This window comes from Pelobates fuscus, chromosome 11 (genome assembly GCF_036172605.1).
Source record: "Pelobates fuscus isolate aPelFus1 chromosome 11, aPelFus1.pri, whole genome shotgun sequence".
In the NCBI taxonomy this organism is placed as follows: Eukaryota; Metazoa; Chordata; class Amphibia; order Anura; family Pelobatidae; genus Pelobates; species Pelobates fuscus.
The window spans coordinates 83,584,030-83,728,208 of record NC_086327.1 but is presented as its reverse complement, the minus strand read 5'-3'; the positions used below and the strand labels follow the sequence as shown (position 1 = coordinate 83,728,208).

General features: G+C 42.5%; 4 protein-coding genes across 7 annotated transcripts; 1 reads left to right on the top strand and 3 right to left on the bottom strand.

Annotated features, from left to right (window-relative positions):
* Positions 1 to 38,854: 38,854 nt before the first annotated feature.
* Positions 38,855 to 45,916, bottom strand: ATP5MG (ATP synthase membrane subunit g). The gene is made up of 3 exons (XM_063435404.1): positions 45,742 to 45,916; positions 39,402 to 39,562; positions 38,855 to 39,062 (listed from the first exon to the last, which is right to left on the bottom strand). The coding sequence occupies exons 1-3, from the start codon at positions 45,803 to 45,805 to the stop codon at positions 38,964 to 38,966; spliced, it is 324 nt and encodes a 107-aa protein (XP_063291474.1). The 5' UTR covers positions 45,806 to 45,916; the 3' UTR covers positions 38,855 to 38,963.
* A 5,876-nt stretch (positions 45,917 to 51,792) lies between these two features.
* UBE4A (ubiquitination factor E4A) lies at positions 51,793 to 76,005 on the bottom strand. Of its 4 annotated transcripts, none has more exons than XM_063436670.1 (20): positions 75,943 to 76,005; positions 73,190 to 73,352; positions 71,626 to 71,805; positions 70,140 to 70,252; positions 68,862 to 69,014; positions 68,572 to 68,731; positions 68,070 to 68,272; positions 66,388 to 66,579; positions 64,608 to 64,941; positions 64,337 to 64,463; positions 63,553 to 63,860; positions 63,001 to 63,133; positions 59,468 to 59,655; positions 59,100 to 59,200; positions 58,869 to 58,982; positions 57,967 to 58,141; positions 57,207 to 57,387; positions 56,909 to 57,056; positions 56,382 to 56,539; positions 51,793 to 52,264 (listed from the first exon to the last, which is right to left on the bottom strand). In XM_063436670.1, the coding sequence occupies exons 2-20, from the start codon at positions 73,305 to 73,307 to the stop codon at positions 52,126 to 52,128; spliced, it is 3,225 nt and encodes a 1,074-aa protein (XP_063292740.1). In that variant the 5' UTR covers positions 73,308 to 73,352; positions 75,943 to 76,005; the 3' UTR covers positions 51,793 to 52,125. The 4 variants fall into 4 exon arrangements, with proteins under 4 accessions (XP_063292740.1, XP_063292739.1, XP_063292741.1 ...); XM_063436669.1 differs by having other exon boundaries at positions 75,933 to 76,000; XM_063436671.1 differs by lacking the exon at positions 75,943 to 76,005 and adding an exon at positions 75,911 to 75,928.
* A 10,210-nt stretch (positions 76,006 to 86,215) lies between these two features.
* Positions 86,216 to 110,592, top strand: LOC134576893 (T-cell surface glycoprotein CD3 gamma chain-like). The gene is made up of 5 exons (XM_063435571.1): positions 86,216 to 86,240; positions 87,217 to 87,408; positions 90,252 to 90,383; positions 92,429 to 92,472; positions 110,401 to 110,592. The coding sequence occupies exons 1-5, from the start codon at positions 86,216 to 86,218 to the stop codon at positions 110,452 to 110,454; spliced, it is 447 nt and encodes a 148-aa protein (XP_063291641.1). The 3' UTR covers positions 110,455 to 110,592.
* A 5,149-nt stretch (positions 110,593 to 115,741) lies between these two features.
* Positions 115,742 to 142,091, bottom strand: LOC134577199 (T-cell surface glycoprotein CD3 epsilon chain). The gene is made up of 6 exons (XM_063435871.1): positions 141,851 to 142,091; positions 124,494 to 124,517; positions 123,564 to 123,794; positions 118,975 to 119,121; positions 118,204 to 118,250; positions 115,742 to 116,010 (listed from the first exon to the last, which is right to left on the bottom strand). The coding sequence occupies exons 1-6, from the start codon at positions 141,897 to 141,899 to the stop codon at positions 115,954 to 115,956; spliced, it is 555 nt and encodes a 184-aa protein (XP_063291941.1). The 5' UTR covers positions 141,900 to 142,091; the 3' UTR covers positions 115,742 to 115,953.
* Between the last annotated feature and the right edge of the window lie 2,088 nt (positions 142,092 to 144,179).

Sequence of the window (144,179 nt, the reverse complement as noted above, 5' to 3'; positions counted from 1 at the left end):
CGCCATCTTCCCCGACCTGGCTCAGGCCAATGGGGGTGATGAAAGCTGGCTTGGGGACAGCATCTATGGCTAGGGGACTCTGACAGTATTCCTGGCATAAGTCTATTGTGGTGAGATACTGGCCATGAGCCATCCTGTCTAGGAGCTCGTCGATGAGGGGCATGGGGTAGGCATCGGAGACAGTCTTGTTGTTGAGCCTCCTGTAGTCCACACAGAACCGGGTGGTTCCGTCCCACTTCGAGACCAGGACTACTGGTGAGGCCCAAGGGTTCTGGGACAGTTTGATCACCTCCTGTCGGAGCATCTCTTGGATCTCCTGCTGCATATTTTCCTGGACCGCCTCCGGTATCCGGTATGGGGTGTGCCTCAGGGGTTCCTAGTCAGGGGTCTCCACCCGTTAGGTGGCTAGGTGGGGGTATATAGCCTGGCAGGTTTGAGAAGGTCTCCCTCTTTGCAGCCAACAGCTGCCTTGCTTGCAGATGCTCCTACTCAGCCAGTCCCCCAAGTGGACCTCAAGTATGGACCCCGCCTGAGCTCCATGGTCCAAGAGGTCAGGCAGGGGAAGATCAAAATCTTCAGAGGCAGGCGCACATATATAGCGGTGACCTCTTCGGTCCGCTCGTGGTATGGCTTCAGCATGTTAACATGAAACATGCGTGTAGCTCCTGTACCTGAGCAGGAGCTAGTATGGGCCCTGCCAGGCAGCCCCTTCAGCCTATAATGCTGTACTGGTTTCAGAGCCAAAGCCTTCTGTCCAACTTGAAAGCTACGGTCCCAGGCTCCCTTATCGTACCAGGTGCACTGGCGCCTCTAAGCCGCCTGGAGGTTCCCATGCACCAGGTGAGTGAGCCCCTCCAGCAGGTCCCTAAACCCCAGCACATATGCTCCCCCTTTCCCTCCCAGTGCTCCCTGACATGGTCTAGGGGTCCCATCACCCTCTGTCCGAACATCAGTTCAAACGGGGAGAATCCTGTGGATTCCTGGGGCACCTCCCAATAGGCGAACAGGAGATGCGGCAGGAATCTCTCCCAGTCCTTGTGAGTCACAGCAAAGGTAGTGAGCATCTGTTTCAACGTGCCATTGAAGCGTTCGCACAGGCCATTGGTTTGGGGGTGGTATGGGGAACTCCGGATCGGTTTAATGCCGCATAACCTCCACAGCTGGTGGGTTACCTCGGCAGTAAACTGGGTGCACTGATCTGAGAATCTCCCGGGGGAAACCCACCTGGGAGAACACTCACATCAGGGCTTTGGCTACAGTCTCTGCCTGAATATTGCTCAGGGCGACTGCCTCAGGGTACTGAGTAGCGTAGTCCACGATGGTCAGAATGTATTTCTTCCCAGAGGGACTAGGCTTAGCCACGGGACCTATGCTATCTACAGCTACTGAACCTTAGACAGCAGAATAAAGATATGGATAATAGAGGGCGCAGGTCTAACATCAGAGTCCGCAATCTGCCCGAACCCAATGAGGAAGAAAACGTGGAATCCACGCTAACGGCCCTGTTTGGGGAAATCCTGGGTCCTGACGCACCACCCCGCATAGAATTTGACCATGCACAAAGAGTCACTAGCCCGCAGAATGCAGAGAGTGTCCCCAGCGACATTATCTGTTGCTTACATGCCTACAAGGTCAAGGAGCTGATCAAGTCTAAAGCCCGCTCCAGACCAACATGGAGGTTCCAAGGTGCGGAAGTGGCCCTCTATCAAGACTTGTCACCTTTCAAGCTTGAAGCCCGCAGAGCCCAGAGACCCTGCTGCTCAGAGACTGCAACGTACCTTAGAGGTGGGGATTCCCCTTCAGTCTTCTACCCAGACAACAACGAATGGGTCCCACTGCGATGGCCCGATGAAGTACCAGCATTCCTGTGCGAACCCACTACTGAAAGACAAAAACTACCCAGTGAACTACTATAGCAATCACGCAACAGCATGAAAAGCTGGGACTGCATCCTTCTAGAGGCAAGCCTACAGTTTGTCTTATCAGAGACACTTGCAGACCCAGACGGTAGGTTTCACTTTGTGAAAGGAGATATATCACGGATATTCTATACGTTCACCAACATATATGCCCCAAACTCAGGGTAAGCCGGTTTTATACGCAGAACACTGGCAAAACTTCCAAACTCACAGAAGGAATACTAATCCTTGGGGAAGACCTGAACGTCCCCTTGGACACCCTAGCGGACACAGCCACTAGACATAGGAGTATCTCACACTCTGCAATCCGAGCCATTCACAGGTCCCTCAGGGACCTGCGACTGGTGGATACCTGGAAAGCCCTACACCCAGAAGGCAAAGATTATATGTATTACTCGACCCTGTATCACAGATACTCCCGCATTGACTATGTGTTCATACAGCAGTAGGGCCCAACGCATCTGCAAAAGGCGGACATACTACCCACACCATGGTCCGACCACTGCTCGGCCACAACATCTATGAACTCTCACCCCTCTAAAAGGAAACCAGACAACAGATAGCCGACCTCACAGACAAAATTTCAGAACTGGAAAAGACACAAAAGAACCCAACATGATCAGACCTATAGAGACGACAACTAACAGACCTCATAGAACGTAAACACTTCAGAAATCTGCAACGCTCAAAGGCGTTCTTCTACATGCATTCCAACAAAAGGGAAAAGCTGCTGGCATGGATGCTAAGAGTACCACAGACCCGAGCCCAGGTACACAACCTACGAACATCGCAGGACAAATTAACAGTTTCCAGAAGAAATCGTGAATAAATTAAGGGCATTCTGCACAACTATATGACTCCTTGTGAGAAAACCAGCTTTCTCTATCTTTATTCGCATAATATTTTGGATATTTTTCACATTTTGTTTATTTGTTCAGTAGTTTTCAAACGACCAACCACCCCTTTGGCTCATTATTGATAAAGGAAACGTTCAATTAAGCGCTATGTGCACGAAAGGAGGCAGCGGGACTTGGTCGTCGAGTGTCTGGAACTAAAATCGGACACTCAACGTCCCAAAACACCGTTCAAACTGACGAATGCCTTCTTCCTTTTCCCGAACAGCAAGGAGAGCGCTGTTCGGTAGTTTTGTTCCCAGGAACGAGGGGAACAATCGCTGCTATGAACCAGGGGGATCCATTCATGTATTAGTTTGTTTATTTGGACTTAACGAAATAGATCGACCGCACAGCCTGAAACCATGGAACTCTTCTGGGCATGAGTCTCGTGTGCGGTAGGTCAACTGGGACTTCCATGAAAATCGGAAACCCCTGAACCGATCTGGGTGATTTTGGGATATGTTGGTCACCCAGATCGGGGCTATCAGGGGATGTGACATTTGTGCGGGGCCTGTAAGTTTTGGGGTGTTTTCCAGATATTGTGAAAATTGTGTTCCCGCTGCCCAGATATAATAAAGTTATTACTTTATCTGACCCAATTATCTCCAGGCAGAGAGGAGGAGATTTACTGTTTGTACTGGGAGTATCACTGTTCTCCTCTGTATTTTTATTGCTTATACTAAGTTGTGTCCCTGTTTTCCACAAGGTCCAGGGGGGTGTTCCCCTGGCCTGAAAACATGGATAAAAGCACAATAAAATGTCATTCCTGTTGCACCCTTCATTATGTTTCTGCTGATGTTTGGGTACCTGATTACTGCTTTGGGAAAATTCAGCTTGAGCGCTTCACCTACTCTGGATTAACAGACGAACGGAGAACTGAACGAAGCACACCGACATAGCCAGATACCTATAAGAATTCAACCCAGACACCCTTACAACAGCAAAAGCGAATGCACTAGAAGTACCCATATCCGAAGAGGAAATCAGAATAGCACTGAAATCTGCAAAGAACGGAAAGGCACCTGGCCCGGATACCTTTCGCATGGAACACTTCAAGAAATTTAGAGAAGTGTTGACACCAAAACTCACAAAGGCACATCGTTCCACGGGGAATCCCTGGCCACAACTATCACGGTGATCCCCAAACCTGGCAAAACTCCCGAAAAGGTCGGCAATTACTGTCCAATCGCCCTCCTCAACACGGATGTGAAACTTTTCTCCAAGATTCTAGCAACCAGTATGCAGGCCTACATGCCAAGACATCCAGACCAGACAGGCTTCATCCCGGGCAGGGAGGCAAGAGACTGCACCCTACGGCTATTCACAATCCAACACCTAGCAAAACGGGATGGAAGGAAGTTGCTCTATTGGTAGGTCAGGTATCCAACGGCTTTTGCAGATAAAATGTTTCACCAACCCAGAACTGACCATACCTCACCTAACACACACACTTCAAAACTATAGCTTAATTAAATGGTTTGAAATTAACCTCTCTAAATAATCAGCACTACCACTAAGCATGTCTTTACTCTCGAACATTTCTAGTCTTTTATCAAGTATCAAGACTCTACAAAACTTTGTTTAAAATATGTGTTCAATAATATCCCAAAAAGACAGACAATTGAACTCTCTGCTCTCCTCTTTCTCATGGGCCTCAAAAACATTTAGTATCTCATTAGCTTACCTTCAGCAACCATAATTTAACCTAGGACTTAACATACCTAACATTTATGATGTGAATTTAGCAGACAGGTTTTGCCATGTCTTGGACTAAGTTACGGGCAGAGACCTATATACCTCTTCAGACCTGAACCAACACATGAGTCCTAACATTATCCTTACCCAGCTTCTACACACACTCACCACACCAGATCTTCCCAACCTTAGTAAAACTCGGTCACCTATTCACCACTATTTGAGTATGGAAACAACTCAAACTCAACATGCAATACTCTCTCCACATACCATTTTTTAACCATCCACTCGTCAAGGTGGAAAATCTGATCTTCCTTTAACAACTTTAACACAAGTGAGATTGGGGAAGGTAAGTAGTTGCATGGACATTCTCTCTCTCTCTCAAAAAAAAAAAAAAAGACACTTACATACCCAACTCCGGGTCAAATTTCCAACACTTCGCTATCTCCAAATGAAAAGCTTTGTAAACTTAATGACATCTCACAAGTCTGACCTAGACAGTACACATGCAAATGATAAGTCGCATGCAGTAATTGTCTGCTTACAAGAAGCCCACTTCTGTGCACGTAAATCCCCCCAAATGATATGCACATTCCCCACATAAGTCCGAGGGAGTTTCAATCCACTTTCACTCCAACTGGTTGTTCCAGGTAAAGACAGCATGCAGATGAAAGGTTGTTGGTCCTAGTAGGCTCGCTCAATGGAGTCCAACCAATACCAGATTCCATTCATCCGCAAGGCACTAAAAAAAATGATACAATCCATACAGCAGGGACAGGTCATAATTTGTGGGGACTTCAATTGTACTCTGAATCCAGAGTTGGATGTGGAGGGAAAGTGATAAATGGCCCATCCCGGGGTCACTAGCAAATAGCCAACATTTCTCCAATCCATTTCACTTGCATGACATTTACGAAACGTGGTGTTCTATTTACCCTGCTGAAAAAGATTACACCTATTTTTCCTCTGCTCATCTCACATATTTGTGAATAGACGTGTGCTGTTGATAAAACCATGTTCCCTAACTTAAAGGAGCACTATAGGTTCAGGAACACAAACCTGTATTCCTGACCCTATAGGGTTAAAACCACCATTTAGCCCTCCTTGCCTCCCTAAATATAGTAAAATCTTACTTCTATTCAAGTCTGGAGCTGCATGCTTTGTCCCTGTTTCCTTTAGACCTGCCCACTGCCTGCTGACATCAGCAGAAGTGGTGGCCTGATCCAATCACAATGCTTCCCCATAGGATTAGCTGAGACTGTGAAGGAGGCAGATCAGGGGCAGAGCCAGCACAATTCAAACATAGCCCTGGCCAATCAGCATCTCCTCATAGAGATGAACTGAATCAATGAATCTCTATGAGGAAAGTTCAGTATCTGCATGCAGAGGGAGGAGACACTGAATTTTTGGATGCATTTTAGGCAGCCATGACCCAGGAAGGATCTCTAACAGCCATCTGAGGAGTGGCCAGTGAAGTTATCACTAGGCTGTAATGTAAACACTGCATTTTCTCTGTAAACACAGTGCTTACAGCAAAAAGCCTGAAGGTAATGATTTTATTCACCAGAACAAATGCAATAAGCTATAGTTGTTCTGGTGACTATAGTGTCCCTTTAATGTAAGTCTCCATTGGGCACAGAACACTGTCTGATCATGCGCCACTTACTGAAGTGTTCCGCTCACTCTTCCCTGTCAGGAGTAGAGGCAAGTGGAGAATTAACTAAGCAATGTTAGACAATCCTCAAACAATGCCAAAAATACAGGAAGCTATAACTACTTTCAGGACAATCCTCACCAATGACCACATGGTTGGCCCACAAAGCAGTTCTAACGGGCACACTGATTCAGATAGGCTCCAGGTCAAAGAAAGAGATCAATACCATCGACGACCGATTAAGAATTAAAGTACTTGCTATGTGGGAAACACAGAACCAATCTAAGCCCACAAAACCAATTGCACACATACGCTCTGCCAATAATCTAACATTTTACAACCCAACCGACACTGTAAACGTATTAGCTTAATTTTACACCACATTATATAACTTACGAGATGACCCAACAATAGTATAAACCTCTCTAGACAATATAACAAGCTTTTTAAATTAAATCGACCTACCAATCAACCATTAACAGAGACAATTGCTGGAGTCTCCCTACAGGGAGGAGGAAGTACGAGATGCAATACTATCCCTACCCAAACACAAAGCCCAGGCCCAGATGGGTTTTCCAATTATTATTGTTATATCAAACTTGAGAGGGTATTAACTCCTTGTCTCACGAGAGTTTTCAATACTATTAAACAATTGGGCAAAATTCCTACAGAGATGTTGGAGGTCCACGTAGAAACCTTACCCAAACCCGGAAAGCCTCCAACAGAATGCGCCAACCTGCAACCCATTTCTCACCTAAATGCCAATACCAAGTTATATGCGAAGCTGCTAGCAAATCAGCTTAAACCTATGCACTCTGACCTAGTGTCCCTAGAACAAGCAGGCTTTGTGCCAAACAGGCAAGTAGGTGATAATACTAAACACTTCATTAACCTTATTAGTTGGGCACAACACAACAAAAGGGAGTACTTCTAGCGCTTGACCCAGAAAAGGCATTCGATCTGCAAGTTAACATCTCTACTTAAGCTATAATGCATTTCATGATGGCGAGGCACATAATAATCTCCCAAATGGTACAATGGGAACAGGACTTGAAGATTTCAGTTGCCATTCCTGAACGGCTGCATTGCTTGCAATGCACTAAAGCTGCGTCCAGTAGCTTATATTTTTGGGAGGTGTATTGCACGATATTAATGGTCAGGGTATCTACATTGGCAGACATTTGGTGTTAAGATAGAAATTAAAAATATATATAGTAAGTCACAATTAAAACAGAGGTGACTCCATTTTGGAACAGAATACAAAAAAACAGACCTCGTAAACTGCTGCCAACCTCGTAAACACACCCACAGTGTACATAAGTTCTCCCCCCCTCCTATGTTCCTGGTTTTGTCCCACCCTATATTCTCTTGGACGCAGAGCACACATTTATTGGTAGAGATATTGCGGGGAGAGGGAAGCAAAAAAATAAATAAATGATATGATGCACCATACCTGGGTTGTGGGTAATGATGACCGATATACAGCATATACCCCGATGGTTAAATATAACACTGTCAATCACATGCATTGATGCCCACTTTACTGCCTGATTCGTCTGTAAACATGATCATATGTCGAAACAACAACAACCCTGCTCGATTGCCTCTAAACCCTGCTAAATTAAATATATCCATTGGTCTGATTGAACAATTTTCATATGTCCAAATGAAGGTTATACAATATATGTAACTCAAGATTTTGTTGTTGGATCTAAACTAGTAATGTCAATTATGTGATTTAACCTTTTTTAAAGGCCCCTTTTCCTTTCTGTACCCAATAAAAAATGTCAAATTGAAAAACAAAAACATGAAACAGTAGTATTGGTATTAACATAATTCTCTAAGCAGAGACCTTCATAGCGGCCCTGCAACAACTCACCTAACGATAGCACTTCAAATTCCGTACGCTGTTACATGATGAGACTAATCACTGATGTGTGTGTACCCAAGATCCCCATTATCCCCAATATCCTCACCTCTCCAACTAACTCTGTCAGAAAGGCATGCCTGTCACCTCTGCTTTTTCCTACTCTAAGTTACTTGTTTGTTCTCTACAATTCCTTCACGTTAAAATGTAACGGTGTATGCTTCAACTCACTTGTGGCTGGCACATCAGGTCAAAAGAGGACAAATAATAGAGAGTCTGGTGATGTTACTGCTCGTTGCACACCTCACTGGTGTTGCACTAAACCCACTAACTCTCACGCACCCTGTACCACCAAGTATTTGCTGTGTAAATGTACTGCATGTTTTACCCAAAGTTGTGTACGCTAAATTGTATGAAGTGCATTGTTCCAGCTATATTTCTTTATGTATAATGCATCTTTGTAACGGATTTGAAAACTAATAATTAAAATTGAAACACTGAAATTTTTCAAAATAAATAAATCACTCACTACGCATACTACTCACCTATACACCAACACAAACACTGACTGAGAGACTCACTACATTGTCTAAAATACCGGGAAGAGAAGTACGTACTCTATCACTCTCTTGGTCATGTCCAGAGTTGACCCAGTTTTCGAAGGAAGGCAATCTTACCTGACCACCACTACCTCACTAATGCAATCTCTGAATCCACAGATCGCGATATTAGGCATTTCACACAGCCACTAGAGGCACTTCCTGGTTTCTAACTAAGAGTTTTACTCTGTGAAACAATGTTGGACGTCCCCAAGTTTTGCACGAGGATATCAAACATCTTGAAATGCTATCAAAATTCAGAAGATTTAATGCGCAGCAGGTCCCATAATCGCCACAATGTCATGGGAGTAGCAGCCTCGCCACTGGTAATATCCTAGTGAGAAATTAAAAAAAAAAAAATGTCACTTTTCACCCAAGGCGGGAGGGTAGAACCTATTATTTTTGGACAGGAGCACTATAGCATTAAGAATACAAGATTGCATTCCTAATGCTATGGTGTTCCTTTAAGAATTTCTGAAAGAATTACGTAGTCGGTGAATAGACCTATTTTATACTATTTATTTTGTTTGATTTATTAATTTGTAGACCTTTCTAAGCCACATCACATTGGCATTCTTTTGAAAAAAAATTCAACTGGTATATGTGTTAGAGAAGTGTATCTATATCTTTATCTTTCAATAGGTTGTAAAGATGCAATTAGTCCATTGCAAATCTTTTTAGAATTAAAAGTTTTAGTGAAGTCCTTATAAGTTTGTTTTTTGAGCCCAACTCAAATTACACTATTTCCCAAGTGTTGCCTAACAACACAAAAGAGTTCCAGCTCAGTATTAGAGATACAGCAAGTTTTACAAACATTGCAGTTTTATCACACTATCAGAGGTGATTGTATTCTCAGGGTGCTCTATAAACCACCACCAGGGCCAGACTGGGACAAACATTTGTCCCAGGCATTTAAATCAAAGAAGCCCAATATGAGTGGATGGGGCCAGAGGGGGGCATGTTGTGTCATGACCAACAACACCGCACTCCTCTGCCAAAGTGGGCATGTCAGTTTGATGCCACTCCAAGGCGGCCCATGGCAGAGCCTTGCTGAAGAGCTCTGGCAGAGGGGAAATGCTCTTTGTTTGCTCAGCACAGTGCAAACAAATGTAATGATACACTTGTTTTGCATTTGCAGGTAACTTGTCTTTGGTGTCCCTATAGTCACTACTCTTTGTGCTCTGGTATTCAACTATAGTAGAGTATAGTACCATAGGACACAAGGGGGGCAGAGTTTCAAGAGGATGTTATGTGTATACAGGGAGGCTGCCTGTTTTGTAGGTCCTTGAAAGTGTCTTGTGAGGTTGCATGTATGGTGTAGGCTGCTGGTGGAGTGTGAGGGGTAGATCACCTGTGATGATGTGTGTGCGCAGAGCTTGCTTGTGTGGAGGGGAGACCAGTTGTGGGGGTGACTACTTGTGGTGGTTGTGTGTTTGTGGAGGCTGTGGGGAGGGTTGGGGTTACGTGTGTGGGGGAATTCAGTTTTTGGCTTACATATGGTAATAAATGTGCGGGAGACCTTGCTTGAGAGATTGCGTGAGAGGTTAGGCTTCTTTTGGGTTATGTGTCTTGGGTGGGGTTGTTTGGAGTGCAGTATGTGTGGAAAGGAGTCTGTGATTAGATTAACAACACATGGCATTAAAACATGTCATGATTTAACAAAAATAAAACAAATGTAGAAGCCATGTGGGAAAAACCAAGTACACCTATGATTCAGTAGCTTGTAGAAAGACCTTTAGCAGCAATAACTGGAAGTAATTGTTTCCTGTATGACTATCGGTCTTTCTTATTGTTGTGGAGAAATTTTGGCCAACTCTTCTTTACAGTGGTCACGATTGCTTAGTGACCTAACACGCAGAGTGTAAAAGATAATAGACATATGTAAACTAATTTACAAAAAAGTTTCAGCGCTTAGTCAATCGTCCCCTTAATCAATACACAGATGTGATGATGGTAGTATTTTTTTTTTAAATTCTTTATTTTGTTGGTGCGTTGCATAGACATATTAACGCTTCAAAACATCAGCAATACAGTTAAAGTGATAGTACAAGATCATATTACTTGTTAGGGTATCGGCACCGTTTTATATGGTAGTTAAACAAGGTTACACGAGTCAAGCTTACATTTACAAATGACAGGTCGAGGGGGTGATGTAGGACTCGATCTAGAGAGTGCATGAGGGTTGTGTTTTGCATGTTGAACTGGGAGAGTAGAGTAAGAGGGAGGGGTAAAGTAAGGAGTGTGACCAGTGGTGCCCGTTGTGTAATGAGGGGGGCAGTAGCCCTTCTCCATGCTAGTTGTGTAGGTCTGAGCACCTCTTGTGTTGAGATTCTCCTCTGCGTGGGGTGCCCCTAACCATGGGGGTGGCAGGGGGGTATATAAAATTTGTTTGCCAGCGGGGATCGTCGGTCTTTGACCGCGTGTAAGTGCGGTATATTAGGCACCTTTTAAGGCCGTGTCAGGTTATATCGCTCGTGCTGCGTTACCGCATGTATATCATGGTTGGCAGGGTGGTCAAGAGTGTGAGAGAGCTGTAGAACATTTGTAGGTAACATGAAAGAAAAAGGAAACAAAAACAAGCAAACAAAAGAAATGCAGGCACACCATGGGTAACAGCCTTGGTGCGATTTTCTGTAGTATGTTATATAGTCAGGTTGGTGGGGGCGCTGCTGCACCAGATCTTGGTTCAAATATCGCAATGTTAGCTGGATCCCAGCCTCAAGGGTTCGGTGGCCCAGATGGGATAGCGGTGGGCACGTGTAGCCCCAGTGCAGTCAGGAGCGTTGGTCCTTCGGAGACAGATCCCAGCTTGTGTGTGGCTCCTTCGTGTGATACCAGTAGGGATCGTGGGGTCCCCCTTCTGTATGCGATCCCTGCTGTGCGTAGTTGAGATGTGATTGGTTGTAGAGATCTGCGCCATTGTAGGGTGGCCCTTGTGAGGTCCTGGTAGACCGTGAGCTGGGAGCCTTCAAATGTATATGGGGTTTTGTCCCTCAGGGCTGTCAGCAAGTGTCCTTTGTCCTGATATGATATGCAGCGGAGGATAATATCCCTGGGGGCAGCTGGTTGTGCCTTGGTGGGTCCAGGTAATCGGTACACCCCGTCAATAGTAAATTTTCTCGCCGCTGGGGCCGGTAGCACCGAGGCCACTAGGCGTCGCAGGTAGTGGGGCAGTTCTTCTGCTGTTACTGTGTCAGGGACCCCGCGGATCTTGACGTTATTACGCCTGTGGCGGTTTTCTAGCGCTGAAATTTGTGAGGCAAGTACCTGGTTAGCGGACTGAAGGTTGCTTAGGGTGTGTTGCATAGTTGATATCTCTGTGCGGACATCTTGTATGTCATTCTCTGTGGCACTGACGCGGTCTGTGACCTGCTGGACGTCCTTTTTAATTGCCGCTGTGTCAGCTGCCAGTAGTTTCCTACTGTTTAGTGGCCAGGTTGCTGGTTATGGAGTCAAGGTGTGTGGTGTCTGTGTCATCTCTCACCACTGTGGCCTGTGTCCCCTTGTGCTCCAACCTGTCTGAGGTGCTCCTCGTGCTCCAGCTCTCCCCGGCCGCCATTTTGGATGGTGCCGATTTTTGCAGCATTGTGCTTATGTCCCTTGAGTCCTGGACATCTCCATGTGAGGGCTTTTGCTGTTTGCGCCTCATGTCCACCGGGTTTGCTGTGGGACTCTGTGGAGGTATCTCGTCCGCTCTGGTAAGTGCTGCACCTCCAAGAAGCGTGTCCCAGCTAATGTAGGCCGGTGCTTTGCAGGCCCCGGACCGGTGCTTAGATTTGCCCGATTTCGGCAGCTGGAAGAAGGGCATCGGTGGGCAGCAGGTCAATCCCCCAAACTGATGGTGGTGTCACCGGGGTTGGATTGCCCCGGTACGTCCCTTTTTTCACGGGGAATCAGTTTTCCTATCGGAGCCCAAGTAAATGGCGTCCGCTCGGCTGCGCTGGCAAGCTCCGCCCCCCGATGATGGTAGTATTAAATTAATTTTGTGTAGAGTTCAGAATACAATCTTCACCTCCACAGCGGTGGGTTTATTATGGATGGGATGTCAGGTAGTTTATTTGCTCTGCACTGTATCCAGTTGATAAGATACTTCGTATCCAATAAGCTTTAAAACACTCCATGTACCCTAAAAGATACAAAGAAGCAAAAATATCACAATCCCTTATTAAAAAACGCTTACACCGTAAAGTGGTGGTTTTAGTTTCCAAGAACGCATATGACCAGTAATGTACAGTTAAGCGGAATGTTCACAAGATTTTTATCACTCCATCGGAGCAGCTGGATCCACCGGTATCCTAGGTACCAAGCCGCAATTATTATTTATATAGCGCCATAAAATCCCGCAGAGCTTTACAATGGGTGGACGAACAGACATGTAGTTGTAACCAGACAAGTTGGACACACAGGAACAGAACTGCGGGCCTAGAGTGTGAGAGGAGAGAGATCTCGGTATAAGACTACCTCTGCTCCTTGGAACCGCCATGTTGGTTTCAATCTGGCTTTGCTCATGATCATCTCCTTAACCTTATATTCATGGAGGCAGCAGATGATATCTCTGGGTGCGTTGTCTGCGTTGCGCGGCCTCAGGGCTCTGTGAGCTCGATCAAAATCTATGCGCTGCGGTAAATCTGGGCCCAGTATGTCCCTGAACAGGGCGGTTAACGTAGCCGTGACATCCTCTTCCCCTGCTGATTCTGGTAGATTGTGGATTCTAATATTCGACCTGCGACCCCTGTTGTCTAGGTCCTCGGTCTGTCTCTTTAATTGTAGGAGCATGTTGCCCTGCCTGGCTACCGCCGCATCAGTGGCATCCAGTCTGCTTATTGCTGTGAGGTTCGTTGCTTCTAGGTTCTGTATGCGTCTGTCCTGTGCCGCTATGTCCCTCTGGATTGTAGCTACTTCCGACCTGATCGACTCATGTAGAGTAGCGGATAGCGCCTGCAGGTCCGCCCTAATATCGGCCCAAATGTCCGCCAGCAAGGGTTCCTGTGTGTCAGGCGGCGGCGATGAGGCCTGGTTGTCGGCCATTTTGGGGCCTGCTGTTGCACGGGGCTGTCTGCCTCGCGTGAGGAGGTACCCGTTGAGCGGTCCGGTTTGCGGTGCACCCTGCATTCCCTTATTTGTTTGGTGGGTGTCAGACCTCTTGGTACGACCCATCGGGTAGGTTTTTATGCACTTTGTGTGCTAGCGTTGTCTATGTGGGACGGAGCTCCTTGGTTAGGCTGCCATCTCCATCGGCGTTCAGGCCACGCCCCCTGATTGGCTTCCTTTTTGGTCATATTGGTAATAGGCACTATTCTAGATTATAAACCTTTTCATGAATCTCCTATAATAATTAGAAAACCCTATGTATGGCTTTCAGTCCTTTAGGCAGAGGCCATTGGAGGATGAATTCTAGTTCTGTTGAATCCATAGAAAGCCCTTTATCAGATAGAATGTACCCTAAAAAAGCAATTTGGGTTTGATCGAATAGACACAAGGCAGACATTATTTAACAAAGTGGCATAACACCACTGGTGGGCTGGCCCATTTAAGAGACATACATCACATGAAAATGTCATTCTTTTTAAATCAACAAGCAAACACTTCTGTACAAATATACAAATTAAAATAAAGCATGAAAAGATTGAAAAGCATGTAATAAATGTTTCTAAAACTTATTATAAACTTTGTCAATTTGCTTTGTCTGGCATGCCTCTAAAGTAGGGGATTTTCTTCAACCTCCCACCCATTTCTTCCAACCCACTAATTTTCCAATTTTAGTTTCACGTGAACTAGCCATGCACGAGAAACTATGTACATACGCACAACTTTTGCAAACAAGAGAAAAGGGTGCTGAATGTCAGGGAAACAATGACTGATACAGAAAAGAGAGAGTATAACAATTTTTTGCACGTGTGTGTATACAGTTATGCTCAAAAGTTTGCATACCCTGTCAGAAAATGTGGAATGTTGGCATTGATTTTGAAAATATATGACTGATCATGCAAAACATTTATTTTATTGAAGGATAGTGATCATATAAAGCCATTTATTATCACATAGTTGTTTAGCTCCTATTTAAATTATAATGATAGCAGAAGTCACCCAAAAGGCCTTGATCAAAAGTTTACATACCCTTGAATGTTTGGCCTTGTTATAAACACATAAGGTGACACACAAAGGTTAAAATGTCAATTAAAGGTTAATTTCACACCCCTGTGGCCTTTTAAATTGCAATTAGTAATAGTCAATGAGTTTGTTAGCTCTCACGTGGATGCACTAAGCAGGCTAGTTACAAAGCCATGAGGAGCAGAAAAAACCTGTGTAACAAGGTAATGGAACAGGATATAAAAAGTTATCCAGAGCCTTGAAAATACTTGTCAGTACTGTTCAATCACTTAAGAGGTGGAAAATTTGAGGATCTCTTGATTCCAAGCCAAGGTCAGGTGGACCAAGAAAGATGACAGCCACAACTGCTAGAAGAATTGTTTGGGATGCAAAGAAAAACCCACAAGTAACCTCAGGAGAAATACAGGCTGCTCTGAAAAAAAACCAAAAAACAAACAAACAAAAAAAAAAAGACGGTGCAGTTCTTTCAAGGAGCACAATACGTTGATACTTGAACAAAAACGAGCTGTATGGTTGAGTTGCCAGAAAGAAGCCTGTACTGCACCAATGCCTCTAACAAATCTGGTTACAATTTGCCCGACAACACCTTGACACATCTCACAGCTTCTGGCACTCTGTAACGAGACCAAAATAAGCGCTATGTTTGGATAGGCATCCACAAGACCTATAGTGTTAAGAATACCATCCCCGCTGTGAAGAATGGTGGTGGCGAGCTCTAAAGGCACAGGTAATCTTGTGAAAATTGATGGCAAGATGAATGTAGCATTTTATTAGAAATTACTGGCAGACTGTTTGCATTCTTCTGCACGACGGCTGCGCATGGGACGCTCTTGGACTTTCCAGTATGACAATGACCCTAAGCACAAGGCCAAGTTGACCCTCCAGTGGTTACAGTAGAAAAAGGTGAAGGTTCTGGAGTGGCCATCACAGTCTCCTGACCTTAATATCATCGAGCCACTCTGGGGAGATCTCAAATGTGCGGTTCATGCAAGAAGACCAAAGACTTTACATGACCTAGAGGCATTTTGTCCAGACGAATGGGCAGCTATGCCAACAAAAGTTAAACAGGTACCAAATAAATGTACGCCTGGGTGGGGGTTAACCCCTAGTGAAAGAACTTCACCATAAATAAATACAAAAAAAAAAAAAAAGACAGGGGAATAGGATGAGGTAAAGTATCCTAAGGAGTGGATTTCCCTGCTTATCAAGGGAAAAGGGAGTGAGGGTAGTGAAACAATGGAAGGTGCAAGCCACTGGCTAGATAAAATGTAACTGTTAATGGTAATGCATTATAAAAGGAAATAGGCACCTAATCTAAGTGAAAGTGTGGATTAAAACGGCACTATTAGCGCCTGTGTGGCTGGTGGTAATATGTCCTATGTGGTATTAAGTATCAGTGAAGCGTTGATACCGTAGTAGGACAATACTGATGATTCTTCTAAGACCACACAGTCCCTTGGATTAATAAGAGTAAATAAATAGGAGGGAGAAGGAATAAGATTAGCGATAATAATATACCGTAGGTAGGGTAAGCCCTAAAGTAAGGTATCCTATGTACTTCGAGGGCACCCCTTAAGAAAAAGCCCAAAACTCATACTGATAGATACCCCTTAGTTCTCCCAGATGCTTCAGAAATAGGTAGCGTTGTAATGACCCTTACGTTAACAAGCTGACAGCGTGGAACACAAGCTCAGTGATTCATGATTAAGATAAGTGAAAAACACGCGTTTTAGCTAAGCAGTTTGTCTAGTAACAGTAACTGACATCAAGTGTCACAGGCTGACTATTCCAGCGTTCTTAAGGATCAGACACCAATTGTTTTGATCAGTATCCACCACCTGGGATGGATGTGGAAATTGCAAGGAAGAAGACCGCCTCTAATTTCAATAAGTGTGTTCTCCTATTGGGTGGCTTTGGGTTCTATGACCACTAAATTAATTTATACACCCATCATATTAAAAATGGCACTCTTGTCAGGGTTAGATTAATATAGGGGCTAATGGAGATGAAGCTCTTAATTTTACATTCACTACATCCACCCTTTTCAATCAGACACTGCATACTGGGAGCTTCTGCCTGCTAGTAAAAAAGGGATGGAAAGGAGTGACCACTGAGGAAAACCAGGGAACGGTCTACAGAAAGTGTAGAGTGTGCACATCATTAGAGAAGTTTGCATCATTAGAGATATTCGCACCAATTTCAGGATGCTGAAACACTGCTATCTGCCTAGCCCCTCCTTATTTGGCCACCTTGCAAGATTGGCAGGCAGCATAGTATGCTGACCTTCCAGTTCTTCGGGAAGATCTGCCCACTTTCAGAGCGTGACTGCTTGCATTCCTGGCCAACCTCCTTTTAACGATCCGAGGTCAAGGGCACAAAGAGACAGCGTAAACTAGGACTAGCCGGGGTCTGGTACACAGTAAACAGCAAGCTGGCAAACAGAACAGATAAGGATAAAGAGTAAATGAAGTCCGAATACAAAGCCAAGGTCAAATACGAAGGAACACAACTGAACACAACAAGCGCTAAAGGGAACTGTAACAGAAACCACGATAGGGCAAGGATCCAGTTCCAGCCGTCGGATGAGCCGCACGCGGCTTGAACAGAGGACCCCGGCCGGCACCTGGAAAGGGTAAGTACCGCTACAGTTTTTAACTAACAAACTTTAATTTTCAGCAACAAAACTACAATTCTTAAAGGGACACTATAGTCACCAGGACCACTGCAGCTTAATATAGTGATTCTGGTGTCTATAGCCTGTCCCTTCAGGCTTTTCAAAAGAAAACACTGCCTTTTCAAAGAAATGACAGTGTTTACATTGGTGTCTAGTAACACCTCTAGTGGCAGACTAGAGGTGCTTCCTAGTCCAGTGCTGCAAAGTGTGCAGCACCCATGTTTAAGTTTTCCATGCTCGGTGAATGTCCCGACAGAGATGTATTGATTCAATGCATCTCTATGAGGAGATGCAGATTAGTGAATGCACAATAGACTCTCATACAGCACTTGCCCGCTGTCTGCTGAGACGGTCAGCTGTCCAAGAGCAGTTATGCAGCACTTTTATTGGATCTTGCAATGTCAAAGATGACATAGTGAGGTCTCCCAATTGCACATGCATAACTCCATCGCGCATCAGCAGTGTGCTATTTCAGCATTCCTGGGACATTGATGGATCAGTGTTACCTCTGTGGTGGGAGTGAAAAGCGCAAGGAAAAAGAATCAGGTAAATACGAAAATAAACGTATTCATATTTACCTACTTTTTTAGCCTGCTGTTTTCTCAAAGTGACGCATGTCCTTTTAGCAGCCTCCAGTGAGCTAGGAGTAATTAAAATGCCACCTTGTAACCTCAATGTATTTAGAATATGGGCAATATTGTATAAAATCTATTTTTAATTTTTATATTTTTTGGTATTTAGTATTGACCAAATACATTTTTGTTTGTTATAGCCCCACATAAACATTATGCTCTAGCCACAACACAGTGATGGTAGATGGTTGGCTATATCTCGTATAACATAACAATGGAGTGCAGTGGCGGTACTTCCATGATTGCCGGAGTCGCAGCTGCGACCAGGCCCGCCACTCCAGGGGGCTTAGCCGCCCTGCAGACCCCTGCGACCGCCATACCGCCGGGCTGCATTGAAGGGGCCCATCGGATGGCCCATGCTCTTAGGTACCAACTGTATTGCAGACGACTACCCTGTACTTAGAAGTGCTACTGCAATAGCTTACAGAGTCTTGATTTCATCCGTTCTGGTGGGACTGTTATGCAAAATTCAGTACAGTAACACATGAGCCTCATTAACATCTTAACTCAAATGGGATGGACAAAGTTAGGAATGACCACAATCTTCAATTTCCTTTGCCATCCATACCAGTCACCCAGATTTATACTTGTTCCAACTAACTTCTCTCCTGCTGCACCTCTAGATATCTCCTAAACTGAGATAGATGAAGAATATTAAAATGTGTTTTCTGGTCATTGAGAAATGTTGCAACTTGTTCACACTTGCTATAGAGGTATGAGCCCAGGAACAATTCACCAAGGAATGTAGACATGCCCCAGTCTATATGCAAAGTCAGATCTTTAAACTTGCTAGGCGGATTAATACAGAAACAAAAGTTGAAGAGAGCTTTATAAGAGAAAAATGCCGGAAGGGCCTTATCAGAATGTTTGGGCCCCCTCGAAACACATACAGGCAACCATCCATTATGTGCTCCCCCCTCCATTTGCCATTATATCCTACATCAGTGTGTAGGTTTGTGTCTTCAAGCAGGGTAGCCCATACCACCATGTAACATTGAATGCCTACCGCCCAACCCTGACTGGAAAGTGAATGCAGATCATCATCCTTGTCCAACCAATCGGAATTAGTGATGACTGAGCGAAATTCTCCACTTGGGGGATTGTATGTGTGTACGTGGACTGTCAGTGGTGTTGTGTTTGTGGGGACTGTGTGCGCGTTTGTGTTGGCTGTTTGTATTATTTGTATAAGGAGGCGCCGGCATCTTCTGCATTTCTGTGTATATCTAGCAGTGTGGGTGGATTCCCTGGGGTCCAGTGGGGAACGGTCTGGCCAGGTACAGGTCAAGGACAAGAGCTGCAACAGCGGCTGCGGGCTGCTCTACTCGAGTGCAGATTCCTCTTCAAGTGCTGAAAGGAAGTTTTCGGAGATCACTTACTCTAAGTGCTGAAATGCGTTAATTGAAGATTGTCCTTCACCAGCTGCACTAGCAAATATATGATGTCCCACAGACTCCTAAAGGGCCAGAGCCTGTTTGGCTCTGGCAGCCTTGAGTGCCGTGCAAAGGCACCTCAGGGGCCATGCATAGCACAAGTGCCATAGATTGCTGACTCTGGACTAGAGTGTCCCTTTATGGGCTGTCTGCTCCAACTTTAATGTTGGTCTTACTTGTACTTAAGTGCTCCACATTTGGATCTCTGGTAACAGCTAGGCAGACAGCAACCCTCCTGTGAATTGCATTGGTCATAAATACACAATTGGATAAATTAACAAAATTAAAAAATATGAAAGAGGGAAATGTCTCTGGGATTTTTTTGTTGTTAATTTACTGTAACAGTTATAGGTAGTAGATATGAGGAATGGTTGTTGACCAAGAGAATCACCACCAGATGGCAGAACACAAGAGAGAATGCACACAATTTATTTATTTATAAAATATTTTACCAGGATGGATACATTGAGATTTCTCAAATTTTCATGTATGTCCTGGGTCTTTGTCCACAAAACATTGCATTGTTACAATATTACAAAAATACAAATATATATATATATATATATATATATATATACACACACACACATACATACATACATACAATTGATGTAGATTAATTTAGAAATAAACAAATATGCTTAAATGTCTATCTGTTCCTGTCCAAATCTGAGATGATTAAATTGCGTATACGCAGAAGTAAGTTCACACTGACACACGGAGTTCAGGTTAAAAGCACTTCGAGAAAATTTAATGGCATCTGATTAAAAGCGGGCTCGCAGACCCTTATAAGAGCAAAATTACATCATCATTGAATATCAAGATAACAGTAAATAAACATCATTAATTGGATTAAGTGTTAAGTGGTTATGTCAATGTCCACCCATCAATGTTACTAATTGGCTCAAGAACTAAGTGGTTAGCTAGGTGTCCTCCCACCGGGAGGTGGCGTTATTTTGGACACGGGTGTGGACAGATGGCTCAAGCGCCATCTTACCCAGCACGAGGCTTACTCGGTGGGAAGGGGGGCTTGGGCGTCATTTTGGGTAGTTAGTGATGTCAGACTCGTGGTCAGGTTCAGGGTTCTTTTTTATGAAAGAACATTTCATTAGAGCAAGCTTTCTCATGGCCTTGGCTATACTTTGTTACATGTTACAGGAACTCAATAAGTCCGGTGTTAGTCATGTCCTTCTAGAAAATACAGTCTCTATTCATTATACTAAATGCTGTTAGGAAATTCTGTCATGAAATGAAGTTAAAATGGAGTTGGTACAATAATTCAATACAGGTTTTATTAATTCAATACAGGTTTAATAAAGGTTTTTAATAATTCTACATCACATACATAACAGGTAATAAATATATCCAACCATGACAGGTGCATTCTGTGCTGAGGCGTATTGCCATAGATCTCTTAAAAGATTTTTGATTGAATGAAGATTTGACTGTGTCCCTGAGATTATAACATAATTGCGGTGCTCTGTAGGAAAAGGAGGATCGAGCCACTTTATTTTTGTATTGCGGTATGCTAAATATCGTGCTAGTGCTGGATCGCAGGTTATAGGAGGTGGAAACATCCGGGAGAGCATTCTACTCAGGTAGGGTGGGAGCTTCCCAGAAATGCTCTTATGCACAAGGCTGGAAAGATGAAGAGTGCGTCGGGATTCCAACGACAGCCAGTTTAGCTCTTTTAACATGTCACAGTGGTGGGTAAAGTAATTACATTTTAGTACAAAGCAGCAGAACAAATTATAGAACGTATTAAGTTTATTAAGGTGGGTTTGCGGTGCGGGTCGATACACTACATCCCCATAATCAATGACCGGCATTAGCATTTGTGCACTGTTTCCTTACTGTAGGGCAAATAACTAGTTAGTAGCACATCCAAGAGATAAATATGCAGAGGTCATTAATATGGCATCAACATATACCATAAATCTGTCAACAGGTGACATTTATTCTACCACTAGCTCAGGACTGTTCAAAGCAAAACAACATCTGTTCAGCAAGTGTACCTTAACAGCTGAATGCACAATTAATATTCAATTATGCAATGGGTGCAGCTGTCAGAATTACTGTGTGTAGTATACACATGGCTGGTAGGCTATAACTAATGGAGTTTTTGGGGGGAGAGATTGACAAGGTATATCATGATGCGTGATTCTTAGGGTAATATTACCATTAGAAAATGCATTGGTGTTTTCTCTTTTCATAATTTATTGGATCCTGAGAGCCACTTTGATATTTTCATTGGGTTATTTGTGTAATGTACTAAGATGCAAAATATGGAATCTGCGATACTGTTCTAGCTAGATCTAAATCCAATATTTTGGGTGGAAAAAAATAAAATGCACTTGTGATCCGCTTTACTCTTCTTCACTTCACCCTCCCCTTTTTCTACACTAGTTGAACATTAGCCTTCCTCTGTTTATTTCTCTACCTTTGTCTTTATTATTACACGTTGTCCCTGGTCATGCGCAATTGGTGTCTGTATTGTATTAGATCTATTCTGTATATTATTTGAAACTTTTTGATAAACTTTTATAAGAATAACGACCATGAATGACATTCCTGTGTCAGTTGTGCCACCTATTCCATACACTGGAGATGATGCTGTGTCAGTTTTGCCCAGCTTGCGTAATTGTGGATGCCTCATGTCTCGCTTAAAATTGATGCCATTTCCGGGGGCGGAGCTAGCAGCGGAGCAGAGTGGCCGCACTCACCGAGAGCTCCTCCATACGAACCGCAAAAAAACGCTATTTCAAGCGGTATCCGACGTCCACGACCCACACCGGACACCGGATTAACTATGGGACGCAAGCACAAAAAAACCAGGGCGGACAAAGACCCACCTACCCACGATATCGGGGAACTTCTCCGACGCTCCCAAAAGGCCGCATGGGACAAGATGGCGGCGGGAGACGACGGCTACTCCTTCTCATCTGATGATCTCTCTGTCGACCACGGAGAAGGTATGGCACAAGCCCTGTCACCCAACCCAAAGCCCTCACAAACCACTGCAGAAAATCCTGTCACACCATCCATTCTGAAGAACATGCTGGCAGAGCTCAGATCCAATATCGCTGCAGACATGGCCGGTATAAAAGAGGCAGGGGGGGGGGGTCACTACCAGGGTTCAGCACCTTGAGGCCTCAACTACCTCCCAAGAGGCAAGGATAGCGTCCCTAGAACGGGCTCTTACTGAGGTGCAGTCTCAGCAGAGCGCAACGAACAACCGGATTAATGCCCTTGAGGACCTCAGACGGCGCTAGAACGTTAAGATCCGTGGCATCCCGGATTCAATAGGCCAGAATGACCTGCCGCATTTCATCAGACGCCTGCTGGCCGACTTACTGCCGCCCAAACAGGCGAAAGCAGTGCGCCACATGCCTGGATCTCTGGATCCAGATTGGAAATAGCCACAACTCAGGGCACTTTTTGGACAGCAAGAGCGCTTAGTGGAAGGCTATCCAGGGATATATAATAGTGGGGGTGCTGTTCGGGAAAATGGGAGGACATTTTGGCTCTATGTTTGGGGAGTCATAGAAGGGAGTCTATCTGGTTAGCTGGGGATGTTGCAATCAAGACTCCAGACAGAGTGGTGCTGTGGTGAGACAATTGGCGATTGCATTGCATGAAAGAACCCTTTGTGTGGGAATCCACATTTTGATGTGTAGAAATAGTTGTGTGTGTTCAATAAAGCTGCATCCTATTCCCCTACATTCAGTCTTGACTAATGCAAGGGGAAAAGCTATCCATAATCACTGCTTTACAGGAGAAAGGGTTTCCAGAGCTATAACTACTGCAGAGCGCTATAACCACTGCAGGGAGTCACCCGACAACAATGACTACCATTCAAGGCATTCAACTAAGTTTTAACGAAGCTGAGAATGACATTGATGGATACATGTCACGACTAGTAATGTGGTCCAGCACGCAGAAACTATGTAAACATATACATAGGTAAGAAAAGGAAAATAACAGGATAGAGCGTAAACCGGACCTTAGAATGGCCGGACTAATACGCTAGAGACAGAGAATGGTCAAAGGGAAAGCCGAGGTCAAGGAAGCCAGAAAATACTCAATACCGATAAAACAAGCCAAGTCAGGGAAACCAGAGATCAGAATAACCAGGGAAACGCCAAGGATCAGGATACCAGGAAATCAGAATCACGGAAATAGCACTCTCAGGAAATCAGGAAACTGAAACCACGACATGGCAGAGTAATGGGAAAAGCTAGGGGTTTAAATACCCCTCTCTAGGCTATGATAGGTCAGAGGGCGACCTCTGACCCCAAAACGTGCGTGTGCGTTGACGTCGTGACGTCACGCACACGTTGGTATAATTTTCGGGGGCGGAGCTACTCTTAGGCGCGACCACGTGGTCGGCGCCATGTTTGATTCGGGCGTGATGCCCGGAAGAACGGAAGGAGCGGTTCCCGGCTCGCCGACGAGCAGGTAAGCTCGTGTTGTCGGCGTGGCCGTGCTGGTCGGGCACGGCCGTGAGGCTCGGCGGGCCGGTGACCGCAACAGTACCCCCCACTCGAAGACCGCGCACCGGGCGGGAAGAACCCGGCTTAAGAGGAAAGCGGTTGTGAAATGACCGGATAAGACGGGGCACATGGACCGGTCAGCAGGAACCCAACAACGTTCCTCGGGACCATAACCCTTCCAGTCAACGAGATAGGACAAGACACCTCTGGATAATTTGGAGTTCATGATAGAACGGACTTCGTATTCTTCTTGATCACCCACTACCAAGGGCGGAGGAGGAGTGGATAATCTGGTGTAGCGATTGCAAGTAAGGGGCTTGAGCAGAGACACATGGAAAGTATTTGCAATTCTCATATGAGCCGGAAGTGCCAAAGAATAGGTCACTGGATTGACACGTTGGGTAACCCGAAAGGGACCTATGTACCGGGGGGCGAATTTCATGGACGGGACCTTAAGTTTGATATGTTTTGTGGAGAGCCACACCCTGTCACCTGGAAGATATACAGGATTAGCGCCCCGTTTTTTGTCAGCTTGGGCCTTTGCTCGTAATGAAGCTTTCTACAGAGCTGAATGGACGGAATCCCAGGTATATTGAATTGATTCCAAACGGGTGTTCAAGGCAGGAATTTCCGTGTCTGAGAATTCAGAAGGAAAAACAGCGGGGTGATAACCCTGATTTACAAAGAATGGACTATGATTAGAAGATTCATGAGTGGCGTTGTTCCTGGCGAACTCAGCCATGGGTAAGAGCTCACACCAGTTAGACTGATTGGCATTTATAAAGCAACGTAAATAGGCTTCTAGAGACTGATTCGCCCTCTCTGCTGTTCCATTAGTTTGAGGGTGATACGCTGACGAAAAGGAGAGTTCAATGCCTAATTGCTTACAAAAGGAACGCCAAAACCTAGAAACAAAGTGGGTACCTCTGTCAGATACTATGCTTTTAGGTACACCGTGCAACCGAAAGATCTCTCTCAAGAATATTTGAACTAGATCTTGAGCAGATGGTAATTTTTTAAGGGGGACAAAATGTGCCATCTTTGTGAACCTATCGATAACCATAAGGACTGTATTAAACCCGTTTGAACTGGGTAGATCCACAATGAAATCCATGGCTAAGTGGGTCCAAGGAGCACTGGGTATGGGCAGTGGTTGTAAGAGTCCAGGAGGCGATCTAGGAGGAACTTTAGAAACGGCACATATTTGACATGCCCCAACATATTCTTTGATATCGTTTCTAAGAGCAGGCCACCAAAACCTCCGGGAGATGGCAGAGAGGGTTTTATGGACTCCAGGATGGCCTGCTGTGAGGTTGTCATGGAACAAATCTAGTACCTTCTTTCGAAACTGAGGTGACACATACAGTTTGTCCGGAGGTTTTCCCACAGGTGCCTGAGTTTGATCTGCTATTATGGCACAGAAGAGTGGAGAAGACACTTCGGTAACTGTAGTGGCAATGAGGCATTCAGGAGGTATAATAGGATATATCACCTGTTCCGGAGCTTCATCTGTCTCAAACTGCCTAGAAAGTGCATCTGCCTTGGTGTTTTTAGTACCAGGCCTGTACGTAATTATGAAATTGAATCGGGAGAGGAACAATGACCATCTAGCCTGACGAGAGGACAGTCTCTTAGCGTCCCCAATATAAGCCAAATTCTTATGATCAGTAAAGATCAAAAGTGGCTCTTTGTAAATCTTTCTTTTATTATGGCATGTGCATCATGGGGTACAGAAGAGAAAGAGGAGGCATTGTGGGATAACATAAAGTAACAACATCAAGATGGTGTACAATGCACCTCAAAGAAAGATTGCCATGGTTTTTTTTTTTTTTGAGACAATCATGTAAACAGAGTTATACAAGCTTGTTGAGAAACAAAAGTAATACAAGTAGTTTAGCTAAATATGCATGTTAGAGTTGCAAGTATGCTTAATCTTTAAGAGGTACGATTAATATGACAGGTCACGTTTAGTGTGTTGAGTCACAGCCACAACAGCTGGTGCATGCTTAACGTCAGGTAGAGCTTAACAATTGTGTGACATGAGAAATAATGCACATTTTATGTTATTGAGAAATAAGTAATGGAGTCAGAAGAGCAGTTAATAGCAATATAGTTGGCTAGTCTCATGACTCTTAGTGTTAACATGCTTTAAGTATAAATTTTGACCACGCTTATTTTGTGGAGTATCCTCGCAGCGCCATCTATGCATCGCCGCTTTTGTGTTAGCTTCTATTTGTGTTAGCTTCTAAGACATTCATTCTATGTAAGCACATCAGGCCTGGGTTCTACAGGCAAGGACAGAACACAGTCCCCTCCGGTATGTGATCTTTGGCACACTCCCGCTGCTGACTTGTGTGCAGGAAGCGATGGCAGGGTTCCAGCAAGTAGGAGAATTCGGTAAATACCACTCTGTCGGTTTAAGCCCTGCTTCTGTATCCGGGGGTCCTGGCTGGGGTGATTCGTCCAGGCGTTGGGTTGCGATGTGAGGAACATCCCCGCACATCTCGATGCCCAGGAGGGCAGCATTGGGGTCGGACCCAATCGCTGGGCACAAAGGCTTGGGCTGCCATTTCCTCTGCTGGTGTGGTTAGACAGTCCAGGGGTGGGTGTTCCAGCCAGCCTGCCGCAGTGTTGTGGTTCCTGTTTGCTGGTAGTCAGCTTTTCTATTTCAGACTGTGGGGCCGCCATTTTGTGTAGAAAGCGCGGGTGTCCGGGAGCAGGCTAAGGTTTGTGGGATCTGCTCCTGATGGCGCCGGATCTCTCCACTGTGGACCGGGATAACCCCCCCGGCCCATGGGGGGGGGACGGGGCCTGTGAGGAGTGTCACAGGGCTGCTGTGTGGCTGCTAGAATATAGAGCAGGGTGGCGGCCGTCCACTCTGCTTCTCTCCCGTTTAGGCCGCAGGCTCCAAAGCTGAGTATAACCCTCCGGGTCTCCAAAGCTCCCGATCTTGGGGTCTGCAGTAGTGCCCACAGCTCCCTGCTCACTTTGCTGTACCTCTAGGCTGAGATGAGAATTTTTTTGCCATAGTTTTCGGCCCAGATGGCTAGATTTTGCAGGAGCCTCTCCCGCATGCGACCGGTCAGCATGGCGGTCAGGCCCCGCCCCCCCAAAAGTGGCTCTTTGGAACCTTCCAAGAGATGCCTCCATTCCTTAAGGGCAAGTACAATGGCCAAAAGTTCCCTATTCCCTATGTCATAATTCTTCTCTGCAGGTGTGAGTTTGCGAGAGTAAAATCCACAAGGATGTAAAGGTGTATCAGGACTTTCTCTTTGAGACAGAATGGCTCCAACTCCTGTCTCTGATGCATCCACCTCTAAGATAAATGGTTTGGTTGGATCAGGATGGGTCAGGACAGGTGCTGAGGAAAATAAAGATTTTAACAGTTCAAATGCCTCTCTTGCTTCTTTGGGCCAAGATGTACAATTTGCTCCTTTTTTGGTTAAATTGGTTATAGGGGAAATCACGGAGGAAAAACCCTTTATGAATTTGCGGTAGTAATTCGCAAAACCTATAAAGCGTTGAGTGGCTTTAAGGCCCTTGGGTAATGGCCACTGTAAGACTGCCTCCAGTTTACGGGGATCCATCTGGAAACCAGACGGAGATATAACGTATCCAAGGAATTGTATCTCCGTTTGGTCAAACTGGCATTTCTCCAGTTTACAGTAAAGGCCGTTCTGTAACAGGGTTTTCAGTACAATTCTCCCATGTTCGTGATGTGTCTCTAGGTCTGGGGAATAGATGAGAATGTCGTCCAAGTACACTAGAACGAACATGTGAAGGTACTCTCTTAGGACATCGTTAATAAAATCCTGGAATACCGCTGGAGCGTTACATAATCCAAACGGCATAACCAGGTATTCGTAATGTCCCATTCTGGTGTTAAATGCGGTCATCCATTCGTGACCGTCCTTAATCCTGACTAGATTGTATGCGCTTCGGAGATCGAGCTTGGTAAAGACTCGAGCTCCCCTCAATCTGTCAAACAGCTCTGATATAACGGGAATAGGGTAGGCATTTTTTATGGTAATCCTATTCAAACCCCTATAATCAATACAAGGGCGTAGGTCTCCTTCTTTTTTAGAGACAAAGAAGAATCCAGCCCCGGCTGGTGAGGAGGACCTACGGATATGACCCTTTCTGAGAGCATCTTTAATATATTCCTCCAAACAAAGATTTTCCTGGAGGGACAAGGCATAGACTCCTCCCTTGGGAGGCATAGTCCCTGGTAATAAGTTTATAGTACAGTCATAAGGTCTATGAGGAGGTAACCCTTCTGACTGGACCTTGTTAAATACCTCTTTCAAATCCATATACTGCGGTGGAATTTGTGTGGTCAAGGGAGGTGCAACAGGAACATTAATGGTACCAATAGGTTGTGGGATTTGCTTAAAGCAAACACCTTTGCATCTCTCACCCCAACTCACAATCTCTCCTTCAATCCAATCCAAACGTGGATTGTGTTTCAGGAGCCAAGGGAAACCGAGTATTATCGGAACTGTAGGTGAAGATATGATTTGAAAGGTCATTTCTTCAGAGTGGAGAATACCCACTGAAACAGTGATTAGCAGAGTTTCGTGTGTGATGAAAGGCTGGGTAAGAGGCCTTCCATCAATGGCCTCGACTGCTATCGGTTTCTCTTTATGTCTTAAGGGCAGGAGATGTTTTGCAGAGAATTCTTTGTCTAGGAAATTCTCCGCTGCCCCAGAGTCAATCATAGCCTCACACTGAACAGTAGTGTTCTTGAAAGATAAGGTTACTTTGACAAGGAAACGGTTCTTAGTCAATTTAGGGGACATATACATCACACCTAAGGTCGGTCCCCGTACGTGCCTTAGGTGTGCAAGTTTTCCGGCCGAACCGGGCATGACGATCTTAGATGTCCCTTCTTGCCACAATACATACATAACCCCTCGTTACGTCTGTGTTGTCTCTCTGCCTCAGTGAGTTTAGCGCTACCCAATTGCATGGGTTCAGGTTCTGGAAGAGGCGTTTGGCTACTCACCACTGGGTTAGAGAAACGAGGAGCTATGGACAAATTAGAACGTCTGTTACGTTGTTTGTTTTTCTCTCTCTCTCTGAGCCGGTTATCAATGTCTATCATGTAGGCAATAAACTCATTAAGATTAACCGGAAGGTCTCTAGCTGCAGTCTCATCTTGTATACTCTCAGCTAGACCTTCAGAGAAAGCAGCCACCAGACCACTATTGGTCCAATCAACCTCAGACGCTAATGTCCTGAACTCTATTGCATAATCGGCTACAGAACGACTGCCTTGCTTGATTCTCATAAGGGCTTTGGCAGCGTTCTTCTCCCTGCCTTTAGGTTCAAACGTAGCCTTAAAGGCCGTAAGAAAAGTACTGTAATCACGGGCTACTGCGTCACCACTTTCCCATAAGGGGTTAGCCCAGGTCAAGGCTTTTCCAGTTAATTGGTTCATCAGATAGCCTATTTTAGATCTATCTGTTGGGAATGAACCTGGGGAGGCCTCAAAGTGGTATTCAATTTGGTTTAAAAAACCTCTGAATTCCTTAGAATCACCTCCATAGCGAGGGGGCGGTGACAAGGTTATGGACGGTGGTTTATGTGGTACGGGAACCACTACAGGTGGCGGAACCACAGGTGGTACCGGAGGGACCTCTAAATAGGCAGTCCTCTGGAGCAAGGTCTGAAATGCCTGGGCAAATTGGTCTAACCTGTGGTCCATATCCTCCACCCTACTCTCACAGGCGATCATATGCTTGCATAGTTCTGCAGGATCCATGGCCATGTCGTAATGTCACGACTAGTAATGTGGTCCAGCACGCAGAAACTATGTAAACATATACATAGGTAAGAAAATGAAAATAACAGGATAGAGCGTAAACCAGACCTTAGAATGGCCGGACTAATACGCTAGAGACAGAGAATGGTCAAAGGGAAAGCCGAGGTCAAGGAAGCCAGAAAATACTCAATACCGATAAAACAAGCCAAGTCAGGGAAACCAGAGATCAGAATAACCAGGGAAACGCCAAGGATCAGGATACCAGGAAATCAGAATCACGGAAATAGCACTCTCAGGAAATCAGGAAACTGAAACCACGACATGGCAAAGTAATGGGAAAAGCTAGGGGTTTAAATACCCCTCTCTAGGCTATGATTGGTCAGAGGGCTACCTCTGACCCCAAAACGTGCGTGTGCGTTGACGTCGTGACGTCACGCACACGTTGGTATAATTTTCGGGGGCGGAGCTACTCTTAGGCGCGACCACGTGGTCGGCGCCATGTTTGATTCGGGCGTGATGCCCGGAAGAACGGAAGGAGCGGTTCCCGGCTCGCCGACGAGCAGATAAGCTCGTGTTGTCGGCGTGGCCGTGCCGGTCGGGCACGGCCATGAGGCTCGGCGGGCCGGTGACCGCAACAATACATAAGAGACTGTGAGAGGCAGTGCTCTCTACAAAATGGGCCCGAGGGGTTGGGGGGGAAAAAAGGTTTGAGTGGGAGAAGGGACTTCTGTACCGAGTGACAAAGGGTAATAGAAAGGGGAAGCCCAAGTGCCTAGACATTTAATTGTACCCCAAAAGTTTAGGCAGGAACTACTAAAAGAAGGGCATGACATCCCCTTTTCCAGGAACTTAGGACACTGTCAGACATCGCCTGACCAAAGCATTCTTTTGGCCAGGAATCATGAGGGACATACATGACTACTGAAGGACCTGTGATGTGTGCTAATGGGTGAGGAGCTGCGGCGACCACTCCAAGGCCAAGTTACAACCCCTGCACATAGTAGGTGAGCCATTTAGCCGTATTGTGTTTAACATAGTGGGACCGCTGTCTTGACCCAGTATGACCGGAAAGAAGTATATCTTAACGATTGTAGACTATGCCACCTGCTACCCGGAAGCTGGAAACAATCGAGTAGGATTTCCTCAGGAATCGTGTCAGATCAGGGGATCCAGTTCACGCCCTAGTTAACCCATCAGCTATAGAAACTTTGCGGGATTAAACCTCTGCAATGCTTTCCATATCACCCCAGATGAACGGACTATGTGAGAGATTCAGCGGAACCCTGAAGCAGCTACTTCGGGCTTTTGTACCCGCTAACAAGGACTGGGAGCAACACATGCCGCACCTCCTGTTTGCATAGTGGGAAATGCCGCAGGACACCCCTGGGTTCTCTTTGTTCGAGTTGTTATACGGGAGTAGAGTGAAAGGGCCCCTAGATCTACTCTGATTCCTAGCTGGGGGACTGATTGGCACCTATGTGTTGGAATTTAGGGACCGGCTTAAGATTCTGACTGATACAGTCCAAGAAAACCTACAAGCCTCTCAGGAAAGACAGAAACGATGGTATGACCGTACCACTCAAAACCACACATTCCACGTAGGGTAGAAGGTGATAGCCCTTAAACCTACCAAGCAGAATAAGATGCAGGCTGCCTGGATAGCAGAGCAGATTTGTGATACTACCTGCTTAGTAGCCCGCTTTTCAGATGAAAAGGTCCACAGAACCTTTCATATGAACATGCTGAAAGCTGTCTGATGCCATGCCTGCCAGGAAGGGATAACCCAAGAGCAGGCAACGCAGACATAGACTAAGGGTACAGGAGGAGGTCCACCAATTGCTGATGGAACGTCAGACTTGTTCTCCTCTACTTCTGGGTTCACTAAGCTCGCAGTGAGAGGAGTAGAGGTGGGAGAAGGGATGTGGGCTGAGATGAGACGGATGCTTATGCTGGGGGTGACTGAAGCCTCTGGGTTTCCCCCATGGTACTAGTGTTGAATTGGGACAGTACGACCCGCTTCTGCATTTACTACCGGTGGCTGAATGACTGGGCTGTCATTGAATCAATGCTTTCCTATGGGGATTTAGAAGACACTGGACATTCCTTGGTAAAACAGTAAGAAGCACCTCTAGTAGCTGTCTGATAGACAGCCACCAGTGGTAGTGTAAATTCTCTAAAACTGCAAGTTTTTTTTAGCTGTAGGATTAAGGGAACAGGGACAGTGCATCCAGATCACTTCAATAAAATGGGCCGGGTGCCTATAGTGTCCCTTTAAGCCATTTGGTCCTCAAATCTTCATAGTTCCTATTTACATAATTGGGATAAGGCACAGATTCTCTTGGTCGGGTTGGAGCTCTATCTAGTGGGAAACCAAGAAAGAGCAAGTGAAAAAAAAAGCAAGTGAAAAAAGTATGAACTATCTCCAAAACAAAAATCCATATTTTTAATGCATACAATTAATCACAAAAAATATGCATTTACTAAATCTTGCAAATATATTTCCAATCTTACTTTTCATTTTCTGCAAACTTCCATTTGCAGCTAAAGAAACTGGCGAGCTAAAGGAAACTCTTTGCAAGGTACTCCTGGCACCATGAACCTTACAGTCTGCTTGGAGTATTTCTTTATGCTTAGATATAAAGATATTTTCCTGGCTAATCACGACAGCATTACCAATGCTTTAGATCTGCCTCTCAGGTTTTGGCACAGGAGCACATAACCAAACAATTTAATTAAGATATTATAAGGCCCCTCGCCCAGCATTTCGATAGGGTTATTCACTAAAGTTAGAATTCAATGTGCATTTCAAATTTTTTTTTTTTAAATTCTTTATTTTATTTGTGCTCAGAGTAACATCAAACATGCAGTGCCACAACAGCTACTGCAGGTGTAGTCAAAGCATTTCAGGTTGCAGCGGATTACACAGCACATTTTTGTAAATATAATGTGGAATTAACAGGCTATGAGACTTCCATAGTTAGTAGTGTAGGTTAACAGGCTATAAGAAGTTAACAAACTATAAGACATTAATAATAGGTAGTTAACATGCTAGGACATCGGGCTAACAGACTATGTAGCATTGATATATTATGGTACGTAGTATACGTGCCATACAAATTAACATGTTAATAACAAGTCATGAGACATCAGTGGATTATAGCAAATTATGTACATGTTAGGCTAGATATGCATACGAATTAGCATCATGCCTGAGGTTAAATCAGTCAGTTAGCCCTAAGTTTTGATTAGTTAAGCAATTAAGTCTAGCCTGCCTAAGCAATGTATAGTATATAGGCAGTCGACAGATAGTGTAACTAAGACACAGATTTTCTTAAGGTCAAAAGTAAAAACAGGCAAGTATTAACAAGAATTTTAACCGGAGAATTCACCAGGGAGGCCCCCTGTCTGTTGCATGTAGTATAGAGGGTGAGGGGAGAGGATGCTGGGGGTTTGTGTCCCAGTAGTTTCATGGGTGTTTAAGATTTGTGTCACAGGAGGGCAACAGTTCTCTTTTATTCAGTCCTGGGACCTGGCATCGCAGCATCCTGCGGCTTTAAGAGTAGCAGTCGGTCAGCCTATACCTGCCGCGGGCACCTCATTAAGTTGCAGTTCAGTGAGGAGTTTCAGGCATCACAGCACCTGACCCACTTGCGAGAGTTCCATTTCCAGGCCCAGTTGTATATGTGGGTAGGGGCATGCTGCCGGCCTGAGCTTGGTAGGTTGTGTGCTTCAGGCACTTTGCTTGCAGGGTAGGGTGGCAGGTCCCGTGAGTGTGTTACTGAAGGCTTGGTCGGCTTTTCTCGCCTTGGCGCTTGGTCGCCTCCTTGGGTCTGCGAGCGCTGCTAGTCCATTTTTTCTCTGGCCTCAGGTACTCACATGTGGCCTCCGCCATTTTAGCTGGTATATTGTGGCCTCCGAGTGCGGCTGTGGGGTGAGGACCGGGATCACCCCCCCGGTCCAGAGGGGGGGGGGGGATCAGGACCGGACCCGCCTGTAGTCCGCTTGTGTCGGGCTCCTTCGGGCAGGATAGTGTCGCGGCGGCCGTCCGCTTCACTCACCGCCAGGCGAGGTCCCACCTGATGCAGCGGGCCCTCTCCTCCGAGGTACTAGAGCTCCGTGAGCAAGCCACTCCTCAGCTCAGGCAGCCCGGTTACTTCGAGGGTTGCAGGTATTCATAGGTAGTTTTCTCATAACCCCGATTTACAGGTTTTATGTTCCTCTTTTTGCAGGAGCTGAGCTGTCCTGCGACCGCTCAGCTCGGCGGTCCGGCCCCACCCCCGTGCATTTCAAATTTAAAGGGATTCTCCAGTGCCAGGAAAACATTTATTTTCCTGAACCTGCAGGACCCTATAGTGCCTCTCTCCCTCCCACCCCCCATCCCAAGATGCTGAAGGGGAGTCCATCGCCGATTTCCCTTCAAATCTTTCCTATGGGGATTTCTGCGACGCTGGAGGTCCTCACATAGCTTAAAACAGTGTTTCCCAATCCAGTCCTCAAGGCACACCAACCAGTCCAGGATTTAAGGATTACCCAGTTTTGTCTAAGGTGTTTTTTCTTTTTTTTTCTAAAAACACCTTAGACAAAACTGGGTAATCCTTAATCCTTAAATCCTGGACTGGTAGGTGTGCCTTGAGGACTGTGTTGGGAAACACTGGCTTAAAACACTTTTCGATAGACAGCCACTAGAGGACTTAACACTGCAAGGTAAATATTGCAGTTTATGAAAACAGGGTTAAGAGTAGTGGGAGTTGGCAACCAGACCACTCCAATGGACAGAAGTGGTCTGGGTGCCTGGAGTGACCCTTTAAGGCCAGAAAGGCAGAACTGGCTTAGGGGGATTGTTAAATTTGTGCTACTTTGACCTTAAATTTGAAATTCACGGGGGGGCGGGGCCGGGCCGCCAAGCCGAGCGGTCGCAAGACAGACCAGCTCCTGCGCAATACAAGCTACAAACCACCTTTTATGCCTGTAAATTGGGCTTTTGGAATGCACGACCAGCCCACAACTGCGACCCCAGTCGTCTAGGGCTACCAGAGCTGAGGAGAGGCTTGCCCTCTGGGGTTTTAGTCCCTCAGGGGAGAGGTCCCTGCGGCAACAGGCGAGACCTCACCCGGCAGCAAGAGGAGTGGACGGCCGCCACACCACTAACCTGCCCACTGGAGCCCGTCGAACAGGGAATCCATATGCGGACCCGGTCCTGATTCCCCCCCCCCTCTGGACCGGGGGGGTGATCCCGGCCCTCACCCCAAGGGCCCGAGAGAGATGCAAAGGATGACACTGCTGCACACAAAATGGCGACCACCACGTGCATGAGAGACCTGAGCCCTGATTACAGCAGGCCACAAGGACTAAGCAGGGAGCCGTGCAGAGCGCCCCAGCATGAAGCTGAACACCACACTTCCAGCCTGCTCCCAAGCGACCACAAACAGCAAACTCTAAGCCTCCCACCACGGCTGACCCAGGCTCTCAGGGGACCGAGCAATACGCAAAGCAGCCGCAGCCCGCGAAAACCCTTACCGCATGCAAGCTCCCTGGACCTCGTATTTTCAGAAGCAGAAGCTGGCGCACACAGCAGAGAGGGGCGGATGTCGGAAGCCTGCACCCCCACTGCCTAGAACGAGCGGCACTGGCATCGGTCGGCAGTGGAACTTTCCCTCAAAGAACGGCCTCGAGACCACCAAGATGGCGGCTCCCCGCGGAGACAGAATCAACCCAGCAAGAAACCAAGATGAACTGTATAAGGGACTAATGCTCGTGAGCTGCGGCAAAGAGAAGCTACTCTCACTACACAGTCAGCAAGTATACCTATAGTGGCTTCAAGCAGATTTAAATGCTTTAATGTGTATTATTTGGGGGAATAGGCGGTGAAGTAGTGTCTATCATGCTTTGTCAACAGCATTTAAGGGTGTCTATGGAGGCCTGAGGGGAGATACTATATCTCGCATACCTAAGCTTGTAACTAGCTAAACTACCCTGCGGGTAACTTTATCTTGTAATTAACCATTAGAAAACGCGCAATGTCTAGCAACTACTATGTGATAAAAGCAAAGCTCTAGAATGTTTCTTTTGTTTTTCTATTGTAATCTCAATCTTTGTTTAAGCCTGTTTGCCATGCAATATAAAAAAAAAAGGTGCTTTGTCTATCTAATACCCTCTGTGACAAAAGTTTAGCAATCAACGTATGGAATGCCGTTGGGGTACCATATGTAAGCCAGTAACCATTATAAGCACTGCAAAAATAAAGAATTAAAAAAAAAAATAAAAAAAAATTTGAAATTCACTTTGAATTCTGCCTTTATAGAATAACCCTGCTAGTCTTTTTTTTTACCTGTTTTTGGGTGACAGGCTGGATAAAATTTTTTAAAATATTATTTATTTTGTTTTTACCTTATGTTTATCATGGTATATCCAAAGAAAGGTATACCTCTCTCTCTCTGAAGGACCCGGTTAAACCATTTTCTTGGGCAGGGCTAACTAGTTGAAACATACTTTGTTATTTGAAACTGCTGCCAGGATTACGATTGCTTCTGCATTCAAATCTATGCTTTGATGTCACTAACTGCAGAGACCAAGTCAACAGTAACTCCAGCATAGATCTCATCCTATCTTAAAAACTGACTTGCCCCATAGCAGTTGTTTTCAGTAAAGCCAACTAAACTGTGTTTGTATTTAGCTTGTAAAGGGCCCTCAAGAGCAAGCTGTTAAACTGCAAGAGGGAGTGGAAACAATATTTTCATCACTTCGTATCAGAAATATTTCTGAATTCCAGCTCACATTACACACAGCCAGGCTGAATTATAGGTGGTGTTAAGGATAGCCATCACTAGTGTAGTGTAAACAAGAACAATTAACTAGATGCAAATTTATTTCAGAGGTGTACATGTAGAGTAATACCTGCAACATCTTTGAGGCTTAATTTGTGTTTGTTAAGTTAGCACTTTCATATAGGTTTACAAAATGACTAACTTTTATAGTGTCTTAGATATGGTATCCAAGATGAGTAACCACAAGATAGCGATGTGTAAGATGTACATAGGTCTTTAGTAGTTTCTGTTTTAATTAATCCCTTTTATGCATAGCTTTCCGGTTTCCATCCATTTGCGACTGGAATCACCTACACTGGTGAGAGTTTTATGCACTATATGTATCTTGACTCAATAGCAAAGCTGCACATGATAAAAGGAGCAAAGAATTTTTGGGGTGAAGCTTTAAGGCTCTCAACGACTATGATTTGCCAAGGCTGTAAGTACCCTTACCAAAGCTCCAACGCTACTGGGTTGTGAAATACCATAAACAGGCGTTAATTCAATAAACTGAATGAAAATCTGAATATCCAATTGTAGGTTAGAATAGCGAACCTGTAACTACAATCTAAGGAATCTCTACATAAACTATGGGTGCCTAAAAATTTTTTCCTTTACTAAAAGTCTATCATAACGTTTTTGAAAGCTAAAAACTAGCTCTAGTATAAACCGTGCACAGTGGTACAATCCCCACATATGGGATACGTGAGGGAGTGTTGTAAGTAGATATCTTGTCAGATGGGGACCATATGCAACATAAAAAAACAATAATGCTCACTGTGATAAAACCAGGAGAGTGTATAGAAATACCAAATTACTCACATTTAATTGGGAAGACACACTGCTCAATGATAGGGCATAAGTGGTATAATCCCCACCAAGGATGCTTTGGAGTAGTATCTCTCTGGGACAAGTAAAACTCAGATGCCAGGTAGTAAAATAATAAAAAAGATAAAATGGCTAACTCACAAAGAAAGTGGCCAAAATACCTTTATTGAAATACAGTTAGTTAAAATTTCCACAATGCGTTTCTCCTCTTACGGCTTTCTCAAGTGGATAAAAAAGTGGAATTTTAACTATTTTAATAAAGGTATTTTGGCCACTTTCTTTGTTGTAAGTTAGCAATTTTATCTTTACAATTTTTATTATTTTACTACCTGGCATCTGAGTTTTACTTGTTCCAGAGAGATACTACTCCAAAGCATCCTTGGTGGGGATTATACCACTTACGCCCTATCATTGAGCAGTGTGTCTTCCCAATTAAATGTGAGTAACCATTTGGTATTTCTATACACACTCTCCTGGTTTTATCACAGTGAGCATTATCTGACGAGATATCTACTTACAACACTCCCTCACGTATCCCATAAATGGGGATTATACCACTGTACGCGGTTTATACTAGAGCTAGTTTTTAGATCTCAAAAATGTGAGTAGGACCATATAGACCTTTTTTATTGCACTATTAGTTTTTCTTTTTCATACGGATCCCACTACTCCATAGACGTCTGTACCTCAGAAAGAACTATGATTGTTCTCTCATCCCAAGGTTTTACTGGACTCTTTTTGGACTGAGAGATATAGATATATATAAAAAATGTAATTGTTCTCTCTCTGTAATATATATATATATATATATATATATATATATATATATATATATATATATATACACACACACACATCTCATTGTTTATTTCTATTTTTGTGATTCACCGTTGCATATCATTAACTGATGTGTACGGGCCTTAGATTTACTTAGAAAAAAAGAGAAATGTCCAGTGCTAGACATAAAATCAAAATATACATTGATTTAAAGACTCTTGATGTGTACAAAGTACGCTGTCTTAACTGCCTTGAAATGAAAGCTCATTATTTTCAGTGTTACAGACGAATATTTGCCCGTGACACCTCTGTGGCATAATTATATTGGAAACATGAACTCTATTTCATTTAAACTGAAGAGGAAAACAGAATAGGCACTGAAGATGCAATCAATCAATAAACAAGTGAAGAAACAAATTTATGCTAGTGCAACCACACAGCATTCTAAACATTTACAATACGGAATAATCAAACACATTAATCTCTTTGGGAAGTACTTCAGAACATTCCAGTGGCTTTAATCAAGCAATGAAAAAGCTGTTATTTCTTGAGATACCTCACACAGATGAGGAAGAGGCATCTTTTAAATAAATAGCGTACCAAAATATTTTGATGCATTTATTACCAATGTGGTATGAATGGAAATGGTTTTGCATTCTATGAAAGTGCAGGAATAAGGGAAGTGGGGGGAGGGGAAAAAAAAGGACAAAAATCAATATTAGGCAGAGTGTTTCTCTCACTCTTGCATTTATTAAGTCCAGGATGTAAAAGTTACAGGTCACAAAAGCCAACGTTTAATGAAGGAGAAAGTATTAAAGTTCTTAGACATTGTACCCAATAAGGCTTCCTTTTCCAATGCACTCTCCAATGTAAAACCACATAAGGACCTCAGTAGCTACTACACCATTTCTCAGGGCATCCTGTAAGAGACAAAATGATTTGAAAAGTTTAAAATTAAACAAATATAAAGTTTCATTGAGAACATTTGGCAGTTACAATACAATTACTGCCTGCACTTAAATACTGGCTAATTGTATGCATTAATATTCTAATCAGGAACTCATTCCTGTGTGCTCACAGCACCAAAATAGAAATAAAGTTATTTATATTGTGAGGTCATATGTAAAGCTATCGAACGACAGATTCTGACATTCTAAATTTTGCTTTCTCTGTAACGTAGGAAAAAATAGCAAATGTGAGAATCAATAAAAAGACTCACATTTCAGATCTATAGATCTATATAAGCAACAGTTACTTACCCTGACTGTGAGCTCAGATAGACGTCCACTCTGGAAAGATTTTACTAATCCCTTGATGCTTTCGATGGCTTTTGGAATCTCTGCTGGACTTGGTGGGACAAGCTCAACACGTGCATAATGCCAGAATGTGGAAAGGCGAGGCTTTGAGTAGGCAACAGCAGCTGCAAAACAGGAGACATGATCACAAATGTAAGAGAATGACCGAAAACATTTCAAACAAACTCCAAAGGTACTTCACTGTGAAGGTTATTATCCATATATCTTGGGTATTACAAGCACATATCTTGGCTGAAGACTGTCACCTTCTGGTGCATGCAGACTCTGGGAATTTACAGCCGACGATGAGAGTATCTACTTTTTTTTTTTTTTTTAATGATTTATTTGTATAACACATTAAGAGAATGCACCCACCCTCATAACAACTTAATTCAACTTAAACAATCTGGGCACCCTCTAACCTTCAGGGGTTAAACTGTTTGGCAATGGTCAGTGACAAGCTGAGAGTGCCAGTCGACTATCCAACTAATCTTTCCTTATACAGCAGAGAGGGACAAAATCTGGGAGGCAAAAGTGCCAGAGACCCACATTTTGTAAAAAAAGGCACTTTGACATCCCTGCCCTCTATAACAAACAAACAAAAAAAACGCTGTATCTCTAAGCTCAGAGCGGTCAGTCAGGCAGCGGAAATGCTAATTTTGTGCTGTCAAATATTAATTCAAGTTGTGCACAATACAAACGGAGCTCTCTTTCTTCACCAGGCAGTACAGTCTGTGGCTCAGAATCAATGCACAGAACTTGAATTGCACTGAGTGCAAACTGAGAGTAGCTGTGGTGTGGCCGCTTTAAATTTGCAGGGCAGTATCACTCATCCTAAAAGATGAGTGAACCTGTTCTTTGAGGATAAACTACTTATCCCATAAACTCCTGCGGACCCACGTAGGGGTTTATGGGATAAGTAGTTTATCCTCAAAGAATAGACCCACTAAACTGCACATCTGCATGGAACCTTAAAGGTATTATTATTTTTTTTTTGCAATTTACTTTTTATTGTATTTCATAACGTTTAGTAAACAAAAAGGTAAAACATAAATAGGGGATACAGAAGGGAAAAAAGGGAGGGTACAGAAAACCGAAAAAAAACATGATTACCATGATAAATATAAAATATGACCTTATATTATACTTTTAATACAAGTTACATATTTATTTTAAACATTTTTACCGTTAAATTATTAATTACAGCAAAAAATAAAATATTACATTAAAATTACTTGTGGATTAACACTTTGCTCCTTTAAGCGCCTCACTTTAATGAGATGATATCCGATTAATGATCTATTAGTTATATCTATTAATTATATTTCTTTCTCAGACCTATACCAAATTGAACTGTTTCCTAATGCCCTACTAAGATTATAGATATAATTGTATGAGAACCTTAAATTATGCAGATGCACTAACAAAAAACTTCACATATTGTCTAAGTGTGCCTAATTAGTTCTTATTGTTGATTGGAGATATGTTCGCCACATTTGGGCTATTTGGGGGCTCCATTTTCCTATTTTTCTTTGGTTCTACATTAAAAGTTCATATTCTACTGTTAAAGACATTAAGTCTTCAATTTCCTGTAATGAGGGTAAGTCATTGGACTTCCAATATCTGGCAATTAATATAGACCCTGTGCTCAATAAGAGAAATATCATTTTCTTGATTACTTTAGGGATATTTATTGGAAGTGATCGGAGAAGTATTGTTTTTGGGTCATGGGATAATTGCTGATTCGTAATTTGTTTTATTATTCTTTCAATATTCTTCCAAAGTGCATTCACCGCTTCACATGTCCACCAGACATGTAGCATAGTGCCTTTATCTGTATGACAGCACCAGCACATGTCCGATGTTGCCGGAAACATAGTGTGCAAACGCACAGGAACCATGTACCACCTGTACATTATTTTCCTAGCTGCTTCTAAATGCGCAGTACTAGTAGTTAATCCAGTGTGAGCGTTAAAAATATGTTCCCATTCCCTCAAAGGAATACTCTCTTGAAGATCTTCTTGCCAATCTTGCATGAATTTCCAATTTGTATTTACCACTGGATTAGCTAGAGTTTGATAGCATATAGATAATGCCCTTTTCGGGGAACTTAGTGACATTTCTCTTCAAACTTCGTTATGGAAGATTGCAACATATCTGTTCTGGTACAGACCTTTTCCAAGTCTAAAATTGCTTTAATTTGAAGATATGCAAATGTGTAGCTTGCTGGTAATGAAAACTCCTTTTGTAAATTCGAAAAAGATTTTAAACCTTTTAAAGTACATAAATGAAATACATGTGTAATTCCTGCTTTTTCCTAGTTCTGATATGGGAACGTCCCATTACAAAAATATAAAATTTTAATTGGAGTCGCTAACGCCCATGGATAGGCCGTACATAATTTATCTCTGTAGATATCCCAGATTTTAAGTAAGTGTTTAGTGGATGGCAGCATAGTTGAGCTTAATTGTCTTAATTCCTGAGGTTTCCATAATAATGTTGCAAGATCTTGTGGTCCACAATACATATTTTCTATTGCCACCCATTGAGGAGTATAACTGGTTGAATGGGCACTAATAACGTTCATAAGTATAGCAGAATGATAGTATGCCTTTATATTTGGTATCCCCATACCACCATTTTTCACACTTCTCATCAATAATGCTTTGGGGATTTGCGGGTGTTTACTGCCCCAACTAAAGCGAACCATAGCCGCTTGAATACATGTTATGTATTTTTGTGGGAGTATCATATGCAGGGATCTAAAGAGATATAATATCTTAGGTAGAATTGACATTTTGAGCACTGCTATTTTCCCTACCCAAGATAAAAACAAGTTCTTCCATGATTTTAATTGGTTATCAATTTCCTTCAATAGCTTCGTATAGTTAACTGAAAAAATATATCTTTTTTTAGTTATTCTAATACCTAAAAATATTAGGTGATCTTCTCTCCAGTCATAAGGATAACTTTCCTTCAGTCTTTCTTCTATAAATTTAGTTGCATTGAGACACATTGCTTGAGATTTTGTTATGTTTAACTTATAATATGACTGTTGACTATAGGACTGCAATTCTTTATGTAATGATGGAAGCGTTATGAATGGTTGAGTAATTGTGAGAAGAATGTCATCAGCAAATAAGCTGAGTTTATAATTTGTATTACCGACTAATACCCCATGAATGTTTTCATTATTCCGAATAGATATGGCTAGAGGTTCTAGGGCCAACACATATAGAAGGGGTGACAATGGGCCGAGTCCCATTAGTAATGCTAAAAGGCTGTGACCTAAATCCTGAATAGAGCACTGTTGCTGTTGGTGTGCTATATAAAGCTTCAATTGCTAAAATAAAAGAAGGTGGAAATCCATAGGCCAATAATGTTTCATGTAAAAAAAAAAAACAGTTTAATCTGTCAAACGCCTATTCGGCGTCAAAAGATATCACAACGCTTTCCGGTTTAGTAATTTGTGATATCTTATATAGGTTTAACACCTTCCTAGTGTTGTCTTGTCCCTGTCTGCCCGTCACAAATCCCACTTGATCCGTATGTATAAATGTTGTTATAATATTTTTAAGTCGATCTGCTAGAATCTTAGCATAAAGTTTAGCATCTGTGTTTAATAAAGATATAGGTCTAAAGTTTTGACAAGACGTTAAAGGTTTCCCAGATTTAGGGATAGACAGGAACTCAGACGGAAAGGTACCTATGGTACAAGCACTGTTAAAAAATCTAGTAAGAGCTGGGGCTAATTATTTTTTAAGATATTATAATAAACATTAGTAAAGCCATCAGGCCCTGGTGCTCTCTCTTTCGGCAACTTGTATTTAAGCGGGCTCGTTTGTATTTGCCAGTTGCTCTTGACAAAGGCGGTTTTAACACGCCGAAACGCGCGTCGAGCAGTCTTTAGCCGACGCTATGATTCTTCACTAAACTTTACTCTGTGCATTTGTTGTATTTAATACTTGGGCCGTTTGGACGCTATCCATGCGTCCTTTCTCTGTAGTTTGGAGGGATTTTTGCTAGGCTGCCTTGAAGCAGCAGTCAGTGGTGGCTCTCTTTAGATAGCAAGTTTAGGGTTAACTAGGTCCTGGCTTTCCCTGACGTACTACTACTTTCCTGCACTCCTATTTGGGTTCTAACTTTGGAATTGCAAGGGATACAGCTCCCTTTCTACCTACTATTCTTTATTGGGGTGTTGGTTACGCTACAGGATAGCCTCAGTATCGTCTGTTGTGGCTTATTAGGACCTAATATTTTCTACCTACCCCTATCCTTGTGACCTATTGCCATATCTATGTGTGGTACCACCACCACTGTCACACTTCTAGTATTCCCTCCATCCTGCCTTTTTTGTGGCCACCAAATTATACTTTATATATTTTTTCTCCAAGGGATGCCATTTAGTGATTATCTTTAATTATATACTATATATTCCACTAATTTTTGTGCTCCCACTATATATATATATATATACACGGTAATTTTAGGTGACCTTTAGGCTCTGCCCAAGCTTTTTACTAGGTGCAGGTTTTCACCTGCCCTATACTATGCTCTGGTGTTTTTTTCACTATTTCTAATAAAGGTTATTTACCCTAATTTATGTGACACTCTATTTAGGAGGTATTACTCAGTGGATTTGAGTTCCCACTTGCTATTTGCTAGGGGATCTCCCTTTCCACTTTCTTATCTTTTGATTATTGTCCCTGGGGTTAAGCCCCATATACCTCCTGTAACCTTTTTTTGGGTATTGGTGGTGGATTTTTTCCACCTCCTATTCCCTCTCTCTTTCTCTATGTATAAATGTTGTTATAATATTTTTAAGTCGATCTGCTAGAATCTTAGCATAAAGTTTTGCATCTGTGTTTAATAAAGATATAGGTCTAAAGTTTTGACAAGACGTTAAAGGTTTCCCAGATTTAGGGATAGTAATGACATGGGCAGACAGGAACTCAGACGGAAAGGTACCTATGGTACAAGCACTGTTAAAAAATCTAGTAAGAGCTGGGGCTAATTATTTTTTAAGATATTATAATAAACATTAGTAAAGCCATCAGGCCCTGGTGCTCTCTCTTTCGGCATCTTATCCATTTGTTGAAAAACTTCTTCTATAGTGATAGGTACGCAGAGCTTTTCTGACTGATTTACAGATATTTTTGGAAATACAATCTTAGACAAATATGAACGAATAGATGTGGGAGTAGGGGTTAACTGAGTATTTTTAATTTTTTTAAATGCATTATCTATATAGAATGCATTAAAATAGAGGTATGTTCCCATTCAGCTGCACGTCACATAAATAAATAAAAGTATTACGATCATGATTCCAGTGTGTCCCTGCCTGTCCTATCTGACCCTCACTGCATTACCTTAATTATTCCAGTGTGAGTCCTAGAGAGCTCCCGTCAAGCCCTCACTGTATTAGTTTTACTAATCCAGTGTGTGTCCTGAAGCTGTCTTGTCAGGCCCTCCTTATATTATACTTATTATTGATGTGTGTGTCCCTGAGCTGTCCTGTCAGGCCCTCCCTGTATTATCCCCATTATTGCAGTGTGCGTCCCTGAGCTGTCCTGTCAGGCCCTCCCTGTATTATCCCCATTATTGCAGTGTGTGTCCCAGAGCTGTCCTGTCAGGCCCTCCCTGTATTATCCCCATTATTGCTGTGTGTCCCTGAGCTGTCCTGTCAGGCCCTCCCTGTATTATCCCCATTATTGCTGTGTGTCCCTGAGCTGTCCTGTCAGGCCCTCCCTGTACTATCCCCATTATTGCAGTGTGTGTCCCTGAGCTGTCCTATCAGGCCCTCACTGTATTATCCCCGTTTTTGCTGTGTGTGTCCCTGAGCTGTCCTGTCAGGCCCTCCCTGTATTATCCCCATTAGTGCGGTGTGTGTCCCTGAGCTGTCCTGTCAGGCCCTCCCTGTATTATCCCCATTATTGCTGTCCTGTCAGGCCCTCCCTGTATTATCCCCATTACTACGGTGTGTGTCCCTGAGCTGTCCTGTCAGGCCCTCCCTGTATTATCCCCATTATTGCAGTGTGTGTCCCTGAGCTGTCCTGACATGCCCTTCCTGTATTATCCCCGTTTTTTCTGTGTGTGTCCCTGAGCTGTCCTGTCAGGCCCTCCCTGTATTATCCCCATTATTGCAGTGTGCGTCCCTGAGCTGTCCTGTCAGGCCCTCCCTGTATTATCCCCATTAGTGCTGTGTGTGTCCCTGAGCTGTCCTGCCAGAGCCTCCTTGTATTATCCCCATTATGGCCCTCCCTGTACCATGCTGCTATATAAACCCTGTCCCTATAAAACTTACCGCCTACGAGCTTTGGAGTCTTTGTGGTCACAGCTTTAACTAATCTCTGAGCTGCCTGCGCCATGCTGAGTACCGGTGTGCCGCGTCTAACCGAGAAAGGTCTGCCCTGGTAAAGGTGGTAAAATGACCTACTGAGCCGGAAACAAACAAGACGGAGCTGAGGATAGCGCGCCGACCAATGTCTATGAATGTCACCCTCCCAGGGCACTCGAGATTTCACTAGAAGAGAGCGTCGCTCACAGTCGCGACTCTGCCAAAGTTAAAGTGCGCCACCTAGTGCTCGGAGGATATATAACATCATCAGAGTTGGAGTGGAAGACGCATCGTAATAGAGCGCCACCTAGTGTCAGATTTCTTACAAAGTATCTCAACTGTTTCAAATGTACTTAAAAGGACATTATAAAAACCACCAACAGGGTTATCCACCAACATGAGTGACTATTCATAGTAAAATTGTAACTTGAGGCCAGAGTGGCAGAACAAAAATCTTTGCTTACTTGGAGAATTCTTCTATTTCAGTTATTTCGACCTTACATTTGAAACTCACTTTGAATTCTCACTTTATTAAATAACCTTGAAAAATTGCTCCATCCTAATTTTGAGGCATAAATATTCAAACTCAAAGAGTTACTGTAGTGGTTATGATGCTAGGAGTACCATAGCGGCATTCCACAGTAATAACGCTAATTGTTTTTGCAATGATTTGCCGCATACCTTGATCCCGCTAGGCAAGCCTCAAATGATGGCAACTGAGCCGCCAGTGAATGAGCTTTTGTCCTCAGAAATAGTCACAGAATTGACAATAGCCTCCTTACATACTGAAATGCTGCACAGTGCTGCAGTGACATGATCTTTGGAGGATCTTGGAATCTTTTGCATCGCTCATTCATGCACTCTAATGACTGGGTTCCTGGCTGTATCTGCCATGAGTTCAAGGTGAACTGAACAGGAAGATAGAGGCACCTGAGAGAAAACGTCAGGCAGTACACCTTCTTTCTCACCTTGGGGGATCTTTGCCCCCCAAAAATACAGTGAAAAAATCTGGTCTGAGAAGCACATTACTAGGAAACACTGTTCTCAAAATACAATATCTTACATGTTTGCAATGGGTTGCACATGACATGTAAAATAAATTTGGAATTAGTTTGCCCTACTCTTTTTTTTCAATTTATTTATTTAATGCTTACATCGATGACCTATTAATTTGTCTTGAAGCAGTTGCTTGACATGTAATTGATATTGCAATTTTACATAACTAGATTCATTTTGAACATTTGTATTTTACACTTTCTAGTGCTGTAACCTACTGAGTAAATCTGAAAATATATCAGTCCCCCCCTTGTAAATTCTTGCTGTAGTAGGGGTCAGACTTTCTGGATCGATCCTGATGATTATTTGTTCCCCTCATTATTTCTACATTTTAGTGTGAATGGGTTTTGGCGGTCTGAAGAGGAGTGACGTGCATCCAATTTGTGCAGAGCTGCAGTGGCCGGAATTCAATCTGATCAGTTATTAATTGGTGGACGAGCCTCCTGGTATAGAAATGTTCACAAAATTGACATTAGGGTCTGGCTGGATAATGATGTTCTAATGACATTACTGGAGGTGGAGTTAGACCTCCGGCAGCAGTATATAATATCACTACATGTATGTCTCATATTGAAAGGCACGTACAGACCAAGTACCATGGGCACTTTAAAAACCGCAGTAGTTATGGTGCTTGGAGTAAAGTCTATATAACACAACTGCAACACTCCGATTCATTCACGGAGAACGTGATGGTGCACAAAAAGTATCAATAGTATCCTTACTATCTATTCTTATGAGGTACATTCCCGTGTTATGCTATAATGTTTTCAGTTATGCTTTTATGTTGTTCTATGAGACCGCATTAACCAGATGGTAAAAGTCTAGACAATATGGGGTGTGTATATTATGCAGGAGCAGGCATGTATGCAAATTATTTCACCTATAATGCATGCTGTGCTTTATGTTGCAGTAATTGTTTTGGAAGCTGCTATGGCTGAATACCTAGAATGAAAGAAGGCAGAATCAAAGGTTCTCACTTCACTTCCACCTGTGCATAGATGCATGTATGCTTAAAGTGGTTTGATATTCCCTTTTTTTTTTTTTTTTTTTTAAATCTTTATTTTCTGTGTGCATAAAATAACAGAACATCTTACATTGCCACAACAGCATTGGTAAGTAAAGCAAGAACACAGAAGGTCACATATGTGGTTTTGAGATAACGGCACATTTTTAAAATTATTATTACAAAAAGCCAGGTTGTTACGCTATCGCAGTGTAATTTAACTCGGTTTACAAGCTTGAGGGTGCTGTGATAGCTGGCATTTAAGTTAGATCAGATCACAAGGTTAAAGTTAAACAATACATTCAACTGGTGCGCTGACTGCAGCGTTGAGTGCAAGCTTAAAGATTAGCAAAATGTTATGATTAAATGCAAGCAAAATATAACTGCAACTGGTGCACTGAGTCTAGGTGTATGTGGAATAATCAGAGACAGGGTGTCCCTGGGTGTGTGAGGTCAGCTCAGGCTGGCGTGTATCTAAGTGGTGGTTTACGTCATGTAGAAAGTTATGCGTTTGGTGACAGGGAGTGGTAACTAGTAGCATGCATTATATATTTGATTCCCTGCATTGTTTATAAAATTAAGTTTGAACCTCAGAGTACTCGTGTGGTTAGAATAACAACAGAACTGAAACTACTTAATTAGCACGGCAATAACAGTAAGCTGAATAACAGAGTACAGAATACTGTCCAAAGCCTATGCCCGTGGGAACCAGGCTGGGTGAAGATTATGTAGCAGGGTCCTGTTTGGATCCACAGTGGTGAGTAAGCCTTTCAGACTGTCATCGGGTGTGTCGTGGAATACAGGCAATATTCCCGCATTTGTGGGTCACCCAAATGCCCACTCTTACCACTATGGTCCCGCTGCTAATCCCAAGTCCAGTTATTCGAACGGGTCCAGCCAAACAAACCTCCCTGATCTTGCCTCTTGGTGTTCGTGGGGCTCCATTCATTGTGGATACCGCCTGTACTCTTCGCATGTCGCAAGCAGTCCTGTAGGCTGTTCAGCCTATGCCCTGTAGTGGGAAGCTGTAAGCGTACGGGTGTCTGTCTCCCCTGCGTACCTGTGCTTCGAGGGTTGCGGCCTTCAGCATTGCATCTCGCTGGTTCTTTCCCGAGGCCCAAGTGTTTTGTTCTCCATTCCGGTGAGTCTCGCTGTCGTGGGCTGGTGCTTGGGGGTTGGTGTGTTTGGCAGGGTGGTCTGAGGTCCCCGTGGTCTTGGTGTGATAGACCGATGGGGTGCATTGTTTGGTCCCGCTTTGGCGTGTCTGGGGGTCAGTGCTGTTGCATGTGGGGCATGTCACCTTTTTTCGCCCCCTTGTTAGTTGGCGCCGTCTCCTTCGGGAGGCCGCTCTGGTGGTTCTTGGCGAATCTATGCTGCTGCTATTCTCCTTGCCAGCCCGAAGGCCCGACCCCTGTCCCGGAGCTTCTCCCAGATGCTTGCGCAGAGCTGGCCAAAGAAGTCCAAGGTATGTATGGGTGGCTTAATGAGAATACTTTGCGTTGCTATCTTGCTAGTGCTCTGGCTATGTCGTCTCTCCGCTTTACTGGGGTGGTCGCCCCCAGTGTGGACCAGGATATCCCCCGCCGGTCCAGAGGGGGGGTAGCAGGGCAACGGTTGAAGCATGCTTGCGAGCGGTTCCCGTGCCGGGCGATCGGCCGCCTCCCCTAGGCTTTGGGCTCTGCTCCAATTGAGGCCTCTTGGTCGGTTCCAGCGCTTGTGACCTGATTTTATGCGAGACAGGTATCTGCATGATCTGTGCAGTGTCCCGCATCGTTTTCCGGGCACCATGTGCTGCTGACATTGTTTGGTTGTCTAAGATTATTGTTTTTGTGCTTGTTAGTGCCGGAGCTTTTAGATAGCACGTCCGGCCATCTTGGCAGTCAGGCCCCGCCCCCCTTGATATTCCCTTTTAAAGGAACACTTTACTGTTAGAAATCTAATGAGCATGTGAGGTGACACCCGCGTGTGACATTAGTCCTTCCCCATAGGAAAGCATTGAATCACTGCTTTCCAATGGGAATTTTAAAGCCGCTGGATTTCCTCATGCAAAGCGTGAGGACGTCCAGCATCGTTTCACGGAGTTAAACTCTGTGAAAGAGCAGGAAGTGCCTCTAGAGGCTGTTTGGTAGACAGTTAGCGGAGGCAGCCATAGCACTACAATGTAAGCATTACAATTTCTATAAAACTGCTCAATTCTGCCATTTATGAGTTATATTACTTTTGTTTTGTTAAGACTATTAACACAGCAGCAGATAAGAAATTCTAAATTAAACAGAATGTGCAATAAAGAAAGTTTAGACATTAGATCTATCTTTACAGGATGTGTTTAGAAAGGCTGTGCAAGTCACATGCAAGGAGGTATGACTAGAGCTGTATAAAAGTGAATTAACTCCTAAATGGCAGAAAACGGAGTAATGAAATTGTCCCTTTAAGAGTTAGTTGTAGTAAACCAAAAAACAAATTACAAAATTTTGACCAAAATAGACCTGCTGGAAAGCAGATTAAATGAAACATTTTCCAGCATAGCTACTTTTGTCTAAATTCTGAAGAAAAAAAAATTCAGAAGCCTCACTGCAAGCAAGCTGGTAGACTTGCATAGTTTTGTTGGCACAAATCCAAACATAATTTCCCCAGCAACCTTTCAATGTGGATCAGAACAATGTACATGTAAATGTGAAAACAGCTAGGAGCTGAGGACATCACAGACTTTCCTAAAGTAACCAACTCTCCGAGTACCAGAGCTCAAGCAATGCATTGACAAGGTACAGGTTGCCAATGTTACGGACACAACGAGGGTTAATCACTTCCAAGTTTCAGTAGTTTACATGCAGCTATTTAAAAAGTATTCATAGTGAGTTTTTTTCTTTTTTAATATTTTCAGGCTCAGAGAAGTACAGTTGCTGAAGAGTCACCATAACAACTTTATATGTACTGCATTTCCCCATAGTGGACATACAACCAACATACTGGGCTTATCCAACAAAAAGTGTCATATAAAACCTATCCCGCATAATTTTACAGATATTATCTTTGTTATTACTATTAGGGAAAACACAGATGGTCTTTGTAAGCCAGACTGGGCATATCCTTTAACGTTCTCAGATTTACTCTCCTTAGCCAACTTGAGTGAATAAAGTGCAGGGAGCAGTCCAGGCAGCATGTTCTTTGAATAGAATATCAAGTAAATACCCTTCCTCATAGACAGCAGTTCTACAGTTTCTTGTTCAAATTAGATTCTGTTGAGATGAACATGTATGAAATCTTTTATCACAAAAAGATTGATTCCAATTTACAAGGGAAATCAAATATTTCTTATCTGAAGCCATCCCTGTATATGAACTTAGAATAGTTAACCTTTTATGTCCTGCATTATTCATGGCACCATAACTGGAAACTGTTCGACATCCATCTATTCTATGATGATTCTGTATCTACACATAGATACGATGAACATACAGCACTGTGTGATGAAAGCACTGTAACAGATGGGTAATGAAATGTTAATTATCTACAAATCAATACAAGAAACACAAAGCTCTGTAATTAGGCACAATATAGAGAAATAATTGAACATGCAATACTGCACAATGATGCAAAGTATCGCTGTAGCTATATTTTAGTTGGCAATAGTGATACGACTTTCAAATCACTGGAAGCCTAGGTATTTGTATTTATCTTTTGGGTTATATTAAAATCACAGTTTTACAGCCACAATCCACAGAGGAAAGGCAGCATCTTGGAGAAGGGTTCTGTGTTCCTATTTTTATGTTCTCAGATTTCTCTCTCTATATGTATATATATATATATATTTATATAATTCTAAGGCTCAGCTTCAGCTTTGCAATTGGCTGTAAATATTTAGGTATAATGTATCCACGTTAACAACAAAATAACCTTGAGCAGATTACTCCAATTTAGAAACAACACTGTGTTCTTACTTAGATACAAGTGAAAATCTGGGAGGTATTATCCATTTTAATGAACCGATCCCAAATCGCTAGCAAGTCAGATCAACCCAGTTTGACGTCACATTCATGTGGCATCAAAGAGGTTAAGGAAAAGATTTTAAAACAAGTTATGCGGCAAAGGATTTTCAATTTCTTCTTTAACATGGTTCGCCTTAATTTTCTGTACCTATTGTTATACAATTTTAATCATTCTTCACGGCACTTGTATGGATTAATTCCTTTCTTATCAAAATCCTGAAGGGCAAAGAAGTGACTTGCATGTGATGGGTGCTGAAGAGTTCGGCATGTAGAAAAAGCAAGTCTGTATCTAGTCTATAATAAATACTACAAGGATTCATGTTCCACAGTCTCTGTTTGTTTCTTGCGCTCAGACAGCCACTGTAGGATCTTCTCCTTTAATTCAAGGTTTGGTTTCATCTGATCCATGGTAAGAGGACTGCGGTTGAAAGGATCACTCTGGTCGCTGATGGAAGAACAAATATGAAATTAAAGATAATAATAAAAAAAAAAAAAAAAAAAAAACACATGACTGCATATAGTGAAAATATCATTTTGGCTGTAGCTTCCAGGAACAGATCGATTTCGGTGGGTAAAATACAATATACAGTGCATTCAGACACCATGAGTTTTTTTATGTTGCAGCCTTATGTTACAATTGTTAAAATTATTTTTTCTTTTCACATCAATCTACACTCAATATCCCATAACAGACAAATTTATTAAAAATAAAAACAAAACTGAAATATGACATTGACATAAGTATTTAGACCCTTAACTATGACACTTGAATGTTAGCTCTGATGCATTACATTTCTCTAGGTCAGGGGTAGGCAACCTTTTAGCAACACTGTGCCGATATAGGATTGTGATGTCCCGTAGCGTGCTGGTCCTATTTTTTTTTATAAATCGAGGTGTGTGTGCTGCCGTATTCTGCTTGTGTTATTTGTACTGTAATTGCTTTGTATCGTTGTATTTGTGCGTATATATGCAGAACTGTCTTTAATAATGACTGGACCCTGGGCAAAGCATTTGCTTAGGGCCCCCTGGACCTTGTCCCCCCTTCCCAGGCATGCAATCACGTCCTCCACCTCAACACAGTGGCGGACCTAAAGTAGAGAGGTGCAAGAATTCTTGGCGGTCTCCCTGTTGCACGGGTGATTAAAAGGTAGATCCCCATCTGTCGTGCAACTCCAGAAATGCATTGACAGCTGGGGCTCTACCATTTACTCATGTTTGCAGGTCTGTATTTAGCACTAAGCAGTTTTTGTGTGTTTTTGTGGAATATGTTTGTATGTGGTGTTGGCGTGATTGCAAGCACACACACACACAGATATACTGACACACACAGAGACATACTGACATACACACAGACATGCTGTCATACAAACATACTGACACACACACACATATATACTGACACACAAATAGACATGCTGACATACAAACATACTGACACACACACACAGATATACTGACACAGATATACTGACACACATACAGATATACTGACACACGCACAGACATACTGACACACACAAAGACATACTGACACATACTGACACACAGACATGCTGACACACACAGATATGACACACACACAAACATACTGACACACACACACTGACAGACATACTGACACAGACATACACTTTAAAACTCACCCTCCAGTTTCCTACCTTTCCTGCTGGTGGCTGAAGGCGTTGGGAGTTGGGGTCTAGACCTCTTGGCCAGTCCCACTCCAATCTGCCTACTCTTCTTTCCTGCGCGCTCCTCTCTTTGTGGGAGGAAGTGATGCGTGGCCGTCACTTCCTCCCAGCCTGCTGCCGAAAAGCAAGGGGTCCGCTTGCGCTGTTAAAGCACCTCAGCGTGTGCCGGGTCCCTGCTGACAGAAGCCCAGCGGGTGGTTCTTTTGTGCATGGGCCACCCGGTGGGCCTCCTTAGTGTGCAGATTACCAGCCAGAGGGTTAGAAATAGTTGAGGCCAGCAGGGCTCATGGTGCAGCTGCCCAGTTTGCCCCGCGTTAAAGAAGGCCCTGCGTATATGAGCTATTATATTGTTTATGTTCATGAGTAGTTTATGGTATTGTGTATGATACTAATGAATGTAAGCTGTGTATGGGTGCTGCTTGTGGAATTGTGTATGTGTGGATGGACATGTCAAAGTGTGTGTTTGGTAGTGTGTGGGGGCTGTTTGGGGTATTGCATGTGGAGTTGTGTGCATGTATGTGGATTATTAGTGGTGTTTCGTTTGTGCGGATTGTGTGTATGTTTGTGTGTGGGCTGTCCGTATTATTTGTATGAGGGGAGGGTTATTCTGCATTTCTGTGTATATCTAGCAGTGTGGGTGGCTTCCCTGGGTTCCAGTGGGGACTAGTCCGGCCAGGTACAGGTCAAGGACATGAGCTGCAACAGCAACTGCGAGCTGCTCTACTACAGTGTGGCTTCCTACTCACAAGTGCTGGGAGGAAGTGATCTGAGATCACTACCTCTACGTGCTGCAATGCATAAATTGAGGATTGTCCTTCACCACCTTTTCGGATTAGCAGATATCTGAAGTTTTACTGGGACTCCTGATAGGCCAGAGCCTGTTTGACTCTAGCAGCCTTGAGTGCCGTGCAGAGACACCTCGAGTGCCGTGCATGGCACTAGTGCCGTAGGTTGCCTACCCCTGCTCTAGGTCATCTTTAAAAGAAGTCTCCTTTCCACAAATTAGAGGGGAAAAGTATTTTACTATTCAGTAGATAAATAAATGAAAACACTTTTTTCACTGGGAAATAAAAAAATAAAAGCTTGCAAAAGTTTCAAATGATCTAATTTCAGTCTGTGCAGGGAAATGGCCAGATGCTCCTTGACGAGAAGGAAAGCTAGGGAGAAAGGAGGAGAGACAGGCTATACCAGGTACAATGGAGTCCTGCGGAAACACTCTCACAGGCACTTGTAGGCAGTGTACTCTAGCAGAGCGCGCCTGCCACTAAGTTAGCTAAATGGAGCAAGCGGAAAACATCTCTGGCTTTAGGAAAGACAGAGAATAAAAAGCATGAGCTATGTGCATCAAGGATTTACCACACAATAAACTGTTTGTTTTACGTTAAAATATAGAAAAGCAGAAAAACATACAAAAGTATTGCTTATCTAAGCTCTATAATTGCAAATACATTGCATAAAATGGCATTCACATTTGCAGACTACTATAGGTCCCCTATTTGCAGTCTAGGAACACCTCTCGGTGCAGTCACTCAGACGGCCACTAGAGGTGCATCCTGTCTCATCAATGTACAGTGTGCAGAATCTACATTCAGCTTTTCAATGCTCTGCATGGAGGCGCATGACATTTCTCATAGAGATGGTTGATTCATTGATTTCATATAGGAAAGCAATTTGATTGGCTGAGGCCATCAGGATTAATGATAGTCTTGCAATAAAATAAAAGGGGTAACATGCTTTTTACAACAATGAGTTAGCACACATAATAGTAATAGCTCTCCAATTAGAGAGAAAACAGATGTAGATTTCTGTTGGAAGTTCTTCTTCAAATAAATTCTCCAAACTTTCGAAACAACTTCTGAAGCTAAGATGCTCCATATCTAGCTGCCATTCAGATGTATAGGGGATATACACGTAACTGCTATGTGGAGATACGTATATAAATTAAAGAAATCTTTAGAGTAACATGTTTGTCTGATATGTAAGAGTTTGTCTGATATGTAAAGTGAATGTTCAGTATGCAAAAGAAACACAATATTCCACACACCATGGTGTAATTAGTGTAGTAAAGAAATGTGTCTGAGACTAACTGAAAGGCTAACTACTGTGGTTTTGCCTATTTTTAGTGTTCTTGTTCGTTTTTGACTTTACATATTCTAAGGGGTTCCCTGGGGACGCAGACCTTGAGCTCAGAGATCTTTTGCATATCACCATGTATCGCTCATTAACCCTGTTAGACACAAAATAGGCAGATTAATATCAGATAATTTGCTTTACAGATGGGCACATGGGATGATCTGTGGCTAATCTCTAACACATATAGGTAGCATAGCTTAGTTTTCTTTTTCATTATAACTTTCCTCTTTCCTCAGTTAACAGAGAACTAAGATTTCAAACAAGCTCCACTCCTTGTCCATGCCACCAAGCAACACACACCACCTAACAAAGCAACAAGAAACACTTGTGGGCCTGTGCTGCAGAGCTCACTGTCATACCATCACCATAGGATCTGCATTTCCAATAAGTCTGTTTATCAAATTTCTGACTCGCTTAAGCTTCCCCAGTCGAATGTAAGTGCTGTTCCTGTGAAGTGTAAACATCTGAGAGCAAAAAATAGCTCAGCAATGACGTGGTAACCCATGCAAGCTCACAGAACGGAACCTTTGAGTGCTGAAGCACATAGAGAATACTTATCGACTGTTCTTCAACTGCAACATTCTCTGCCAAAAGTACACAAGCATTCATCCCCAGCATATAATCGGCCTGATTATATTTGAAGAATGTACTTTCCAATTAAAGTAGTCCCTTGTTTAGCAAATCACTCAATAACGTGTTAGAATAAGTACATAAGGTAATGATTTTTTTTTTCTGGATTACCTGAGTAGGTGCCGTGCAATAGTTGATCTGTCCACTGTGACACGTGAGGAGGGTAGAATTACTGGATCTGACATAACGGTACTCATAATCGGGTCTAGGAATTCATCAGGTGCATCAGCATACGTCTCCTCATCTCGCTGCTGCTGGTCAGCTAAGGACTGAAAGAAGACAAAAATAATTACTGATAATGTACAGGAAACATCCACCCCTTAAATGGGAACTGATGCCTTTCAGAAGATTTAAACTAGTGTGCAGTGAAGGAAAATATAAACCTAGTTATCTCGGCTGAACCATTATGATGTGCTGTGTGCCCATGGAATTATGGGAAGAATATTCAGTAATAAAGCCAAACCATGATTAGCCACGCACTCAAACAAAAAAAAAAATACTTTGGTGTTTGTGTGTCTCATGAGAGCTGAAGTGTACAGCATTAAGACAGCATTAAGACAGGCAAACTATTTTCTATTAGTCCCTACAGGCTAGTGGTCTCGACACGAGCATCATAACATGTCGTAGTAGTGTCTCACCTTGATTTTCTCAGCCAGATTATTGAATGCCACAATCATATTCCCTGGTTTATTAATCTTCTTCAAAACCCGCACAGTCTGAGCGAAGAGCATGGGCGAGTATGAACGTCCATCCTTGGGTACCGAGGCACAGAAATTCTCCCCATCCCTAGGAATGTAAAACAAAAAAAAGGTACACATCTGCACACCACATTATTCCTCATACCTCTGGTGTCACTTGTAAACTGAACACCTAACCTGCATACAATATGCTTTAATACATTGTTCATTTAGATCTCTCTCAATTTTTCTCATTTACCCCAGGTTCAGGTAGATGGTGCAAATATCTGACACCAGTTGCTGAGGTTTGAAGTCGAACTCGCTGAAATCTTTTACTTTCAAGGCTCCCATCTTAGGCCCTACCAGATGCTGCAGGAAGTAATTGAGCATGGAGATGATGCGTTCAGCCAGGAATGGATGGACAAACAGTGAACGTATATCTGTTGGGTAAGAAGTAACCACAAATGACTTATTACTAATGTGAGCTCTTTGAGTGATAGGAATACTCAAAGCACTGATGTTGCCTGAAGGAAGGAGAATATGAAAAACACCTTTTTTGCCTTTATTATCCTTTTAACCTGTTCATGACATTTTGGATTTAGACAAATCATGTAATGACTATTCTTTATAACTGCCAGTGTCATTACAGCTTCTAATGGGTAGTCAAAATGCTGAAGAAATGTTAGTTTTCATCTCTATGTCGAGGTGCTTACAATGTAAATGCTACAATCAGGCCAAGCTCACTAGAAAATTATGATTCAAAAGAATGTGAATATTCGTACCCGAAATTGATTTTCAAAACCTTATAAAGATTTAAAGTAAATACAGAACATTAGCTATGCAATGCTAGCAGAATATATTCCCTAACTGAAAGGGATGTGGTTAACCATCTGTAAATAGCAGATACACTTTAATTGTTAGTTCACACGATATGTTGCTTAAATTAAGATTTTAGAAGAGTGTTACAGCTAGCTGTGACGGCGTTTTTCTTGGTACATCACAAGACTTTGCTCGTTTACCTGATGTGAGGAAGGCCAAGGTCCCAATGGTCTCATTTGACATGATGTTGTGGAACCTGGCCAGCTGCCCAAGTACAAGCAGACTGGACTCTTTTTCACGTCTGCTTTCTGCACTCAGCCCATCCCAATCCCCCCGGTCCCTTTCAATCTGTTGGATTTTAATCTTGCTCAGATACTGAAATCAGAAAGGAGATTTCAAACAGAATGTACAGTGATAATTGAACGTCAGAAAGACCATCAGCAGTCAAAGAACAATCATTAAAAGAAAAAACAAATATCACGGAAAGACTTTAACTGGTATTTTAACAGTACATTTACATACTAAAACAGTACATTTACATGCAAAAAAATAATTTAACCCCACCGACCAAAGGAAAGATTTTAAATTTCTTTACGGGTATGGGTTGGACTTGCATATCCGTAAAGAATGCAGAGAAAAATATCCTTGTTTCCTACCTTATTAAAACAAATTTTGCAGTGGAATATAAAATACAATACATTATTGCATTTTTATATATATTTGCCAGCTTGACAGAAGAAATTACACAATCCTTGTATAATATAAACCTACTAAAAGTCGGTCTATGCTTTCCTCCATTCTTTAGGGGGATCAAAGAATATGTTAGCAAAAATGTAACGGGCAAATAATTAAATTCCAAGAAAAATAAAGCAACTATCTAATTTTCTTTTCAGAAAATGACATTCATAAATATATGTACATTTTCCTGGAACCTGAAACGGAGACTACGGATTAGATGGAAAAGAGGACACAGCTACAGAGATTGTGTAAGCACATCCAGGAAATATCATATTCCATATAGCAATACGACAAGCTCAAAGCCAGTTTTTTTTTTTCAAGCATCACTTTGTCCACTGTTTATTGATTAAATGTAATTACTTACCTGGATGGCCTCATCCAGTAAGAACACAGCATCATTCATTAACAGATTGAGGAAGCGCAAGAAGAGAGGGGGATTCACAGCCTCAAGGTTCTCTGATGCATAATCCGCTAAACTCTGTGGGGTTCCAAATGGAATTCCATTAAATAATTTTTAACAACTGGGAACCAGTCATATCAAGAAACTACAAATCTAAAATTCTATGTGAATAAGGTGATTTATAAGGTCACTGACCTTTATGCTCTGACGGTAGGTATCCCTCCCCCACATATACCTCAAAATGGGGTACATTGGCCGACGATAGTTAAACTTCTGCTCAAACTGATGAGGATCTCCTGCAGAAACAATAATGGTTGCAATTATATGTTAAATAGAAAGGCAATCAATGAGCTGCAAACCACAAATAGGTCATCAAAATAATGGTAGAGAACGTATGAATACATGGTGTAACATTTCAGCAAACCATAGATACACGCAAATTAAATAACTGTCTGTGCATTCTCACAAAATTAAGTCACATGGGTGCATTGACAACAACACAAATAAACACACCTAACAGCCCATCAGGCTTTCCTTCACATCAGCCAAACTCGTGGACTTACCAGTAAATTCTATATCTACAAATACTTTAATAAGGGCCTCTGCTAAGTGTGGTGCATGTCGATAGGAGCAGAAGATTTTCTGACGATGGAAGACACTAGAGATAAGTGGGTTCTGAACCTGTTCCAGGTGAGGCATTACAGCTTCCAGCACTTCGGCTAGTTTAGCACGCAGGTGGGGATTTTTCATCCTGAAAACAAAAATATATTGCCTACTTAGAGACCAACCAAGGATGAGAAAACATTGGTATAAAGAGTTTCCTAAAAATGCAAGGGATTAAAAATGGAAAAAGAACAAGAGCAAAACTGTGAATATGCTACGGTGTACAATAAAGCTGAGGTTTAGGTTGTTGTAAGATACTTGAACCCGATGTATATGGCCTCTACGATTGCATACTTTACAATGATAAAGCAAGTGAAAATGAGCATTACAAAGAGACATAATAAGTCATTTGGGCCCCCTTCACTGAATAATTTGCACCATTGCATAGGGCCATCTTGGCAGCATATAGTTCTGCCGTTTTGGCTGTAAGAACAGCAAAGAGACCTGTCATTACTTTATGTCCATGCCTGTGGAGCCTTTCAGCGTTTAACCCCTTAAGGACACATGACATGTCTGACACGTCATGATTCCCTTTTATTCCAGAAGTTTGGTCCTTAAGGGGTTAAGGACAGTTACTTTAAGCCTTCTACTGCCAATTTTCATTTAGCTTTAGTTAAGCCACTTTGTCCCAGTACAAGGCCCCTGAGGATAGGGATCCCCTAAGAGATTTGTGTGTATTGATTGTATAGAGATAGCACAGCTATTGTAATACCCTATAGTACCAGAATCACTTGGTTGGGTCATCAACTTTTATCAATGTAAATTAAGTGTTTATGGGCATGGTTTCGACACAAGAGTATGTATGGACTTTCTTTTCAGACAAGAAAGAGATAAGCTAAGCAGCTAAGGTGGATCAGCTGTACTTTTTAGGAAGATACTTCATGAGCTTGTTGGTCACTTTGTCATTAAATGTGGTCAAACTGACACAATAGCATTTTCTCTCCCGCAAAATTGAATTTTCTGACTTAATTTTGGTAGTAACTGCAAGATTGAGGTCAAATAATTAAATCCATTGATTCAAATAACTGCATAAGGATATGAAGTGGCTGATTTCTCCAAAGAGCCTCTTTAAAAGTTTCCTGTTGGAAGACTTGGTCACAGTCACATGGGATATTTATGCTAAGGGACTTTGGGAACATCGCACCATTCAAGCTCCAAACAATATTTCAGAACTTACCTTATGTCAATAGTCTACTATTAGTCAATAGTAAACTAGGTGTATGGACAACCACAGTGGAGTATCTTATATTAACAAGCAAGAAGAACAGAGAGATGCAGAGAAAAATCTACCTCTCATCAGAAACTGGGCAAAGTAGAATGTCCTAAGATAGGGTTCCATGCTCCAACAACTGGAGTGCAGATTTCCTCAGCAGAGTAAGTCTGGACAGCAGCAAGTGCAGCCTAAATCCAGAGATCTCTGCATTCAGGCTGCATCTGGGTCTCAAGTAATGTAATTAAATGGGGTCCTTCTGAAGTGGATCTAATGGCAACAGCTTCTAACAGACTGATTTGAGGGTTTACTCATGAAGAATCTACCCCCTGTTGATAGCAATGGGTGCAATATCTATGCCACGAAATTTCAAGCGATTTTCCCAGAGTGCCTCTGATAATTAGGAGATGTCAGATGTTATGGAAATCAGTTTTTTCTGTCCCTTGGTCAACTATCCACATGTAAATCATGCTTGTTTATACGCTATAGAATTTGATTAATCTTTGCAGAGTGGGCAAAGTATAAGTAAGTGGCTATCTCCTCTTTACCAGAATGTAACATCCTGAAATTCCTCAAGACTGTCAAAGGCCACAGCTTTCTCTGTTACATAGTAATCTAGGTTAAATACAGTTTCAAGTGACTGTTTATTGTGCCACACAAAGGGAAAAATATTCTTGACTCTATAAGTGCTATCACATTTCTCACTAGGATGCACAAGGTGTTCCCAGACATATTAATTATATTCACAAATCCAATTATATGCACAAAATCATCCAGGCTTTCTTAAAATCTATAGAATCCATAGCTACCTCTTAGCACTCTTGCTTTCACAGGTTTTAGATTTGTGATCAGGTGTTGGTCTATATAGACTGACACCTTATCTCACAGATACATTCTGTGAACTATTTCTAAAGCATGTGAAGTTAAGGATGTTAAAGGAATTCTATAGATTCTAAATCTGAAGCTGCAGAGCATGAGAACATCCAGTGTCATTTAAGGGACCCAATGTCTGGTGAACATCCAGAAGTGCTTCTAGTGGCCATCTGGTAGAAAGCCACTAAAGACAGCCTTAGCACTGCAATGAAAACATTACAGTTTCTATAACACTGCAATGTTTTACATTGAAGGACTAAGGGGGGTAGGGACACAGCACCCAGACCATTTCAATGAGATTTAGTGGTTTGGGTGCCTATAGTGTCCCTTAACCCCTTAAGGACCAAACTTCTGGAATAAAAGGGAATCATGACATGTCACACATCTACTGTGTCCTTAAGGGGTTAAGGATCCTGTAAGACACGCTATATAGGTACATGCTATATTTTCCTTTTGTTGAGCTACAGCCAACACCCCAATTGAGAGCATTGGCAGGGTTGCTGTGTGTCATCTGCAAGCACGTATGTGACAAACTACCTATTGGAATTGACACATAGAGAAATATTCTGCTTTGGGCTTAACACTCTTTCTCGTTGATTACATACATTTTATATGTTTGCAATATATCTTTGACTCCATAACCTTATTTTCACATTTCCTCTGTTTGTGTTGGTATTACCCTGTTGTTATGCTGATATGGCTTTAACCAGTAGAGCAGTAGGGCCTACCCTCTCCATTTAAGCTTTCAAACCCAGAGTCGGTCATATAGAGTTGTATACCAAATATTTTATCCTGTCTTGTCTTATACTCAAACATTTACTATTATTCTGCTTAATCCCTCAGAGCACACTCCATTCTGTGAGGACACAAAGCAAAAGGAGGAACAATCTTCACTTAAGTACACCATCTAAACTAGGGCTGCCCAATAGGTATATCCCCAGATGTGGTAGACGTACAACTTCCATGATGATTCCTTGTCATTCTAAAGGCATTCAAAGCATCATGTGAGTTGTAGTTCTACCACATCTAGGGATCTACCAATTGGGCAGTCATGATCTAAACTATATATGGTAGCAGATTGATTCTATAGCTACCTGAAGATAATCTTGCCATTCACTTGATTTTGAATTAAAAATTCATCAACACTATACTGCTACATTATATACTCTATGCTACTATATTCTACATTAAAGCCATGCGGTCATATCCGTGCACCCCTATATTAAGTATGTACATTCTTGTTTTTTCTTGCCCATGATGTATTTCTTGCCCGCAATGCATTTTTATATAGCTCTTCTTAAGTAATTATCCATTCTCTCCATTAATCCCTTTTTATTTCTAACACATTACCTCTCAACGCAGCCAGTGAAAACGGTGATAAAATCCAGTATCTGTTCCAGAGATTCTGCCGCAGTTTCTAGAACTTCATCTGCAAAACGCCGCAAGAAGATGAAGAAATCACCCAAGTTGTCTGCAAAAAACTCTGTAAGAAACATAGAAGGCAAAATTAAAACAAAAGCCATGCTTTCCATGTCCCGAATGGTAAATGTGAACTAGCGATGTTCAACACAAACATCTTCGATCTTTGTGAATTATACCGGTATTTCAGTGGTACAACAGCAAAATTATTGTGAAAGCTAAGCACAGTGACAGATTGGCTCTCATTTGCACTTTTGTGCAAGAAACCCTAAATTGAAGTAACCAACATCTAAATTTAGACATGAAACCTAGCAGCAAACACTAGGTTGACAAAAACATGTTTGAGGCTAGTGAGAATCTTCTTTTGCTGATTATACAAATAACAAACTATATATATAATATATAAAATGAGGTGAACCTAGAGCGTTCCTTTAACTTTTGAAACTAAACTGCAATTGCTGAAAAAAACGGGTTGTATGTTACCTGGTACATATGCCAGTGCACTATGCTGAACATCGGGAACAGGGAAGATGAGAGTCACTGGTTCTGTGCCCCTGTTGCCTAAAGCAATCTGGACCAAGAGAAGTGCAGTTGAGACCTGCAGGTGTATGCAATTCTGCAACATTTGGGGTTCACTGAGAGCAGCCTTCAGACACAAATAGATGGTCATGAGTCGTTCAAACTGTTCTCGCAAGTTCTCTGCAGTAGGGCTACCAGTCTGCTGGGCATCTCTCCAGGCTCCTTGCAGCCTATGCAGGCTTTGGTTCACCTTCACCATTTGCTCGTGCAACCTGGAGGCAAGAGAGGGGAAAAAAGTGAAAGAATTAAAAGATGGCGGTAGCATACCACTGATAAATGTAACAGGAGAGATATATTCGTCACATGTCTCCAAACTCAAGATTTTGTCAAGATTTAAAACCATTAGGCAGCTAATTGCTATCTCAATATTTAAGCATCAGGCAGTATCACAATCCCTTAAAATAAACTCGGGCATCTTTTAGTTTCTCCGGTGCCAACATATCTCGGCATCCCAGGTGGTGTGCCAAATGTGCACTAATTAAAACACCTTTGGCCAGCACAATAATATAGATTAAATTAGCTACCATACAAAAATAGGTCTCTGACATGTTTATTGAAACATACTGCTTTCATACAGTCTTTTAATTTTATTTTACAGCTAGAAACCTGCAAAACTATGCATATGTGCACAGTATAATCACATGTGGTTAAGTCGATGGGTTCAGAAGTGTAGGAAGGAAGAGTTTACCGGTGAAAGCCCAAGTGCAGGGTGTATTGGGTCAACACCAGGTTCTCTGTCACCAGGTTGAAAGTCTGAGGGAACTCTGGTTGTTGGTCTGAAGCAACTGGAATCAGGCAAGTCTCCTTGTCTAGGCCTGTATTGAAAAGAGATACAAGTCCACAAATCTGAATAGAACCCAAAAGTAATAAATGGATATGGAGAACAACAGACAGGATACAAATCTAGTGGTGGAGGTTATAATAAAAGCATATGCAGACTTTATATGGTGTCTACTTACCCTTCATATGTGCATTCCGAGTCTTGCGTTCCTCTTCATTGATCTCTCGTAGAGCACAGTAAGTGGGATTAAAAGTCAGCAGACGAGCAGACTTTGGTTTACAAAAGGGCTGACAGAGGCGGAGTAGAGCTGCTCCCAAATTGAGGAAGAAACTGTCTGAGGCGTAGGTTTGCATAAAGATTTCAGGAACCTGATTGGACCAGATTTTGGCACGGCCAGCATTAGCATGTAGACAGTTTCCAAGCCAGGACAAGATCAGGTGCTTAGTGTCAGGAGATAGTTGAAGAAGATTTTTCAGGAGCTGGTAAATCTTCTCGTGAAACTGTGCCATGAACTATAAGAAACACAGAGGACAGTGCGTTGGTAAGCACTGAGTGGAAAGGCATGGTCTAATACACAGAAATATAGATAAAATGTAGTTGCATTATTCTCAATGCAATAGAAAGAAGGAAATAGTTGCATATCTTGGTAGAACTTTCCCAAACTATTTGTGTCAGTTGTGTGAGTGCCAGGATTTTCATAAGAGGTCAACTGGAATGCTCCTAATAAATGTTAGTGTGATCTACATATTATTCCCCATTGGAGGATAGTCCACAGGGCAAAAAAAAAAACACAAACCAAAAACACCCAACAAATCAATTGGTGTGGTTAGGACTAATGCTAAAATATCTATTTAAAAAAAAACATGTTGACTATATCATGATTATATATCTGCAGTTTCCTCCCTATTTATTGATGGCTTTTGACATGATGCTGTGAGGCTTAACAATTAATGACGTTACTATTTTGGAACATTTTTGAAGAAGAAGAATATATATTAAAAAAAGTCTTACTTGGGATCTGCCAGGCTCCACTCCTCACCTCTACTACTGACAATGGAGAGCCAGAAACAACTAGGCAGGAGTTCCTGAGCTAAACCCTGCAGTGAAGGGCTGAGAGGATTAAATTATTTCTGTTGCAGGGCTTAGCCTAGACAGAGAGCTTCTGGCTCTCCATCAGTGGTAGCGGAGGTGGAGAGCAGCACCCAACCATACCGAAGAAGTCAAACAGCTTTCAAAAGGTTTTACTCCTAACATTGAGAGGTAAAGCCAATCCTGGCACCTTAACCACCACAGCAAGCTTGGGTCTTGGAGTTATCCATTAATGATAGAGTGTTCCTTAAAAGGACACTATTTAATCTCATTGAAGTGGTTATAGTGTCTGCAGTCCTGAGAGTGTCAGCCTATCACAGCCGCCAGTGCTGGTACAAATTGGTATAGCTAGAAGGAAGAGTATAATCTCTGTCTTACTCATGTCTCCAGTGAGGGCAGGGCTGTGTGGATCAGGGACCCCCATTCAGTGTTAATTATTCCAAAAATGGGTTAACACCGAACAAAGCGACAGCATCAGGGAACTCCAGACACTATAGTCAATTAAATGGCAATAGCACCTTTCATAGAATGGCCCCTCACACATTTTATATAAAATGTGCCCCTCACACATTTTTATATGTTTTATTGTATTTTATTCACCTATTGAACAGTCTCCATGAGAGAGCTGCTCTTCCTATTTTCAGATGATCTCTGTCCAACTCAATGCTCCTCATAGAGAAGCACTGAGAACCTGTTGGGCAAACTCTGGAACTGACAGGGTCAATTAGATGCTACTCACAGAGAAGCATTCAATACAAAGCTGAAGGGACGTCTATGCAACAAAATCACTACATTAAGCTGTAGTGGTTTAGTGTTTAGAGAGTCCCTTTAAGCTCTAACCAAAATGGTCTATTCAAAGATCGTCCTACCTGATGGATGTTAGATTCCTGGACTTTGATTTCTTGAGGGCTGGACCGTGATGGATTAAGGAAGTAGCCGTGGTTCTCTACAACCCCTGGGGTGCGCAGCAAGCAGGAAATACTTAGAATGACCCCAAGTAGTGTCTTCTGATATTGGTGCCCATTCGTGGGATCCTGAGGCTGTATGTATTTTACGAATACCTGTGAATGGAAAATACTTTATTCTAGAATACAGATACTTGGCATAGTTACAAAATATATACAGTAAGTAGAATGGTCACCTACAAAAAAAATAATATTAATCCCATTCCTTCGGGATTATATGTGATATAAAATATTTTAAGTGCTTAGTGTTCTTATGCGCACGTTACATAATAATATTTTAAGTGCTTAGTGTTCTTATGCGCACGTTACGTTACAAACGTATCTTTGTGACCAAAGTGCTAATCAATTCAATTCCTGTGCCAAAGCCTTTGGCCACAACGAGAACGTCTTTATAAATTTGCACATAACATTTGTTTTTCCCGCATAAGTACACTAAGCACTTGAAAAAATGTTATATCATATGTTTTTTTTAAGGGTACACTATTACCTGCATATTTTGCACAAGCACATAAAAGAGTTTTTGTAAGGATTGATACAGGTAACTAGACACTTTAAGAGCAAAATCTTTCACACCAGCGGTCCCGTTCCGCAAAGCACAACCCAGCACGGAGGGACCAGCGGAGCTGACAGCGGCGCAAATTACGCCGCAGCAAGGTTGGGGACTGACCGGCAGAAAACCTACCCACGGCCAACTGGAGAGAGAGCACCGTGGGGGCAAGTGCCCTACCGCGAAATCACAACCACCATCACCCCACCAAGTGAGTGGGCCACCCCCATGATAGACACAACGAAACACCCGGTGGGTATAGGCTGAAAAGGGTATCCTCACAGGTATATGGCGCTGGACTCTAGCTTCTGCCTTATACACCCCATGGGACAAGGTCACCCCACAGTCCAGACATTCGTCTCGCAGCATGTGCCTATATTGAACTGGGAACAACTAAACTCATATTGCACTGCCTAGCCATGCAGGTTATTAGTTATTAGATTCACTCTTCACATAGTCCTGCCTGTAAGCCGTGCCACAACATACTGCTAGTCCAGCCGAGTTAAGCTTAACATGCAAGCACTTAGCAACCACACAAGCGACTACAGTAATGTCCTAGATAGCATGTGACTTAATATATGGTTCTAACTGCATCAGCATAGCTAACCTAGCTCCAGTGAGCACTAATAGTTTTTTTCTTTTGTTTGTCTCATTTACAATTACTCTTAAATTTTTAAATACTCAGATCTTACGTTTAGATCCAAAGTTAAGCTTGTTTTACTATACTAAAAAAGTGCAGAATACCCATATGTCATGACACAATATCTGTTGTATTTTCCTATTATGACTATCGCTGCCATCATGGCACCACACGCATGTATGTTAATCGATGCACAATAAAAATAAAGAATATACATATATTTTAAACTTTTATAAGCGCATTTATACACACCAACACTGGTATTTTAGCAAGGTAAGTTCACAAAGAAATACATAATGTAAAAAGGATCCATACCTGCCTTCAGTATAAACACCACAAAAAACAACAACAACAACAAAAACAAGGAGCATGCAGTTCCCTTTTTGTTCAACTTCTTACCTTAGCAATATCCTTCTGTCGAGTGCAGTAGAGTAGGAGGTCAAGATAAGTATACAGCAGCATTTGACACAGATCTAAGTCCTTAACCCTTTCTAGAAGTACATCAAACACAGGCTGGAAAACTTCACTAAAGGTGTGTACTTCTTCATCTGCCAAAAGTGCCTCAATAATGTCCTCCAGGAACTCTGATACCTCTTCAAAGTCTGAAAGGAAACAGAATTATGAGAATCACATTGTTTGGCCCCTTCTAAAAGTAACGGATACATTTTTAAGAAATTAAGCAAGGGGGGCATACAATGCTCCATCTACTCCTGCTCTTAGTAAAACAACGCCAGCCAAACCTATCACAGATGTGTAACATTCAAGTTCAAGGTGAAATAGTACCACAGAAAAATCTGAATCCTTTAATTAATAAAGTACAAAACAAAAAAACTTAAATAAGTCAAGGTATAGAGAATCAGGTTCATCTTCTCAACAGTTGTATAACATGGATGGAACTTACATGCCCCTCTAAGTCCTTCTAACATCAGGTCCACCAACTGGGCTGGAACATCCTGTCCTTGGTAGATTTCTGGCGTTAGCAGAACAGTGCGGGCATTGGAAACTGTAAGGGCCTTGCAGCGAACAGCATATGGTAGAAGATTTTCAGGCACTTTTGTGACCTACAGGTACAGTAACAATTGCAGTTAGCCACGGTCTGATGCCACTGTTAGGGATGAAGCTCATTGCAAATTTCAAAACAGGAGTGAAATAGGTGATACGAGACAACCAAGTACTGGCTTTGGCTCTCACCTCTTTCTTGGCTCTTTGGAAGCAAGAGAACAGAAATGGGATAATGTGTTCCTCTCCAGCATCTCTGTCTGCAGAAAGGTTAGGGGCTACTGAGGATGTCATGCATATGAGGTACTTCCCTGGTTCCTGAAGAAGAAGCCGAGTAAATAAGGCCTGAAAGAAAGAGTGAGTATTAAAACAATAACATAGGAACTGTACAATACAAAGTGTGCTGGGCCCGAAGACCGTTACGGATAACCATATAATAAAACCTAAACTCTGAGACTGGATATTACCATCTTCTTACATGTCCTAATAAAACAAACTGTGTGTTTTCTTATGTGAAGCAAATCTATAAAAAAACTTTTAGTTTTACTGACATTTTGGAACAGGGTACAGAAAGAATAATAAATAGCTGATTTCATCATGACTTCTGTCCACTCCTTTACAGTTTTCCTGTCCTCTGGACACGTTTACATCTTCACCTTGTTCACATAAAGCTGGCAAAGCTGAAGTACTTTTCTTATTTGCAATACGTTTTTCTCCCTTATAATTCACATTCCTTTTTTATTCCACCTTAGCTATATGTCCTTTCTTACCACCCGCAGTTTTCCCCATCACACTCAAATTAAAAATTCACAGAATTCATCCATGCAATAATTTTACCCAGCTTGATTACTACAAATTCCTTCACCCTTCTATTGCATTTCTACAGAACATGCTTCGACCTATACATGTAATATACTCTTAATGTTTACATGTGTACCCTGGTTTCCAATCTACCAATGTTTGTTATTCTTATTTTGTCGTCTAGAAATCCATCCACAAACTTACATCTCCCCATCTTCCCTCACTCATCTTCTGCCACAAGCCTGCCCATGTTGCAATATGTCTAAAACCCCATCTTATCTCAAAAGCGTTCCTTCATCTCTTTAGTTCGCTCTCCTTTCTTACCAAAACTCCCCTTACTTTCCAAGGCATCTTACAACATTGTACTTGCTTCTCGGCAGTCTCATCTTCAGGCCATTTCCTAGGTCCTCTTAGCAATTACCCTTGTGTTCACTCCACATTACAGTGGCCATTACTTATTTAACCCCTTAAGGACACATGACATTTGTGACATGTCATGATTCCCTTTTATTCCAGAAGTTTGGTCCTTAAGGGGTTAAGCCAGATTTCACTTGATTCTAATACTTGTTCTCCCTGTCAATGTGTGCTTCATATATCTTTTTAAATTGCTCAGGGCAAAGGTGCCATGTCAGACTAGTAACTGATTCTACACTGATGTAAGACTGATACCTGTTCCACGTTGTCCATGTCTAACCAGTCCTGTCCATCTAGCTCAGACCCAAGATCCTCAAGATAAACACAGCGTAAAGGAATACCATTCCCACTCTTCATACTGGGGTCACCTGTTAAAAGATGGAACACACAAATTCAAGCGCCAATAATAAGTTGGTGTGGGTATTATCTGTGATGCATTCTCCTGCAGCAAGAACTCCAATATGAGTTAGTGACCAGAAATTCTACAGATAAAGGATAACCTAAAGGCAGGCCTAAGTATTCATATTTCATGTAATAATAAAATGAAATTTAAATTTAAAAAATGGAAACAAATTATGGGAACTGCCCACCCACTGTCTTTCTGCACGAGAACTCCTCATGTGCTGTCCGTAGGAAGGTATAGAGATACACTCTGGTCTGGATGTTTAATACAATATTATCCACAGCAAATACCATATGAACTATAGGGTCATGTGCAGGGCTGAGAACCAGGAGGGCACAAGTGTCACTAAATCACCCTGGTCCACTCCTTCCCCTCCTACTTTTCACTGGAGATATAGTGATTCTGGCAGAGCAGTCACATTTTCCATTATTTCACTACAATGGTTGCAATTTGTGGGAGTTACAGGCCTGTGATGCTTCTGGCACAAACCCTATAATTCACTTGTGGTGTGCAGTGTAAAGAGGTATGATGCTCACAAGTAGCATTTCCCATTTGGATTTAATGGGGTTCTTTTAGACATACACAGTACTGGCTGCACTGCAAAAATTTTAGTGGCTTGCAATCATTTCTATGGGGAAAGCTCTGCATACGGTAGGATACATTGTAAAATCTCCAGCCCTTTAATTGTATCCTGATATCCTGTTGTGCCCCAGAAATGAAATAAATTATTCCTGAAAAATGCAATCCGCTTCAAAAGCATGTGGTAGCACTTCCTCTATGCATCACTGACAGCAGCTTTACATCAATCACCCCAAATCCACCTACCCAATTATAACAAAAATATGTAACTGAAGTTCATAGTGGATCGGCATTGGGATATTACATAACAGGAAATTAGTGGGACTGAAAAGCCATACTTCGTTCTATGCAAGAGTAGGGTGGCCTTGATGAGTAATGGCAGACCTAATTACTAGGACCAAAAAAAAATTCTTCTGGTCACCGTCCTTAGCTAGGCTAAGTGTCAATATATGCCTTAAGTGCAGTGCTTTTCTCTCTGTGGGACTGGGGGCTAAAATTCCTCAGCTACTTGAAGGGCAAATTAGACAACACCAACAAGATGCAGATTTATTGCATTAAACTCATTTATGCGAGTCTTGTATTGATCTTTTAGAAAGCATTTTAAAAAGCACACACTCAATTCTTAATCACAGGGGAGTGAATGAAGATGTCAATATGTTACTGTTATTTCTTTAGATGTCCTTTTTAAATCCAACAAGGGTAAATTGCAGACATTTCAAGTCCCTAACAACAAGACTGGAGAAGTGGACAGGTACTTACTGTTGTCCAGAGTGATGAGAAAGATCCTCTGAATCATGTGGTTGATGTTGAGCTGCTCACATATCTCCTGCTGTGAGCGGAACGAGCGACTGATTTCTGCAATGGAGTCGTCACAGTCATCCAGGCTTTCTGATACACTATTATCAGATTCATCCTGGCTGTCCTCTTCATCCTCACCTGGTAAAGTAGACATTTTCTAGTTACACTGAGGAATGGATTGGAAACACTAAAGATAGAAGCTTGGTTATTAAAGGTATATTCAAGATCAGGACTCAAATTTTCAATTTCCCATTGGCTAGTACAAAAAATACAACACTGGCAAATAGAAATAGACCCAGAGTGTGCCATGAACCCTCCAGGCTTGCTATGGCAAGTAACACTTAAGGCCTGGCTATCAGTGTACAACTTGAAATATTAAGCCCTGCTCTAGGACACATAATATCTGTTTATGCATTATATAGAAACACTTGAATTATATAGATGTATATACAAACAAATGAAACTCACATCCAGTGTAACTTCTAATTCTTGTACACTTGTGCAATAAGCTCTCACCAAAATGATCTAATGATTTACTCAGCACAATTGACCTTTTCATTACACTGACAAGCACATAACTAAATGAATGCCTGTCGGTAAAAATCATAACATCATATAAACCTGTACATTTGGAGTAAGAATGCAAACACAGGAGGTTGGGAAGCAAGGGCAGAATGTATGGGCTTATGAAGAAAAAAAATATTATTTAAAATTACCCAATATATATATAACTGTAACCTAACCTACAGGTGGGTGCCTGGAGTGTCCTTTCAAGTAAAATTGTATGTGTTTATACTTCTGTCCTTACCATAAAAAGTAATCAAGTTTTCAAGAACAAACTGAAGAACCTGGGTTGCCTAAGTACTATCACAACTTTACATGATTGTAAAGTCGACGGTCTCACTTCTGACAGCAGCTTGAATTACTGTAAAAAATTTTTTTTAAAAATTACTCCAGTGCACTTCCGGGTCACTTAGGCTCCTTTGTTCCAAGATACCCAAAGGTGCACTCAAGGGTAATATAATTTTCCCTATTTTATATTTTAAGTAACCAGTAATGGTGGTAAGAACACAATCATTAAAGCAGCTCTGTCACCTTTGGTGGGGTTTTTGCTAAATATGCAAAGACTCCCGATGGTTACATGGAGGGAGCAAGTCAGTGATCTCTAAACTTGGGCAAAAATTAGAATTTTTGCACAAGCTTACTGATCTCTATGGAGGATCACGCAGGAGCCTCCATAGATCATGTCTTGCGATGAGTGAGACCATGCCTAGCACCTGCTGTGGGAACTCACAAAACATAATGGCAGGAGCTCCAACCTTTTGTCGACTACTATGTCTTATGATTTTTTTATTTATTTTTTATTTCATTGCAGTTAACATGAGCATTATATAAATATATGATGGTTTTCAAATTCTCCCAAATAAATCTTTGGTGACAGAAACACTTTATACTAGTTCACCTTGACAATAAGATCCACACAAGCATTATGTATTTTATGTTCCTTGTCTCCTAATCTCACCAGTCTTCTGTTGAAGCTGCACTTTCTGTCCAGCCACAAACTGCTGTGCCTCTGCTACAGAACCAAAGAGAGCAGCAAAAGGATTGGCAGAAAAGCTGTTATTGTTTTCTTGGTCCGTCATTTTATTCCACTCTCTGTTCCATTTATGACCAGGACTGGAAAGATTCTGTCAAGTTTCAAGAGCAAATCACATTTAAATCAAGGCATAAAATGCAACCAGAAAACGGTAATATAACATGCAGGTAATGGAAACCATGTTACATGTTGACTAGAATGGGCAGAATATTTTGTTTGAAGTTTCTACCTTTCAGACTCTGGTAGACCTTAGTAGCTTAAAGTAAATCTATAGTTTTAGGAAATCTGTATTTCTAGCACTAGCACTAGCCCTCCCCTCCCCCTCCCTATAGCACATAACGTGTTAAAAAGAACCATTTAATCCTTTACCCGAATCCAGCGCAATGTCCCTCGGTGCAGGGTCGCACTCCATCTCCTCCGACGTCATCCAACAGGGGGACTCAATGCTTTCCTCTGGGGTTTATATTGAAGCTGAATGTCTTCATGGAAAACATGAGGATGTCCAGCATCGTTTAACACAGTCAAAATTCATTATAATCCAGGAAGCTCACTAGAGGCAGTCTTAGTCCTGCAAAGTAATCATTACAGTTTTGCAAAAACTGCAATGTTTTACATTGCAGGATTAAGGGGACACAGACAAGGCAACCACACCACTTCAATGATATTAAGTGGTCTGAATGTGTATAGTGTCCCTTTAAACGTGTCAGTCTTATGTATAACAAAGTGGAGTGGTACAAAAAGCACATTTTAATTGGGTATGGTATACAGACATTAACACATGGATGGTATCACACTGAACTTTGTGTTATTACAATTACATAAGGGGCTGTGACAAGGGATTGGTTGACAAACGACTGAAGTTTCCAAAAACAAAGCTATAAAACATTTGCAGTTGTAAGATTACTTGTATGAAAATTGGCACATTATTTTTACCTTTTCAAATCCCCTCTTTCAGGAAGATTAAATTAAATATAAATCTTATAGATATGATCCTATAGCATATATTTAAAAACAAAAAACAGCCATCAGATCACCTTGTAAGAAACAAATTAAGAACGGTTCTCTGAATATTGTCCTGCATTAAAGTACCACTATAAAATGTGGAACAACCAAGCATTGCTCCAGGTTCCTTAAGCACACTTATACATCAGGGACAGCTAATCTGTGATCCTTAACTGTGGTTTAATAATTAGCTAGCTACCCCACTGTGCTACTTCCAAATTCAGATGGGCTAACCAGGTGGGTCTCTATATGCTACTCAATGGGTTTGGAATTCTCAGAAATGATGGGGGGTCTTTTGAGTGTTTGTGTCAGTGTAAATTACTAAACATGATATGGTGCTACGTGATATGGATGCAAGATAAAGGTGTTGTGTACATGCAGTATGTGCCATGTAGGCAACTGAAGAGTACTTATGCAATGTGGATGTTATATGGTGCTGGATTTGATGTGTATACATGTCAGGTGCTCCGTAGAAAAATAATAGACTCTTAACATGATTTGGCATATAATGCAGGAGGCAAACAGAATTACATGCATGTGAGGAATCTTCATCCTGAATTTTTGCCCTGGGCTTTTAGACTGTTCCTAAATGTGACAAGCCAGTCCTATATAGTGCACATGTGATTTGTATTGCTGATAACCGTCTACTTTTTAAGTTAAAATGATTTCTAAATTTAAAGAAAATGCATATTTCTTAAATCATAGCAATAGTAAATAGTGTATAAATGGGAATTTAAAAAAAACAATTTTTTTTTTTTTTTTTTTTTAAAACAGCTTTTATTTATTATTACAAACTACAAAATCTGCTGCATCAGTGTAGCAGATACATCTGGGCTACTACATTGCAAAAGTGGTTTGAAAATCCATGCATATTTCCATGAAAATAGGAAAACCAATCAGAAATCATACATACAACCAAAATGTGTTATAAGAATCCATACAGTGAATATCAAGGCTTAGCCTTTACCTGTAACCCTGTGACTCCCTTTTGACAGTATACCAGGTGTAGATGACATTTTCCCTGAGGTTCAGCTAAGGTGAGCATCAAGGGAAAAGATCCTGACAACAGCTGGAGAGCCACAGGTAAGACATGACTGCTCTAATAACAACATGCATTACTATGAGCTGCATCCCCACTCCTCCAGAAACACCATGTCTGGCAGCAGCTGTGAGCTCTGCATCAGATATGAATAGCAGTATTAATACATGTTACTTTAGTATTATTAATGTCACTAGAGTAATATTAATGTCACTAGAGTAATATTAATGTCACTAGAGTATTAGTAATGTCACTAGAGTATTATGTCACTAGAGTAATATTAATGTCACTAGAGTATTAGTAATGTCACTAGAGTATTAGTAATGTTACTACAGTATTAGTAATGTCATTATAGTATTATTAATGTTACTATTACTAGAGTATTATTAATGTTACTTGAATCCCAATGTAAAATTCTGATTATTTTCCTCCCTGTGTGTACACACTGCACATGTAAATAAAGCATCATTTTATAAAGATAGAAAGACATTTTAGGGTTAAATAAAAAGCATTTCTAATGAATTATAAGTAAATAACACACATACATATATATGTGTCCACAACCACAACTACATGGATGGAACACACGATGTGACAGATACACAAACCTCCAATCAGCCTCTGACTCACCGTTTCCTACCTGCTCGGCACTTCCGCTTCCGCCCTCTGCTGGTACTACAGCGTAACGTCACCGGAAGGCAGGCACGGGCACACACGGGTCACGTGATCGGTTTGTTTACTGCAGTGTCAGCAAGCGGGCATGTGGAGGGCTGTGGAATGGCATGTGTTCATAAAATGCCTTCTAATACAGCATGAGCCGCTGCCTTCCAGGGACAGGCAGAGTAACACGGCTCTCAATTTTATTATAACTGCAGTTTGTTTAAGCATATGTACACATTTATTTTGCTGTCTAATAATTTAAAGGGACACTATATAATAATTATATTCTGGAGGGGAGTGCATTTTAAACAACATGGTGTGTAGCTAATGCATAAATCTGTTCTGTACTGACCCATTCTGAGCTTTGTCTAGGCCCAGTGCAGAAGAAAATTTAGCACTTTCATAATTATTATTTCAGGAGTTATTTTGCAAAGACCACAGGATACTCTATATAGAAAACGCCTCTCAAAGTGCGAAAAAGCAGTCTTTTACCCCCAAACTGTTGCTAGCAATGGCCGTGGGACTTGACAAAACTTTTGCTTTATAGTTAAATCGTAATACAAGACAGGCCAGGAGAATGGAACTGTAGCCAATTGTTCTCTATTGCCGATGTCAAAGTTCTGCTCTGAGTTCAAAAGTTTTCTTGAGAAGGAGCAACAGAAATAGTAAGGGCCACCAGGGGAGGTTTCCCCGGTACAAGACAGCCAACACCTTAATCTCATGCATCCACCTTCAGGATAAAATGTGTAACAAACCACCTCTTTTACAGGTAGGATTTTGTCACAGATCTTACAGTAACCACAGCCTTCTAGGGTATACAAAGTCCAGGACACATTCAGTTCGGTTTTCCTTTTTATTTGATAGGCAAAACAGGTGCTTTAACCCCTTAAGGACACATGACATGTGTGACATGTCATGATTCCCTTTTATTCCAGAAGTTTGGTCCTTAAGGGGTTAAATAATAATAAACAAAATTCCTTGCTCTTACTTGAGCTCTTACTAGACAGAAATCACTATCTGTAATTGGGTGGCTTTCCCACTTACCAATTTTCCAAAAAAAACTAAATAGATTTGCAATAAACACAATTGTTGCTCCCCTCTCCCCAGCAGGCTGATCTCTTCTTTTAACCCCTTAAGGACGAGTGACGGACAAGGTCCGTCACTCAGGGGAATGCGTTAATGACGAGTGACGGACCTCGTCCGTCACGCGTTAAAATTAACCCCGCGATCGCGCAGTGCCGGCGATCGCGGGGTTAATGCTGTTGATGGGTCCCTCCGAGTCAGGGGCAGACCAGCAGCAGCAAATCCGGATATCCCAGCCCATGTGATCGATGTGACAGCCAGTCACAGCGGTCACAATGCTGCTGGGATATCGGATCCGCCTCCCTCCACCTCTTGTGGGTTTGTGAAGTGGAGAGAGACGGATCGGTGCTACATTGTGTCCCAGAAGAAAAGTTAAAGGTTTAAAAAAAGTTCCCAATCCCTTTCCCCTGTATATAAAAAAATTTAACCCTTTCCCTGCTGTTTGATCACTGCTAGCAGTGATCAATATACAGGTCACAGTACTTTACTGTGATATTTTTTTTTTTTAATTTCAAGGGTTAAGTTTTTGGGGTTTTTTTAACCCTAAGGGGTTAAATTTTATTATTTGATTTTATTAGTGTATGATTTAGTTACTTGGGTGTGTGGAATTTAGTGGGAATTAGGGAATAAAAAAAAAAATTGTTATTTAGTTAAAGTTTTGTTAGCTTTGTTAACTGTATTTAACAATGTTCAGGAAGTATAGTGCAGAGGAGGCTTATGCCCTGTTAGCGGCTGACTCAGAGGCGACTGACACTGCCTCAGAGAGGGACGCAGGGGACTATGTGCCAGATACTGCAGGACCATCAGGGGAAATCGCCGATTCCCCTAATGCTGAACATGGCGCAGATGACTGGGTACCCTCTAATAATTTTTCCCCAGACATCCCAGTGTTTACAGCCAATCCTGGCATACAGGCTGACCTGTCTGGCTATAGTGCGCTGGATGTTATGCAGCTGTTCTTGGGGGATGAGATTTTTGAGGAGATAGTCACCCAGACTAATCTCTATGCGGAGCAATATCTGGCACGCAATCCAGACTCTCTTATCTCCAGGAAAGAGAGATGGAACCCAACCAGTGTGCCATAATTTAAACAATTCTGGGCACTGACCATGTTAATGGGGCTAATTAAAAAGCCCGCAATTAGGATGTATTGGTCCAAACATCCTATTTGCAATACCCCCATTTTTGCAGAGACAATGCCGAGGGAAAGATATGAAGACATACTGCGGTTTATGCACTTTAGTGATAATAGCAAGTGCCCCCCAAAAGGTGATCCGCAGTATGATCTTCTTTATAAAATCCGCCCTTTAATTGCCCACTTTAACCATAAATTTGCCACTATATATACCCCCAATAAAAACATTTCCATTGATGAGTCCCTCATGAAGTTCAAGGGAAGACTGGGATTTAAACAATATATCCCATCCAAAAGATCCCGATATGGGATCAAATTGTATAAACTGTGTGAAAGTGGCAGTGGCTACGTATACACCTTCCGTGTATACGAAGGAAGGATAGCCACCTTGATCCCCCAGGTTGCCCAGATATAGTAGGGACAAGTGGGAAAATTGTCTGGGACTTAATAATGCCCTTACTTAACTACGGTTATCACTTATACATTGATAACTTTTACAATAGTATCCCACTGTTAAAAATGTTAGACTGCTTCGAGACCGTGGCCTGTGGCACTATTCGAAAGACTCGCACAGGTTTCCCAAAGGCTCTGGCAAACAAAAAAATGAAAAGGGGAGAAACAGCAGCTCTCTGCCAGAATGAACTGCTGGCACTCAAATACAGGGACAAAAAGGATGTTTTCATCTTAACCACCATTCATGGTGAAAACACTCGGAGGGGCGCAGTTCGTGGCAGAGAGGAATGCAAACGAGTACCAGTCTGCATACGGCAGTATAATCGGCATATGGGGGGCGTTGACCTGTCTGATCAACTGATGCAGCCGTATTTGATCATGCGTAAGACATGGGCATGGTATAAAAAAGTGGGCATATACCTGATGCAGATGGCAATACACAATGCATTTGTCATTTTCAAAAAGGCAAATGCTGGGCTGAATATATCCTTTCTTTCGTTCCAGTTTAACCTCATTACTGGGCTACTTGAGTGCCACACAAGGAGACCATCAGTGGAGCCTAGCAGAAGAATGGAGGCAGGTCACTTCTGCTTTAAGATTCCACCAACCCCTAAAAAACAAAACCCCCAGAAAAGGTGCAGGGTGTGTTACAAGAGGGGCGTAAGAGTTGAGACCAGCTATTACTGCCCCGATTGCCCCTCCCAGCCCGGCCTATGCATTGGCCACTGTTTTAAATTTTTTCACACCCAAGCCGAATAAGTAGACCAGTTTTGGGTTGTGATTTTTTTTTAGTCATCTGTCTGATTGGTAACCGAATCTTGGCTTTGTCTCCTGCTTATCCTGTCTTCTCTGATCCTTGACCTCGGCTTGTCCTATCGTTGTTCCGTTTCTCTTTACTCCTTTGACCTCGGCTTGTAGGTTGACAATTCTCTGCTTGTATAGCCTGGCCATTCTAAGGACCGGTATTACAAGTTTCTCTCTGTGTTCTCTCTCTTTGTGGTCTGTCTGTGTTTTGGTTTCGGAATCCATGACAGCTTTGCCCGGGATGCAGTTTACCCCAACTATTCCCCCTTTTCACAGCAAATAGTATGCACTTGTTCATAATTTGAACTGATGAGCTGCCTATACTTAAAAATATATGTGGCCTTTGAGAGGCAATTTGCAGTCCTGAGCTGCTACAATGAGACTTGGGCCCAGCATCCACTTTTGAAAAATATGGAAGTGGTGTTTCTCCAATGTGCCCCTTCAACATCCACATAACCCTGAGAAAGGTACACATTGGGTTATCGTTGCACTAACATGACATAGCTGAGCAACATATTAGGTGTTACACTGCCTTAGCACACATAAGGATAGCAAAATATACAGTAACATCTCCAAGTGTGTGTCAAAAAGGCAGAAACAATGCCAATTGAAACTAGACTTGGTACAAACCAACAAAAAAAATTATCCTACACTAAGGTTTAGAATATACCTTTTGAAATACCCTGGGGTATCTAATTTAAGAAATGGTAGGCCTTTGTGGGGTAGTTTGAATTTAAAGCCTGCTAAGATGCTTGGAAATTGCACATAGACCCAGCGTCAAAATTCAAAGTTCGGTAAAAACTGATATGACTTGGTCTCCAATGTGCTCCTTCAACATCCACATAACTCTGAAAAAGGTACACATGGGGTTATTGTATCACTAAGATGACATAGCTGAGCAACATGGTAGGTGTTATACTGCCGTAGCACACATAAGGATAGCAAAATATACAGTAACATCTCCAAGTGTGTGTCAAAAAGGCAGAAAAAATGCTAATTGCAACTAGACTTGGTACAAACTAACAAAACAATTATCCTACACTAAGGTTTAGAATATACCTTTTAAAATACCCTGGGCTATCTGCTTTAAGAAATGGTAGGCCTTTGTGGGATAGTTTGAATTTAAAACCTCATAAGATGCTTGGAAATTGCACATAGGCCCAGCGTCAAAATTCAAAGTTCGGTTAAAAACTGATATGACTTGGTCTCCAATGTGCCCCTTCAACATCCACATAACTCTGAAAAAGGTACACATGGGGTTATTGTATCACTAAGATGACATAGCTGAGCAACATGGTAGGTGTTATACTGCCGTAGCACACATAAGGATAGCAAAATATACAGTAACATCTCCAAGTGTGTGTCAAAAAGGCAGAAAAAATGCTAATTGCAACTAGACTTGGTACAAACTAACAAAAAAATTATCCTACACTAAGGTTTAGAATATACCTTTTGAAATACCCTGGGGTATCTACTTTAAGAAATGGTAGGCCTTTGTGGGATAGTTTGAATTTAAAACCTGCTAAGATGCTTTGAAATTGCACATAGGCCCAGCGTAAAAATTCAAAGATCGGTTAAAAACTGAAATGTCTTGGTCTCCTATATGGCACTTTAGCTTCCCGAAATAGTGCCAAAGACATACAATGGGGGTGTCCTTTTACTCAGAAGACTTAGCTGAACATAATTTGGGGGGTTTGAACTTAGTGGCACATGTTAAAAATACAAAATGCCCAGCAAAAATGCAATCCATATGTAAAAAACGCACAAAATTATTCTTTACCACATAAGTTGCCATTTATTGGTGAAAAAATGGGGGCATGCTAAGGCACAATATGCACCTTATGAGATACCCTGGAGTGTCTACTTTTACAAATGGTAGGCCTTTGTGGGGGTTTTTTGAACAGTCAAACTGTTATAATACCCCAAATGGAAGCATAGGCTCATTAAATCCGTCTCTCAAAATTCTACTGTGAATACTGAAAAGGACAGGTCTTCTATATGGCACTGTAGCTTCACGAAATAGTGCCAAAGACATTCATTTCGGGTGTCTTTTTACTCAGAAGACTTATCTGAGCATAATTTTGGGGGTTTGAACTTAGTGGCACATATGAAATATACAAAATGCCCAGCAAAAATGCAATCTGTATGTAAAAAATGCCCAAAATAATTTTTTACCACATACTTTGGCATATATATTGGTGAAAAAATTGGGGCATGGGGTCTCCTATATGGCACTGTAGCTTCACGAAATAGTGCCAAAGACATACAATGGGGGTGTAATTTTACTCAGCAGATGTAACTGAACACAAAATAAAACTTTGTACAGGAATAGCACACACCAACTTTACAAAATACACATGAGAAGTTCTTTGTTATGAGTTTGTGTGCCAAAAACCAAAAAAAACACAATTTTACTCCAATATTTAGCAGAGATTGGCGGTGAAATGGCTACGGAGAAAGTGTCAAAACAACCCTAGGTAAATAGCCTGTGATGTCTACTTTATATAAATATATACTTTTGTGTGGCAATTTTGTTTTCTTTTATGGCTATTAAGCTTACAAGACAAACATACCAAATTCTAAAATCGCTCCACATGAAAAGTTTATTTTACTCCTTGTGCTTTGTGACCTGTAACTACCAAAAACAACTTAAAATCCCATACACATGATATATTCTGTAAATTAATTTATTTTTAATTACTTTCCTAAACCTGCACTAATTATGCACACATTATTATTGCAAAAACTGTAAAAACAAACAAACAAAGTTTTCATTTTTTTGCATTTTTCTGTATTGTTTTATAATAAACAAGCATTTATATATATATATATATATTACAGCAAATTAAAGCCCTTTCTGTCCTTTAAAAAACGGTATATAATATGTGTCGGTGCAATAAATTAGTAAAATACAAATTGCAGTTGAACGTTGTCAAATTGCAGTTGAAAATGCTGTTGTCATTAAGTGAAAGACAAGCGTCTGAAGCTCTGTCCTTAAGGGGTTAAAGATTAATTTTAGGTGAATTGGTACTCTTTTGAGAAGAGTTGTTTTGAGTATTTTAAACCCCATTTTACATGTCTCTAAGCCATAAAAGCCACAGACTTTGCTTCCTGTGCTCACGTATAACAAATAGCTCAGCACACAGCCTCACACAGACCCTACAGCACACAAGAAGAAATATGGCGTATACCTCACATAGTGTATGGGTGCTGATTACCACGCTAACCTTTGCAGGCACATTAGCAGAAGGTATGTGTTGGAATTTTTTCATGTTAGATGGAGAGAATTATGGACTATTACAAATATGTTCTTATACTACTGGCACTCACTGTTGTAAAATATGATACACCTTCTCAAAAAACAGTATACACGTAAGATCTTATTACTTGATTAATAAATATATGTAAAATAAAGCAAAATGTTGCATGGATGTGCTGCTTTTACAATTCTCTACGTTATAAATTCAACTTTTGATATCCGATCACTAGATAATATATTTCACATATTCTATATGCCCAGAAACATTTGTGCATTGATACAATAATGATGGTAAAATGTAAATAATATTAATATTGTTTTTTTTTTCTCCCTGATGTTTTTTTTCCCTCTATCTTTCCTTGTTTGTGTCTTTTTCCCTTCTGTTGACTCTGATCTTGTGTCTCTCAGATATAATTACAGGTGAGTAACACGATGCGGGTAATGGTAAAATATTGGGCCATTTTGATGCTTTGATGAGATTAAACCTTTTTTTACCTTATTTAATATATTTCTTTTTGACAAGAGCAACATGTAGTACTTTCAAGTCTCTAGGTTCTACCTAATTCCATGAAACGAGGGTCATGTAGTTTAATTGTTTATGCTAGGATTTGCTCATCCAACAGGCACTAAAGATATGTAGATGACCAGAATTTTTTTTTTAAGTTGCAGTCTTGTCCACTGGTTAGAATGAGTATCCATGATATGTAATGCATGTGTGTAACTACTAATGTGTTTGACTGGATGTGGCTAATACCATGCGTGTTTGTAATGTAGTTCTCGGGATGAAAATATCATTTTGCCTCTTTATAAATCACCGGTAAGACCACTCCTTGAATATGCTGTGAAATTTTATTAGTAAGGCGTTCCACTGCTTAAGTATATGGGTATGTTAAACTGTAAAACAAATAATATGCTTTTTGGTATAGAATCAGAATGATAGTTAGTATTGTAATGTGTTTTTTTTTTTCCAAGTCTGTCCTGTTTAAAGATTATTGTTGTATACATGTAGGAGCTATTAGCAGTAGAAAGAGGGAAGTGCTCATGCCACTGTACAGAACACTGGTGAGACCTCACTTGGAGTATTGTACGCAGTACTGGAGACCGTATCTTCAGAAGGATATTGATACCTTAGAGAGAGTTCAGAGAAGGGCTACTAAACTGGTTCATGGATTGCAGGATAAAACTCACAAGGAAAGGTTAAAGGATCTTAACATGTATAGCTTTGAGGAAAGACAAGACAGGGGGATATGATAGAAACATTTAAATACACAAAGGGAATCAACACAGTAAAGAAGGAGACTATATTAAAAAAGAAGAAAAACTACCAACACAAGAGGACATAGTCTTAAATTAGAAGGGCAAAGGTTTAAAAATAATATCAGGGGGGGCCTGGACGCAGAGCCGAGCGGGCGCAGGTCAGAGCTGCTCCCGCTCCAAACGCCAAATCTGCTGGTTAAAAAGCCTCAAAACGACTCCAAATCTCATCAAATGGGCCACCAACGAAGAGCTGCTGACAAGGGCTACGCGTTGGTGCCAAATACCAGGCACCGACTGCAGAACACCCAGCAACGCAACCCGAGGCCTACAAGCATGGCCGGCATGGAGGAGGCGGCCGCTCCCCCGCCGCCAGCGACGGCTTACAGAAAGAGACTGGGCCCACGTTCCCCCCCCTATGGACCGGCGGGGGTTATCCCGGTCCCAGCTGCCCATTACCTGCTGCCAAGCGACGACGGGGTAACCCGAAAACGACTGACACTCTGTGCAGCCGTGGACAAGATGGCGGACTCTGCACGGACCCCCACCACACCGGACCTACTGGAGCCGCTAGAGGTCCGCCTTGACAAGCTATTCACAGCCTTCTGGAAGAGGCTCGAGAGCAGACCACGAACCGCGAAACCGCCACCTGACCCACCTTGCCCTCCCCACTACGCACCAAGCTTGATCAGCCGGCAGGCTCATGTGACACACTCCGACGAGAGGCGGAGGAGACGGGTGAAGCCCAGGGCACGTGGGCCATGCAAGCAGAGGAACAGGGGCTGCCACCAAGCACCCACCCGCAGACCTGGGGGCACTACCTGCCTTCCCCTAAAAGGAATCCGCTGGGCTACAACGGGACCACCGAAGCGAGACACCGTGAAACAGGCACCGGAACAGAATGCTGGCAGGAGGAACGCCTTACCGCCGCATGGCAACTGGGTTCCTGCACGCAACACCGGCCTCTATGCAACACTGGCTGCTCTATCCACCGACTACCTCGTCTGCCCTCACTCCCAGCGCACATGTCCAGCCTCCAGGGAAGGGGTTGGGTGACCGAGACGGACTCTAGTCTCCAGCTGGCTAAGGACAGTGTCCCCCCCTCTGCGGGCATAAGCTGAGTAAACTGTCGACCACTCTATAACAAAGCATATCTGTATTTTGTTCTTTTTTGTTTCTTCACAAAGTTAGACACAAGCCTGCTATCCTAATGCTACGGTTATTGTATATGCTATACTGTATCCTAATTACCATCTTATACCCTATACTCTATGTTACAGAATACTACTTTCTATTATAAAGCGTACTCCCTCGCAAGTTAGACATATTTTTGCCATTATGAAACCGCAGTTGTCACATTAACATGACCCAGTGGCACTTTTATTTTATTTTATTTTATGACTCTACCTATGTGTAACTGCCCATTAAGGGAAGCCTGGACCGTAATTACTTACTAAGCAAGTCTGTCTACAGCCTCACTTAGGTAATGTTCAACTAGACCTAATCAACAGGGCTTTCTTGTACTCCACGCTTAGTTCCACGAAGGTTTGGCAGACCTATCAGTAGAGGCAATATCGGTTAGACAAGCCACACTATTTACTTCAGCCACCATTACATGTTTAAGTATCCTGGGTAATATAGCGGTAATTGCTTGCGATTAAATGGCTACTACCCTACACGCAATCGAACTGAATGTTCCTATTATAAACTTGTTAATATATAAAAATGTGCTCATTATACTACTGCTCCTAATGTAATGCTTGAAAAATGCTTGAGGATTGCTGTTGGGGCACCACAAGCTTGTATGTCTTAATCACTATGCACACCAAAAATAAAGAATTTAAAAAAAAAAAAAAAAAAATAATATCAGGAAGTATTACTTTACTGAGAGGGTAGTGGATGCATGGAATAGCCTTCCAACTGAAGTGGTAAAGGTTATCACAGTAAAGGAGTTTAAGTATGCGTAGGCAATCCTAACTATAAGATAAGGCCAGAGACTAATGAAATTGTTTAGAAAATTGGGCAGACTAGATGGGCCGAATGGTTCTTATCTGCCGTCACATTCTATTATGTTTACTACTTTCTCGTTGCAAACAGTCAATCCAGTATTCGGATAAACAGACCACCACTTAGTCATATGCACCAACGCGAGCTTGCTACACTATCAATGAGGACAACAGGTCAACTGCATACTGGGACACTCGCGTATCACAGGCTCTGCTGGGAGGGTTGGGAAGGGAGACCGTAATCGGACCCGCTTATAACATGGAGATGGAGGTGCGCACCATGGGTACACCCAATTAGATTCTCGACTATGATTACCCCCACCCTCCAGGGACTTTCCTGAGAACCTAACGCTGTCCCGGGAGTCCACAGTAGAAAGGGATTGGCGGGACACCTATTGGTCTGTTCCTTCGACTTCCCAATCTAACGCTTTCACCCTGTCTTGTACCTCTGGCACTGCCTACACCGCATATGATTATGATAAGCTTCCAGATTACTGTGCCTAATAACGATACGCAACAGTTAACGACATTTCATTGTATTGTATGATACTTCCAGCTTACCCTGAAAATGTCATCCTGTATGTTACCTTTCTCCCGTGAACCATGTTATTGTACTATTTCATCTCACACTTAAGATATTCTTTCTTCATACGGAGTCCTGCGAGCCTCCATGCTAACACTAATGCTGAGACCTCTGCATTTTGACTTACTGTTTACCTTACAGTTGATAGAAACCTGCGAGTTTCACCTGTTTAATCATACTGATTACCGTATATGACATATGATTGCTTAATAAAAAGATTTACAAAAAAAAAAAAACAGTCAATCCAGAATGTTGATTGACAATTATTTATCTGTATAGAGAGCTGATCACTACTACAATTATATGGGCAGAGAGAATTGTGGAAAATAAAAGGGGTGGTCCAGGCAACGTAACCACTACAAATTTGGGGTTTCTGTCTTCTCCATAAAGTTAAAGCGGAAGTTCTCATTTTGCTTTAGCTATAGCAATTTTCTGCAGCAATTCACAGCATTAAATGTCTTTGATAAAGTATTAACATCAGTTCGTTAGCACCAACATTAGAAAGGACAACATTTTAGAAAACGATCTTTTCAACAAATAGAAAGATTTTGAAGAAATGTTTGGTAAAAATGCGAACCACATTAATATGTCATTTGCTGGAACGATCAGTCTAATAAATGCTTGGCCCACTGTATTTTATCCTGTCTCTTCTAACTGCTCTTGGCTTCTCTTGGTAGTTGAAGAATTGAATGGAAAACTGTACCTGAAGTGTCCTAAGAATGCAACTTCATGGTTATTGGACAATGAAATTATAGATGACATGGACGGCGCTCAGAAACTGGATCTGGGCTCCATATGGGACGATCCTCGAGGATACTACTCTTGTAAATACGATGAGAAAGTTCTGAGTCTTACTGTCTATGTTAGAAGTGAGTTCACACTGACTCTCAGAGAATTATTCTCTAAAGTTTGAATTGTTGTGTATTCAAAATTAATTACAAGTGAATTTCAAATTATAGGTCACAATAGCCAGAATCAGCCAGATCAGAAAAAATATCAAATTCTGCTGTTTTCAGTTTGGCTATTTAGACCTAGAACTGGAAAATCTGTTAGAATTCACATTGGATTCCTGACAAATCACATTTTCGTTATTAACCTGCAGATCTTTTTCAATGTAAAAGGAAGTTTAAACATGTTTTCTGCCCCTCCTGATGTGTCAATTTGTCTCTTTAAGGAAGTATTACTTTACTGAGACTTTACTTTTTATATTAAAAAAGAAGAAAAACTACCACAACAAGAGGACATAGTCTTAAATTAGAGGGGCAAAGGTTTAAAAATAATATCAGGAAGTATTACTTTACTGAGAGTGTAGTGGATGCATGGAATAGCCTTCCAACTGAAGTGGTAAAGGTTAACACAGTAAAGGAGTTTAAGCATGCGTAGCATAGGCATAAGGCTATCCTAACTATAAGATAAGGCCAGGGACTAATGAAAGTATTTAGAATGAACCGAATGATTCTTATCTACCGTCACATTCTATGTTTCTAATGCTTTTAATGGAAAACTCCAAGCACCATAATCACTACAGCACTGGCAGCCTCCTGGTGTAAGTAGTCAATCCTTTTAAGAATGGGTTGACACTTTACCTGACCCTACTAGATGTCTGCTGGGTTCCCACCAGGTGTAAGGAGCTTCCATTAACTCCATTAACTGCCTTACAGAGCCTGATTCATGAGCTGAGAAGCTCTCAGCCAATGAGCGCAGACTAGCATGGCGAGGCTTTGCTAAGTGGCAAAAGATTCTTGAGGAAGGGGAAGAGGCAGCTTGTGCCTGCCAATACCAGCCAGGTAAATTAACAAACCTTTTGTCTTGTGGTTTATCCAGCGCTATATGCAATGTAATGTGTGTATATGACATTAAATGTGAATGAATACATATATAACGTGTCTTACTGAGAAAGGTTCATTTTCCAATTCCTTGCCATGGCAACTCCACCAGGACACTATAAAAGCTATACTCTGCGCATGCACTCTTCATCTGTGACATTTTTAATAAGTAGCCCTTAATATTTTCCTATTCCTTACTTTCCAAATTTTAATAAGTATTTATTGAAAACAATAAAGGATATTATAAACAAGGACAATATATTTATGTTTTGTCAGCAAAAGTTAACTGCATGTTTGCTGACAAAATAAATAAATATATTGTCCTTGGTGCATGTGCCATGTGGTCATGAACTATGTATGACATGTACACACTTTTAGGTTTTGCAAAACTTGTTTAAAGGGACACTATAATCAGCAGAACCACTACAGTTTAATGTAGTGGTTCTGGTGTCTATAGCCTGTCCCTGCAGACTGATCACTGTAAACGCTGCCTATTGAGAGAAAATGAATTGTTTACATTGCTGCCTAGTAACACCTCTAGTGGCGGTCACTCAGATGGCCACTAGAGGTGCTTCCTATATCAGTGTTGTACAGTGTGCAGCACTGGCGTTCAGCGTCTTTTTGTAAATCACTTAATAAACCAATACAACTTATAATAGAAAATAATAAGAGACTCACCAGTGGTCCTGCAGAATGTGCTGGGAATGATTGGATACTGAGTCTGAAAATTGTAAGTGGTGTGTGTGCATGTGTAACCATGTGGCTATCAAAGAGAAATAATGCTACTAAGTGACCATATGTCCTCAGTGACTACTAGTGAATAACAATAAAGAGCTGCATAATATATAAACAATAATAATGTGTGAGAAAAACTAGTAATGTAAAGTGAAAAAATATTTTTGAAAACAAAGTCCAGAAATCTAGAAGAGATTGGTGGATAGACTGACCAGTTTGGAACATTACCTACGTTTGCAAGGCCTAAGAGTTTGACTGTTTTATACGTAGAAGTAACATTTTAATCCTATGTTCTGGGCGTTTTGTCAAAATGTATACAAATCAAATGTGACAGAAAAATGTAGATACGTGAAGGGACAAACATAATCTTAAACAGGTGATTAGACTAAAAGTCATGTGACTGAAAGATAAAAACAAAGGCACTCAGGGGTAACACAATAGGCAGATTTAACAGAATAAAGTGTAACAGCCAAGCAGCAACTTTCGATCCATAACCGAGGTCTTTGTCAAGCTTGATATTAACTCTGAGTGACCAGACCTTCCTTTTTTTTCTACTGCTATGTGGAGTTATGCCAACCCTTGGCTCAGCTTCACCTTGTGGTCTTAAGGTGAAGAATAGCGGTTCCTATCTCTCTTGGAATAATATGTGATTGCAATTTGTCATCACACCTATACACCATGCAGAACAAGGCTTGAGTTAAACAACCAAGGGCCAAGAAACAGTAGCAAAGAAAGAAGCAACTACCTAAATGAAGCAGTTGTAGGTACAGATAGGTACAGGTGGCATGTTTATACTGTTTAGTGTGGAACCCATGTGGTAAATAGCATTTAGACGCTCATATTAATGTTTACAGGAGACATTAAAACTTTGGGCAGACACTACTAGTTGGTACACATTACATTTTGTAACACGAGAAATGCAACTATTCACTAGTGTCGTCTATTTTAGTGATTGGCATTTTTTGGTAAAGATACAGATAACCGTGTAAACAAGCCCTATGTAAGTGTATACATTAACAATGACAGAATATCACAATCTTACAATATTTATATAAAACACAAGAAATAATGACAGGAAGCCATAAAGTGAAAAGAATGCTCACATCGCTCCAATAATTATTGTTCTTTTTGTACCTATGCCCTTCAATTAGTGTGCCAGAACTGCATTGAGGTGAACACTGGAACAATCTCTGGGTTCCTCGTGGCTGATGTAATTATGATTGTCCTCATTGCCCTGGCTGTATATTTTGTTTCTGGATCAGAGACCCGAAGACCAGCTAGAGGTGAGAAGATGCATGATTAAAATATGTAATGATTAGAATTTAATTATTTATTTATTATAAACCCTTTTTGGGAAGACTTATCAAAGCAAAACAATTGCTATTGTGGATAAAAAGTGCTAAATGTTGAGACATTCTTTTGGTTTCCATATTGGTATTATTTAGCAGAGTAGAACCAGATTTTTGCTTTGATAAATCCCTTCCATTGAGTGTTTTTTTGTGATGTGTTGTAAAATTGTATAATATTTATGTTTTAAAATTATATTTATGGACATGGCATGTTGCGATAGTTTGGGCTTAGTAAAAAGCCTGTTCTATGTTCGTTCAGAAAGATGATGTGGAATGTTGTACAGTGCTGGACTGGAACAAACATTTGGCCTGTGTATTTAAATGATGCATACTGTGTGTGTTAGAGGAGTCAGCGGTTGTTTCCAGTGTGGGGCTGTTTGTAATGTGTGTGTGGGTTAATGGCTAATTTGTAGTGTGTTTGTATGTTTGTGGTGTGCTATGTGTGTGTGGATACGGACTGTATGTATTGTGTGTGTGTGTGTACGCATGCATGTTTGTATCTAGATCTAGAGGGTCTGTTTGTCGAAGGTGTGTGTTTGGATAGGGCCTGTTTGTGTGGGTGTGTGGATTAGTTTATGTTTGGGAATCACATCGGTTTATAGTATGTATATGTTTCTGAGTCTGTGTTGAGAGGGTTAGCAGTGGATGTGTGGATATGGATTTTTTTGTAGTTTGTGTGTGTGTGTGGGGGGGGGGGGGAATTGTTTAGAGTTGGTATGTGTGGTCTGGGGGAGTTAAAACATTATTAAAGGAAAACTGTCATTACATTTTATCATATATATTTTTTAAAGTTATGTTTAATGAAAGTTAATTATATATTTTTTAATTCAGGAGTATTGTTGTTGCTTTTTTTATTTTTATTTTTTAGAAAAAACGATGATCGGTCAGACTCTACTGTTATCTGACCAACTGCTGCTCAACCTAACTTGTCTACTGCTGCAGTAGAACAATCACAACAGAAAGCAAGTTAGGCTGAGCAACAGTTGGTCAGATAGCAGTAGAGTTTGACACAGCATGCCACAATCAATATATGTCCTTTTTAAAACAATATCCTTAACCTTAAAGGGACACTATAGTGCAACTACATGTATTCCTGACCCTATAGTGTTAACACGACCATCTAGCCCCCCTGGGCCCCTCATGCCTCCATAAATATAGTAAAAATCTTACTGTATTCAAGCCAGAAGCTGTAAATCTGCATGCTGTTAGACTCAGGAAAAACAAGCAGTCTGCTGACATGTGATAGCCTGATCCAATCACAGTGCTTCCCCATAGGATTGGCTGAGACTGACAAAGAGGCAGATCAGGGGCAGAACCAGCATGATTCAAACACAGCCCTGTTGGTCCGGTGGGCAGAGAATTATGGTCTGTGCCTCTGCCACGTTTAGAACACTTATGTTGAGGTTAGAGCATGCAGTGCAGGAGCAGTTCACGTGTACTACAACCTCCTGATGACCCAAGATTAGAGTGCACTGGCAAGGCCAGTCAGGAAGTATTTTATCTTCGCACCAGTCCATGAAGGGTTAGAGTGCCCCGTTTGGACTGGCGCTCCAGTAGCATCAGCCCTTTATGGGCGGGTTGAAGATCATTTTATGTCCCCAGTCTGCCTTGGCATATGTCTAAGCTATCATGTCTCTTCAGACATTTGCCCGAAGGTCAATCTGGGCCTATATTTATGTGCAGGCTAGCCTTAGGCAATCCAGTTGTCAAGACCAGTGCCAAAGGGTAGCCATCAGTGTTATAAAATTTTTTTGGGATATGTGCTAAAACTGACAATATGAGCATATATTGGAAAAAATGTTTAAGCATGTTACATGACTGTCATGCATGCACTGATATTGTGTGCGTGAAGTGACCATGACCTGTGTGTACTATATTATAAATGGATTGCATTTCTTTGGTTTACTATATTGCAGCAGCTGCTGTAATTTCCCCATGATTAATAACTGTGTCTGATCAAGTTTTTTTTTTTTTTGCAGCATCTGACAAACAAATGCTGATCCAAAATGAGGACCCATATCAGGTAAGGGAAAAAACCTTGCCAGCATAAAAATAAATTAAAGACAAAACAATATAGGCGGGGGGCGGATCCAAACACCCCTGGCCAATCAGCATCTCCTCAATGTGGCAACTGACGTTTAATGTGGATAAGTGCAAGATAATGCATTTTGGACGTAAAAACCCAAGGGCAGAATACAGAATATTTGATAGAGTCCTAACCTTAACATCCGAGGAAAGGGATTTAGGGGTGATTATTTCAGATGACTTTTAAAGGTAGGCAGACAATGTAATAGAGCAGCAGGAAATGCTAGCATTGTTAAAAAATAATATCAGGAAGTATTACTTTACTGTGGATGCATGGAATAGCCTTCCAGCTGAAGTGGTAGAGGTTAACACAGTAAAGGAGTTTAAGCATGCGTGGGATGGTTATAAGGCTATCCTTGCTATAATATAAGGCCAGGGACTAATGAAAGTATTTAGAAAATTGGGCAGACTAGATGGGCCGAATGGTTCTCATCTGCTGTCACATTCTATGCTTCTATGTTTCAATGCATGAATCAATGGTTCTCTTTGAGGAAAGTTCAGCGTCTCCATGCAGAGGGTGGAGACACTGAATGACATACCATGCAGCACTTCCCCAGGAAGCACCTCTAGTAGCCATCTGAGGAGTGGCCACTGGAGGTCTTCCTAGGCTGCAATGTCAGAGAAAAGGCAGTGTTTACAACAAAAAGTCTGCATGGACTGACTATAGACACCATAACAACTACATTAAGCTATAGTTGTACTGGTGACTATAGGTTCCCTTTAAGTTTAGGTTTGTCCCCCCACATCCCTTCTAAGTTCCCACAACCCCTCTCTCTGCAAGAGCATGAGAAAGCAGGGATTTTTTTTAATTTCTCCTATCTCAGGGCCAGAAGGTTATGGGCAGATAATGCAGTTCATATAAATTAGAGTTGACTCTCTTATATTATACTAATAATATATTTTTTTTTTTCTTACTTGTGTGTCATAGTCGGAATCTCTACATGAATAGAGATGATCCTGTGGAAACGTATCTTAAAACTTTCCTGTATAAAACTGGATAAAATGGGCAAACATGCAAGTGTAACAGAACATTCTCAACTGCTCACATGAGCATTTAACAGTGGAAAGGACCCTCCAGACAGCTAAATCACTTGTGTGTCCTGTTTTTTCATTTTACAAAAAGTGCAGAATTCAATAGAAATTGGTCCAACTGATCCTGTTACTTCCTTGCTGTTTAGTTAATTTGAGCTAAAATCAATAGGCAGGAAATTGCTTAAATGACCTGCCTTGCAAACATTTCTTATTGAGCTGTATTAGGAAATCTGTGATTGGACAGCCAAAGAAATTCTGGGCTAGAGACAGGGTCAGTACCAGTATTAGATAATGATAAAAAAGATAAAAGAATGAGACAGCGCTGGTTAACTTACAGGCAGCAACCCTTAAAAGGGAATCCCTCAGACCCTTTAAGACAAGACAAATAAAAACAATAATAAAAAAGACTGCGCCACAGTCAATAATATAAGATAAAAGTATGCAAAAGTCTGATTAAAAAGAAAGTCCAACTTGTGTGTCCTTACGAATGGTCTTTAGTGCAATGGTGAGGTCTTCTAATACTGTAGTGGTTCCACTTTATATAGAAGATAAAAAAGAGAGGGACAACCAATAGTGCAATATGTAATATTCAAATGTGGACGTAAAAGAAATAGTGGTAGAAAACTCACATTTGCCAGAGCTTATGTCCAGCTCTAGAGTAAAGCGCATACAGCGGTATAATCCCCGCTTATGGGATATATATTGGGTCCCTCTCCGTCACTGATGTCCAATTCTCGGGATAAAAGAGACAGCCGATAGTGCTCACTGTATAACAGTGTCAATAAAATTAATAAAAAATGTACTTACAAATGGAGAGCAGACCGACTGCTCTGTGATGTCAGCTTGGGTGGATTGATCCCCACCTAGGATTTCTTTAAGTACAGGAAACTTCCAAGGGTTTTTTCCAGTTTTTTTTTAAAACCAATCAAAAAATAAATAAAATAATAAAAGCCTGGGTAAAAAAGGTTATGTGTCTATAAAAAAGGTAATTAGCACAAACAAATTACCAAAATACTTTAATATATATAAAAATACACAATATTTAAATTTCCATAACGCGTTTCGTCAACAGACTTTATCAAATGAAATAATTTTTATCTTCTATATAAAGTGGAACCACTACAGTATTAGAAGACCTCACCATTGCACTAAAGACCATTCGTAAGGACACACAAGTTGGACTTTTTTTTTAATCTGACTTTTGCATACTTTTATCTTATATTATTGACTGTGGCGCAGCCTTTTTTATTATTGTTTTTATCAGTACCAGTATTGTTGGCAACACAGGCGAAGATGCATTTTGCCGCCTCCCACCTCCCCCCCACCCAAAAAAATGCATCTTCACCTGTGTGATTGTAACCCACTTTTGAGTTTCTTGCCACCTTTAGTGTTTCATATCCCCTCTTTTGAATATCTTACCCTCTGTAGAGGACCACTGATAACCCAACTGGTTGCCTCTGCTAACCTCTCTTGAAACCGTTTTTAAATATATTTCTCCCCCCCCCCCCCCCCAGTAACCAGACAAGACATCGTTCTGGGAGTAATCTGGTTTTATTGCTCAGAATGCATTTTTTTATGCTCAGACCCCCAGCATAGGGTCTCCATTCTCTTATACAGTGATCCCAACCAGGCGTCTCTGTGTCTGGGAGATAATTGAGTCAAGGACTGGTAAGGCAATTATGTCCTGGATAAAGAGAGCCGAACACAGTAAAATCCCGAAAACACATAGAAGACCGTTATGAACCCCCACAAGTTTTATATCCCCAGATAGCTCTCAATGGAGCGCACATGCCGTTCAAATAGTGCTCTGATCCGTGAGTTTTGTAGAAATGTCACCCCGTTAAAGTTTAGACCAACCGCTGGCGTGGTTTCCTGCCAAAAAAGTTACAGGTGTTTAAAGGTATTAGTGTTTAACAGGGTCTCTGGACAGTTGTGAAAGGTGTGCTCCCCCTGGCTCATAGGTCGCGATTGTTCCTCCCCCCACCTAGTAGCTCCCCTCCAAAAAGCGCTCTCCTGGGGTATTGGGAAAAGGGTAAAAATTGAATGCCAAGTTAACCAGGACAAGGTGGTCTGTGTGGCCAAGCTGGAGTTCCAGGGTGAACTCATAAAAGTCCTGCTGACTCGTTCGGAAATAGTGCACGAATAGACGGGAGATATGTGCCTGCTGGACTTTTATAGAGGGGAGGGAGAACAGAAAGCCAGGAAGTGTTATAGTCCTTTCGGTACTTTTAGTGGGGTTTGCCACACCCTCTTTTGCCACTTTTGGTGTCTTACAACCTTTTAGAGTATTTTATCCCCCCTTTTCTATGTCTTACACCTCCTTGTGTGTCCTTACAACCCCCCTTGTGTATCTCTTTCTCCCCCGTGCCCCTTTGTGTGTCTCTTTCCTCTTAAGGCATACAGACATTGATATACATGCACAAATACATACATGTACAAAGACACAAAGATACAGGCACCCAGAAACAATTATTCAGGCACACAGTAACAAAGATATACAGACAAACAGTTATAAAAGGCATACACTCAAACAAACAAACACAGTCATACAGGCACACAGTCATACAATCTGTACATACAGGTACACCGTCATACAAACACAGGCATACAGTCTTACAGAAACATACAGGCACTATCATACAGAGACATACATATAATGTCATACAGAGACATACAGACACAGTCAAATAGAGACATACAAACACAGATATAGACACAGTCATACAGAGACATACTGACGCATGTATACAGGCAGAATAAGGCATACAAAGACATATGGACACAGTCATACATAGACATGCAGAGGCCCACATACACAGGCATACAGAGACATACAGACATACAATCATACAGATACATACAGACACAAGCATACCGAGACAGATAGGCATAGAGAGACATCTTACAGAGACTTACAGAGTCTCACAGAGTCATACAGACAAAGGCATACAGATAAATACAGACACAGTCATACAGAGACATACAGATGGGAATACATTCACAGTCATACAGAGACATACATATAGGCAGTCATACATGCAGTAACAATTACATACTTACATCTCAGCTCTGTGGAATCAGGTCCCTGGGAAGTATGCTGTCCAGCTCTGTGATCTGTGGAGTTCCAATTCAGTAGCCAAGTCCCATCACTAAGCACCAGCCGCATAGTGTACTCCACAGATAGCAGAGATATGATGTGATTCATATCCCCGCACCCTCCACATAGCCTGCGGTATGCTGGACAGAGATGCTGGAGCTTGGCCACACTACATAATGTGACTAGCAGGAGAGGACCTCATGCCGGTCACTCGGACATTGCCCCACCTGGGCCAGTGTGTACTAATGCGACTGCCTGAGCCACCTTATGGAAGCGCTGGACCTGGCTAGGGAAGAAGAAGGGAGAGCTTGCAAAGGCTTCAGGAAGAGATCTGCAACTTTTGCAAGCTGTTTTTAGATATACCGCCAGTGGGGGAAAAAAATGCATAATTAAGTGAATGTGTTTTTTTCGTTGGGAGTATATCTACTAAATTGTAAAACATTTTATATATATATTTTTTCATTGGAGTGTTCCTTTAACCCCTTAAGGACACATGACATGTCATGATTCCCTTTTATTCCAGAAGTTTGGTCCTTAAGGGCTTAAAGGGACACTGTAGGCACCCTGTTCCAAATTATTATGCAAATGCTATTTAAGTGTCACAAAGATTAAATATTTCGTTTTTCAGTTTAACTCATGGATGGCATTGTGTCTCAGAGTTCTTTTGATCACTGAAAACAATCTCGGACACCTGTGATAATTAGATTGCCAGGTGAGCCCAATTTAAGGAAAAACTACTAAAGGAGAGCACCATTTTCATGCAATACGGGGAAGAAAAAGGATCTCTCTGCTGCCGAAAAGAGTGAAATAGTTCAATGCCTTAGACGAGGTATGAAAACATTAGATATTTCATGAAAACTTAAGCGTGATCATCGCACTAGTAAGAGATTGATACCGGAGAAACTGACGGAAGCAAAGCACAGAGAGATGGACACAGGTTTCTTCAGGAAGGAAGAGATTCTTTATTGGATCACCGATCGGGACTCAGAGGGACTAACGTCACCAAAATACAGCAAGTTCTGAGCCCCGGACAATAGTGCAGGCTCCTTATATAGGCACATAACTCCTCCCATATTAAGCTCCACCCGCACATTCTCTTGACCAATCAATACAAATAAGAATTAACTTCCTGCTTGACCGCATGGCCTGTCCAGCACAATGGAGGAGGGGAATACTACATCCTGTATTCTTGCACATGCTCCGTACACTACTGATCGTATCTTGCCTCGTGCAACCAACTGATCGATACGTCAGCATATGCACGTACACATGCCACGTGGTAATCTCGGCCTACTAAATTTATTTTTACCGAGATTCCACCACATTCCCCCCTTTGATGCCTCTTGATATTTCACAATTACTTGAGGCATCACTTAACCTTAGTTTGCATACACCGCAAGTCACCTTGAACCAGACCAGACTTATTTTATGATGTGAATCTTCAACACTCATCTTCCTGCATTGGTTCTCCCTGATCTAGAGCCTCATATTTATAAATTGCCATTATCTGTGCAGCAGCCTTCCTCTCTGCTATATTTTCTATCAGGCTTTGCACAGACCTAACCACTAAGGGTATAAGACACGGCAGGAGTAGACACAACATTAAAATCAGTAGGACTCCACCTACCACTGCCTTAAGCCCTCCAAACCACTCATACCAGCTACCAAACCAACTACCCGGATTGTACCCTTTCCATACCTGAGTAGGCACATGCGCTAGTTTAACTATATGGCTAGTAAGCTCAGCTATTGCTTGCCCTTCGTCATCTATTTGAAGACAGCAATTGCTCAGGTTAAACTTCCCACATACACCTCCCTCTACTGCCAAAAGGTAATCCAAGGCTAATCTATTTTGGTAGACTGCTGTCCTCATCCTGGTATTATGCTTCGCTAGAAGATTGAGCGCTTGTGATGTCTCGTTAGTAATGATCTCAACCACCGCCTGTAATCTTATAATACGGTTGAGCATATAAATAGGGGTTCTATAACCAAAGGTACCATCTTCTGCCCACGTGGCTGGCCCATAATAATCTATAATACGCTGGGGAGGCCATTCATTATCTTCCCAGGCGCCTATCTCTATGGGTCCCCTTTTCTTCCTATGATTCACATCATACACTTTAACACCTGTTTCAATAGGTAACAAGAAGAAGGATGGTTTGAGCATACCCAACACACATGCCCCTTCCCAGTCCTGTGGCAACTCCGAATAGGCTTTCTTACCACAGATCCAGTACAAATTTGCTGGGGCTCTCCAGGTAGATGTGATAGATAGGTCAAACCACACATCCTTTAAATTGGCGTATCTAGCAAACGGGTTAGATGGTTCTGAGACATTTGAAGCCGACCACCAAGTTGTATTCTTTGTATCATCATCATAAGCTTTTTGCCCTAGACAAGTTAATTCTCCTACAGAAGTATTATACATCATTCCTTTCCTTGCTATGCAAACATAACCTATGATGGAGGTCTTTAATCTCCACTCAGATTTACCTCTAACACTCATATGATAATCGGCTTGTATAGATATTAATTGGTCAACTGCCTCAGAACCGGACATTACCTCCTTTGCTTCCCAAGGCCATTGGTCTCCCATGTTAGTACCTCCACACACATAGCAGTTGGTAACATTAAGACTACCGGCAATACTTTCGGCTAAATCGATGAACAGGTTTTTAGCATTATGGGGGATCTTATTATCTATACCAGGCATAGGCAACCTTCGGCACTCCAGATGTTTTGGACTACACCTCCCATGATGCTTTGTCAGCATCATGGGTATAAGAGCATTATGGGGGATGTAGTCCACAACATCTGGAGTGCCAAAGGTTGCCTATCCCTGATCTATACTCATCTCTTCATAAAAGGAATGGTATACTTGATGAGTCTGGGAGGATACCGTATCAGTCTCTATCCCTATAAACAATACTGTCCCAGGATCTAAACCCGTCCCATATATTTGAAACCCAAATAAATTACCATACTTGTCTAAGAACTTGTCGGGGTTATTTATAAGTATATGGACTGGATTGCATTCCATAGACTTACAATATGGGCTGGTAGGCAACTTAGTCACTATCATGTCCTTGTCTACTGTCTGTCCCCAAGTTGCCCACCCCACACAAGACCAATATGGGCAAAAGTTATAATCTCTATTTGGGCATCTAGGACTCACATATTTATTTTTACTACTGGGACAAATATATTTATCGTTAGACCCATACGTCCTCTCCCATCTAAGATCCCCACATACATTCCACGGCTTTCTACCACTTGATATCGCCTTACATGCATCAAATAGCAGAACACCCAAAGAATGTACGGATTCTAACACCGTCTTGTTAATTAGGGTCCCCTGAGGATCTCCATTCCTGAGAGTCAACCAAATTGTACGAGGTTGATACTCCGGACTGAAACACCTAGGTTCTCCTACTCCTAAATGGCACACACTATATTCTATATTTAGGTATCTACATCTTGATACATCTCCTTTACACTCGTATTGTGAATGCCAAATTAGGGTTTGGGAAATATGGTTACCTGTTCTTGTAGTCTTAATGCATACCTCACAGCTAGGAGTGTCGGTACCTCTACCTTCCTGAATATAAAAATACACATAAATAAACATTATCAAGAACACATCTTTCGCCGTCATCCTCAGTCTTCGTCCGTGCGAAGGCACCTCAGCTTCCAGGATGTAAGGGCTGCAGGGAATGGAGTTCTGCTCGTCTTCACAGGAGTCCCTTCGAGACTTTCCTGGCTTATACACTATACGTCGGTGAGCGGACAGGCTTTATTATGGCCGTCTAAACACTCACTTCACCAAATCTCTGTAACAATAAAATTTGTAATCCACAAAGTTCCTCGTTACTCCGACTGAGTCGTGCGTTTTAACCGGATCTTGCAGGGATTCTCTGGATCTGCTGTAACTTGCCAAGAATCGACTGCTGCTGGTTTAACCCTGGAGTGATGTATCCACGGAGTCACTTCGGCTACTTTTATCGCTGTAGGGGTAGACAAAAGAACAACATAAGGACCTCTCCACTTGGGCCCTAACGGTACATTATTCCACTCTTTAATCCACACTTGATCTCCTGGGTGGTAACTATGAACTGGGGGATAAATATTCACAGGTAATCTATCTTGTACCCATTTCTGTACCTCCTCCATAGCCTTACCCAACTCTACAACCTGCTGCCGGGTAATTCCTTCTCCCAACTGACTCAAATCCCCCCTTAAGTTACCAAGTACGGGAGGTGGTCGCCCATACATGATTTCAAAAGGAGAGAGGCCCATCCTTCTGGTAGGGGTACTGCGGATTCGCAATAGAGCTATGGGTAAGAGAACGTTCCACTTAAGTTGGGTTTCCTGACACATTTTAGCCAACTGATTCTTAATAGTTCTATTCATTCTCTCTACCTTACCAGAACTCTGGGGTCTATATGCAGTATGAAGCCTCCACTTTATACCAAGCATATGAGTCAGTTGCTGTAGGCACTGATGAACAAAAGCTGGACCATTGTCCGATCCTATAGAGCAGGGTAGTCCATATCGGGGTATTATTTCTCGTAACAGGAATCTCACAACTTCTCCTGTTTTCTCTGTACGAGTAGGACATGCTTCTACCCAGCCTGAATAGGTGCACACAATTACCAGCAGGTAACGATGTCCACCCGATTTAGGCATCACTGTATAGTCAATTTGTAAATCGGACATGGGGAGTCCCCCCATAAACTGGACTCCTGGTGGCTTTACTGGTCCTTGTCTTGCATTATTTTTAGCACACGTCACACATCTTCGTACAATGGCCTGAGTCAAGTTGGACAATCTTGGTATGTAGAAATGTTTTCTGAGAGATTCTTCTGTGCTGTCTCTCCCAGAATGTGTCCCGTTGTGATAATTTTGGACAATTTCTACCGCTAGTGATGCTGGAATGACTATTCTTCCATCTTCTAACTGATACCATTTGTTCTCCAAATACTTTCCAGGTTCAGTCTTTAACCACTCCTCTTCTTGAGCTGTATTAACTGGAGTCCATTGAGACAGTGGAGTTGGTATAAGGGCAGCTATATGCCCCACATACTCCTGTCTTCCCGATTCAGCGGCACGCTTAGCTGTACTGTCTGCCATCCGATTTCCCTTGGTTACATCACCATCTCCTCTTAGATGCGCTCGACAATGTATGATACCGACTTCTTTCGGCTCCCACACTGTTTCCAATAGTTGTAGGATTTCAGCTGCATACTTGATTTCTTTGCCTTCTGAATTCAATAGTCCTCTTTCTTTATACAAAGCTCCGTGGGCATGAGTGGTTAAAAGCGCATACTTGGAGTCCGTGTAGATGTTCACTCTTAAACCTTCAGCCAATTGTAACGCTCGTGTCAGTGCTATCAATTCTGCCTTTTGTGCTGATGTTCCTTTCGCCAGTGGCCGAGCTTCTATCACCTTGTCTATTGTTGTTACTGCATATCCTGCATATCGGATCCCTTCTTTCACATAACTACTGCCGTCAGTGTAATATTGAACATCGGGGTTCTGGATGGGAAAATCACGAAGATCTGGTCTACTTGAAAATACTTCATCCATTACTTCCAAACAATCATGTTGACTTTCAGTAGGTTGTGGCAAAAGGGTAGCTGGATTTAAGGTGTTTACAGTCTCTAAATGCACTCTTGGGTTTTCACACAACATTGCTTGATACTTGGTCATACGGCTGTTACTAAACCAATGATTTCCTTTGTAATCCAACAACGTCTGTACTGCATGTGGGACTCGTACATAAAGTTCTTGACCCAGAGTGAGTTTATCGGCTTCAGCTACTAGCAGGGCGGCTGCAGCTACAGCTCTTAGACAAGGTGGAAGTCCGCTGGCCACTGCATCCAGTTGCTTAGACATGTAGGCAACAGGTCTTTGCCATGATCCCAAGTACTGTGTCAATACTCCCACAGCCATTCTTCTTTGCTCATGTACATACAGGTAGAATGGTCGTGTGTGATCAGGTAGACCTAATGCTGGGGCACTCATCAAAGCCTTCTTCACATCTTCAAATGCCGTTTGCTGTTCTTGAGTCCATAAGAAGGGGTCGTGCTCTGTACCTTTGATAGCTGCATACAGAGGTTTTGCCAGTATCGCGTAGCTGGGAATCCATATCCTACAGAAGCCTGCTGCCCCCAAGAATTCTCGCACTTGTCTTCTATTCTTGGGTATCGGTATTTGGCACACAGCTTCTTTTCTCTCTGGCCCCATAATTCTTTGACCTTCAGAGATATGGAATCCCAGATATTTGACAGTTGGCAAACACAACTGAGCCTTCTTTCTAGACACCTTGTATCCTGCCTTCCAGAGAATGTGTAGTAGATTGTGCGTTGCTTGCTGACATATTTCTTTTGTAACTGCTGCTATCAACAAGTCATCTACATACTGTAACAATACACACTCTCCTGGAATGGACTCGAAATCCAGTAGATCTTGACTTAGAGCTGAACCAAATAGGGTAGGTGAATTTTTAAACCCTTGGGGCAGTCTTGTCCAGGTCATTTGGCGTTTTGAGCCCGTTACAGCGTTTTCCCATTGAAAAGCGAAGATACATTGACTTTCTGCGGCAATTCGGAGGCAAAAGAAGGCATCTTTGAGATCTAAGACTGTAAAGTAAGTAGCCCCGCCCGGAATTAAAGCAAGCAGGTTATATGGATTGGGTACAACTGGATGTATACTAACAACCGCATCATTGACTGCTCTCAAGTCCTGCACAGGTCGATACTCATCTGTACCGGGCTTTTGAACAGGCAGCAATGGGGTGTTCCAGGGGGAAGTACAGAATTTTAGGATACCATACCGTATGAACTTATCCAGATAAGATTGGATGTTCTTCTTAGCCTTCTGCGGGATGTGATATTGTCTTAGGCTCACTGGATAAACCCCAAGTTTTAGTTCAATTTTAATAGGTGGAATATTGCGGGCCAGTCCTGGTGGGTTGTTCTCTGCCCAAACTCCTGGTATGTTGAATAAGGACTCATCACTCCTAGGGTTTTGGCTAGTCAACGCTGTATAAAGTCGCCACTCTTCTTCCTTTGGTACGGATAATGTCATAATACCTGAAGGTCCATTAAACTTTAAGGATGTTGTTCCATTTGGTAGGAACGTAATCTGCGCTTGTAACTTAGATAGCATATCACGTCCCAGCAATTGGACTGGACATTCAGGCATATAAAGGAATTGATGTTTTACTACGTGGCCTCCCAATGTACAGAGTCGACTTTTAAGAACCGGTTTTTCAGCACTTCTTCCAGTTGCTCCTATTACAGTAATAGTCCTTCCAGATGGAGGAGCAACTAGATTAGTCACCACTGAATGTTCAGCACCAGTGTCGATCATGAACGCACTCCTTTTTCCCCCTATTGATACATCGACCATAGGCTCCGCTCGACCAAGGGGGATGGAGCCCGGTCGGTATCAATAGTCCTCCATGACCGTGTCAGCCAATCCTACAAAGTCCCTGCCTTCTCTATCGCGGGACCTTTGCGCTGCTGGGAAATACCTATCTTCCCTAACACTTCCTCTGTTCCCATTGCTCCCTCTATTACCATTACTCCCTCCGGGGCCTCCTCTACCTCTCGCTCTGCCTCTAAAGTTTCCATAACCTGCCCTGGGTTGGTCTCTCTCGTACTGCTCTCTTTGTGGACACTCGTTCCTCCAATGCCCTTCTTCCTTGCAATACGCGCACTGATTCCTACTCAAAGGCTCCCTATTCCATCTACTATCGCCTCTATCTGGGCCCCGTCTATCTACGCCTGCGATCGCTACCGCTAGCATATCAGCCTTTTTACGCATCTTGCGCTCTTCCTCTTTCTTACTTTCTGTTTCCCTGTTCATATACACTTTATTCGCTACCTCCATTAGTTGGGTGATAGACATTCCTGCAAACCCTTCTAACTTCTGTAGCTTGCGCTTAATATCTCCGTAAGCTTGGCTGACAAAGGCGGAGTTCACCATTCGGGAATTATCTGCGTCTTCCGGATTAAAGGGGGTATACAAGCGGTATGCCTCCAATAATCGGTCATAAAAGACACTGGGCGCTTCATCACTTTTCTGAATCACCTCAACTGTCTTCGACATATTAATGGCTTTCTTTCCTCCGGCTTTCATGCCAGCAATTATAGCGTCTCTATAGGCTCTGAGCTGAACCATATCAGCACCATTTACATTCCAGTCGGGATCGGTGTTGGGATAATGTGTTGCGGCCCATGCTGCTGGATTGGCTTGATTCAAAGCACGGGCTCTATCCTCTAGCGCTTTAATGGCCGCTTGATTAATCCTTGTCCTTTCCTCATTGTTAAACAAAGTCATTAATAACTGCTGGCAATCAGCCCATGTCGGGTTATGTGTCTGAACTATTGAGGTGAACAGATCGGTCATAGCTTGTGGTTTCTCAGTATACGAGGAATTGTGGGTCTTCCAATTTAAGAGATCGGTTGTCGTGAACGGGACATATACGAAGACTGGGTCAGCATGTGCCATTTGACCTGCGGCATCGATATAGGCTGACCCGGGATTCAGACGAAGAGGCATCTGATAATGTTTTAATTGTTGGGTACCGGTCAGTTGTCGGGTTTGTATGGAGCTACGTGGAGGGGCGTCAGTTATGGGTTCCAGTCGGGGAGAAATAGGGCATGAGGATGTGGGAGCTTGGTTTTGGGAAAAGGTAGTAAATAAAACACTTCGAGCCGAGCTAGAAGAAGCTTGACCGGAAGTCTGAAGTGGCGCCAAATCAGGATATTCAGATCTAATGGGGGTTGGCTCTGATTCCGGAAGGGGAGATTTAGTACGAGAGGGGGTGGATTCTGTACTGGAGGAGGAAGCGGAAGTGGATGAGGGCAATGAGGGGAGGGGTGCAGGACTTCCTGCATTTGCGTCACTTCCTCTTAAAGGAAAGTAAGGGGGCGGCAAAGGGATCTCGGACTCAGGGGGCGTGTCCAAAATGGGCCTAACACCAGTCCTAGTGGACAAACAAGTCCTAGCCACCATGAGGCGACACTGCTCCTCGTGGCACGTCTGGATCCATTTTGGCGAGTCATTTACGGCCTGTCTCCAACAATCAATATAAGGAAACTGCCCGTAAAGTTCAGGCCTACCTGATACAGCCACGTGTAAGCGCTGTACCAGAGTTGGATCCAAACTGCCACGTGGCGGCCATGCCGCAACCAAAGTAGGCCACTCCCTAGTACACAAAGTGACCAAACGTACAGGAGACATTTTAACCCCAAAATCACAGGTTTTAAATCCCTTTTTAAAATTCTTCACCATACAACCTAAGGGATCCGGAATCGTTGACTGCGACGCGCCCATACTTATCAATGGAACGTCGTTGACAACGAATACTATACACGCGTACTATTCAACAGTCACACCCGTTTCCTCTGGCAACAGCACCACGTGGTACGGTTACCAAGTGAAACGTACACAATAACACAATAAACACTCAGGGAATTCCCGTACACACACAGCTGTTACACCAGTCACTAGATAAACAATATTATGCCCTTTGGCGAAACTATACAGTCACCCACGCTATAATTCTCTATATACGAATTACCCGTCTATAACACACCCCAGTAACATCGTCTTTTACAAATAGCGGTTACAGTACGGTTAGCATAGGTCAAAGCACAATTTAAGGTCACAATACAATTATTAGTGGTTATGGTGTTAAACATGCAATGGACGACAATGATTAGTACTTATATACAGTGTCAGTAAATATACAGGGTTATGGTACCGTGCACTATAATACAGCAACACACTATTAACACTCTCGCTAGACGGCTGAGCTCGCGCTATCTAACAAGATATACACTTTACTAAACAATCTTTAACACATTTACAATTCCCAACTAAACTATTGGCCAGTACCTTGAATGGACGACCTAAAACTATGTACACCCGTTTTGGTTAGCCACACTGCCCAAGCACCACATATAGCGAGCTAGAGGACCGAATTTACACAGGCGCCTCTTAGTCGATTACTATCAAAAATCTAGTGGGTTCCAAATTTACACGCCTTCCCACTTAGCCAAGATAGGTTGAGAGCTAGCGAACCGAATTTACACAGGCGCCGCTTAGTCTCCCGGTCCCTCCGACCTAGCGAACGTAATATACACCCTAGAACGCTAGTCTAGACAAGACACCGGTGTCCGGCTAGGGCTATTTACACAGGACCCCGCCTGACTAACCAAATCAAACGGTCTGACTAAAGAGCGTTCGATTGAGCGGTGCGCCTTCGCTCCTTCCCTCCGACAGAGGGGGCAGATTCCATACACAAATAACCCCTTATGGGCCTACCGCACAATCGGTATACCCCTAGTGGGTCTGCCGTCTAAAACAGCAGTTGTCTTACCTCCTCGTTCTTGAACCTGAGTTCACACTCATCGACGGGGACACCCCAGCACTTCTTACGTAGAGGCCGATGATCTCCTGGACAACAGACCAGTGGCGCCGAGACGAAGGGAGGTCCACGCAGAAGTTCAGGGGTGCAGCCGTAGAGAACGTGGGCAAAGATAGACCGTCTCACGCCTCTGCCTGTCAGCTACCGTTGAACGATGAGTTTCCCGGCCAATGCACCAAATGATACCGGAGAAACTGACGGAAGCAAAGCACAGAGAGATGGACACAGGTTTCTTCAGGAAGGAAGAGATTCTTTATTGGATCACCGATCGGGACTCAGAGGGACTAACGTCACCAAAATACAGCAAGTTCTGAGCCCCGGACAATAGTGCAGGCTCCTTATATAGGCACATAACTCCTCCCATATTAAGCTCCACCCGCACATTCTCTTGACCAATCAATACAAATAAGAATTAACTTCCTGCTTGACCGCATGGCCTGTCCAGCACAATGGAGGAGGGGAATACTACATCCTGTATTCTTGCACATGCTCCGTACACTACTGATCGTATCTTGCCTCGTGCAACCAACTGATCGATACGTCAGCATATGCACGTACACATGCCACGTGGTAATCTCGGCCTACTAAATTTATTTTTACCGAGATTCCACCACAAGATTTGTGGCTGATTCAGAGCACAAACGGGTTCGTGCAGAAATGGCTGCATTGGGTAGAAAAATACATGGACTCATTTTAAACAGTTCCTGTTCACTGATGAGTGCTGTGCAACCCTGGATGGTCCAGATGGATGGAGTAGTGGATGGTTGGTGGACGGCCACCCTGTTCCAACAAGGCTGCGACGTCAGCAAGGCGGTGCTGGAGTCATGTTTTGGGCTGGAATTATGGGAAGAGAGCTGGTCGGCCCCTTTAGGGTCCCCGAAGGTGTAAAGATGACCTCTGCAAAGTATGTGGAATTTCTGACTGACCACTTTCTTCCCTGGTACAGAAGGAAGAACTATGCTTTCTGTAATAAAATCATCTTCATGCATGACAATGCACCATCTCTTGCTGCAAAGAACACCTCTGCATCAATGGCTGCTATGGGGATATAAGGAGAGAAAGTCATGGTGTGGCCTCCATCCTCCCCTGATCTCAATCCTATTGAGAACCTTTGGAGCATCCTCAAACAAAAGTTATATGAGGGTGGGAGGCAGTTTACATCCAAACAGCAGCTCTGGGAGGCTATTCTGACATCTTGCAAACAAATTCAAGCAGAAACTGTCCAAAAATTCACAAGTTCAATGGATGCAAGACTTGTGAAGCTGCTATCAAATAAGGGGTCCTAGGTGAGGTCGGATGAGCAAAACACTCCTTGAGAAACCTATCATTAAGCGGCTCCCCTTGGGCCTTCCCCCCCATCAATTTCCCCCACACACTCACCCCTAATTATTTCACTCTACCTCCTCGGTTTCTCGAGGATGTTCTCTTTCTGGTTCCTCTCTTCCTTTATATTCTTTCTCTTCCTCACAAATGGAGGATCGTGCATAAAGGGAATACAAAAGTGTTACAACTAAGTTATGGAAGCAACTGTGATTACAGATAGCAGATTAAAGATACAGATTACAGATAGCACTCCTAGTTGTTCTTAGGGCAAACAACTGCAAGGTAGTTACATATTTTATTTACTATAAAACACCAGACGGGATGTCTTGAGATAAGTAAAGATGTGAATTACCTGGGGTAACACAGGCAAAAACGCACTCCGCAATCTCAACTTATGTACTGTATACATATCAGAATGTGCATTCATGTTGATAATGTAAAATGCTAACAACCCACCGTACATGCCTGTGTATACATGTCTTGATGTTATTGTATATGCTATGTATAAGATGTCCTGTATTAGAATAAATAAAGAATTTAAAAAAAAATAAGGGGTCCTATGTTAAAATGTAACGTGACCTGTTAAAATGTTTAAAAAGTTAAAATGTTGTTATAAGTTTGATTGCAATAGCTTTTGATTTCAGTAAATATGCTGCAAACACAACAAATTACAATTTTCAGTTCTTTACAACCTATAAAGTGTTTTGAAACTTACTGTGCGTAATAATTTGGAACAGTGCATTATACGTTTTTTATGTTTAAAAAAAAAACCTGTTATCATTAGGAGGTTTGTTCAATAAAATTTGAATTGTACTCTTAATAGTTGATAACATGAGAATTATGCTGACTGTTATTTACATAAATTATTAAGGTAAATGAGAGAAATATCATTTGCGTAATAATTTGGAACAGGGTGTATTTCAGCATTTATATTGCAGCACTAAGTCGTCTGCCCTCAGTGGCTGTCTACCAGACAGCCACTGGGGGTGCTTCCGGAATCGTAACAGACTTTTGGTCTGTTATCTGACGCTGGATGTAATCACGCTCTACATGAGGACCTCCAGCATCAGATTTTTCCCCATAGGAAAGCATTGATTGGCATTTGCCGCGCTTGTGCATTAGACCTCCCTCCACGCGGGTCGGAGGGGGCGGAGCTTCGACCCAGTGCCAAGGGACAATGGCGCTGGGATAAGGTAAGTAAATAAAGGGTTTTTAACACTTTATTTACTGGGGAGGGGGGCGCGTCGGAGGGGGAAGGCAGAGGGATCGATAGTGCCAGGAATACAACTTTGTATTCCTGGCACTACAGTATCCCTTTAAATATTTTTTTTGCATAAGTTATCAGAATGTTAACATTCTGAATGGTTTCAGCTTAATTAGATCACCATCCTGACACTTTAATAAGAAACAATCCTAAAAAGGCAGGTTACAGGGCAGAGAAGTATTATTACAGCCCAACTGTATTTATTTCTAAAAGTATTCCTAGAGACAATATGCTATATATTAAGGGCGAGTTTATGTAAAAAGTTAAAGCGGCACTGTCACCGTCTTGGAACTTTGCTGAATTCGCAAAGACCCGTTAATGGCGACAGGGGTCCGGTGGCTAGAGGACAGGTAAAAATAACTTTACTTACCTGAACCTGTCCCTAGCGGGGATTGGCTTTTACATTGCAGGGATAACTGGAGCAGGACACTGCACCCAGACCACTTCAATGAGATGAAGTGGTCTTGGTGCAAAGATGCAAAGTAACCATTGCAGGAAGTATAGCAAATATCATTAGGGAAGTATATAGTATATAAATTATATGTATGCATAAATTAAAATGGACTTTTGCACTGAGCTTTAAAAGAACATGTTTACTTTATGTATTTGACTTTTTAATTTTTTTTTAATTATATCATATTTTCAATTGGAGTATGTTTTCTTTGCACAAATAATGTTTTACATCTCTAGCACTTCTTTACTTTTTCAGAAGCTGCATAACAGACAAGAATCGGCGTACAGCCAGCTGAACAACAGAAAATAAGTTTATTTTACAGAATGGAAAAATGCAAAGATTCGAATTTGCTGAGCTCCTGTTTTTTGTCTTGTGTATCTTAAATGGCACCCATTATGGAAACTCAACCTGTGTTCTGCTTTGCTCTGATTAAATGCGTAAAAATAACGGAAATCCTGTGGTGTTTTTGAGAGCAGCGGAAACCCCCACCTGTTACCTAACAGAAAACAAACATGAAAGGATGAGAAGGAAAGAACAGATAAAAGGATAAAAAAAGGGGGTGGGGGAGGGTGGTAGCAGAGGGAGAAAGAAAAATAGGGAGAGAAAAAAAGAAGGGAAACCAAATTTAAAGGAGCAATGTACACAAAAGGACAATACAAAAATAACAGAAAATAATCTAAAGAGCGACAACTGACTAACTGGTTTTCTACTGAACTTTTAAGCTAAAGTTTCGAAATTAGTTACAAAAGGAAAACATTTTGTTATTACAAACGCTATTACAATGCTCCATGTGTATAGCCCTGAGTGGAATCTTAATTAGAAACCACGGGGCCCCGGTGTAAAAATTTCCCTGGATCCCCCACCGCCCCTCAATGTGTCTCATTCTCCCCCACCTCAACCTCTCCATGTGTCTCATTTCTCCTCAAGCCCCTCCATGTGTCTCATATCTCCCCAAGTGTCATGTTTCCTCCCACCCAGCCCTCCACATGTCTCATTTTACTCCTAAGTATCTCCCCCCCAGCCTCTAAAGGGGTGTCTGCCCCACTCCACTGCTGCCCCTCCATGTGTCTCTCTCCACCGACCCCTGCAGCCCCTCCATGTCTCTCTCCCCCGACCCCAGAGCAACCCCTCCATGTGTCTCTCTCCCCTGACCCCTGCAGCCCCTCCATGTGTCTCTCTCCCCATGCCGCCGCTGCAAACCCTGAAACCGTGGTAGTTAAGCCACTGGGCCCGAGTGGGGATTTACTAAAGGGCAGGCTATTGTTTTTTTGAGTTTCTCTAAGCTTGTGCCTGTTCTCAGAGTTCTCATTCCCTGTTTTTGGTCCATGTATATAAAATATGCTACTAGCTGTTGCAAGCCTGGATAGTAAATGATATTCAGCGGGTGAATTTCTAGCCAGTGCAAAATTTTTACTTGCCAATGGCTCATGGTGTGTAGAAATTTTGAGCCATATATATGTATATATACACACATATATATATATATATATATATATATATATACACACACACATACATACATTTATTATGTTGCTTTGTAAGTGGTTACAAGACTTCATTTGAGATGTGAATTACAAGATCAAAACCGTCTTTGTCCTCTCTGACTACCATAGGCTTTAGCTCACTCCCTCTCCAACCACCTTTTGACTGCCTTTAGTCTCTACCGCTCAAGTCACCCTTGGGCATCACTACTTCTGTCACAATTAGACAACCATTGTACATCACTTAATTTTACACCATCATTAGGTGTCACCCATCTATTTCACACCTCCACTAAGCATCAAACTCCCCTTTCCCATAGCCATTAATAATCCCCATCTCACTACCATTAGTCATCACCCTCTTCCGCAATATTTAATAATCACCTTCTTCCACCATTTTAGCCTTCTCACTTTCCTTTCCCACCACCATTAAGCATCATCCCCTCCTTCTCCCACTACCATTAGGCATTAAGCCCTCCCACTCAAACTACCATTTTGTAGATATCATCCTCTCGAACACACACCATCAGGCATTAACTCTTCCAATCCAACCACCATTATGCATCGCCCACTTGCTTTTTCACTACCATTATGTATCACCCCTCATTTTTGCACCTCCATTAGGCATTATCATACCATGTCCCAAAACCATTAATAACTTCCTTCCCACTATCATTAGCCATCATTCTCTTCCAAAACAATTAATAATCACCTTCTCCTTCTACCATTAGCCTTTACCCTCTCCTTCTCTCACCACCATTAGGCATCATCCCCTCTTTCTCCCAACCACCATTAGGCATCAAACCCTCCCTCTTTAATTAACATGTTGCAGATATTATCCTCTTCCATCTCCCAGCACCATCAGTCATTACCCCTTCCCACCATTAATCTTGACTTACTCCTCTCCAACTCCCAAACAGCCCTTAACACCATTTTTTTCTAAAGACTTTGCTTACACTTTTATTGGAACTCTTCCATTCCCACCCATGAATAAGGCAGTATCCTTTTGCACTGCCTATATTGTATTTTTTATTATTGTTGCAAGAATTATGTGGGTGAGAGCTACTCACAGTGTCCCTATAGACGAGCCCATTTTATTGCTTTGGCTAAATAATTCTGTAGAGGCAGACCAGCAGATGATGTTTTGTTTATTTCTGTCCTGAATTACTGAGTGTAATCATGTGTGGTACTGTGCTTAGGGCAATAATCAGACTAATTGAGATAAGATAAAGCACTCACATTGATTTTTTTTTTGTTTGTAATTCTTTATTTTATTCTGCACGAAAAATACAGTGAGGCAAGTATTGCCACAACAGCCATTGCCAGCATGTCATTTAACATTTAACGGTATCTGTTTGACATTTCAGGGAATAGCACATTTTATATTTTAAGGTAAAGTAGTTGCATCAAAAGTTACATCACGTGTCAGTTACTAGTTAAAGACAGATGAGGGACTTATTCTGAGTTACATACTGACATTTGTGTTTGAAAGGTCTCTAGCTTAACCAAGAGTAATATTAAAGAAATAAAGGTACCACCAGGCAGAACATCACATACTGGGCTGTCTCCGTCAATAGGTAGGAAACGTAAGCAAGCATAACTGTAACGTAAATAGAGGACATGCATGCTTATCGATAATTGTAGCTACAGCAACAACTGATGAGGCTATTAGTGGTACAGCATACGGTGTGCGCCTTAGCGTAGAGGGCTGGGGTGACCGCCAGCTCAGGCAGAGCGAAAAGTAAGAGTCAGGGGAAACACAGCCCATGTCTAGGTGTGGGGAGAGTCCCTGTAGAGTACCCCAAGAGGTCCACTGGGTCCCATCGTCCCGCCTTGTGGGGCGCTGTCCGACGATCCTCGTCAACAAGCTTCCCGGTTGCTGGGTGAGTTTGGACGTGGTGCCTTGCAAGCTTTAGCACTCTGATGCGCTCAGCATCACGGTGAGGTTGGTGCATGGGGATGAGGTCTTCGAGTGCTCTCCCAATATAGGTCACTGGCGCGGGCTCACTGATTGTTGGTGAGGTGTGTTCAGTCAGAGGAGACCCAGCAATCACTCCAGGAGATTGCCGCTGCGGTATGGGTAGGTGTAATACCTGCAGGCTGCTTTGGTTCTTGCCTGCCGTCAGGAATGTTCCAGGGGTGGTTGAGAGCCTGCAAGGAACTCCCGCTGTGTCAGCTCTGGCTGTGTGATTAATGAGCACCGTGCCAGTATGCTACACAGGGTTCTCCTTCTCAGCCAGAGGGGTTGCTGCGCCGCCATCGGCCATTTTAGTGAGGCCGCGTGGGAGCCTTCCACCCACGACGTCGAGCCGCCCAGGTTAGATGTAAAGGTGGTAGCGTGCCTGGTAAGGACCGGGATAACCCCCGCCGGTCAAAAGGGGGGGTGAACTGGACCAAGAAGGCACCAGGTAAGTGGTAGTTTGCTTCGGTCGGGACAGAAAGCGTGTCAGCGGCCGTCCGCCTCACTCTCCTCCCGACTAGGCCTCAGTGTCTCTCGCCGGGACCCAGAACCACCCAATATCAGGCGCTCCAGCTGCACCGGGACACTCCAGAGCCTTGTGTCATGGACCCCCAGGGTGGTACAAGCAGGATAAGGTGGGTATTCACCCGAAAATACTTTGTTTCCTCAGGAGCCCTAGTGACTTGCAGCCTGCTGGCATGGCCGCTCAGCCCCGCCCCCACATTGATTTTTTTTAATTACATGTTGCTACTTATACTTTGCATGAGCTCACAATTCAATATTATTTTCGTATTGTTCTTTCTGTCAGTTAGTAAAATCCCCATGAGTCATGTCTAATTTAACCCCTTAGGGACACATGACATGTGTGACACGTCATGATTCCCTTTTATTCCAGAAGTTTGGTCCTTAAGGGGTTAATAAACGAATGAAACACTAGATTTTCTTATAATATTCCTTCAAATCTGTACAATGTGATCAGGTCCCTCTGCCTTTTCTCTAGGTGAAACAAATGTAATATTTATAGCCTCTTTAAATATCTCTCTACTAATTCCTATTCCAAAATATAGAGTTTATTTTTTTGGCTGAGATCATCAGTTGGGCACTCTCATGAAATGAATGAGTTCCAGTATTGAACAAAACTAACATTTTTCTTCTCCTTCTTAGAGTAGACCACAAAAAGACAGCAGCATGTTTGCCCATTGAATGCTGATGTCAAACCATGCTGCAATGGTTTGAGAGATTACAATGGGACGGACCCAGGGCACTTCGTGCACAATAACACTACAGTGGGCTGAAGTCATTATGGAGCTGAAGTGTTTGCTTAAAGTAGTCATCTCAAACACTGGATGTTGTCGAATTACAGCTGCTATCCATGCCTTTGCTCATGGTGACCATTTAATACCCATGTTGGTCATTTTGCACAGATCCAGACCAGTGATTGCAATGTGCTTGAACTACCACATGTGGTCATGCATGAATTGTAGACATGTGCAATTCGTTTAGTTCTGAATGCAAATTCGGCCGAATTTTGGACATTTGGATGCTTCCGAATGTCCGAAGTGATGAACCGAACTGCCAAATTTCCGAAGTGCTTCGGATTTCTGAAAAGTGTTGGGGTTAGGGGTTGGGGTAGGGTTAGTGGCTGGAGTAGGGTTAGGGTAACCCTATTCCTAACCCTACCCCTATGCTAACCCTAAACCAACCCTAACCCTACCCCTAACCTAACCCTATGCCTAACCTACCCCTATCCTAACCTAACCCTAACTTAACCCTATCCCAACCCTACACTTACCCTAGTCCAGAAGTCCCGAATTTTGGAATGCCGAAGTTTCAAATTTCGGAATGCCGAACCGAATATTTTTCCCATGCACATCCCTAATGAATTGCAATTTTGATGTTCAAACATCTCGATCAGAAATGGGAAAAGGCTAAATTCTAGACTGTTGTCTAGTGTTCCATGAGAACTGGGTTAAGAATCAGTGCAGCATGCAAAGATAAATGATACAAACTTTAATATACCAAAATAAAGAAAATACAGAAAAATCAAAATGGAAACACTGTAAATAGCATGAATGAAACCTTAATCTCTCTGAGATTACTGAAGATAAAACATTACTGAAGATTACTATTGAATATCCAACACATAAAAAATATATTTAAATTTCCCATCTAAACATTGCACTTTGAATATTGTATACAGCAACTATGTAGACAAAAGCAGATGACATTTACCTATTATGTAGAATATTATTATTCTGAATATCATTTTACTATTGTGAATGACTATGCTACAGTTTATACAAGCAGGAAACAGACAAATATAGCATAAGAAGAAGAAAAAAATATGCAGCAATCTTTCAAAATCTGTTATTTGAAATTGCGCTCTAGTCCATTGTACACGTCTTGATTTCCTTTCCTGATTGGCTGTGGAGATAAAGGAAAAAAGTGTCAGTAATCAGTTATGGGGCAACGACAACAATTTATATTTTAAACATCTACCATTAAATAATATTTTATGCAAGACTGACTTTTAAATCTATGCAATCTGGTACTTATTTCTGATGTGGATGTAATTTTAAAGGCATTGTTATATTGCTTAATACATTCATTTTTCTATAATCACCAAAAGTTTAAACATTTTGTTGCCCAAAATACACTTTCTGATTGTGAATTATTTGTGTTCTGTACACATGCTTAGTCTCAAAAGCATTTTGTGGCATCTGACAAACAAACTTCATAACTTTATCTTTTCTACCATAATGCAAGTAGGTAACAGTAAAGCTATCTTGTGGCATTATTGTGCATGCCACTTTCACTTTTATAATATTGCTTAGCCACCAAAGTGTACTAAGCAGGGGTGTCCGCCATGGGTGACAGGAAGCATCAGACTGCACAGACCTCCAGCCAGAGCAAGCCCCTTTCGATCCGCGCATGCATTGCTGGTTGGGGTGCTGCGTGGTAGGTGGCTGTTCTGTGGCTCTGTGTTATAAAAGCTGCTGGGAGCTGGGCAATCAGTGATGTAAGATTCCAGCAACAAAGCACTGGACACCAAGCATGAGGTTCCACTCCCCCCGCCCTGTGCAAAGTAAGAAAAGGGAGGCCGGGGGAACTAACAATAAGGAAAATACAATATATATATATATATTTCTAATAGCTCTTGCATTCCAACTTATATTAATGTAAGTTACCTGGTGCATAAGTATAGAAAAGATTGAAAATACCGGCACTCCAAGGGTTTCAATGTATAGATCTTCTTTTTATTCCATGAATCTGTCAACGTTTCAGCTCCTCTGTGGAGCTTTCATCAGGACATATATAAACTATTGTGTATGAGTTTATGTGCGTATATGAATGTGTGTGTATGAGCCTGTGTGCCTATGCCAATTTATGTTTATATGAATGTGTGTGTATGAGTATGTGTGTGTAGGCCTGTGTGTGCATATAGATGTATGTTTACTTATGTGTCTGTGTGTTTGTGTATGAGTCTGCTTGTATGGATGTTAATTTGTGTGTATGAGTATACGTGTCTATTTGTATATGAATGTAAGTATGTCATATACTTTCAATAACATTTCTATAAAATATAAAAAATGGTCAGAGCTGTGGCAACTGACATTTAATGTGGATAAGTGCAAGATAATGCACCTTGGACGTAAAAACTCAAGGGCAGAGTATAGGATATTTGATACCCTACGAACCTCAACATCTGAGGAAAGGGATTTAGGAGTAATTATTTCAGATGACTTAAAAGTAGGAAGACAATGTAATAGAGCAGCAGGAAATGCTAGCAGAATGCTTGGTTGTATAGGGAGAGGCACTGACAGTAGAAAGAGGGAGGTGCTCATGCCATTGTACAGAACACTGGTGAGACCTCACTTGGAGTATTGTACGCAGTACTGGAGACCGTATGTCCAGAATGATATTGATACTTTAGAGAGAGTTCAGAGAAGGGCTACTAAACTGGTTCATGGATTGCAGGATAAAACTTACAAGGAAAGGCTAAAGGATCTTAACATGTATAGCTTGGAGGAAAGACGAGACAGGGGGATATGAAATACATAAAGGGAATCAACAAAGTAAAGGAGGAGACTATATTTAAAAGAAGGACACAGTCTTACATTAGAGGGGCAAAGGTTTAAAAATAATTTCAGGAAATATTACTTTACAGAGAGGGTAGTGGATGCATGGAATAGCCTTCCAGCTGAAGTTGTAGAGGTTAACACAGTATAGGAGTTTAAGCATGTGAGGGATAGGCATAAGGCTATCTTAGCTATGAGATAAGGCCAGGGACTAATTAAAAGTATTTTGAAATATTGGGCAGACTAGATGGGCCGAATGGTTCTTATCTGCCGTCACATTCTATGTTTCTATATAGCAGTCCTGTCACTTTCACATTACCTTGTTCATTGACACTGTTAGGTCACATGCACTCCTAGGCATTTTAGAAGCAATTCCTTCCAGTACATGCTGTTGTATAGCATTTTTGTCAGCACACTAGGAGCAATGATGTCACACTGGACATGGTAGTGCTGCAGTATAGTTTACTGAGATATCACTATAGTAGAAGACAATATTACCCTTCAACATTTTACAATCGCTATTTCTTGGGTTTCTTACCTCATAGTCTGGGTTAGGAACAGGTGGAGGGCGTTCCTTGTTTTCGACTGCACAAGAAAGGAAGAAAATTAGAAAAGAATCACATAAACCAATAAACCAGTCATCAGGTCTGTGTTCATTCCCTGGTTTATTTGAACATTATAGGGGAGGATTTATCAAGACAAAAAAAAAAAAAAACTAAAAAGACGTGTGACAAAGAGCTAAATAATGAGCAATCATCATAGAAACCAACAAAACATCTTTCAACATTTAGCACTTTGCAAAACATATAGCTCCAGTGAATCTGCTGTGCCTCTCTATGAGATTTGATTGGACAAGAGCAACTAGGATTAATGCCTTCACAGATGGAGAATCAGGCTGTAGTGAAGCGACTGTCCTAGGGCTGAAAGGTATGTTTTGTGATTTCTAATTATTATTTTTAATGGTAGGCTACTTAGTTGCTATTTCTCACACTGCCCTTCCTATTGTGTTTTTACATCACATCTCCTCTAGACTGTAAGCTCTTTTGAGGAGGGTCCTCATCAACCTATTGTTCCTGCAACGTTTTGTAATTGTAAACATTGTAAAGCGCTGCAGAATAGGTTTGTTGCAGTATAAATGCCAATAATAATATTAATAATAAAGGAACACATGCAAATAACACAAGTATTTATTTTAATTAGACTGTTTCTTTAAGTCCAACACGGCCAGTATGGAAATATTGGCATCACTCATCAGCATTCTTTATCTCGGTCATAAAACCCGTTTTTATCTACTGTCCACTCTTTATACCTCTTTTTCGTCCTCCATCTCTTGGAAGTCCAGATTTTTTCTTACATCCAAAATAGACTGCAAGGGCAACTCCAAGAGTCACCATGCAATCTCCAATCAAGACTCCAGCTAACACAGGAACTGATATCTCCGTGCAGTGTTCACAAACTACAAGGGTAACAAAAACAAAAAGGAATATGGTGGATAAGATATTCTCATGTATTAATCCCCAGTGAATGTTTACTTATACATATATGATCTCCAAATAATTTTACAACTTATTCATCTAAAAAAAAAAAAAAAAGTTAAGTAACAGGCCTTGTAAAATCAAATCTTTCACACACACATTTTTGCTGATGATCTAAAAAAAACGGTGAAAAACTACATCTAAAGTGATTTTCGATTGTAACACAAAAATTGAAAAAATTCCAGCGTGATTCCACGGTCTACTGTCAGTGGTGGAAATACTGGTGGTGCAACTGCACTACACATTCGGAGGGCCCATTCAGTGTCCCATGCTCTTAGGGCCACCTAATGGGTCTCGCTGAACAGGGGCTCAGTCAGGCGCTGTAGCTGGCCCCTTTTTTAAATCGGCCAGTTGGGAGGAAGTGACAGCCAATCACTTCCTCCCAGTTTAAATAGAGAGCCACGCAGGAGGAAGAAGGAGGCATGGAGAGCAGCAGAAGGGCCCAACGGCTGTGTGGCGAAACCGACCTCGCCACGTGTCCTTGGAGGGGGCTGATTGCCCGCCTCTTGCCTTTGGACTATGGACCAGACTTTATGGGAATGTGATACCCCAGATAGCCATACCATGGAGCCTATTCATATAATGAAAGACTATGGGAAAGACTTTAGCTCCATGGCAATTGTACTGTGTGAGTAGGATCTGCGCGCTATTCGGTAGTTTTGTGCGTGCAGATCCCAGCTATCTGGGGATAGGTGAAATGTCTTTGTGTTATGTGTAAATGTGACTTTATGTATTTTAAAGTGTTTTATGTCGTTTTGCAACCATGTGGTTAATGGTGTCTGCCTTTAGTCCTGGGTAATTGGATTACTTCTCCAATTAACTCCAGGGCAGAAGGGAGGAAACCAGGGTGCATTGTGGGGATGTTTTTCTGCCAGCCAGAAAGGAACAAAAGATACTTTTAGTAACTTTTGAACCCCTGGTCGGATTCATGCCATTTTTTAATATGTTGTTCCCCTGAATGGATTGATTGTGGATATGTATTTTTATGTGAATGTGATGTATGGTTTTAAAGTTATGAAAGTTGTGTAAAAGTATATTTTACACTGTATGCATAATGGGATTTGGGTCACACTAAGGGGAGGGGATGTGTGGGAGGTAACATCTATGTCATTGGTTCTTTTATGCCTCCCCCTGGGTGTGGCCTGTATGTGTGAGTTGGAAATAAAAGCCAGGCTGGATGAGCCAGTCCAGAGTTCCTGTTTTACCCTCAAAGTGATGTGTCGTCTCATTATTGGGGGGAAGGATTTATTGCATGCTGTTCCAGTTGACTGCTAGGAGTACAAGCCTATTCGTATGGTTCCTATTCAATGGTCTACAGCATTCATATGCTTGGGAGAATTTAAAAGGTTTCTCGGATTCGGTGATTGTGGTGTCTGCTTGGAGTCCTCAGGAAGCACTAGGAGCATCCATTAACGGAGGTACCAAGTCGGGGTGCCAGGTGATCCGTTACAGGCTGTCCCTCACAAAGGTCGTGCCTGGTTGACTTGAGTCCTCTTCTCCGCACACTCCACGCGGCAGAACTAGGAGGAAGTGATATCACATCATGTCTCTTCTTCCATGTGCTCCATGGAACCTATTTAGGAGGTAGGAGGGAGACCAGCACTATGCAGAGCCTAGAGTCATTTTGCAGAGGCACCATCAACAGAGAGGAGCGAGAAGCAGCAGCAAAGTTTCTGCTCCTCGCAGTATTCATGGATGCTGTCTGCCGCTGGGATATGACTTCATCCTGGCAGCTGAAAAGAGAAAGAAAAGGGAACTGACTGACCAAGTGCTGGTCAGAGTGGCATGTCAGAAGGTGCATGTACATAATCCTGCACTGACGGTGGGACTGCATGAGTCAGTTTTGTGGGTCACTGTGTGGGCCAGTAAGTGTGTATGGGTCGAGAGTGTGTGTGTGTGGGTCACTGAGTGTATGTATCTGTTAGTGTGTATGTACATATTGTGACAGAGTTCAAAGCATTGTTATGGATGCAGTGTATATTGCTCCAAAAGTATTGGAATATGTAAATTCCAGGAAGAAGGTCTGTCTGTTTTAGTCAGAGCAATTTTGCAATTTAATATGGGTTCCTGGGGTGGAGCATTTGGAGTGAAAGGAGGGCCAGTGCTCCATTCCACAGTTTACATACAGCACAGCAGGTGAGGAGTTCTGGATCACCCAGATAGTTGCGGACCTATTGGCAGTGATTAGCACAAGACTGCTATAAAATTTCCCTGTCAAGGATTCACAGAGAGTAGGACAAGCAGTGTGTGAGACTGCATTTCTCTCTACAAGAGTCTTTGAAGGAGAAAGGAAACATTTATTTGAAAAAAAAGGTCTGTGCTCAAATTTGTATTTTGTATTGTTGGAAGTGGGGAAGCCGCCCAACAGCAGTTAGAGGAAAAACTGTGAGTTAGTGCTCAGAAGAGCAAGGCTTTTCTTTTTGTTTGTTTTATTTTTGTTTAAATTGTCAGACCTCTTAATAAAGAAAGACTGCATTACAAGAAATTCAATTTGTGTGGTGTTCCTATCAATAAGTGTAGCGGTACTTCCCCTTCCGGGTGCCGGCCGGGGTCCTCAATTCAAGCCGCGCGCGGCTCAGCTGCTGCACGAGCCGCGCGCGGCTCATCCGACAGCTGGAGATGGAAGGCGGGCAGTGACCGCGAGAAGCGGTCACGTGTCCCGCCTGACACTAAGAGTGCGCCGCGAGTCTCGGGCGCGCTCTTAAAGAGACAGTGGGAGCCTAATTAGAAAAGGTCTCCCATTGGTCCCTGTCATGCCACACTCCCCATACAATTACCTGTTGGGGGTGTGGATATGACAGGGACCAATCATAACAGAGGTTTGGCTATTTATACTTACCTCTTTCCCTTTGTTCCTTGCTCTATCGTGGTTTCTGCTACAGTTCCCTTTAGCGCTTGTGGTGTTCAGTTGTGTTTCTTCGTTTTGACCTTGGCTTTGTATTCTGACTTCGTTTTCGCTTTATCCTTATCTGTTCTGTTTGCCGGCTTGCTGTTTACTGTGTACCAGACCCCGGCTAGTCCTAGTTTACGCTGTCTCTTTGTGCCCTTGACCTCGGATCGTTCCTGACTCTGTACTTCTCCAATATACGTCGAGTCCGGCCACTCTAAGGACCGGTAGACGTATCTTCCCTCTGTGTTGTCTTCTGTTTTGCTGGATCCTGCGTGTTGGGGTATAATCTCGTTACAATAAGACAGTGTGGTTGTATGGTCCCAGGTCACAATATGTATTGGTGTTAGTATGTGTGTCAGTAAATGTGTATCTTTGTCAGTATTTACGTTTTATCTGTGTCTTTGTCAGTATGTGTTTGTATCTGTGAATATGCACCTGTGTGTGTGTGTGTGTGTGTCAGTGTCATGATCCTATGATACTATGGACTTGTGTTCTTGGGCCTGGCATTGAACCTGGGTCCTCTGCATCCCAGTAAGTGACCTTACCTTAAACGCCACGCATCTTTGTTTCCTGTTTGTCCTTGTATCCTGTTATGTCGGAGTCTCTACTCCTGGACCGCTGCACACCTGTTCTTCGTTTCCAGATTAAATGGCTATTATCCACCTATTTAAACCCTGCCTTGCTTCAGCCTCACTGTCAGATTGTTTTGTTGCTCTTTGTCGAAACTCGCTGTATGTCTGACTCCTGGTTTGAATCTCTGCCTGTTTTCCACCTGTCCTGACTTTTGATTACGTCCACGACTACTCTTTTGGATTATCCTTGCCTGTACTACGGATCTGGAAGCACTGTGTCTTTACAGCCCCAGTGCACTGTCTCACAACCTTGGCGATTTCTACCTTGAGTCTCCTTGGCTTGTGTTAAATTGCGAAGGGTGCTTTAACTCTGCACGTTGGACTTCTCCTCAAGGTAAGATTCCTGATTGTATGTATATCTGTACATGTGTCAGTGAATATGTGTCAGTATGTACATGTGTGTATATTTGTGTGGCAGTGTATGTGTACATGTCAATACATCCAAGCATTGAAACACAAATACACCCCTGCATTCAAATGCCAACACTACACACTACTGCACACTTACATTAAAACGCCAACACTACACACAAATGCACAACTGCATGCAAATGCAAACATTACTACATTCAAGTGGCAACAATACATACAAATACACCACTACACTCAGGCACACATGCTTACATTCAAACACACATGCACTGCTCACAAATACAACCCTGCAAGGATGGGAAAATGGTAGATCTCGGCTGGCAAAGCATTGTGGGAGTTCCTTGATGGTTAAAGATCTACCTTTTAGCCATCCTCGCACTGGATGGGGCCTAAAACAATTCTTGCACTAGGGCCCTCTTTATATTAGTTCCGCCACTGATTTCCACCCTAGCCCTCTGGTGGTTCTTACCATAAGCCTTCAGGAACAAGTATTCTTTTTTTCCTTTGGAATCAGAACACTCGTAGTCACCATTCTTGGTCTCACTGTAGTTTTCCAGTATATAATGATCATTATCTTGACGTTCTGGTTTTTCAACTCCCTTTTTCACAAACTTTACTTTATTGTCGTCTTTATACAGGTGTGATGGGCATGTGACGGTGATAGTGCGTCCTGAAATTTCCACAAGATATTTGCTGCCTCCTATAACAGGGATATGAATACAGAGGAAGATATTGAAGTTTTCAGTTAAAGGAAAGCTACAGTTGGATATAATCTGAAAGTATCCAAGTGTGCAAGGCAAGGTGACTTGGAAGGTATGACATCACACGTATAACATTAATATAAATAATATAATAGACGTTCATGATGGCAAGGGATCAATGCAACTTGTGCGAATGGAAGGAGTGTGAAAAATTAAGTATCTGGAAAAGAACTTGAACTTGACCAGCAGAGAGGTAGAGAGGGGGAAGGAAAAATATTTCATTAAATGATACATTTTGGAATAAAACTGGATTCTGTTCTGATTAGATTGGGGGAAAAGGAAACAAACAATGTTTGTGTGAATCCTCCACAATAAAGAGCGTTAAAGGAACACGTCAAGCACCATAACTACTACAGAGTGTTGTACTGTTATGGATAGATTGATTATCTGCCAGGCTTAGATCTGGTATAGAGCTTTTTACCTCAAAAAGGCAGGCAGCAGACCTGCTGAGCCACAGACAAGTCAAACCGTTAGCAAAACGTTTGTCTACTTACACTGAGGGGGTTCCATGGCAGTCTTGGAACCATAACCACTACAAAAACACTGTTGTGGTTATGGTGCTTGGAATGTTCCTTTAAAAACAATTGTATTATAGGTGCATATAGGAAACTTGAGTGAGTGCAGACAAATTCTCTTACCTGTATCATCCCCAGAGAGAGAACCTGAAATGCAAAAAAATTCAAAGTTCGATCAAATCTGTCACATTTATCCGAATAGCGTGTGTATACTAAAATATAGTTTAAGAAAATAAATACCACTACATGATACATTATTCTACTTCTAGAATTAATTTATCATACAATATGCTGTTCTGCTCTGAGTTTCCCACATTTAATATATTTGAACACTGCCTATGTTAACATGTTAATACAAGGAACACATGAAAATATAATAGTAGAATAATTTAATTCTAAAACAAATAATGAGAAGCCAAGTTTATTAGGAAACCCTGAATGGCTGAACTCATAGTATTAACTCAGTGTGCATAATATTTAAAAGACCACTATAGTGCCAGGAAAACAAACTCGTTTTCCTGGCACTATAGTATTAATAGGTCAAGAGCCGCGCGCGCATTCAGTCAGTCCATAGGAAAAAATTCTCAATGCTTTTCTATGGACGCAAGCGTCTTCTCACTGTAAAAATCACAGTGAGAAGCGCGGAAGCGCCTGTCAATGAGACAGCCACTAGAGGCTGGATTAACCCATATGTAAACATAGCAGTTTCTCTGAAACTGCAATGTTTACAGCAGGCAGGGCTAACCCTAGAGGGACCTGGCACCCAGACCACTTCATTGAGCTGAAGTAGTCTGGGTTCCTATAGTCAGGGCCGTCTTTAACGCGGGGCAAACGGGGCAGCTGCCCCAGGCCCTGTCCCTGCTGGGGGGCCCAAGACAGCTGCTCCGTTTGCCCCGGCCCGCAAACTATGGGGGCCCATCGGGTGGCCCATGCACTTAGGGCCACCCGGTGGGCCTGTGTCAGCAGGGGCCCGGTCGGGCGCTGTGGCGCTTTAACAGCGCGACCGGGCCCTTACTTTTCGGCAGCCGTCTGGGAGGAAGTGACCGCCGCGCGTCACTTCCTCCCACAGAAACCAGAACCGCGCGGGAGGAAGAAGGACCAGCTGCTCAGAAGGTGGCCAGGCCGGGAGAGAGCGAGAGCTTAACTCCCAGCCACCCCAGCCAGCCCACTGGACCCCAGGGAATCCACCCTCCAGGAAAAGGTAAGAAACTGGAGGGTGGTTATAAAATTTTGCATGAATGTCTGAGTGTGTGTGTGTGTCAGTATATATGTATGTCTATCTGTGTGTATGTGTGTTTCAGTATGTCTGTCTGTGTGTATGTGTACCAGAATGTCTGTCAGTGTGTCAGTATGTCTGTGTGTGTGTGAGTCTGTCAGTGTCTGTGTGGTTCTGTATCTCTGTGTGTTTCAGTATGGCTGTATGTGAGTGTCAAAATGTCTGTATGTGTGTGTGTCTGTGTGTATGTGTGTTTCAGTATGTCTGTCTGTCTGTGTGTATGTGTACCAGAATGTCTGTCAGTGTGTCAGTATATCTGTGTGTGTGTGAGTCTGTCAGTGTCTGTGTGGTTCAGTATGTATGTGTGTTTCAGTATGGCTGTCTGTCAGTGTCAAAATGTCTGTATATGTGTATGTCTGTCAGTTTCTGTGTGTATGTGTGTTTCAGTATGTCTGTCTGTGTGTATGTGTGACAGAATGTCTATGTGTGAGTCTGTCAATGTCCGTGTGGTTCTGTATGTCTGTGTTTGTCAATATGTCTGTCAGTGTATGTGTGTTTCAGTATGTCCATCTGTCTGTGTGTATATGTGCCAGTATGTCTGTCAGTGTATCTGTATGTCTGTGTGGTTCAGTATGTCTTTGTGTATGTGTGTTTCAGTATGGCTGTCTGTGTCAGTACGTCTGTCAGAATGTGTCTCTGTATCTGTATGTTGTCCATTTGCGTTTGTGTGTGTATCTGTATGTGTCAGTGTTTGTATCTGTATATCTGCCTGTGTGTCTGAATGTGTGTCAGTGTGTGTGTACCTTTTGTATCTGCATGTATGTCAGTGTTTGTATCTGTGTGTGTGTCTATGTGTGTGTCAGTGTCTGTGTGTATCTGTATGTTCTTGTGTGTATCTATATGCGGTCAGTGTGTATCTGCATGTGTGTCAGGTAGTGTATTTGTGTGTATCTATATGTAGTCAGGGGGGCCCAAGTAAATGCTTGCCCAGGGTCCAATCAAAATTAAAGACGGCCCTGCCTATAGTGGTCCTTTAAGCATCGCAAAGCTTGTGACAATAACATTTTAATTCCATGATGCAACGCTATAAAATATATGTACAAATTTCACTGTAATGCCAACAAGAGTACCAGTGCAAACGCAAAGAATTAGTGGGGTCCAAATAAATCCTGTATTGGAGATTTTAGGATTTGCATCACATCCATCTTGTGATTATTGCTAATGATCATTAGATTGCTATTTTTAGTTACAATTTATTAGTGCTTGTTTTCATTTGCTATCACACCAATCTCTACCTAGAGAGATATCAGCTATGCCTCACTGATGATGCCTAACAAGGCTGAAACGATCGTCTGGGGTTGCTGTGTCTCTCGTGCAGAGGGAACTTGCTGGCATTTCGGATCTGGACTAACTGTATGGGTGGGACCAGTCTGATATGTTTCAGAGATGTTCTCTCTGTAATGGCACAAGATGAGCTAAAACCAGCTTGAGATCTGAGCGGGGACCCACCGAAGGGCAGGCTAATTGAGCTGCTGCCCGTTCTCAGAATACTCTTGCGCCCTGTTTTTTTTTGCATCACACCAGTGATCCATATAGATCCCACAGATTATGATGAAACTCCAAAACATTTTTTTTTTTTTTTTTTTTAAATACAGGATGTGGGTTTATTTTAAAGGGACACTATAGTCACCAGAACAACTACAGCTTAATGCAGTTGTTCTGGTGAGTATAATAGATTCCTTCAGGATTTTAAATAAGCTTTCTGTATCTTATTTTTAAATATTTGGACTCTTTTTTACTCTTGTCTGTAACTATATTATCTAGTTGACAGCAGTGGTGATGTACTATGATGAATTAATTGATAGATTAGGGGTCGAATGTGACCGTATTGATTGATAGATTAGGGGTGGAACGGTACCGTAATTGTTGATTGATATGTTAGGGGTGGGACCATATAGGTTTATTCTCTAATGTGAGAATTCACTGTGAATTCAAATTTTATTTAAAATTTAAAGGACACTATAGTCACCCAGATCACTTCATGTCAACAAAGTGATCTGGATACTGTGGTCCTGGTCCTGTTTTTTATTTTCTTAATGGTTGTTGTATTTATTGTAACTTGCTTTATTAGAGCATAATTATACAGTAATACAAGCAGTTGCATATTGTGCAGTTGACATAAATATGTGACAAATCCAATTACAAATATTGTAGAAGTATAGTATATACAACTAACTACATAAGTACAGAAACTGGAATAGTGTGCCTCTATTGATTAACTAGGATATGAAATTGTTACTGGAGGGAGTCAGGAAGAAAAGGAGAATACGCTTTCTCCCTTCCGGTTCCCCTCCTTTCATTTCCCTCTTTCATTTGCCTTGTGTGGGGAGAGAGGGGAATTGGGGAAAGGGGGGTACCTTGATCGTTTATCCTAAGCCGGCACCCACCCACCCCCGGCTGATCTAGCGGAGGTGTCTCTATGTGTGCTCCTGTGTCCTTGTTATCGAGGTAAAGTTCCCTGAGGACAGCTGATGTGTCCAGTAAAACCAGACTAAGTTATATTACTGGAGGTTGTCTGAACAGGACACAGTAAGCTCTATTGAGCGTATTTCCTCCATTCTAGTGACCCAGTCTCAGACCATGGATGCAAACCTCTGTCTCAAGAAAGTTAGAATTGAACTAAGGGCAGCATTTACTAGATCTGCAAGCACCGATTTACGGAACTTTCTGACTGGGATTTGAGAGTAATGCAGTAGATGCGCCTCTGGTGTAAACCAAATAGTTTTGTCAGTTCCGTCTGAGAATATATTGTGGATGTGCTGCGATAAAGGCTGGATTTGGGACATTCCAACCAAATGCAGATCAGTGCGTCTATTTCTCTTTTGCAACCCTCAACATACTGTTTCTTGGTCTGGCGAGTACATTGCTATCTTATCTGGTGTTTTGCAAAAAAACAATATGTGCTGGCACTCAATTAAGTGTTAGGTGCCGGTATTCGAGGTATAACCCCACAAAAAAACTCCTAATCAATATCATAAACAAAATATGAATACCGCACTCAATCAATGACATTAAATGATAGTTAAACCTATGTTCAATTTCATAGTATTTATTGAAAAGCTTTTAAGAATAATTCATAAAGATGATGGTATTTCATCAAAGTAACACAAAATTCATCCTATATACACCAACTATATACATATATCTAGACACAGTATCCTCCTTTGTTCAATGAATAGTTCAAAGTCTGTATATCTGTATACGTTAATTGGTGATCTTAAGCGCAAAAATAAAGCAAAAGTCGTGTGGGAAAAATGAAAAAATAAAACAGTGAAACAGTAAGAGAAAACTCGAAGAAAATCGAAAAAAAGTGTAAAAAATGAAAAAAGTTGAAAAAAATATAATAAGAAAAATGAAAAAATGAAAAAAATGAAGCCCATGGATCAGCGCAGTCAGGGGAATGGGCCTTGACAGAGCCAAGGAGTAGGCAGGTGGAGCTATAGATTCGGGGGTGGGGTTTAGGGTGGAGCATGCTAAAGGGTGTGGAAAAGTGCGAGTATATTAAGCGGCCATTTTAGCAATCGGCCATTTTAATTCAGAATCTGCACTTACCTGTTAATTGTTTTGGCAGGCTGTGTGGTTTCTTTTCTTCTGTTTTTCAGATGGCTTCGCTTGAGGAGATCCTGGACGGTGTGAGGGCAGCAGTGAGAGACAGGGGGATGGCATGGCTGCAGCAGCAACTGGCGGTTCCTGGGACCAGCGGTAACCCCCCAGCGGCTGTGGAGAGGCGTTCGGTGCGGAGGGCGAGACCGCCCCAGCGGCTGAGCCCGGGCGTGATGCCCGCAGCACGTAGGAGACGGAGTCCTTCCAGGGAGGCGAGCGGATCATCGGTTGGGGAAGCAGGCCGGTCGGAGCCAACGCAAACGCCGCCGGCCCCGTCTGTGCGACGTGGCGCCGGTAAGGCAAGGGCGGTGATTAGGCCTGGCATGGTGTCGCGGCCTACCACGAGGAGCGCTGCTCGCAGGACGGCGGGCGGCAAGGCGGCAAAATTAGCGACGGCCTCTGAGGAGACCGGGACCGCGGAGGATGTCGGAGGTGTGGATGGAGCCCAGACACGTCCGGTGAGTCTGCCGCCGGTTTACATACCGGGCGGCAAGGAAAGGCACTGGGGATTGGGAAGGACGGGCTGACGCCACCTCAGAGGGCAGCAAGGGATTCCAGTGGAGGAGGACTTGATCATGCGGGCGAGGCAAGGCCCAGTCAAGGCAGCGGGGGGACGGCAGGACAGGTCACCCAGCTAGGGCAGCAGGACCAAGTCAGGGCGACAGCGGAAGGGGCTTCCGTTTGTCAGGGCCAGCGCAGCGCTTCCCCAGTGGACAGGGGAGCGGACAGTGAGGGATTGTCCCAGGGGTATGACACACACGCTGACAGCGGGGTTAGGAGTGTACGGGAGGGCCATAAATGTTGCTCCCGGGGACGGCATGATTACAGAGACAACCCTAGGCCTGCGGACGGCAAGAGGCGGCGCGGGGCAGGCGCCAGGCAGAGACGGGCAGGGTGTGTCAGGGAGAGGAGCCCGTCTACTGACGGGTGCAGTAGGCGGGGATCAGTCGGCAGGGCCAGGAGGAGAAGGGAACGGCGCAGCGAGTCTGGGTCATCCAACGGGAGCACCCAAGGGCGGCCGGATAGTTCTTACGGCCCAGAGGGCCTGGCTACTAGGCGGGAGAGGCGCAGGGTTGACGACAGGGAACGTAAGGAGGAAGGGCGGGTAGATGGGCACTCGAACAGACTACCCAGGTGTTCTTCTCCCTACAGGTCACGGAGCGGTACACCTGCGGTCCCACGGCGGGATCTGGCGGAAGGGAGTCGGCGTCAATTGGACACCCCGGAGCCGCACGCGGCGGAGGGAAGGAAAACGACCCCGCGGCCTTCCGCGGCCGGAGGCTCTGGCGGTGAGTTGCCTGTTACATCACATTCTGATTCCATGTTAACTTGCCTAAAATCATTGTTAGATTCATGGGGCGGTGGGGAGGGGGCTTCACCGCACTTTTCGAGGGTATGGGTTCCGGAAGTAGGTTCCGGGACGTCGGGTCAGGCGAAGGGGGCGGTGAGTCGTGTCTCCGGACGGAGCACGCCCGAACCAGGTGAGAGGACAGGCTTAAGTTCGGTAGGAGGAGGGGAGGTTTCTGACGCGGCGCGGCAGAATGTACATGTCTCTTTCGCGGGCCCCTTGGGATGTCACCTGAAGTCTGAGGTGAAGGACAGGATTTGGAAAGGTGAGTTTGTAGAGGTTTTTTCTCTCCTTCCTCTGGAGGAGTTCCTTGATCTAAAGGATGAGGATAAAAAGGATGCGAAGAAGGAGGAGGAAGAGAAGAAGCGTAGGTATCGGAAGATACCCAAGACGTTTGCGAACTGGTTGCGGGCTTTTTGCATACTGGCCAGCGTCATCGGGGAAAAGTTCCCCGATCGCTGTTCGCAACTTTTTTGCTACTTGGACGGGATAGGGGACGCTTACCGGACGTATGGTGGGATTGCTTGGTGGAAATACGATGAGCAGTTCCGCCAACGTTTAGCAGCGAACCCGAGCATGAGATGGGATCAGATGGATCTGCCCCTGTGGATGCGGCTCATGATGGCGCAGAAGGCTGCGCCCTTTCACGGGGCGGCCGGTGCAGCACCTGGAGGAGCGGCGCCGGCCGGACAAAAGAAGGGTTTCTGCTGGCTTTTCAACGAGGGCCAATGTAAATGGGGCTCGTCGTGTAGATTCAAACACGAGTGTTCCGGTTGCGGCGGTACACATGGAGTCAATAGGTGCTTCAAGAGAGGCAAATCGACTAGCGGGGGAGGTCCCAGTGGCGCCACGGCCCCTGCCGCTGCCACTGGGGGCAACTCCGGTGAAGGTAGGCGAGATGCTGCCGTGGCTAAAGCGCTACGCTAATCGGGATGACGCAGAATTTTTGAGGAAAGGATTCGAAGAGGGGTTTAGGATACCGTTTAAAGGGAAGGGGTCAGGGACTTTATGTTTGAATTTACGATCCGTTCGGGATCACCCAGGGGTGGTGCGGGACAAATTGATGTCGGAGGTACGGCTTGGCAGGATGGCGGGACCCTATGCGGTCCCACCTTTGCCGAACTTGAGGGTGTCTCCGTTAGGGGTGGTCCCCAAGAAGGAACCAGGCAAATTTCGGTTGATACACCATTTGTCTTACCCAAAAGGGGCGTCTGTTAACGACGACATTGACGCGGCCCTAAGCTCTGTGTCATACGCGTCATTCGATCAAGCGGTTGAGTTGGTACGGAGAGCGGGGCCGGGAGCGTTGATGGCGAAGGTGGACGTGGAGGCGGCATTCAGGTTGCTTCCTATTCACCCGACATGTCACCACTTATTGGGTTGTTTCTTTGAGGAGGGTTTTTTCGTGGATTTGTGTTTGCCCATGGGCTGCTCTATTTCTTGCTCATACTTTGAAAAGTTCAGCTCTTTCTTTGAATGGGTGGTGCGTCTGGAGTCGGCTGGGGGTGCAGTAGTGCACTATCTGGATGACTTTTTGTGCGTAGGTCCGGCAGGGTCCGATCGTTGTGGGCAAGTACTAGGGGTGTTGCAATGGGTGGCGCAGGTCTTTGGGATCCCGTTGGCGGCTGAGAAGACGGTGGGCCCGACGGAATGCTTGAGCTTCCTAGGGCTGGAAATAGATTCGGTGAAGGGTGAATGTAGGTTACCCGCGGATAAATTGACAGCGCTCCGCCAGCGGGTGGGGGTAGTCAGGGGTTCGAAGAAGGTGACCTTGAGGCAGTTGCAGTCCCTGCTGGGGAGCTTGAACTTTGCTTGTAAAGTGATCCCTATGGGGAGGGTTTTTTGCAGGCAGTTGGCTCGAGCGACCTGCGGTGCGCGGTTGCCAGGTCATTATATCAGAGTCTCCGCTGCGATGAAGGCGGATCTGGATGTTTGGTTGTGTTTCTTACAGGAGTTCAATGGTCGGGTGTATTTTAGGGATGAGGCGACATCATCAGAAACGATAGGCTTATATACGGACGCTTCCGGGAGCGTAGGTTTCGGGGCCTATCTGGCGGGGAGATGGTGCGCGGAAGAGTGGCCGGAGGCGTGGAAGGAAAGCGCCTTGATCAGGAACCTGGCCTTCCTTGAGCTCTTTCCTGTGGTAGTGGCGGTATCTTTATGGGGCGAGGAGCTCGCGAACAGGAAGGTGATCTTTCATTCTGATAACATGGCAGTGGTGCAGGCAATTAATAATATCTCGGCCTCTTCGCTGCCTGTGGTACGGTTGTTGAGGCGTTTGGTGCTGCTGTGCATGTCTTGGAATATTGTGTTTAGAGCGGAACACGTCCCGGGATTGTTGAATGTTATCGCTGACGCCTTATCTCGTTCGCAGTGGGAACGTTTTCGGGCAGCGGCGCCGGGAGCTCAGGAGACAGGTCAGTCATGCCCGGCGGAGATGTGGCGGCTCGGGACGTCTTGCTTGGGGGCTTTATAAGAAGTTCCCTGGCGACCGGAACGTGGACAGCGTACACCAAGGTATGGTATGAATGGGAGGAGATGATGGGGCAGTCTGGAGGGGCGAATTCGCCGGCAGGTAGGTTGGACACGCTATTATGGTTGTTGTGTCGGTTATTCGCGGGAGGGGCTTCTCCCGCGAAGGTGGACCGTTACATGTCAGCATTAGCATTTTGGTTTAAATTCACGGGTAAAGAGGATATTACCAAAACTTTTTTGGTGAAGCAGGTGTTGAGAGGCTTTCGTAAAGGACGTAGGACTGTAGACTCGAGACGGCCGGTGTCGTTTAACATTCTACATGGCTTGACTGCAAGACTGCATGACGTTTGTACATCTACGTTTGAAGTGCTCTTGTTTACCGTAGCTTTTGTTTGAGGATTTTTTGGGGCGTTCCGCATCGGCGAACTGGTCAGTTCTAATAAGTCAGGGGCGAACGGGATCCGGTTCGAGGATGTGGTGCTGGGGCAGGACAAAGTCGAGATACGCCTGAGGTGCTCCAAGACGGATGTCTTTGGGAGAGGTAAGACGATAATTTTGTTTGCGTTGCCAGGGTCGGTAGTCTGCCCAGTAGCGTGTGGGCACAAATACTTGGGCGTGCGCCCTCGAAGCTCGGGGTGCTTCCTCGTTCACGAGGATGGTCGTGCGCTGTCGCGCTTCCAATTTGTCAGGGTATTTCGCATGGGGCTGCAACAGTTGGGCTTGCATCCCATGCAATTTGGGACTCATTCATTTCGCATCGGGGCTGCAACGGAAGCAGCGCGTCTCGGTCTCGGGGATGAGCGGATTAAACAGATAGGTCGGTGGGAGTCCGCGCGTTTTAGGACTTATGTACGAACAGATAAGTTGGTTTAAAGGGGGTGTCTTGTTGGGTTTGAGTTGTGGTGTCGATGCTCTGCTAGTTAATAACTTGTGTTTCTTTCCAGGTCGGGTTGTGTGGTTGGTGGGTCACTCCTACGTTTATTGGGCGCAGAAGAGGGCCGCAGTTCGGAGGAATGGAGCACAACTGGGCTTTCTTCAGGACACTGTACAGTTACAATGGTTTGGTTTTCGTGGTTTCAGCTGGCAGAGCATTAGCGGAGTGATTTTTGGTAAATTGTTGGAAGGAAATCCCCCGGACGTAATACTGATACATGGTGGGGGTAACGATTTGGGGCTTATCCCTCAGAGGGAGCTAATTAGGAGAATGAAGCGGGATTTGGATCGCCTCCGGGAACGGGTGCCGGGAGTGATTATAGTGTGGTCTGAGATGGTGCCTAGATTTAATTGGAGACACGCCAGGGACACAGCTGCGGTGGCGAGATGTCGGGGGAAGGTTAATAAGGCCATGTCAGTTTTCGTTAGGAGGTCTGGCGGGGTCCCGGTTAGGCATTGGGAGCTAGAGGGTATGTTACCTGGGTATTATCGTAAGGATGGGGTGCACCTTTCGGAGGTGGGTTGTGACTTGCTAAACCTTGGTTTTCAGGAAGGGATCTCCCGGGCCCTATTTCTGTGTGGTGGGGGGCGCTCGAGACATTAAGGGATCAAGTCTCGGGCTGTGGCGGGATAGGGCTAGGGTAATTGGGATGGAAGTGGATTAGCAAGTGGCTAGACTAAGCTTAAGTTGAATTAGGCCAGAGTTGGAAGTGGTCTGTTGGTTCGAGCTCATCGGTGGCTCCGAACCTGGTGGTGTAGGGGTGTCTCGGTACACCCCTACAGTAATAGTTATAATTATGGGGCCTCTTTGGTAGGCCGTGTGTTATATTTATGTGTTATTTATATTGTTATATATTGTTTATGGTATGGGGTCATTGTCTGGGTTAATGCTGTACGGATGGGGGTGGGGGTAAATTAATTTATTTGGCAATGACCCCAATTTGTTATCTTGTTTATTGAAAAATGTAAATAAAGCTGTGGACTTTTATTTTCCAACAGAAAATTGGTGTCTGTGTTTATTGGTGGGTTATGGGGAAGAAAATGCCACAAGCCGAATAACGACTGTGCGCATGTCATGAAGCCCATGGATCAGCGCAGTCAGGGGAATGGGCCTTGACAGAGCCAAGGAGTAGGCAGGTGGAGCTATAGATTCGGGGGTGGGGTTTAGGGTGGAGCATGCTAAAGGGTGTGGAAAAGTGCGAGTATATTAAGCGGCCATTTTAGCAATCGGCCATTTTAATTCAGAATCTGCACTTACCTGTTAATTGTCCCTCCCACCCTCCCTAGGTTTTTTTAGCAGGTCCCGTTTTGTCACAGCGGCGGGATAGGGCTAGGGTAATTGGGATGGAAGTGGATTAGCAAGTGGCTAGGCTAAGCTTAAGTTGAATTAGGCCAGAGTTGGAAGTGGTCTGTTGGTTCGAGCTCATCGGTGGCTCCGAACCTGGTGGTGTAGGGGTGTCTCGGTACACCCCTACAGTAATAAAGTTATAATTATGGGGCCTCTTTGGTAGGCCGTGTGTTATATTTATGTGTTATTTATATTGTTATATATTGTTTATGGTATGGGGTCATTGTCTGGGTTAATGCTGTACGGATGGGGGTGGGGGTAAATTAATTTATTTGGCAATGACCCCAATTTGTTATCTTGTTTATTGAAAAATTTAAATAAAGCTGTGGACTTTTATTTTCCAACAGAAAATTGGTGTCTGTGTTTATTGGTGGGTTATGGGGAAGAAAATGCCACAAGCCGAATAACGACTGTGCGCATGTCATGCAAAATACTAAAGTCCTGATAAGTAGCAGTCCAGTATATAGTGCACTATATGTTACCCACTATCTGTGGGTTGATCTCACCAATGTCGTCTATTTCTTTATGCTGTGTCCTGTAGGAAGATTCTGTAGTCTGTGAAAGAGATGGCGTTCAGATACAGAAGGGGCTACATCCTCCTCCTCTGCCTCCTCATCCTCTGGAATGACTTTTTTAGAGAGAAATACACGACAGGAAGAATCATCAGGCGGGGGGGTTTTAACAAGAGCCACACGAGAGAAAAGACTAAACCGATCGACCCAATCCAGACGCAATCTCTGATACATAATATCTCAGGTAGGCCCTTAACTCCCACGGAGGAGGGGACCCTGAATAAGGGACTCTCTTTCGTTCCTACACCTCATGTGGAGTGGCACCAATATGATGTCAGCATGTATAAATTCTTTCGCCAACTTAAGTTACGTGCGTTCTTTTCTACAGGTCAGCATACCGTGGACACAACAACAGCATTCACAAACAGCAATACCCAGACTACACAAGGAAATCGACATGAGGAAGGAAACAGGGAGGATATGAGAGATACCGTTTCAGAATCTGGTCCATATACCGTTCTTCCCCTAGACACAGGTTTGAAACCTAGAAGTTCCTTTACACCACAGAACACCAATGCATCAATTGATATATTCACCAATCTTGTAAAAAAAGATATTTACAAACTTAGGAAAAAATACCAACACACACACAGCTACCATAGGCAAGATATCAATTTTACTAAACAAGACTGGTTAAAAATCAACAATTTGAGGAAGGATAGTTCGATAATTATCAAACCGGCGGACAAGGGGGGAGCACTGGTAATCATGGACCGCACATACTACATAAAAGAAATAGAATCACAATTAACGGATAAGACAAACTACCTACCTATAGGCCAAGATCCCACACATAACCTGAAGCACACATTAGAAAGACTTAACCAATGGGCCCTCTCTAAAAATATCATTTCACAGGGAGAATACAAATACATGAATGAGAAATATCCACGAATTCCAGTATTCTATACCTTGCCCAAGATTCATAAAAATCCTCTCTTCCCACCAGGCAGACCAATTGTTAGCGGTACTGGGTCCATATTTCAACACCCAGCAGAGATACTGGATAAATTTCTCATTAAATATGTCGCATCACAGAAATCATACCTCAAGGACACAACCACGTTCCTTACACTCTTAGCAGATATAAAGATTCCATCAGGTGACTTCTGGTTAGTGACCATGGATGTTCAATCTTTATATACATCCATTGATCATGAAAGAGGGATTGAGGCAGTAGACTGGACACTAAACAAAGACCCACGATTGACCCAACAAGGGGAGACAAGACAATATATCAGGGAACTACTGACCTTCATTCTAACAGAGAACTACTTTCTATTTGGTGACAGGTATTACAAGCAGATTAAAGGGACTGCCATGGGCTCGAATGTCGCTCCAACATATGCTAATATTTACATGAATCGTATGGAGGAAACTTGTATCTATCCGCATCCTTTATTCTCTAAATGTCTAGTCTGGAAAAGATATATAGACGACGTATTCATATGTTGGAGCGGCACGAGGGCCCTCTTGCAGGAATTTTTTGATTCATTAAACACACTCGATGCTAACATTAAATTCACCATGTATTGTGACATTACGACTGTTCCCTTTTTAGATGTCCAGGTCCAGAGGGCACGCAACTGCCTCCATAGTGACTTATATATAAAACCAACTGACCGCAATAATCTACTGACTTACTCCAGCTTCCATCCGACTCATTTAAAAAATGGGTTACCATATAGCCAACTACTAAGGGTAAAAAGGATAGTCTCACAGGAGGATAAGGTGATCACGGGCTTAGACTTTATGGCCAAAAAATTCATAGAGAGGGGCTATCCCGCACATGTGGTTGATAACCAGCGACAGAGGGTTGATACCCTTTCCCGACAAGATACTCTATCGGGAACCAGGACAACAGGGAAAGTAGAAAGACTTACACTTGTGACGCCATATACCCCACTTAATAGGGACATAAGACAAGTTATATTAAAGCACTGGCAACTTTTCCAGGGAGATACCCAACTACCCCCGATATTTCAACAACCACCGCTCTTTGCCTATCAGAGGGCCTCTAATCTGAGGGACATGGTAGTGAAGTCTGATATCGGTAGCTCTAAGAAACAAACTAGGTTTTTCTCAGAACCCAAGAAGGGCACCTTTCCATGTCTTAACTGTTCACATTGTAACAGTGTGATTAAGGGGGAATATTTCGTTCATCCCAGATCAGGTAAAAAATTTTATGTTAAGGATTATTACACATGCAATTCAGACTTTGTCGTGTATGCTCTAAAGTGTCCCTGTGGGCTCCTTTATGTGGGGGAGACCATCAGGCCAGTGAAAGAGCGGATAGGGGAGCACAAAAGGAGCATCAGGGCGGCATTACTACACAATAAAGTGGAAGCTCCGGTACCCAGACATTTTAAAATACATGATCATAATGTGAACCAACTGAGGTTTCAAATCCTAGACAGAATCCCACCCCTACGAAGGGGGGGGGACAGACAGAAGCTCTTACTCCAGAGAGAAACTAAATGGATTAGTACCTTGGAGACTCTGTCACCACTAGGACTCAATGAGGATTATGATCTCAAACATTTTTTATAATATATACTTTTCGGTATCCTCACTATTGTCTGCTCTATGATTTTGTGCTCCTTACAGAGGCTCCCCATGACCAACTTTGGTCCGTGGCTCTTTCCTGCCAACAATTTGACCCCTCTGGGTCCGCTACCTGTCGTCAGTTCAGGGTCCCTCACAGACAGGGCCCAGGGACACAATGGGTCCATATTAGACAGGTGAGTTGCATTTCCAAAATTTCACTTGTTGCTTATGTTAGAATAATTTTTTTTTCTCCCTTTTTTAGTAATTTTAACTAAAACATTTTTTTCCCCCTTTTTTTCCCCCCCTCTTTTGGAGAATATGATTAAAGATAATATTTGTTCTCTCCTTTTTATACAGCTGGTTACTCAACTAGCTTTCTTACATCAAGACTTCTCTTTTCCCTCTTGATCTCCTGTTACAGGTGAGCATTAACATAACTATACAGTACACTACAGTACACCACTCTGTGTTTTAGATTTTTGGCATTACAATAAGCTTGTGTTTTCGCTAGAATCTTCCTACAGGACACAGCATAAAGAAATACACGACATTGGTGAGATCAACCCACAGATAGTGGGTAACATATAGTGCACTATATACTGGACTGCTACTTATCAGGACTTTAGTATTTTTCATTTTTTTCATTTTTTCATTTTTTTCATTTTTTCATTTTTCTTATTATATTTTTTTCAACTTTTTTCATTTTTTACACTTTTTTCGATTTTCTTAGAGTTTTCTCTTACTGTTTCACTGTTTTATTTTTTCATTTTTCCCACACGACTTTTGCTTTATTTTTGCGCTTAAGATCACCAATTAACGTATACAGATATACAGACTTTGAACTATTCATTGAACAAAGGAGGATACTGTGTCTAGATATATGTATATAGTTGGTGTATATAGGATGAATTTTGTGTTACTTTGATGAAATACCATCATCTTTATGAATTATTCTTAAAAGCTTTTCAATAAATACTATGAAATTGAACATAGGTTTAACTATCATTTAATGTCATTGATTGAGTGCGGTATTCATATTTTGTTTATTATCTGGTGTTTTGTACCAGTGGGTAAGCATCTTTTTTTTATTTTTTGTTATTTTTTTTTAGGCAGTGAAGTGAACAGTGAATAACAGTCCTGGTCAGTTAAGTTTGAGGTATGTGGGGTCGTCAGAGTGTGGGGCCCAGTGAAGATGGTGCCATATGCTGCAAGTCTTGTTGGGAGGCCAGAATCGCTGGCATGTGGAGTTAGCTCTTGATCAAAGAGCTAGGTGGGATACCCGGTGTCCTGAATGTCGGGGGAGGTCATTCCAGTTTTGCGGGCTGGGCCCATATGTTTGGTACATATGGCTGTCATTCCTCTCAAGCGCCTAGCCATGCCCCAGTCCTGTCATTTTAACACTGCAATTTAAAACATTTAAATTTTATAGAAACTTTTAAGGTGGCGTGGGCAGCTGCAGTAAAAGAGTCCGGACATTGAAAATATTTTAGCAGCAAAGGGAGGTGGACAAAAGGTAGCCTATAGTCCCGAAATAATTTGTTTTCTTAATACTCTAAGCTCCCTTTACAGCCAGAGTGGCCGAACTGAACGCATAGCCAACTTTTTCCAATTTGTCTATTTTGACCTTTTTAATTTTAGTTTGAGTTATTAATATATAAACAAACTCAGTTTGTCCACGTACACATACACCATATCCACATACACTACCAATATATCTGTCTGTATGCCTATCTATCTAGTATTGCATTTCATTGAAGTGAATGTGTGAGACTATGGGACTTTGGTTTAGGATCATTGGGTCAAGATGCTGTGGACAGTCCCTCTCAAATTTCTCATACAGCAAAAGCCTTAGTATGCCTATGCAACAGCTCAGCCACCAAACTGATAAAACTCTTAATATCAGTATTAATGGTTTTGCCACAAGTTAAGCATTGTTCATATGACACTTGAACTTTATTTATTGTATTAAATGCATAACACCATTACACAGCAGTCAAGGTTCTCCAAACAATATTATCAGTGAAGGATTTTTTGTCCATGAACGTTTACTAGTTCTGAGTCAGTGAATGTGCAGAGAGGCGGACATTTTGTGTTTCCTCAAGCGAGTTGAGTAAATGAACGTATAACAGAGAGCGTCAAATGGCATCTATCTGATTAACCCCTTAAGGACACATGACATGTGTGACATGTCATGATTCCCTTTTATTCCAGAAGTTTGGTCCTTAAGGGGTTAAAAGCGATTAATCATCTTATGTTACCAAAAATACTTTAGTATTGTACAGATAGACAAATATATTGTCTTTTTTCATATCAAGAGATCCGCTTGGTTATTAATAAACACTTATATTGTGCATTTTATTAAACAACAATACCTTATAAGAGACTGAAAAAAATGTTGTGCCATATGTCTAATGCACTTTATATTTCTGTTCAATTATCTATTTATACATTGCAGAAATGGCAGTGACAATTGGGAGAAAGCATCATATATGCATTTTTAAATAAAAAGACTCTCTATGATCAATGTACCAACAGACGTAATATGCAGAACAAAATGTAATTTCACATTTTTGCTAGAAATTATGATCTAAGGTCGTAAACATTTATGAAGAGACTGATGTCAGTTTCTGTTATTTAAACTTTTTGCTTTTGTAAACTTAAGCAGGGTGGGTTAGTTAGCATTGTGTCCCGTATTGGACATTAATTACTTGTTATATGTTATTGAACAGTGGAATATGTTTGTGCACTGAAAACCACTAGAATACATTACATTTAGTGGAGGGTCTTTCTTTAACCTTGACAGGGTGCACAAAAGCCACGGTGCACCATTTCACTTGTAAAAAGGTCACTTGGCAAACAGATGCTATTCACCAGTGGATACAGGAATTGTTTTGGCCCTTCTCAGTTCTTAGTCAAACCGCTTTTGGATTTTGTGGCGTGGTCAAGGAGCCAATATTGACATTATTTTTTACAATTCACTGTTATTAAGAGTATAGAATTTACCTCTTTAGCCATATGACACAACTTTTTCCTTTCAATCTTATTCACCAAATTGTGACTTGTTGAAACATCACCAGGGAACATTTTAGGCCAAATGTACCAGGTGAGCAAGTTAAATTCTTTAAAATATATGTTTCCACCTCTGCAATTTTGTCCTTAAATTTCTCGATTCCCTGGTGAATTCACAACTATTTCCAGCGTTATTCACTAAAGTGAATTCTATGAGAATTTAATATTTTAGTACAAAGCAGCCAAACTGGAAGTATAGCTGAATTAGAGAATTTTTCTAATTCAGCTGTTTTTGACTTAAATGGACATTCACAGTAAGTTCAGTGAATAACTGTTACTTTTATAAACATATGAACATGGTTTACTCACCCAGAAACAGCCAAATGATCAGAAAGGGACACTCAACCTGGAAATTCATTATGAATGTAACGATTTTGTTTGGTATAAAATATTCGCTTCTTCTTACACTTCTTCAATCACTCCTTTTCTTTTTATACTCTCTGATATTGTCTCTTTGCCATATATATGCTCATCACTTTTTTTTCTGTGTCTGTGTGCGGAGCTGTGTCTCTAATACAACAGACACTAAGGAGTTCACACACGTGCACACGCATTTAGATTACCAGAAGAAAAGGAAGGCACAGACAGTTACAACCACATAGATTTTCCTGTTTGACAAAAAAGTCATAAACAATATGTGCTAAAACAAACATCTAAAACTTAAGTTAAAAAAATCACTCTGCTTTATAGTTTAAATTTACTATTTAAGAAAAAAAAACTTTCCAATAAAAGTTTTATTACATTTTTGAAATGACAGAAATATAGTGATACACATACATGTGAAACATCGTGAGTTTGGCTACGCAAAACAAAGTTATATTATATTATATTTATTTTATTCATGTGAAAAACATTTACATTCGTATATCATGTACCAAATAAAATCTTATTAAGAAAACCAATTGTGCGGATATAGGCACCTATGTATACAGTAGTCAAGGACTACACATCATCGAAGTGAGGTTGGCAAAGGTTAGAGAGGAGAGAAGTGAAAGAAGCAATGACGAGCACAAGTAACAAAAATACAGAGGAAAAATAAAAATGCTAAGCAATATAATCCTGATACCCCCTGCAACACTCCCACCACTCCTTTATGTGTCCAACAATGTCACCTCCAAACCCATGTTCACCAATGTGATGAGTTGTGTGTAAAGCCCCTAAGTGTCATGAAATGGGTAACCCAACACGCAGAATAATAACCCTCCTATAGGTACAAAAAAATACCTAAACTGGTCCTTAGAATGGCCGGACTGAATAGTAATAAGAATAGAATAGTCAAAAACAGGCCTAAGTCAAAGAGAACTAGAGCTGAGTCATATCAACCAGAAATCAGTGTATTCAGGAAAAAGCAGTCAAAAACAAAATAGCACTTGTGGCGAAAGTGACCTCGCCACTGGTTTTTGGAGGGGCCTGTTTGCCAGCCTCCTGCCCTGCGACTATGGCCCTGGGATGTATTGCCCTTCTAGGAACTGATTTGGGCATATTGTATTTTATTATGCTGCTGGCCCTTTAAGAACCATCTGGGGACATACTGTGGAGTTACCTGGAGGCCACCATTTCATGTATCAGAGGCACATGGTGAGAACAATCACAGACACTGTTTGGACTTTTACACGGTGCCATCTCGCCGGTATTTGGTGCACAAAGACATCGTGCAGTAGTTTTAAACTATACAACAGGGGACACATTATACAGTAATTATTTTTCATATAGCCTGTATATGTTCTGCGGAATCTGCATTAAACTGTATCTTCCAAACTACTGAACGGATCTGGGTGAATTGTGGATATGTGGTTCACCCAGATCCCCCAGTTCCGAGGATATATATATATATATATATATATATAATATTTTTTTTTTTTTTTATGGGGTTATTGCATGTTTTGGGGTCCCTGTGATATGCTTTATTAAACTGTATTTCTCTGCCTGTAATAATTATATTACCCATTGTGTTCAGTAATCATATCACAGGCAGAGGGGAGGATTTTGTGTGGGAGTGTCTGTGTGTATTGTACGGATTGATTGGTTGTATTTCAAAACCCTGTGGGCAGTACTATGTTTGTGGATTGTGAATAAAAGAGGCTGTATGTGCCAGTGATCCGTTACAGCACTAAACCAGTAAGAAATGCACTCTTGGGACACTAGTAAACTAGGAACCACAACAGGGCCCTGAAACACTGGCTAAATGTACTTTTATATGTTTGGGGGTGTGATTGATGTAGTCACCCCCAAAATGTGAGAGGGCGTCTCTAGATAATGCCCTCAGTACTGCCCATCACCTGACGTTGGCATGTGTGCGTTGTATAATAAAAAGGGGCGTGCACACAGTGGACGGCATCCTGGAGACTGTCCAATCGGGCATAGAATAAATGGCTTATTTGGATCAGGATGGGTCAGGACAGGTGCTGAGGAAAATAAAGATTTTAACTGTTCAAATGCCTCTCTTGCTTCTCTGGGCCATGATTTGCAATTTGCTCCTTTTTTGGTTAGGTTGGTTATAGGAGAAATTACAGAAGAAAACCCTTTAATAAATTTGCGGTAGTAATTCGCAAAACCTATAAAGCGTTGTGTAGCTTTAAGGCCCTTGGGCAACGGCCACTGTAAGACTGCTTCCAGCTTGCGGGGGTCCATCTGGAAA

Excerpts from the sequence above, each read along its gene's own strand:
- ATP5MG (XM_063435404.1), bottom strand. The coding sequence starts at position 45,805 with ATGGCGCAGGCAGCTCAGAGATTAGTTAAAGCTGTGACCACAAAGACT. Across the intron at positions 39,563-45,741 it reads GACTCCAAAGCTCGTAGGCG|CTGCTGTTGCCTACTCAAAG; the intron begins GTAAGTTTTATA and ends CCTGTTTTGCAG. Across the intron at positions 39,063-39,401 it reads TATCTGAGCTCACAGTCAGG|GATGCCCTGAGAAATGGTGT; the intron begins GTAAGTAACTGT and ends TGTCTCTTACAG.
- UBE4A (XM_063436670.1), bottom strand. The coding sequence starts at position 73,307 with ATGACGGACCAAGAAAACAATAACAGCTTTTCTGCCAATCCTTTTGCT. Across the intron at positions 71,806-73,189 it reads AGTGCAGCTTCAACAGAAGA|CAGGTGAGGATGAAGAGGAC; the intron begins CTGGTGAGATTA and ends TGTCTACTTTAC. Across the intron at positions 64,464-64,607 it reads TCGGAATGCACATATGAAGG|GCCTAGACAAGGAGACTTGC; the intron begins GTAAGTAGACAC and ends TTTTCAATACAG.
- LOC134576893 (XM_063435571.1), top strand. The coding sequence starts at position 86,216 with ATGGAGATGGAGGTGCGCACCATGG. Across the intron at positions 86,241-87,216 it reads GATGGAGGTGCGCACCATGG|TTGAAGAATTGAATGGAAAA; the intron begins GTACACCCAATT and ends TTCTCTTGGTAG. Across the intron at positions 87,409-90,251 it reads TCTTACTGTCTATGTTAGAA|TGTGCCAGAACTGCATTGAG; the intron begins GTGAGTTCACAC and ends CCCTTCAATTAG.
- LOC134577199 (XM_063435871.1), bottom strand. The coding sequence starts at position 141,899 with ATGAATTTCCAGGTTGAGTGTCCCTTTCTGATCATTTGGCTGTTTCTG. Across the intron at positions 124,518-141,850 it reads GATCATTTGGCTGTTTCTGG|GTTCTCTCTCTGGGGATGAT; the intron begins GTGAGTAAACCA and ends TTTGCATTTCAG. Across the intron at positions 118,251-118,974 it reads AGATGGAGGACGAAAAAGAG|TCGAAAACAAGGAACGCCCT; the intron begins GTATAAAGAGTG and ends TTTCTTGTGCAG.